Source organism: Geotrypetes seraphini, chromosome 12, assembly GCF_902459505.1.
Source record: "Geotrypetes seraphini chromosome 12, aGeoSer1.1, whole genome shotgun sequence".
In the NCBI taxonomy this organism is placed as follows: Eukaryota; Metazoa; Chordata; class Amphibia; order Gymnophiona; family Dermophiidae; genus Geotrypetes; species Geotrypetes seraphini.
The window spans coordinates 58,351,605-58,490,136 of record NC_047095.1 but is presented as its reverse complement, the minus strand read 5'-3'; the positions used below and the strand labels follow the sequence as shown (position 1 = coordinate 58,490,136).

Here is a 138,532-nt window from a genome sequence, read left to right as displayed (position 1 = left end):
CCCACCAGTTTCATATGCGTGTTCACCGAACCCTTCTTTATTCCCTTAGTTTTGCCGGAGCTAGACTAGAATTACTCAACTTGGCATTGCAAATCATGCAATTAGGACGCTGACTCCCATCACGTTCCGTTATACATGTGAATCCATATTGTACATATTCGTCCGACCACTTTCGTATTTTGCTCGACATAGTTAGTAAGGGATTAAAATATTAAGATCGGTATCACACGTCGTACCATCACAACAGTTACAATTCGACTACTGTGCGCATCAAATCCCCTGCAGCACAGATAGGCCAAGCGATGTTGCATGATCACCTGCAGCCAATTATGGACAAGCGGGGCGTATCATCACGAATCATAAGCGCTTCGGTCACGTTCAATCATTATCAGTTAAATCACAAATTTTGATCAGGAATTGACTGATGTATATAAGGCGTTAGTTACAGATTGATAGATCAAGAAACCGAGTACACGATCAGTCTTGATCAAAATCACTGAATAACTGATAGATGATTGAACGTGACCGAACCCAGGTTAAGAACCATGGGGGAATAGAATTCAAAATGAGTTTCAGTGGGATAATAACAGTCACACTCCCTTTTCAGCAGGACATCCATGCCAGTTTCTGAACCTGAACTGTTCCAGTGTGATTAGAAAGTACATTGGGATTATGCTTGATTGAAATCTGAACAAGCTGACTCTAGAGGGGTAGGGGATTGGCTCTGTTTGTGTAGCTGGCAGAAGTGAAACCGCAATCTGCCTGCAGGATTTTGGACAGTGAAAAATCAGGCTGATATCTGAGCCTGTGTTTTTCTAAACAGAGTGCTGAGGGGGCAATTAGCCCTGAATATTCAGTGCTAATTGAGTCTGCAATGGCCACTCGAGCATAGTTACCCACTTAAATTGCTTTGAATGTTGACTGGAACGTATCGAGGGTCATTGTGTGGGATTTGGGCTAGACCAGCGTCTCGCAAGGTTTTTCAAGCCCCAGCACACTAAACTTGGGGCCACCTCCGCATGGCATGCGCAGACGTCGACGTGATGATGTCACATGCATGGGTGATGGCATCACGCCAACCTCTGCGCATCCTCCAGATGGGGCCCTGAGCTTGCTAACCCTTAAATTAATACACCGGGGAGGGGAGGGGGGGTGCAGAGGAGGAGAAGCACTGGCACCAGCTGACTGCCTACAGAATATATCTCTCGCGGCACACAATTTGCGATACACTGAAATAGACAATAAAAGAGCACAAACTCTAGTGGAGGCAGCGGGGGTGGGGGTCAGTGCATTCCAACTGCCTATGTCACATCTGACTAGCGGAGTTCAGTCTTCAGATAGAGCTGGTGAGAACGATCTCAAATAATAATCTTCATCGTGTACATGTTTTAATTGAATTGTTGGATTTTCCCTTTTCCTTCCTGGGCACAGTGCTAAACTAGTCACATGACAAGGTGATTTAAAAGAAAATCACTGCCCTAATTCATTTCTTCCTTCGGCGGGGATGGCGCGAGCAGACTAAACCCTGTGGCCCTCCAAAGACACTTCCATATCTTTCGTTCATGAACCCTCCTGGTAAGTTTTCCCCAGTGGTCTCAAGCGTGCGGCCCGGGGGGCCACATGCGGCCCGCCAGGTACTATTTTGAGGCCCTCGGTATGTTACCCTTGTTCTGGAACATTGCCCACCTCACTGCTGTAACCTCACACAAGCGCTTTCCTGCGTCTGTACGTGATTGTGAGGTGGAGTGGAGAGAACAATCGGTGTCTGGTGCTGGAGGAGGCGAGAGCTGAAGGCAGTTGCGGACGTGACCACCGGACCCTTAAGGCGCAAGTTTTCCAGGCACAAGTCAGATGTTGATTCTCCCCTCTACAAAAAAAGCCTAAAGGACTACACCCAAATCTTGTCTCTTGCAGTTGATACTTTAGAATCTAAATCACAATTTTGCATGAGGTAAAACTTTTTATAGGAGGGAGAGTGTAGCGCAGTGATTAAAGCTACAGCCTCAGCACCCTGAGGTTGTGGGTTCAAACCCATGCTGCTCCTTGTGACCTTGGGCAAGTCACTTAATCCCCCCATTGCCCCAGGTATGTTAGATAGATTATGAGCCCGCCGGGGCAGAGGGAAAATTGCTCGAGTACCTGAATAAATGCATGTAAACCATTCTAAGCTCCCCTGGGAGAACGGTATAGAAAATTAAATAAATAAATAAATCTTTTCTTAATTGCTTCTGATCATTTCAGTTATACACAGCTGAAAATGCAGAAAGCGAAAAACTATCTCAACTTCACTTTCTGCATGTTGCACTGCTTTCAGTGCAAAGTTGTCGTTTCAAGACATTAACTACGGCAACTTCAGCTTTTGGAACCTAGGACAATACCAGGTGGACTTTACAATCTTATGACCCAGAAATATCAACAAAGAGACAAGTTAATTTAATCATGTATTTGTAATGGGTATAACTAATGGGCAGACTGGATGGACCGTCCAGGTCTTTATCTGCCGTCATTTACTATGTTACTATGTAACTATTTTTTTTTCTGTGGCCCTCCAAGTTTATTGAAAGCTTCTATTCCGCTACTAATGACAGGGAAGTCAATTCAGAGCGGTTTATATGAGCTTCCGTAAAGGTGTTACAATACCAAGTTAGCGTTTTCTGAGATGGTTTTCAATACAAACATAATTAAACCCCAAAATCAATCATTTCATATGAGCAAGTGCAAAGAGATGTATGAAGGAAAGAGGAACCCAAACTATAGCTACATGATGCAAGGTTCCACATTAGGAATCATTACCCAGGAGAAGGATCTAGGAGTTATCGTTGATGATATGTCGAAACCCTTTGCTTAATGTGCAGCAGTGGCTATGATCGCAGTTTGAATGTTAGGAATTATTAGAAAGGAGGAAATGAATGCCGTCTTTTGTACAATTGTTATAGTTCTTTTATCCTTCTTTTTTCTGGTATAATTCAAACACATCCAGGAGGGGAGGGATATATCTTTAGTGTGATTCCTTGATGTAATTGTGGGGTGGGGGAGGGCTGATATTGATGCTATTGATCAAATTTCAGTGCTTAGTTGTTATTGTTACTGATATGAATATTGTGTTGCACTTTTTGTTAGTAATGGAAAATCAATAAAGACTTATAAATTAAAAAAAAAAATCAGGCATTTTGAAAAAAAAAAAAGGAATTACAGTATTAGAAAGGAGCAGAAACAAAAATTAAGCTATTATAATGTCTTTGTATTGCTCCACACGCCTTGAAAACTGCGTAATTCTGGTCACTGCATCTCAAAGACGTAGGGCTGTACATTGATTACAATTTTTAATTGCGTGATTAATCACGATGAAAATTTTTAATCGCTCAATTAATCACATGAAGTACCCCTTGTACAGTGCAATACAGAGATAGCAGATGTAAATTCTCAAAACTGGCATATTTCAATTACTAAATTAAAAATAAAATCATTTATCTTGCCTTTGTTTGGTGATTTTATCTTTCTAATTTCTCATTCCCTTACTTTGGTGCTGCTTCTCTGTACATGCAGGATAGTTCTGTGCTGCCAACTGTTTTCAGGGCCTCCTCTCTACTTTTTTCTCCTCCTTCACTTATCATTCTTTCACATTAAACTTTCTTCCTTCATCTCTTCCATTCTTTCCCTTCTTCTCCATTCATGGGCAGCATCTCCTCCCTTCTGTCTTCCCTTGTTTTGGGCACCATCTCTTTTCTCTTACCTTTCCCTCTTCTCCATAAGCATCTTCTCCTCCAGTCTTTCTTCTTGTTTTTTGGGTTTTTTTTTTTGATTTATTGATTTATTTGTTACATTTACATAACAAAAACACAGGTATATCCAGTTCAAACATAGCATATAAATTCTCATCAAATAAAGTCAAAGGCAATTATTTATCAATGATCAAGTCCACATTAAATGGCCGAGAGTGCCAAAGCTTAAAAAAAAAAGGTAAAGTAACAAAGTTTAACATCTTGGCAGGCAAAAAGATGTGGCACATTCTTTAAATCAATTACGCTTTCCAGCAAACAATAATTTAAGAAACTATCTGCAAAGGTTTATCTCTAAGAAAATCTAACTGGACTGGATCCAGAAACACATATTTGTCACTTGCAAATGAAATACTACATTTACAGGGGATCTTTTAAGAAGAAGGTCACGCCCACCGCTAAGGCCTTAGACCTGAGTAATAGAAACTGCTTCCTGTTTATCCGAGTCTGCTTAGAAACATCAGGAAATATTAACACTCGTCCATAAAACAGAGCTTGTTTCTTAGTAAAGTACAACTTCAGATTAACCTGTTTCTCTAGTTCTGTTTTGAAAGCTACCAAGAGTGTAGCACTTTTGTGATTGTGTCCTTAGAGGACTCAAGAAAATGAGACGGATCCAAACTGTCTGGCGATACTCATTTATTTATTTCCCCCCTCATCTACCGCCTCCTTAGCAGCCCTGGGAATGTAAAAGACGTTATCAAGCTCAACGGTATCCACATTAGAATATAGCAAAATCTCCCTCATATACATTCTTAATAGCTCCAATGGAGATAGGTAATGAGTGACGGGAAAATTTAAGAAGCAAAGATTTTTAGCTCTCATATAATTCTCCATTTTTTCCATCTTGGCATGAACTGTTATACTATCTTTAATGTTAGCAGAGTCAGTACTCTGTAAATTAGTCACTGATTTATCCAATTTATTTCCTAGCTCTGTTATTTGAGTTTCACGCTCATTCATTTTAACTGCTGTATCAGAGGAGAACAGGCACAATTTCAAAACTGTATTTTGCAATGAAGACTCAATTCTATTAACAGTTAACCATACATCATTTAAAGGGACTTCAGGTTTGACTCCACAACCATTTGTACAGGAGTCAAACCATACTGGATTGACCTGAAACACTAAGTCCAGTTATATCAGACAGTTGCAAGGAAGTGATTGCATCCTCAGCCTTGGAGGATATCTCTACTCTTCCAACAAAGCTTAATGGCTGGTGAGGTGGTGATGGCTCTCCTGAGGAGAGGGAAGCAGACTGTATACCTAAAGTTACCTGCTCTTCCAAGCGTGGCAATGAGGAAACCATAAGGTGCCAATCCATTGGGCCCACACCTGAGGCTAGTAGATGGATTTTCGCCTTTCTTTTGCCCATGGTGGAAGGAATTGATAACAGTCCACTCCCGGTTCCTCCCAGGCTCCGAAGGGGAGTATCTTGCCCAGTGGCGTACCAAGCGGGGGGGGGGGGGGGGCGTACCAAGCGGGGGGGGGGGGGGCGATCCGCCCTGGGTGCATGCCCCAAGGCGGTGCACAGCTGGCCACCCACCGAGGAATAGGCTGCCGCCGGGGAAAGGCTACCACTGCCGCCATCGGGAACAGGCTGGCCCCGAGTTCTCCCTGCTTCTCTTCACCCCGGGGCTGACCAACTCTCGCCGCCCGACGTCAATTCTGACGTCGGAGAGGACGTTCTGGGCCAGCCAATCGCTGCCTGGCTGTTCCCTCTCTCTCCTACCTGACCACCAAATGCCCGCTTCTCTCACCCACGCAAAGTCTCTCTCTTTCTCTAGCGGCTATCTCATGTTTCTTTTCTCCTTATCACGCCAGTTAGGCATCTATTTCCTAGTTAGGCATCTATTTCCTTCTTCCCCTGGATGCCTCATTCTCCCCCTCATCCTCCACACTTGCCACACTATTAATTCTTTTGCTCCTGCCCCCAGGAATCCCTCTAACATGCCGGTTCCTTATTTGCGGTGTTAGTGATTGAATTGGAGCAGTGTCGGTCAGCTCTAGTGGGTCCTGCTTCCTCTGACATAACTTCCTGTTCCTATGAAGGTGGGTCCCACCAGAAAGGAAGCCTGTGGGTAGCGGCGTAGCAAGGGAGATTAGCGCCTGGGGTAGTGGCACCCGGCATTGCTGGGCCGTGCACCCCTCCTTCCCTGCCACTTGAGCACCCTCCTGCCCCCGCGTCCCTCTTGAAATGTTCACCAGCGTGAGCATTTTTCACCTGCTGCTTGTTCCAGCCTCGGCACCCTTCTGACATCATGTCCTGGTCCCACGACCAGGATGTGACATCAGAAGGAAGCCGAGGCCAGCATGAGCAGCAAGTGAAAGATGCTGCTCACACCAGTTGAACATTTAAAGAGGGACACGAGGGATGGAGAGGAGGAGAGGCACTGGCACCAGCGTCCCCCCACAAAGATGGCACCTGGGGCTGTCCATCCCCCCTCCCCCCCCATGTGTTTTGGCTTGGTTGATACTTTTTCTGGGTCACAATCTAATATTATTTTTTTGTACCTGGGGCAATAGAGGGTTATGTGATTTGCTCAGAGTCACAAGGACCTGCAGTGAGAATCAAACCTAGTTCCCCCAGGATCTCAGCTCGGCGCACTAGCTATTATGCTACTCCTTAGCACCACCTGCTGGAGTTAGCTAGCCTGCCTCTCACAGCCTGAATATCAGGCCCCATAAGTTTGGTGCATTGCTGCCACTTTTAGGTACTTGCGCTTATACCAGTTCTATGACTGCTGTACTGTAACTATGGGTGCCTAATTGTTACACATGCCAAAACAGGGTAATGTTAGGGGTGCCTAAATGGAGAGGTCCCTTTACAGAATCACTCCTTGTATGTATTTGACAAAATGCTTTTAGAAACTACAGTATCTTCACAGCTTTCCAAACACAGATCTTAGCTGTATTCCGATCTAGATGTCCTATGCAAGTTTAGGATAGGGAAAGGAATCTTGGGGTGATAGTGTCCGAAGATCTAAAGGCAATAAAACAGTGCAACAAGGCGGTGGCTGCTACCAGAAGGATGATGGGCTGTATAAAGAGAGGAGTAACCAGTAGAAGAACGAAGGTGTTGATGCCCCTGTACAAGTTGTTGGTGAGTCCCCACTTGGAGGATTGTGTTCAGTTTTGGAGACGGTATCTGGCAAAGGACACAAAAAGTGCTTGAAACGGTCAAGAGGATGGCAATGAAAATGATAGGAGGTTTGTGACAAAAGACATATGAGGAGAGACTGGAAGCCCTGAATATCTAGAGCAGGGATCTCAAAGTTCCTCCTTGAGGGCCGCAATCCAGTCGGGTATTCAGGATTTCCCCAATGAATATGCACTGAAAGCAGTGCATGCACATAGATGTCATGCATATTCATTGGGGAAATCCTGAAAACCCGACTGGATTCCAGCCCTCGAGGAGGGACTTTGAGACCCCCTGCCCTAGAGGAAAGGAAGGACAGGGGAGATATATGATTTAGACGTTCAAATACTTGAAAGGTATTAACATAGAACAAAATATTTTCCAGATAAAGGAAAATGGTAAAGCCAATGTACATAATTTGAGGTTGAGGGGTGGTAAGACTCAAGAGCAATGTAAGGAAATTCTTCTTTATGGAGAGGGTGGTGGATGCCTGGAATGCGCTCCCGAGGGAGGTGATAGAGAGGAAAACGGTGACAGAGTTCAAAAAAGCATGGGATGAACACAGAGGATCTAGAATCAGAAAATAATAGTAAATATTGAAGAACTAAGACCAGTGCTGGGCAGACTTGCACGGTCTGTGTCTGCATATGGCTGTTTGGGGGAGGATGGGCTGGGGATGGCTTCAACGGCTGGAAGGATGTAGATGGACTGGAGTGACTTTAGTAGTTGGAATCTAAGAACAGCACTGGGCAGAGCTTTGGATTGTTCCCAGAAATAACTAAGAAGAAGAAGAAGAAACCCCCCCAACAAATTTTTTGATTGAATAAGGTTGGGCAGACTGGATACCATTTGGATCGTTATCTGCCATCATCTACTATGTTACTATGTTTTAGGCTCTACATTTGGGGAGCTAACTTTTTCCCATTCTGCACCTTTGGGACAATACCTCGATGAACTAAGGACTTCATCGATAAAGGGATTTATTGGATTAACTATGGAGTTACCTAGCTACATGCCCTGCGGTGAAGACTCTGGTCCTCAGAGCAGCTGTAAATCCGCTTGGAGCTTCACAATGTGTATCTTTGTAGTTGCTTAAAAAAGCATTCCCGAAGTGTCAGCTGCTTTTTCAAATGTCGTCCCCTCCCCCTCCCCCAATTCCACTGCCCACAGAAACACAATCAGGCATTTTCCCTTTCAACTTTGACTATAGTGAGGTTTATGCAGAATGAAGTGAGGAAGTACCGTGCCACTAGGCATCTCGGTGAAAACTGTCAGAGAAAGACAGCATGGTTGGGTTTTTTTTTCATGTCGTGTAAGAAAGTCTGTAAATGAATTCACCTGGGCCCTGTGCTGAAGATCAGAGTGATAATGAGCAGGACTAGTAGAAATTTATTCCAAAGAAATATATTCTAAAGAAATGATAATGGCACTCACACACTCAAGGTTAGGGAATGAGGGAAGAGAAACCAGGTCTTTGCTCTACTTTTCAGGAACATTTTTACATTTATTAAAAAATTTCTACCCTTACCACCATCTACCATTCTGATTGCTCACAATCAGTCAACATAATATATTCATAATCATAAAACAAATCAACAAAAATACAAGATCATCATACACAATATATTTACCAACCTAAAACAAAATATTATATACATGTACATATACTGTATACCCATAAATGAGGGGGGTGCTGAAAAGTTCTCAGCCCAACCAAGAAGAGAATGACATGGATATGGTTCATTCAATGATCTGAAACAATGTGAAAACACAGAATTTTTTTTTCTGCCAATTAGCACTTCACGAAATAAGATGACACTCTTTTCAGCTACGGTGGCAAAATAACGCTCAGAATTTAGGAAGTTGGTTGGTTGGGCTGAGAACTTTTCAGCACCCCCTCGTATGTAATAAGAGTGAGCCAAGTATAGGACAATCAAGCCATTGTGCCATCATTGATGAGGTTGGCTCTTATTGGTGGAACGAGGCATTATGACATCATAATCTCAGCTCTGGTTACTATGATTGAGACTCTTCACAGTACAAAAGGGTGCTGAAAGGTTCTCAGCCCAACCAAGAAGAGAATGGCCTAGATATGGTTCAATCAATGATCTGAAACAATGTGAAAACACAGAATTTTGTTTCTGCAAATTGGCACTCAATGAAATAACGCTCAGAATTTAGGAAGTTGGATGGGCTGAGAGCCTTTCAGCACCCCCTCATATGTAATAAAAGTGAGCCATGTATAGGACAATCAAGCCAACCTCATCAGTGATGTCACAATGGCTTGATTGTCCTACATTTGGCTCACTTTTATTTCACGGTCCTGCAGTATATAAACTGCTTTTACTAAGCTGCGTTAGCGGTTTTAGTGCACGCTTAGTGCGTGCTGCCATTGCCGTGCGTGCTAGACGCTAACACCACCATTGAGCTGGCGTTAGTTTTTGGCGCGTAGTGCATGCTAAAAACGCTAGTGTACCTTGGTAAAAGGATCCCTAGGTTTTAAGATAAGAATAAATAAGAAAAAAGAAAAAGATACCATTCAAATAAATTAAATAACTAAAAGGATCGATGACGATTCAGGAGCAAATTTTCTGTACGAAACAATGAAGGATTACTGCAGTATATAAACCGCTAGTGCAGCTTACAGCACTTATCAATGAAGGATTACTGCAAGGGTTTCCGATGATCCTAAAAAATATATGAGTTGAGGTTACTAAGTTTTCTTACTATTAATGATTGTGAGCTTCCAAAATGGCTTGAGACTGGCAAAGAAAGGATAACATAAGAGCATAAGAATAGCCTTACTGGGTCAGACCAATTGTTATGATTCCTGCAGCCTTGTCCTGGTTGTAACAGGACTGTAAGATATTCCTTATGTAATCAGGGCAGGATTAATTCGTCGAGGGCCCCTAGGCATAGAAGTACACTGGGCCCCCTGCCACGCCCACCCCACCATGCGCCCAGGCGGAAACAAGAAGCTGCGTCAGAGGGAAGCTTTGAGCAAGCAGCACCGCTTGTAAAATTACAGTTCCTGTTGCCTTTCTTACCCGCATTGCTTGCTTGTCATACTTTCCGTCGATGGGGGGGGGCTGTGTTGCCGATTGGGGTGGGGCCCGCATTGCCGATCGATGCTGGAGGGGCCCATCGCCCTTTGGAAAAAACAATGTTGATGCCCTCCTTCATCGGGCCCTCCTGACCATTTTGGGCCCTAGGCACGTGCCTACTTGGCCTATTGGTTAATTAATCCTGCCCTATATGTAATTCAGTATTGCTTTAGGACCTTATTTCTTGCCAGGACATGTGAGATAAACCTTATGGGCAATGTAGTCTGAGAGATTGTAGACACTGCACTTCTATTGGTCTTTATTGTGCTAGACCTCTCCTCTCTCAGTTAAACTTGGATTCCTTTGTCTCTTCTCACTTCTTGGCCATCCCTGACATCTGCCTGATATGGTCAGTCAAGGTGCTTCCTTTCCTCGGCCACCTAGAGCCAATCCCCCCCCCCTCCTCTTACATTGGTGGGTTCCCTGCAGTTCCTGTGTGCCTTGGCAGTCATGCATGCTGGAACTCTCTGCTGGATCTCACCTCTGACCACATGGGCTGGCCACATGGCAATTTAGGCCACCCTTATGTCTTTCTTTGACTACAAGACCGTCGTTTTCACCCTTTTCCATCTGACCTCTGGCTCTTGGATTTTTCAGTATGTGCCTCTGTCTCTCCTCCATCCCCCTGCTCTTCAAACCTCATCACCTCTACATCATGTTGGGATAAAGAAGCTGTACCCAGAGGGAATCTATTTATCTATCCTCTGAGAAAAATCTACTACTGTGAGTATTTATGTTATATTTACTCAATAAAGTATATTTCGGAAAACAGGAAAAGTATCTGCGTTTGAATCAGCAAGGAGGGGTTTATCTCTGCTTAAAGTATGGTACATAATCTGGGATTTGATCATACAAAAGCAGCAAACCAATGGTCCATCTAGCCCAGTATCCCCATAGTCCCATCTTCACAGACGCCAATCCAAGTCACAAGTACCTGACAAAACCCCAAATAGTAGCAGCATTCCATGCCACCAATCCAGGACAAGCAGTGCCTTCTCCCATGTCTGTCTCAACAGCAGTTTATGGACTTTTCCTCCATGAACTTGTCCAAACCGTTTTTTAAAACCAGCTCTTACCACATCCTCTGGTAATGCGTTCTAGAGCATAACTATTCTCTGAGTGAAAAAATATTTCCTCGTCTAATGCTGGCGTGCTTGGCCAGATGAAGGGGTGGGGGAGTACTAAATGGTTGGACAAGCAGGAAGAGAATCGGACAAGCAAGGGTTCAAAGCCTACCGATGTTCCTTGTGATCTTGGGCAAGCCATTTATCCTCAGATCTGCACATAAACTAAATAACAAGTCATTAACAATCAATTATTGGTACTAATTAACACTAATTAGTATTTGTGCTAATTAAATTTAGGTGTACTTCAATATCACAGAACCCCACTATTCTATAAAGTGCTTTTTCAGTCTGCGTATGTTCCATCAAGAACATTATTCAGTGTTGGTACAGTCCATTGTGCTTGCCCAGCTGGACTATTGTAATTCTGTTTATATGGGCATCAAGCAGCGTAGTCCAAAATGACTACAGTTAATCCAAAACATGGTAGCTAAACTCATTTTCGGGAAAAGAAAGTACGATTATGTTTCTCCTCTGTTGAGAAAGCTTCATTGGCTCCCAGTTCATTTTAGGATCCAGTTTAAATGTGCATGTGTTATCTTTAAGCTTCTCTATGGAATATTTGATCCTTTGGTCCCCTTATATTGGAATAATTCTAGATCTTGCCATACAAGGATTACACAGAAATATAAACTATCGTTCCCCTCCTTTAGGGGAATCAAATCTGTCGAAAAGCTTAACCAATCCTTTGCTTTCAAACTGGTAGAAACTTGGAACAGATTTCCTGACTCTGTTAGACTGATAGGTCAGCTACAACAATTTTGCAAAGTCCTAAAAACTTTGCTGTTTACACAATATCTAAATGGCTTACCTACTCAACTAACAAATTGATAGCACTTTTTCATGCTCTCATTTTTTACGTATTCTGGTCTTTAATCATTTGTGAACCGAGTCGAGCTCCGTTAGGAGATGATCCAGTATATAAACCAAAGACTAGACTACAGTAGACTAGACTAGGCTATTCTATAATACTGTACTCCTAAATTGTCTCGTGTGTACCTGAAAAGAAGGTATAGCCTTGGGAGGGTTACGGGTACATCAGGGTGATACCAAAATTTAAGCTTGGTGTTATAGAACAGGTTGTTCTTGAGCCATTTTGTTTTACCTTAGTAACTACTTCACTCCAAATAATAAGGCTACTCTAAACAATATATACACATCCACTGTCAAAATCTTGGAAAGCAAGAAACTTTTGAAACGTCATCCAAGCTGCTACATCATGCCTGTGCTTGTTGAAGATCTTCAGATTGCCGTCGGAGCTAAAGAGTACTCAACCTGGCACCATTCCTCATTGATCCTTTCTTCTGTGCAACCTACTGAGTATTATTTATTTATTTATTTTTGTGTCTTGTATCTATATATCATAAACTCGTCTTAAAAGCATCTTATAATGATCTAGTAACTTAGTTTTAAATTGTAGCACACCCCTCACAACGCGATCACGTTTCAACTTCTTCTTCAGGGTCAGGGCTATTTGTCCCCGTCCAGAAGCCTGGATATGGTAGTGCTCCATAAGCCAATGATAATGAACCTGCTCGCTCTTATTTGAGAAGACTGCCGCGGAATATACGCACTGATTACATTAAGGGCGACGCATCTGTGAAGAATCTACATGTTTGCAGCTGTCTCTATATGGTGCTTATTTCTTTCTTTCAAAAATCATTGGAATAACAATAAGAAGAAATCACTGGTGTGTAGACAATGGGGGGGGGGGGGAGGGGGGGATGGGATGAAATGTGAAATATGTTCCTGAAGGATGAATTACATTGTTGGACTCTTTATTTAAATCAGAACCATGGTCCAACCCCTGTGGAGTTCCTCAAGGATCACTACTCTCACCTACTCTCTTCAAGCTCTTCTTATCCTCCCTTGGGTCTACCCTAGACAATCTGAATGTAACTTCATTTAGCTACGCTGACGACATCACCATACTCCTACCCTTTGATGCTCCTGACCCAACTTCTACAGAAAAATTGGAAAAAAAACCTTCAAGCAGTGGAAAAATGAATGGCAGATCACAAATTGAAGCTGAACACTGACAAAACAAAATTTCTACTGCTTGAAAAGGATAAGAATCCCTCCATCACAGAACTAGAAATAAACGCCTCCAAATACCCTATACAACCTACCCTAAAACTCCTAGGAGTAACAATAGACAGATGCTGCACAATGCAGGCCCAAATCAACAAGACCACCCAGAAAGCATTTCTAACCATGCGCAATTTAAGAAAAATCAGAAAATTCTTCGACAAAGAGCAATATAGGCTAGTAGTCCAAGCCCTAGTACTAGGTCTATTGGACTACTGCAACATACTCTATCTGCCTTGCCCTGCAACAATGATAAAACAACTACAGAAAATCCAAAACACTGCACTCAGATTAATCTACTCGCTAAAAAAATTTGACCACGTCACCACGGCTTACCTAGACTCACACTGGTTACCAATACAAGCACGAATTCAATTCAAACTATACTGTCTACTATTCAAAGCAATAAATGGCACAGCCCCCAATTACCTAAACAACTGCCTGTACCAAAACGCCACCACTAGGCAAAGAAGAACTAAGACCCCTTTTACCTACCCCCCACTCAAAGAAGCGCAAGAAGATATTTGACAGTCTGCTGGCGACGCATGCAGCGAAACTGGACCACACCATCTCCAACCTGCTGATAACAACAAATGACTACAAATATTTTCGCAAAGAAATCAAAACCCACCTATTCAAAAAATTTATACAGATGGCTTAACCCCAACCGGACCCCCTGCAACGCAACTCCCCCCTCCTCCCCCCTTCACCAGTTCCCTTCTCTTTAGCCTCAAGCATGTCAACTGCTTCCCTAACGGTATATATACTGGATCTGCACTATTTCCTATTTGTACATCATCTTGTAGCTCTTAAAATATACAGCTCCATTATTCTTGTAACCTCCTAGAAATGACCAGAATTCTCTCTGTAATTATCCTGGAAATGTCCAGTTGTCTCTTTTGTAATCCGCCCAGAACTACAAGGTTGAGGCGGAATAGAAATCAGTAATGTAATGTAATGTATTGGGACAATTTGCTATTTGAACAGTTTTACATATACAAGGGACGTTCAATAATTTGTCTACCTCAGTAGGAAAGAAGAGTTTTCAAAAATGTATTGTTTTATTTTTTTAATATAGTCCCCTGATAGCTCCACACACTTCATTCACTTTTCCTGCAATGACTTTAACCCCTTTGAAAAAAAATACTTCTGTTTGGCCTTCAAACCAGGATGTCGCAGCTTCCTTGACATATTCATCACTTGAAACTTGTTGTCCACGGAGAGATTTCTTCAAAACTTGGAACAGGAAATAATCTGAGGGAGTCAGGTCACGACTGTATGGTGGATGGTTCAGCTGCTGAAACTCACATTCTCGGATGTCAGCCTGTGATTGCTGTGACATGTGCACCGGCGTATTTTCGTGAAGAAGCAGCAGGCCTGCTGTGAGTTATCCTCATCTTTTCTCTTTGACCGACTCCCACAAAGCGATCATTGTGTTGGCATAACTTTCCCCAATTATGGTTGTCTTGTGTGGCATGAACACTAGAGGCAAAAGTCCTTCATCATCCCAGAAGACAGTTGCCTGCAGATTTTTCTGTCTTGAACTTTTTTGAGGTGGGGGATGACTTGTGCTTCCACTGCATTGACTCCATTTTGGACTCAGGATCTCTGTGATAGACCCAAGTCTCAACTCCAGTCACCAAACAATGAAAAAAAATTCACTTGGTCTTCATGGATAATCTGTAAGTTCTCCTGACAGCACTGGAGCCTCGTGGCTTTCTGACATGGCGTCAGCATTCTTGGTACCCATCTTGCACTAACCTTGGACATGCCCAACTTTTCATGAATTATTTTCCAAACTGTATCTGTCGAGATGCCCGTTTCTTTAGCTATTCGGGAAACCTTAATTCATCTATCTGACAAAATTAAATCCTCAATTTTCTTGCACATTTCTATGGAAGTTGCTTCCATAGGCCGTCCAGTGTGAGGGTCATCTTCAGAGTGGACTCTCTACCCCACTTAAACTGCTTGCTCCAAAATTTTACTTTGTAGGATGATTGGGCAGACTCACCATAAACTGCAGTCATGCATTCATGGATCTCCTTTGGATTTTTTCCTTCTTTTGCTCCAAATCTAGCAGGTTCTTTTCGAGTCACACGAGGACTCTCCTGACATCCTGTCTCTTGGAATGTTAGACTCGTACTGAGCAGCAATTGTGTATGAGTAACCTTGAGACATTCCAAACAAACAAAACCTTCAGCTGTAGTTTATTCAAAATTTAAAGAACAATAAAAACACAATATCGATATAATCCACATTTATCATGAATGGACCCGACATGGGCCATGTTTCGGCTGAATACACCTTCTTCGGGGGATCCAAGATGTTATGAACAAGTCTTTTATAAATGTGGAGAGGGATGAGGGGCTCTGATAAACCAAATACTGAAGTTCGCATGTAAAACGCAAAATGGCAGTGCCGAGAGCAGTGCTGAAGCAATAAAAAAAAACCTTGAGACATGTCACGACTTGCACAGACTTATTTCATGACACTTGCTACTGTCACACTCAGGTAGATAAATTATTGAACATCCCTCATACGTGGTTACCAGTAATGTGCAGTAGTCAACTAGAGAGCTAGGGGGATACACTATTTAAGAAACTGCAATGCCAAAAATCCAGAAATAAACAAAGCTATGATGAAGAGCCATATTTGGCATGTGTGCATAATTATACACAGATTGATAGAAAGAAGAGGCGATTTAAAGTGAGGCTGGCTCTTTGTGTTGATGTGGCTGTCAGAGCCTATTATTATGTTGATTGCAGCTGCTCCCCTTGCAGCATCTCAGAAGCTGGCACCCTGAGCGGTGCAGAACTCTTTCAAAAAGTACAAAGACAAGGTGACGCTCAATGATATTACATGGAAATACTTTTAAAACAGGAGGAAATTGTTCCACTCAATAAAAAGTTAAGCGCTAGAACTCAATGCCAGAGGACGTGGTAACGGTAGCTAGTGTGTCAAGTTTCAAGTTTATTTATGGCTTGATATACCAACCATCACATGTATCTGGACGGTTTAAAATATTAAAAATTAGAAAAATCTAATAAAATTTAAGGTTTAAGTGGAATAAAATAAAGAGGAGGGTAAAATTAAAACTATGATAAATTAAGACTTATTAGAGATGAAAGGTACTAGGGGATAGGGAAGTTTTAATTACAATGGGTAAATAAAAATAAAAATAAAAAGGAGGGGTAGAGGGATAGGGAATAACGAGAGGGAGACGGGGATGCCTGCATTTAAAAAAGGTTTGGACTAGTTCCTGGAAGAAAAATTAATAGTCTGCTATTGAAACAAACAAAATGTCTAGCTTGGCCATTTTTGTAAAAAAATAAAAATAAAAAAAAAGATAGATGTTTTGCAGATTTGAAAATGAAGATTTTCTCCATTCGATTTTTGGACGATTTTCTCAGCATGTCCAAAGTCATTCTTGGATGTCTTATCAAAAATGCCCTTCCACACCAACAACTCAGTGAAGAGAGGAGGTGCGTACCAATGGTTACAGCTCCCCCTTCTGGAATGGCTGCAATGGTTCTGCCTGCCCTAGAGAGTGTGTGGCGGATTTTTGTTGGTGGATTGTGGTGGATTTCTGTGTGCTTGAGGCTCAGCTTTTGGGCCTATTTAACTTACGTCCAGTATGAATCCTTCCTTGAGTTTGTATCCACCGAGAAGTAAGTATAAAAGACAGGTGGGACAATATTCAGTCCACAGTAATTACGGTAGCATGATGAATTAGGCCTAAATAATTAGTGCTGGGTTTGTAGGTATTAGCACGGAATATTCGAGTGTTTGCTGGTGCTGGAATTAATTGGCCATGGCTGATATTCAGTGAGGAACTGAACTGTGCATAATTAGGACAGCATTATATAGGTTCAATATGGGTGGCTATCTATCTAGGCAGCATATAAGGTGATATCACTAGGGTTACCAGATTTTAAGATCGTAAAATCCAGACCCATGGCCCCGCCCCCCAGGCCTGTCCAGTTCCATACAGCCCGCCCTGTTCTGCCCAAGTCATGTTCCATTCCACCCCAGCCTCGCCCCAACCTCTTCTCATGCTCGGAGCCGCGTCGGGAGGGCATCCGCGTACACGCAGATGTGACGTGATAACATCACACACATTTTCGCATGCGTGTGATGTCGCCCTCCCAACGCGGTCCCGAGCTGGAAGCTTTTCAAAACCCGGCAGTCCCGAGCTGGAAACTTTTCAAAACCTGGACAAAGTGCCGGGTTTTGAGAAGCCATCCAAAAGCCTGGATAGTCCTCTAAAAAGAGGACATCGATGGGTATATCCGGGTGTTTGGTAACCCTCGATATCACCAACCCACCACCTCTGGAAATGTTACATTATGTTAATCAGGTTTTCTATTCTGCCTTTACCTATTCAGTTCAAAGTCAGATTATATTACAAGAGGTTGGGTCAGTTACCTAAGAAGTTGATAGTTTGACATGGTCAGTAGCGTTGCTAGTACAGTTACTAATAGTAGGTCATAGTTACAAATTCATAGTTACAAGTTCAAGTTTGTCATCTCTGGCTTATGGTTATAAACAAAAAGAATAGTATAATGTAGCTTTTCAAACATAATCACATATGATCCACAAAAACAAAACAGCACAATCTATGTACAGTAAATGATATTAGTGTTCAGAAAGTGAAGCGATTTCCTGTGATGTAAATTTGGGGGGGGCAGAGCCAGAGAACGAAAAAACAAAATAATCGAAACCGTGGTTAACGAAATTACGAATACCGAGGGGGAAGTGTAAACAAATGTTGGCAAAATCAGTACCCTTCCCCCTCCCCATTCGCGGTTTCGGTAATCACGATTTCACATATTCGCAATTTTTTGGGGAGGGGGAAAAAAGAAAAAACAACCCATCGTTAAGTCTTCCCCCCGGCATCCTGGCCTTACCTGGTGGTCTAGCGGGCTTTCGGGGCAGGAGCGATCTTCCTACGCTCCTGTCCCGTGCAGATCGCCATTAAGAAATAGCTGTAGGGAGTTCCCGTCGTAGTCTCGAGAGACTACCGGAACTCACAGCAGCCAGGGAAAATAATTTTGGAAGAACCTTGAGTGAGGTTGCCACCGTCTTAGTCCACTTTTAAAGATAATGTATAGAAATAAAACGAAGCAAAAGGAATAAAGGCGATACCTAGATAAACTGTTTTAAACAACCTTCCAGTTCATGGCATCAGGAAATTTCCCTTGCCAGCAACAGAATCCTTTTCCCTGGATTTTCCTGGCTATTTGCAAAGCTTGCTTTTATCCCGAAGCACAGCACCACTCATAAACAGTGTGGAAGGCCCGGGGTAAAATTTGTGGTAGGGTCCCTGCAGTCCTCGCCATTTGTTGTGATAATGTCTCCGGCGTAATGGGTCTCTGAGTGAAATGGGCCAGGTAATGATCCTACAGCTGAGAGAGGCCAGGCATGAAAAGTCTGCTGCACATTTCTCCTGAGGCGCTATGCCACCTCTCCAGCTCTATTTGATTGAACGCAGAATACACACTTTGTATTTTCACTGCTCATATCGTTGGAGCTGCTAATACCTCCCTTGCAAAAATGTCTTTCTTTCAGGAGCTCTTTTTTTTCATTCTGATTTCTTATCATGCCTGTCCTTCCTTTATAGATGAGACGTATACACCGGGGACCGAGGAGCTCTCAGTCTCTGCACTGGTCTTAAAACTCAAAAGATACACCAGCATAAAATAATTTGAACATTTATGTTTGAGGCGCAGATTTAATTACGTAAACCGTTTATCACAGCAAAGTCAAGTAATTACCACCACTGCAAGGGTGGCTTGAAAAGTTTGGTAGAAAAGCAAGTTAAATAGCGTAGTCTCCATCTCCATCGAGGGCCATGCACTTAGTCCAGCGGGTTTCCAGTTTTTTTTTGCATCATAGGAAAAATAGCTTGTGAAACACCTTCCCCCCCCCCCAGAAACTCACTGGACTTAGGGCTCCTTTTACTAAGTTGCATTAGGGCATTAACGCGTGGAATAGCACGCGCTGAATTGCCACGCGCGCTAGACCTTAACGCCAGCATTGAGCTGGCATTAGTTCTAGCTGCGTAGTGCGCGGTAATATCCTGCGTGCGCTAAAAACGCTAGCGCACCTTAGTAAAAGGAGCCCTAAGTGCATAACTCTCAATTGAGACTACGTTGTTTAACTTACTTTTTTTTTTTTTTTGTACCAAACTTTTGTATTGTACTGTGTTTATTTATTATTTGCCTTATACAAAGCGAAGTACAAATGTCAGGCTCAAGCCCCCTCCAACACTGTGGCAGATACTGGCAGGGGTGTTCAAACCCCACCAGCCAAAGAGTTTCCCTGCTGGAGCCCAGCCTGAGCAGCAGAAGTCGGCAGGGTGCTTTGGCCTCTGACACCCAGCATTTCTGTGCATGCTCAGTTCCCATATTTGAACTGGATAACAATTCCATGCCCATTCTCCACCCATGACCTGCCCCTTCCTGTAAAAATTTAAATAACATACAATTCTGACAGTCAAATTACACCAAAACATTCTAATGCAGGGGTCTCAAAGTCCCTCCTTGAGGGCCGCAATCCAGTTGGGTTTTCAGGATTTCCCAAATGAATATGCATTGAAAGCAGTGCATGCACATAAATCTCAAGCATATTCATTGGGGAAATCCTGAAAACCCGACTGGATTGTGGCCCTCAAGGAGGGACTTTGAGACCCCTGTTCTAATGTGTCATGTGGTAAGCCTTTTCTTTCCACATTAAAATACATCTAAGAACATAAGAACTGCCATCTCCGGATCAGACCTTCGGTCCATCAAGTCCGGCGATCCGCACACGCGGAGGCCCTGCCAGGTGTACACCTGGCGTAATTTATAGTCCACCATATCTTTATATGCCTCTCTTAAGGAGATATGCATCTAGTTTGCTCTTGAAGCCTAGGACGGTCGATTCCGCAATAATCTCCTCTGGGAGGGCATTCCAGGTGTCAACCACTCTCTGAGTGAAGCAGAACTTCCTGACATTAGTCCTGAACCTGTCCCCCCTTAGCTTCATTACATGTCCTCTAGTCCGTGTCAATTTGGACAGTGTAAATAATCTTCTCTGCTCTATTTTGTCGATTCCTTTCAGTATTTTGAAGGTCTCGATCATATCCCCACGCAGTCTCCTTTTCTCAAGGGAGAACAATCCTAGTGTTATAAGTCTATCCTCATATTCCAGTCTCTCCATACCCTTCACCAGTTTTGTTGCTCGTCTCTGCACCCTCTCCAGCAGTTTTATATCCTTCTTTAGGTAGGGAGACCAATGTTGGACGCAGTATTCCAAGTGTGGTCTGACCATTGCCCTATAAAGCGGCATTATAACTTTCTCCGATCTACTCGAGATTCCTTTCTTTATCATGCCCAACATTCTATTTGCCTTCTTTGCCGCTGCCGCACATTGTGCCGACGGCTTCAGGGTCCTATCTATCAGTACACCCAGGTCCTTTTCTTGTTCACTCTTCCCCAGAGTTGCACCTGACATTGTATACTCGTATTCCTTATTTTTATTGCCTAAATGCATTACCTTGCATTTCTCCACATTGAACTTCATCTGCCATTTCTCCGCCCATGTTTCTAACCGACACAAGTCGCTCTGGAGTTCCTCTCTATCCTCCTGCAATCTGATCGCCCGGCATAGTTTTGTATCGTCTGCAAACTTGATGATCTCACTGGATGTTCCTTCCTCCAGGTCATTGATATAAATATTAAAAAGGATCGGCCCAAGTACCGAGCCCTGGGGTACACCACTAGTCACTTTCTCCCAGTCGGAGAACTTCCCATTTATGCCCACTCTCTGCTTTCGGTTTTCCCCTCTTGCTTCTATCCTGCAGTCACTATGGGCTAGATTCACAAAGCAAACCGATCGTGTACCGATCGGTTTGTGACCCCTTAGCGACCCCGACCCGATTCACTTACCTCTCTGCCGACCATCCTCCGATCCGTGCATGCAAATGAGGGCAATGGCATGCAAAGTAGGCAGGGACGCGATTCACTAAACAAAACCCTGCAACACCGATTGGGCTGGCCGATCAAAAAAAAAACAACTGCTGAGGACCAGTTGTTGAAGCCCTTTCCGGCTGCCCTGCCTCTGCCGCCCTGCTCTCTGCCCTATCAGCCCCTATCCTGCAGCCCCGAACGCGCCTGCCTTCCTGCCCCGCTGCAGGCTTAAGCAGGTTAAAACCACGGGTTCCAAAAAAACGATCGCCTATTTTTTATTATTTTTATAAAATCTCTGCCGGCCCTGAGGTCCAGCGCATGTGCAGGGATCGCTATCGAGCGATCCGGGAAGGCAGATGGGGGTGTTCCTCTGATCGCCCCCATCTGCATATTGGGGCTTTGTGAATTCATCGGACCTGCCCGGATGGGGCAGGTTCGTGAATCTAGCCCTATAAGAGCTGAGATGACTTCTAGCTGATTGGAGAAGGCAAAGACACCAAGTTAAATGACTTTATCTCTAAGGATGTGACAATCCCTATTTGGCACCTCTTTTACTCATCCCTTTTTATTAATCTAACACTCTATCACGCACCCCTTCCTTGACCTACTTTCAGACTCATCCCTTCATAACAAGCTGATACTATCTCGCTCATCTCTTCCTACTAATCTGACACTCTTACTCATTCCTTCCTAAACACACTTTCTCGCGCATCCCTTCCTAGAAACCCAACAGTCTCTTACTCACCTCTTCCAAGTAACTCAACACTCTCACTCATGCCTTCCTAGATATATATATATTTTTTTTTATTTTGAAATTTCAAATAATGTTTACAAAGAAACATAACAGGATATGGAAATCTAACAAATCATTTTACATAATTATTATCATTACAAAATCAGAAATTCCATCTAGCCCTCATTAAGAGAAGAGGTGCACTATTTAATAACAGAAATCTATTTCAAAGGAGAATTAAAGGAAGAAAACATCTTCCTTCTATATAAGCATCTTTTTCAAATCAGGCTCCTCAGTTTGAAAATAGCTATCTCAAGCAACAAAATATATAACCCCCCATTATTTTTGAACTAGAAATTGTATCAACTGAGCTGGATCCCCAAAAATATAATCTGTACTTTGAAAAGTCACCAAACACTTGCAAGGGAACTTCAGAAAAAATGTGGCCCCCCAGTTCCACAACTCAAGGTTTCAAGGCTAAAAAGCCCTTCCTTCTGAGTTGGGAAGGGAACATCTGAACCTTAGCTCCACAAAATAAAGCATTTTTGTTTTTAAAATAAAGTTTCATCGTCAATGCTTTATCACTCTCACTCAATAAAGTTACAAGAATAAACAATATAAAGTATCATCAGTTTCACCCATCCACCCTCCTCTCAATTATTAATATAATAAACATATTTAATGATTACCTTGTTATAAAGAAGTAATATCAATTTTCAAAATACCATTCTCTCCCCCCACCCTGGATGTGCAAGGAAAAACTTAGAAAAAAAAGTGTGATCTCTGTTTTATTTTCTGTTTAATCAAATGTATTGCACTGTTTTTAGTTTGAAAAACAATAAACCTTCAGGCCCCATACCATACATTTTATATATCAATGTAACCACTTAAAAAAAAATTTTCTTCTTAACTTTCAACCAATGCAATTGATTTAAAAATGGAGTCACTTCTTTGTGCATTAAAAAATGGATGCACACATAAAAATGTTATCCAGCAGAGTATAGAAAAAGAGATCAATGACTTAGGGCTCCTTTTACTAAGGTGCGCTAGCGTTTTTAGCGCATGCATGAAATTACCATGCGCTATATCGCGCGGTTCGCTTCTAGAATAATGCCAGCTCAATGCTGGCATTAAGGTCTAGCGCGCATGGTAATTTAGCGCGTTAAGACCCTTAGTAAAAGGAGGTATGTTAATATTTTACGTAAGATGTATACGGAAGAATTCTTTTCTTAAATGACAGTCATACCGCTTTCTTCTTTTTCTTTCCAAATTAAAAGAAAGTGGTATGAATGTCATTTAAGAAAAGAATTCTTCCATATACATCATATTTGAAGGGTTATTAGTCATTGACTCAGGGCTCCTTTTACTAAGCTACGCTAGTGGTTTTAGCGTGTGCTGCATTGCTGCGCACGCTAGATGCTAACGCCAGCATTGAGCTGGCGTTAGTTCTTGGTGCGTAGCGTGGGGTTAGCTCGGGCGGCAATGCAGCGCGCGCTAAAAACGCTAGCGCAAGGGGGGAAGTGATGTCACCATCTAAGATGGACGTTTCACTTTTCAGCTCCGCATGCCCTCCGATTTAATTTGCTAAAACCTCCCGTCCCCACTTGCTTTTTTCCTACTTTTGGTGGTGTTTTGGATCAGGGAGTGTTGCGTCCGAGGTTCTTCGCTGGAGATGGCTCAGTAAAAAACGCTAGCGCACCTTATTAAAAGGAGCCCTTAATATTTTGTGGATAAATATTTTAAGTGACACAGAAAACCAGACAGAAGTAAAAGAGAAATCATAAAACACCAGGACAGTTCATGAACTACACATGCAGAACCACTGCAGTGAAATTATGCGGTTGAGCCAGACCAGAGCCAGTGATCCTAAAGGATGTTGAATAAAATGATTGCACATGACATGAGCTGACACTAGTCCTGCCCTTAGGGGATTATATGTATGACATTTTTTTTCCTTCTCCTACACTTGGTGTCATTTTTTGTATTTCTTTTCAATGTACTGTAATTCAAACATTTCCTTTAGCTAAATAAAATCCAAGAAGGTATATACACTGCTATGAATAATTCCAGATATTGTACAGCAGAGACAGCCACAGTGGACATGATCAGAGAACACTAAAGGCAGTACAGCTTTGTAAAAGAGAGTCGGAATATTAAAAAGTGCCCCAACTTACACTCTCCTAATAAAATTCCCTCTATAAATAATTAAAAAGCTACCCATGCTTCCTTCTGAGTGAAGTAGGGGGGGGGGGGCTTCATGAGCTACTCAGGTCTATCAGGAATTGGGTTTGTCTACTGTGTGAATCTCTTATGAAACAGTACATAGGGCAAGTTTTACAAAGCCCTGCGGCAACAGCCCCGAAGCCCTCTAAATCTCTACGGGCTTCGGGGCCCTTACCCCACAGCAACCGCTAGCATGGCTTTGTAAAACAGGCCCATAGTTTTCTACAAATTAATTTTTAATAACAGTAACTTTATAACTCCATTCTATGCATCTCTAAAACTGAGGGTCTCTGTTACTGTGCCATGCACATGTAATAGTAAAAGAGGTCTCAAGCCAGGTACAATTCAGAAATTTCCATAACTGCTCTGCTTTGAAGGAATATTTGAACTACACAAACTTATGCAGATAAATAGAACTGCAAACATAAGAACATAGAAAACTGCCATGCTGGGACAGACGGAAGGTCAATCAAGCCCAGTATCCTGTTTCCAATAGTGGACAACCCAAGTCCCAAGTACCTGCCAGAAACCCAAACAGTTTGGTCTGAGAAACCTTCTAGGGAAGCCCCTCGGCTCTTTGCTTCCAAGTAAGGGTAAAAATAAAGCAATCAATGTACACAGATAGATTGAGTAGCAATAAGGCCTTATTGGGTCCTCTTAGGAACTGCTAAAATGGCAGTGCCCAAACTAAGAGCACCCCGAGACCCTAGGAATCACTCCTTTTATTAATTTCTACATGGTTAATGCAACTTCCAATCAGAGCACAAACTTGGAAAGGAACTCACCAATCACATCGCACATACAAAGAAAATACTATTAGCACTTCTATTTGTCATATGGTTACAATCACATGATTGTCTATTTCCTACAAGCTCATCGATATTTGCCCTATGTAAGTGGAACAAAACTATGGACTCGTTTTACTAAGCTGCGCTAGCGTTTTTAGCGCTAAACCCGTGCTACGCGGCCAGAACTAATGCCAGCTCAATGCCGGCATTAGCACCTAGCACGCGCTATTCCGTGCGTTAATGCCCTAACGTGGCTTAGTAAAAGGAGCCCTATGTTTTTATAAACAGACATACAGTATTATTCTCTTTAACCCGTCTAAACAACTACTGGAAGAAAAAAATATTCTAGGTCAGCCTGGCCTCTCCAGTCTGTGTTTTAGTCTGTTTTCCTAGGAACAATGATGATGCAGTTATAGCATGCCATAGGGTCCCCTTTGTCAGCACTAGAAACACGTGCACTGAGGACCTGCTGACCTTATTACATGTGTATCATTCTATTGCAAACAGCTATCTAAACTTGGGCACTTGCTAAAAATCATGGTAAGTGAGCAATATTATTGTACTGCAACTCTGTTTATGACTTGCATGTTATGTCTTGTCTTGTTTCTGAAGACACTGAGGACTTGCTTCACTGATCCAAATAAAATTGCTCTGAGCAAGCAATGTTCTATCTCAAAAATTAAGTATTGTAGTATTGTGCCATAATATGTGTTATATCCCTCTCACACATCTTCTAATGATCTCCTAAGTCTCCCAGGTGAATCAAACAAAAAGTGTCGCACACATAAGGGGGTACCCCATCCCCCTTTCTCAGAGACATCAATACCCTCATCAATAACAACATTCCAGAGCTAAATTAAACTAAAACTTAGTTTTATAGACCGAGTCATCAACCAAGAGGAGCTTGACTCGGTTAACAATAATGTAAAACATAATACATAAATTTGACAAGAAAAGGTAGATTGAAATAGTTAATTTCCAAAATGTTTAGCAAACAAAAAGGTTTTCAGAATTTCTGGAATAAAGCAAAAGAACCTAAACTTCTTAATGTAAGTGGTAAAGCATTCCAGAATTCGGTTAATTTAAAAGCAAAAGAATAACTCAGATTGTGATATCATAAAGCCTCATTCCACCAATTGAGCAAGGGACGTGACGCCTCTTGAAAGCTCAAGGAAAAGTAGTTCTTCAAATTGGAATTGTATGATTTTTCTCCTAAATTGAGAGGGGAAAGGTTTAGAACAAATGCCAGGAAGTTCTTTTTCACCCAGAGGGTGGTGGATACATGGAACGCACTACCGGAGGATGTGATAAGCAGAGGCACGCTACAGGGCTTCAAAGAGGGTCTGGACAGGTACCTGGAGGACAAAGGGATTGAGGGGTACAGATAAGAGTAGAGGTAAGGTTAGAGGGATAGGATTAGAGGTAATTTGTAAAATTAGTCAGAGACCACTGTTCAGGCAGTGGGCCTGATGGGCCGCCGCGGGAGCGGACCGCTGGGCGAGATGGACCTCTGGTCTGCCTCAGCGGAGGCAACTTCTTATGTTCTTATGCAAATTGACACCAGCGCAAGGTTTTAAAAATTATAATTAAGATTTATTGAGTTATTGTTTCTATTTTTCCATTATGAAATTCAAAGAATAAAGCATAATTGCTTGCATTAACAGTAGCGCTAATGGGAGATCGTTATAGTTGCCAAATGCTGGCCTTCTGATAACGAGCTCACCTCAGGATCTCATGACCCTCTATTATATACTTTTGGCTCAGTGACATCATCAGTTTGACAGCCAATAAAGTAACATGGGTGGTCTTAAAAGTTAGACAAAGTTTCAGAACATTATATTTGTTTGCTTATATTCATAACATTTCCAATATTCCTTTATCATTCTTAAAACTTATTTCAGAGAATTTACAATTATTACCAGGGTGCTGAAAAGTTCTTAGCCTTAGAAAAAAAGAGAAGCTCTCCCTAAGCTGACAGGTTATGGATCTGAAGAAGGGGGGTCCAACCTTGTCTGCAGTGAAAAAACCAACCAGGAACAAACAAACCAAAACTGCAGATATGTACAGCGATGTAGGCAAATTTTATTGTGACAAGCAAACTATATATTAAAACTTTTTACCAAACAGGGGACCCAACACGGTCCGTGTTTCGGACAACCTTCATCAGGGGTCCATGGTAGAAAAAGGAAAAAACATATGTCACAACAAATATTGTAAGATATATAATGAAACCAAACAGGTAATGGGTCACGCTGGGAGCCACTGTGAATAGTAAAAATTGCGCGGATGCCCCTCCTGACGCAATATTGCTTTTCAAAACCCAAAGTGCCGGGTTTTGAAAAGCCATCCGGACGCCCAGACATCTGGTAACCTACAGTGCCAATACCTGGATATCAGCTGGCCCTGAATACTTGGGTATAACTTTGCCAGCATTACTTATTAGATATCTAACCAGATAAAATGAGGTCTGCCTTTTTGCTGTCTTTCCAGGCAGTTACCCAGATAGGAAAGAAAGAGGTAATTTTACTAAGTTCTAATGTGGTGAGCTCTAACACATGTTTACCACAGGTTAAAATGCACCACTGTGGTGTGTGCTCAGGTATTCCGTGGAAGCTTTTTCAAGCACACGTGCTACCCATGTGTTTGGGAGTGGAGAGTGGGCACAGCTATGCTAATCTGTTACCGGATGGGCATTGTCCAAATCAGAATGATTTCATTCTAGGGTAGGGAGGGAAATAGGGAATGATGATTTTAATATATATAAAGTAATAAGGGGGGATATAGGAAAAAATAGTTTAGATATATTAAAATATATTTTGGAGGAATGATAAAATGTGTATGCAAATGTTTTATTATGAATTGAATTGTAATGAATATCTTTTTGTATCATATTATTGTATATTTATTTGATTCCTTCAATAAAATGTTATAATAATAATAAAAATATGGGGGGGGGGTCGGAAATTGAGGGAACATATTGAGAAATATAAAAATTTATTTTGAAGGAATGATAAACATTTATTAGAAGTTAATATGGTCAATTTAAATGTAATGACTATTTTACTGTGTTATATTATTATGTATTTATTGCATTTCTTCAATAAAATGTTATGAAGTAAAAGTGTCCTCCAACTCATCTGATAATGTGAAGATCTTTATTCCTCCAATATCACAATGGTACATTCAAACGACTCGACATGTACATGTTTTGGCCAACAGGCTTGCCTCAGGAGTCTTAAGGATCACGAAGGACGATATACAAAGAATGCTACCACTCACATAGATTTGACCAAAGTTCCAATGAGGAATCTTTTGGCGTATGAATACAACTATGACCGACTGGTGCCAAACATCTCACTGTTGGCCGAAACATGTACATGTCGAGTCGTTTGAATGTACCATTGTGATATTGGAGGAATAAAGATCTTCACATTATCAGATGAGTTGGAGGACACTTTTTTAGTGCACATCATTCTGATCTGGACAATTCCATTTTGGTTTCTTTGCATTTGTGTCTGTGGTTTTGTTTTCCCCTGATTTGTTCCTACCGGATGGGCATTGCCACATGCTAAATAATTAGTGTAGAAGATAAGAATAGCCTTACTGGGTCAGACCAATGGTGCATCTAGCGAGGTATCAAATACTCAATAAACATATCTCCTTTCACCTTCATCTTATGCCCTTTGTCCCAGAGCTTCCTTTCAATTGAAAGAGGCTTGCATCCTTTGTATTTATGTCATGGAAGTATTTAAATGTCTATCTCATTCTCCCACTCCTACATTCTCCTACTTTTCATACGCATATTGAGATTTTTCAGTCCGTCCCCATGTGCTCTTTGTATGATGATCACTGGCCTTTTTAGTGGACAACTCTTATCCTGTTGCTTCAATAATTTTACTGGAAAATATTAATGTGGCTCTACAGTGGGAAAGCAAACCACTTTGGGGGAGTGGTTGTCACTGTAAGAGCTCAAAATTTTGTTTTTTTATCCTGTTCTCCCCAAAGAGATCAGAACAGGTTACAGGTTAACATACATAATATACAGTTAACAGGTTACAATTTGCCATAGTTTACAGTATGAGTTATTTCGATGCAAGTTTTTATTCTAACTTGACGCATACTAGGGATCTAATACCAATATACAGGTTACATTTTGCCATAATTAAGGGTGCAAGGTATTTTCAATACAAGTTTTATCCTAACTCGACATATACTAGGGGTCTAATAGCAATATACATAATATTCAATTTTCAGTGCAAGATTTATCAATAAAAGTTTATATCCTAAAGCAGTGTCCCGCAAACTTTGTTGAGCCGCGGCACACTAAATGTAGTGGCTGCGGCTCGAAGCATCCCGGAAGTGCGTGACGTTGATGCGATGATGTCACGTGCATACGAGATGCCATCATGTTGACATCCACGCATTTGTGAAGGCCCTCCAGACAGGCCTTGAGCGGCCAGTGGGGGGGGGGGGGTGTGATGATGGCAGGAAGACGGGCAGAGAGGAGAGGCACTGGCACCAGCAGATTGCCTACAGCGTGCGCCTCTCGCTGCAAGAGGCACATCCTGCAGGCAGTCGGCCGGCGCCAGCACCTCTCCATCTCCCCAGCATACCTATAATTTCAGGCGGCACACTAGTGTGCCATGGCACAGTTTGCGATACCCTGTCCTAACGTGACACATACTGAGGATCTAGTACCATATATTTAATACAATCCTGACTCTGTAGACACTGGAAATTTATTTAAACTGCGCATTGAAAATTACTTGTTTCCAAATCTGTTGAAATAAGAATTACCTTTCTGCAGTGAAATCTAGTGCCACGTCAGGGTCGCCTGCAGAGCAGTAAACAAAAACAGCATGCTGCATGCACTTTTCAACCTCACACAGCAATATCTATTTAAAACACTATGCAACGTAACCTTTCCACCACAGCTTGTTACTGAGATCAAGCCTGACTTCACTTACTTAGATATCTTATATAATATACGTATGGCAGTATACAGTATCAAATAAATCCGAACTTGAACTTGACCTACTCATCCCACGGAAAGAAAGCAGGAACTGTAATAAAGTCAACAGGGTTTATTACCCATGTTATAAATGTCTCACTCAAACAAGAGCGTCTTTGGGGGGAAGGTCCTTCCCAAATGCAAACAACCCTACGTGTATGAGCCAAAGGCAGGAATGTGCAGAAGGAATTGGCATAGGGAGGGAAAATTCATGGTCTGACAGCTGAAGATGAGCGGTACAGTGATTAAAGAGTGTCGTGGGGACTTTTAAGGTAATGATAGATATATGTACAGTAATGGATCATTCTTGTACTAATTTATGCTTATTCAGTCATCACTTCGAGTTATGTCAATAGTGAATTATATGGTTGTATTTGTTAATTTTCCATGGTCATCCCACTATGGATAGTACTAACAATCATGCAGTCCTCTCTGTATAAAGGTTGGCCATCTCTAGTTTAAGGGACTATGGAAGGTTACAATTTACCCTGCGAAAGTGGGAGACTGATGAGCTTTTTTTCTGGTGATAATTACATGTGTATCTTTTATTATTTCAATTTGGTGAAAATGGCTTGTGAAGTTCATTCCGTCGTGCCCCCTGCTCATGAACTCATCACATCACACAATAAAATAATAGGTTATGTTTGTTCTGAGCATTATATTATCTAATGTCATCTTGAATAGGGAGAATTAAAAACAAATGTCCTGAGCTGAATATTAATATTTAACTCCTGTTTGTTTGGTTTTTTTATTTGTAGCTAGAGATGTGTTACATTCAGGCACAGCAGAGATTTCTCTGTCTCCTGATTGCTGGTTTACAATTTTAAGGCAGTGATTCCCAAACTTTTTACTATGACAGGACCCCTAAAATATTTTTTATACACTGAGGAACCCCCATCATCCCCCCCCCCCCTCCCGAGTCCCATCTCTCTTCCTTTCTGCCCTTCTTCTATCATCCAGCATCTTGGGTCTCTCTTTCTCTCCCCTGCCATACCCCTGAGCCCATTTCTCTCTCTTCCATCCCCTGACTACCTTGTGCTGCTTGGAGGGGCCTACCTTTGCTTTCATTTAAAGAGGCCCATACCTGTGCTGTCTGAGGAGTGAGGAAGTTGCAGTATGCTTCAGGCACCAGCGCTAGCACTCCTGCACATGCTCAGTTCATGCTGATGAACTGAGCATGTGCAGAAGTGCTAGTGTCAGTCACCTGTTTACCTACTTGAGCCAGCTGACTAGATACTTCTGAAGGATTCTGCAGTCTGATGCGTATGGTTCAACATTTCTTGTTTCACTTCCTTGCTTGCAGAACCCCTGAACAGAGCTTCCATAGCATCCTATCAGACCAGTCCAGACCAATGGTTGTGTCCCTCTACCAGCGGATGGAGACGGAGGAAAAAAATAGTTCTTATGACTAGCACCTTAAGGGTATTATGCAGCATAGAATGTTCACTATGCCCCCTATCTCCCAAATGGATGAATGATAGGCTAATAGTCCTGCTCTTGTTCTGTTTTGTAGCTAGTTTCAGTTGAGTCTTAGTAGAGTTTGGGGGTGCCTATTTGGCTTCTTCTCCTGAACCTTTTCTCAGCTATGTTCCAGTTGAGTTTGGGGGGAACCTTTCTGGGATTCAGTTGAATAGGGGTGCCTTCTTTGGCATAAGTTCCTGATTAAAATAGCATAAGAATTACCATACTGGGATAGACTGAAGGTCCATCCTATTTCCAACAATGGCCAACCCAAATCCCTTGCTAGAAGGCAGTTGTTCTATGGAGCTGAGGTATATCTCAGAGGTCTCCGAGATCCCTACCATCCCTCCCCACACCAGGCCATCGGACCACCAGCATCTCCTGTGGAAGTCAGCCTGCATTGGGTGAGACTGTTCTGGTTTATTTCAGTGTTCTGGTGTTTGTGCCTCAGTTCCTTATTAAGTTTTCTCTAACTTGGTGTTATTTTTTGCACCAAGGCGTCTATTACGATCTTTGAATGATAATAGGGTAGCTGTTCCCCATATTTCGAAGGCCCACCTTGCTTCCTCTAGAGGTTGCACTTTCTTTTACTTAGTGCCATGGCTATGGAACAGTTTGCCCATAGAATTAAGGAAAGAAGAATCGTATATAAATGTTAAAAGACATCTAAAAGCACATTTGTTTCAATTGGCTTTTTTCACATTGAAGAAATGAGTTTGGGACTGCAGTCTGTATTTATTTATTTTTAGTAAAATTTTCTTTGGTTGTATTAATTAGTTAATTTTATTATTGATATTTTGACTGTTATGGAATATTATGCATTTTTTTTTTTTTAGTTCAGTTTTATTGATTTTATAGGAAAATAAAAACCAACAATAGAGCGCTCCCAAGAGAGCACAAACAAACTGAATAGATCCAATGATGGCTGCTGTTGGACTTGTAAATCACATGATGGCTCTCTTTATCATATGCTTTACGACTGTCTCCATGTTTTGTCATTTTGGATATCAATTTGGTCCACAATCCTCAAAATATGCATTTTTTAAAAATTATTTTTCTTCTGTTCTTTCCTTTTCTATTTTGAATGGAGTTGTTTGCAATATGGTTTTGGATCCTTTTGGGCAATATACGCGATATATATAGAGCTCCTTATACTAAGGTACGCTAGCATTTTTAGCACGCACTGAAGATTAGCGCGCACTAACCCCCGCGCTATGTAGATATTATGCCAGCTCTATGGAGGCATTAGCGTGTAGCGCGTGGGGCAATGTAGCGCACACTAAAACCGCTAGTGCAGTTTAGTAAAAGGAGCCCATAGTTTTCAATAAACATAAGCTCTCACTGGTATCTGGCTTGATTTTATTTCTCACAGGAGGGGACTACTAACAGGAACCTTTCTTCTGGGTTCTATTAGCAGTGAAATGTTCTGTGTGACTATAAGCAGTGAATATTTCTTTGACTCTTATGTTGTGGATTAGCTACTCCTGTTTGTGTGACATTAAATAAGTTTTCTTTGGTGTTCCAGACTGTTACAATTTGTCCCGCAATAATTATTTTTCCATTTCTGTTAGCTCGTGTTTGTTGTTGGGTGTTTTGGGGTTTTTTTCCCAAGTGTTTCCTGGCTGTTTGGTTCACAATAAATCCAGACATTCATTAGCTCTCCTTGAATTAAAAAAAAATAGATTTTATCCCTTACTAGGTAGGAAATGTGCTCCTATTCTTTGGTTCACTACTGTATGCTGTAGTTTGATTTAATTTTATAATTTCTGGTGCAATCACCTTTATGGTTATACTAGGTGCCTGAATAGTAGATAGATTCTACTACTTTTCTATTTAATTTAATATCAATTAGGCTAAGGGGCTCATAATCAAAAAATATAAACCTCCAAAAAGCTTCCTAAATTGGCACTTGGGACATCCTAATCTCCAGGATGGCCAAGTGCCGATAATTGAAACCACCTTTCTGGATGTCTAGCAAGGTGACTCAGCCTCTGTGTGTGCAGAGCTCGAGGTGGACGTGTGTTATGGGTGGGTTTAGCGCATGCATAAGGGTGGGTTAGACTTGGATGTCCATCAAGCTCAGTATCCTGTTTCCAACAGAGGCCAACCCAAGTCTCAAGTACCTGCCAGAAACCCAAATAGTAGCAACATTCCAGAGCTGAGATTGTGATGGCATAATGCCTCATTCCACCAATGCCTAAGAGCCAAACTCATCAGTGATATCACAATGGCTTGACTGTCCTATATTTGAGTCACATAAGAATTGCCATACTGGGACAGACCGAAGGTCCATCAAGCCCAGTACTGAGCACTGTGCAGAAGATGTCAATCACAGCTTTTCACGCCTCCTCCTTCTCCCTGGGCTGTGCTGCCCCCATCAGTTCTTTCTTCTGAAAACGAGCATGAAAGTGTCTTTTTGATCGACTCTGTTTCTTTTTATTTTACGCTGTTCTTGTAGTTTTCACAGATTATTTCTGCAGTGCTAGAGATCTCTTTAAGAAGGGTCTTCTCTGCATGTTGGGAAAGGAGCAGACTTTTCTGTTTGTAGCTGGCAAGTGTATCCTTCGGAGACCTGTTCAGCTGGCCTGCTGAAGATCTGTGGAGCTCAGGGTTTTGTGCCCTCAGCACTTGCTCGCTTCCTTGACTTGGTCAGGAGCTTGAGAACAGGCTGTTAGGCACCAATAGTGTTCCTTCGGGGGCGCTCACAGTGCCAGCTGCAATTTTTTTCTTTCATCCAGTGGGGGCACAACATCTTTCCCCTCTTCATGGGTCCTTTGCAGCCTCCTGCTTCCCCAACAGTGCATCCGCCTGGACACTCCTTATTGCTCACATCCTGTACTCCTATCTTGGGACTGTGCAGCCTCCATCCCCCACCCCTAAAAGGTCCAGCCTGAGCTGAGACTACTGCTAGGACTGTAGGTCTCCACCACTCCCCCTTCCTACACTTCGCTGCTCGGAACTAGGGAGCACTTGCTCACACCTATCTTTTTGGACCGCAGAGTCCTCGTGCAGTCTCCTCCCTTCACACCCCCCCCCCCTCCTAATAGGACATAATTTCCTATTCTGGGAGCGCAGCCTCCTGCTCCCGCCCATAAAAGGTCCTATCCTGGGACTCTGGGTCTCCCATTCCATAGGGTCCGCGGGCTTACTCCCCAGTCCGGGGCTAGAGAGCCCCCGCTCGCACACGCTATCTTTTGGGACCGTGGAGTCCTCGTGCAGTGTTTTCTCCTCAGCCCGAGACACACCCACCCACCCCCTGTCGTGGGATTGTAGAAGGACGGCCACTTCCCCACCCCCACCTTAACGGTCCAGCCCGAGCGCCGCCTCGCGCTTCCCCCTTAGCCCGAGCGCCCGCACGCACGCGCCCCGTCTCGAGACTCCGCGTGCAGCCTCCCCCGCCACCCAGCAGTTGGGACCGTGGAGTCCTCGTGCCACAGTGTTTTCTCCTCAGCCCGAGACACACCCACCCCGCTATCCTGGGATTGTAGAAGGACGGCCACTTCCACACCCCCACCTTAACGGTCCAGCCCGAGACTGCCGAGTCCTCGCGCCGCCTCGCGCTTCCCCCCCCCCCACCATTAGCCCGAGCGCCCGCTCGCACGCGCCCCGTCTCGAGACTCTCAGAGGGTCCGCGTACAGCCTCCCCCCTCTACCAGATTCACGTGGAGCCTCCTCTGCCGGCGTCGAAGCCCTTCTTCTCTCTCCCCGGGAGCAACCGCTCAGTCCGCGCAGGGGGGGGGGGGGAGGAGGCGGCGGCAGAGAGCAGCGCCCCCCCGCCAGCATGAGCGCGGAGTGCACGAGTTACACGAGCGCCGAGAAGGAGCTGGTGAGCGGCTTCAGCTGCCCCCGGGCGGACGGCGAGGCCGGGGCCATCTACTGCTGCGGCTTCAAGGATGTCAAGTACTGCTGCGACGACCCCAACAGCTTCTTCCCCTACGAGCACAGCTACATGTGGTGGCTGAGGTAAGGCGTTGCTCCCCCCCCCCGGCTTGGTCTCTGTGTGGCCCATCCCCGGGCGCAACACTTTCTGCTAATTGCACGTCCATTTCCATCTTAGTTTTTTCTCTTCACCCTCTGAGGGGAACAGGGTATAACGCGGACCTCCCGGATCCCGAGGGGACAGGGTAAAACGCGGACCTCGCGGATCCCAAGCGCAGCTCCTTAAACATCTTTCGTTTGACAGCTGCTTGCAGGTCCGCCTTTTAGCCCTTCGTTTTGCTGCTGTTTCTGAACTCCCCCCCATCTTTTTTTTTTTGTTAGGAAAAGATATTTATTACAATTAAATTCATAATAAAACATTTGCATATGTATTTTATCATTCCTCCAAAATATATTTTATGTTATAACATTTTATAATCAAACAAATATACAACAATATGTTACAAAAAGACATTCTTACAATCAAATTCACAATATATAACATATATATAAGAATGAATTTGAGGGAAACTCTTCAGCCAAGGGAGGTCCAGTGCTGCAGCTGGAAAATGGATTCTCCCTTGGTTCGAGCCGGTCTTGAACCCAGGTCGGCAGGACCCAAGACGGCTGCCCTAACCTCTGAGTCTAGGCTACTTTTGCAGCTGGCAAAATCACAAAGTTTTGCTACTTTTAGTGTCTGCATAGGTCAGGGGTAGGGAACTCCGGTCCTCGAGAGCTGTATTCCAGTCGGGTTTTCAGGATTTCCCCAATGAATATGCACTGAAAACTGCATGCAAATAGATCTCGTGCATATTCGTTGGGGAAATCCTGAAAACTCGACTGGAATACGGCTCTCGAGGACCGGAGTTCCCTACCCCTGGCATAGGTCATGGCTCTGACGGATCCTAATGCTGGAGCTGCTGAAAAAAAAAAAAAAAGGGGGGGGGGTTAAGGGGAGATATAGGAGAAAATAGATTGGGTATATAGAAATATATTTTGGAGGAATGATAAAATATGTATGCAAATGTTTTCTTATGAATTTAATTGTAATGAATATCTATTTGTATCATATTATTGTATATTTATTTGATTCCTTCAATAAAATGTTATAAATTAAAAAAAAAAAATAGTCCGGAGGGTGATCTGGCCTTGGCTAGAGTCGAGCTTTACTGATCGGATCGCGTCATAAGTGTCAGCTGGGACTGAGCTTGTAGGAGCTAATGGTTCATGTTGTGGAAAGTAGCTGACCGTGTGCGTAATAACGGGGCTCCTGGGCATACGGTTGGGCAATTTTTGCACTGGGGTCCAAGATTATCTAGCGGTGCATTTTCTTGTTATCCGTGCCGGGTGGGGGGGGAGGAATCATTTTGGACGAGGCTTCTGTGAATTGCAAAAGCTACCTACATCTTACCCTAGTGCAGACGTAAAACTGAAACGCGGACAAGAGCGAGTCTGTAATTTTATAAAATTGAAGATTTTGTGTATTTTAGTGCTTCAGCCCTGGACAGCCCTCCTCGGACGAAGTTTTGTGTGTGCATTTTATCGAATTAGAACGATTGCGTGAATGGTTAAAGCTCATCATTCTGGATTTTGATACAGATCACAACCTGAGGAGAAAATAAAGTATTGACCGGGGTGGTGTTGTTTGTTTTTGTGTTTTTTTACTACCTGCAGTATTTAACACCAATCCTCTCAACCTTTCCTCCCCTTGTGCCTGGAGTGGAAGGGGGCGAGTGCTATTGACTTTTTTCTTTCAAAAAGAGAGAAAAAAAGTACAATTTAAAAAATACTATCAATTGTACTGTTCGCTGCTGTCTTATATAAGTGGAAGTTTGATTCCCTGGTGGTAATATCATTAGACTACCTCTAGTGGTCAGCTGGCATAATTTTTAAACCCATAATGGGGAAGGAGTGATTAAGGACTGGTCCTGCAAGACACCAGGAGGTCCCAGGAGCTGGTCCTCAGGGGTGGTGGGTAGAGGTCCGGGGACGTCATTAGAGAGGAGTGGGACATGTTTCAGGGCTGTCTTCAGGGATGCTGGTGATTCCTGTGGAAGTTATTGCTTCAGACTGTGTGAAAGCGACTGATGCTCCTGGGGGGTCTCCTTTTACTAAGGTGTGCTAGCGTTTTTAGCGCACGCTACATTGCCGCGTGCGCTAACCCTACGCTATGCGCCAAAAGCTAACGTCGGCTCAGTGGTGACGTTAGCGTCTAGCATGCTAAAACCGCTAGCACAGCTTAGTAAAAGGAGCCACTCAAAGTCCCTCCTTGAGGGCCGCAATCCAGTCGGGTTTTCAGGATTTCCCCAACGAATATGCATTGAAAGCAGTGCATGCACATAGATCTCATGCATATTCATTGGGGAAATCCTGAAAACCCGACTGGATTGCGGCCCTCAAGGAGGGACTTTGAGTGGCTCCTTTTATTAAGCTGTGCTAGCGGTTTTAGCATGCTAGACGCTAACGTCACCACTGAGCCGACGTTAGCTTTTGGCGCATAGCGTAGGGTTAGCGCACGCGGCAATGTAGCGTGCGCTAAAAACGCTAGCACACCTTAGTAAAAGGAGACCCCCCAGGAGCATCAGCCGCTTTCACACAGTCTGAAGCAATAACTTCCACAGGAATCACCAGCATCCCTGAAGACAGCCCTTAAACATGTCCCACTCCTCTCTAATGACGTCCCCGGACCTCTACCCATCACCCCTGAGGACCAGCTCCTGGGACCTCCTGGTGTCTTGCAGGACCAGTCCTTAATCACTCCTTCCCCATTATGGGTTTAAAAATTATGCCAGCTGACCACTAGAGGTAGTCTAATGATATTACCACCAGGGAATCAAACTTCCACTTATATAAGACAGCAGCGAACAGTACAATTGATAGTATTTTTTAAAATGTACTTTTATAAGGAGGGACTTTTAAAAGGAGGGACTTTGAGACCCCTGCCCTAGTGTTATTTTTCTAAAATAAGGCAGAATTTGACGTTCCAAACAACTTGAGTTATCCTGTTTGTATACTGAGACACTTTGCATGCTCTGCATCTCATGTATCCCGCACTGTGATAAACGTAATGCAAATCAAGTGACAATAAAGTTGCCCACTTCCCTTAATGAAGCTTTAATAACTAGGCCCCTAAGCGTTAATGCACAAAATGGGAGGTGGGAAAAGCACCCCCACCTGCCACACCATCCTTCCAGCAAGCGCTGATAAAAGTTGAATGGCATGTAAAGTAGCCTTCGTTACAAGGAGTAGAGTTGATTATAACCTTTGATGTGTCTTAAAGCAAGGGCTGTGGGTGGCATGGGACTATATGTTTGCAAGTGGCATGGTTTGATTTGGAGATGAAAGCTGGGAGAAGTGTGTTTGGTTTTTTTTTAACTCCCCACTTGGGGGAGGGGAAGCGGACTGCCTGCTGCTAAAAGCCCTACTTATGACTTGACTCAGATTTATTTTCTTTTATTTCTCCCAATACTGGGACTGAAGTGCTGAGGTGTAGGCAGCAGATGGAGGAAGATAATGGCCTGATGGAGTTCAGTGCTAATGTTCTGAAACGGTGAGGACAACAGACGAAGTCATTGCAGCCCTGATCTGATCCCATTCTTTCATCCTTGCTTTGATACGCTGATTGCTTTGCTCTGTTTTCAACTGGAATGATACTTACATGGTAGAGATATACATTGAAGTCCTGTTTAGAACAGTATTATTACGTTATAATAATTTTATGTTATACTCATATAAGAGGACTTTTATTCTTTATGCTGAGTTCTTCTACAACTCATATTGCACTATTCTATATATGAGATAGTCAGCCAAAATAATTTGTGTGGTGGTTTGTTTTTTTTTTCATTCCTAAACTAATGTTGTCAAATATGCCTTCTATTCGGGAAAGAGGGCACACAAGGTGCGCTAACTCTACGCTAAGTGCCAAGAACTAACGCCAGCTCAATGCTGATGTTAGCGTCTAGCATGCGCAGCAGTGCAGCGCACACCAAAACCACTAGCGCAGCTTAGTAAAAGGAGCCCAAAGAGTTCACATAATTATTGGTGAATGACATTTTGTTGCAAAAGACATGCTTAGACCCTATTTACAACTCGTATTGCTATTCTATATATGGGATAGTTAGCCAAAATAATTTGTGGTAGTGTTTGTTTTGAGGTTTTTTTTTTTCATTCCTGAACTAATGTTTTCAAGTATGCCTTCTATCTGGTATTCAGGAAAGAGGGCACACAAAGACTTCATATAATTATCGGTGAATGACATTTGGTTGCAAAAGACAGTCCATCCCTTTTCTGTATGCTTAGACCCTATTTACACTTTATATAATGCTACTGCCTGGTGACATCTTGAGAAAACTCTGCAATAACATCTTAGCAAATTTATAAACCTTGCTCAGAAAATGATAAATCTACTTCAGAGGGGAAAATTCCCATGATTCTCTTATCCATTTGCCCCAGTTAGAGTAGCTTATAGTTTATTACTCACATTTATATAAACCATAGGCAGCGGAACGCTTTATTGTTTGGGGAGGCCTGCAAGCTCCGCCCCAGACCCTGCCCAATCTCCGCCCCAGATCTCGCCCCCCTAATAGTATTAATTGTAATCCCATTTTTTCTATTCATTTTTCATATATACATACACAATATAATCTTATTAACAATACATAATGGTTAACCATAAAATTAAACTACACAAAGCACACTGTATGTATGCTTCTCAACGTTCATTCCTACCAGAGCACAGATAACCCCTATGCAAATATGGGACCACAAACTAAAAGTACTAATATATATATAAACGAAATCCTAAGATTTAAGACTCTGCATGCAGTACAACCACAGAAAAATAGAAACAAATGCATTTCTTCCTTAACAGTGCAAAGTATAGACAGAAGATGTAATTTCTCAAAACTGACACAATTCATTCACTAAATTGAAAATAAAATTTCCCCTACCTTTGTTGTCTGGTGATTTTGGTTTTCAAACCATCTTTCCCAATCTCTGGCTGTACTTCCTTCTGTCTGTGCCCTTAACTGTGTATCTAGGGATACCTTATCCATTTGCTGGTTTTCTCTCCTTCACTTTCTGGCATACATCCATCTTTGACCCAAACAGATCGGGGATTTTAAACTGCAGTTCAACTTGAGGGGGCAATACTTTAAAATAGAACAAAACATTAAAAAAAAACCTCTCATCAATGCTGGGCAAGTTTCTCAAATAGTATCTTCATATAACATTTAAAGGCTTTTAAATATTTAAATGTGCTCATAAGCTCTTCAGCAAGGCGCCACAACAGCGGTACAACGTCGCTGGAAAGGTGCTTGAATTTTAATCATAACACATTGCATGGGGCAAGGATACTTGCTTCTACTGGAATGGCAAATGTTATGGCTCTACAAAAGTTGTTTAACAGTAGACCTATTATCTGAAAAGGTCAGTTCACGGTTCCAACACAGTGTGTGTTTCGCTACACTACATCAGGAAGCCGGAAGGATAAGCTTTTAACATTCAACATTCTTCCATTTTTCTACTTTCTTCTCAAAATCTACTTTTCCATTTGTACCATCTCCTCCCTCTTTCTTCTCCCCTGCTCCCATCTATTCATAAGAAGCATTTCTTCTTATCTCTTCCCTGCCACACTCATCACTATGCACCATCTCATCCCTCTATCTCCCCTTTCCCTCCATCCCTATGTACCATCTTGTCCCTCTCCCATGGTCAGACATCTGTCTTCCCCCTTCCCCCTCATATGGTCTGGAATCTTTCTCTTTCCTTCCCATAGCCTGGAATCTCTCTCCTCTCCCATGGTCTGGCATCTCTCTCTCCTTCCCTCCCTCGCGGGAGCAGTTAAAAAGCCCCTCAGCACCGAGCAAAAGCGCCAGAGTGTGTTCGTGCTTGTTGCCGCTGAGCAGCAGAAGAAAATGCATCCCGCAGCTGCCAACACCCACCGGGTTAGCAGCGGGCAGGAGCACGGAAAGCTTGCTCCTGCCCGCTGCACATCTGGACCCCCAGGGCTAAATTTTTGGGGAGGCCACGGCCCCTGTGGCCATCCCCGTTCCAACGCCTATGATATAAACTATAAACTACTCTGACTGTTGGAGCTGATTTTGTGGAGTCTAATTTGACTTCTGCCAACATTGCTTGTGCTATATGTTCTCTCAGGGTTTCTGCAGCTGGCATTGTGCTCGTTGCAGGTTTCTGGGTGTTGCTGCATCTTGCCAGCTTTATCTCCCCCAGCTTCATTGGGAGCACATCTTTAAACTCACCAGAGACATTTCTATTCTGTGGAGAATTCTATGAGCATTGGCGCTAATACCGTCTTTGCCAGTGATAAAAAAGCCTAATGCAGTTTCTTAAAAGGGGGAGGAGGGAGTAAAATATTTACATATATCTCTAAGGGCTCCTTTTACAAAGCCCCAGTAGCAATTCTCGTGTGTCAAATGTGATGAAGGCCTTTCAGTTTCTATCCTATTTGCTGCATGGGAATTGCTACTGTGGCTTTGTAAAAGGGGCCCTAAATTTTCTCAGTTAGGTGTATTTACCTAATTAGCTGGCTTATTTAAAGTTCTAAACATAGTAACATGCCCCATCTTCTACGAAACCGCGTTAGGGTTTTTAGCGCAGAGAGCCGCACTGCTCCCGATGCTTATTGAGTTCCTATGAGCCTTTGGGAGCAGTGCGGCTCTCTGTGCTAAAAACCGCTAGTGTGGTTTCATAGAAGAGGGGGATAGTAAATGATGGCAGATAAAGACCTGAAAGGCCCATCCAGTCTGCCCAATAGTTACACATGTTATATTATTATGTCAGCATACTGTCAATGTAGAAACCTAAGATTTTAATAACATTAGGTTCTATATCAGTGGTTCCCAACCCTGTCCTGGAGGACCCCCAGGCCTATCGGGTTTTCAGGATAGCCCTAATGATTATGCAACCCCCCCGCCCCTCCTGGCCCTTATCATAATTGCGGGGGGGGGGGGGGTTGCGGCTCCCCGGGGTAAGAGGGCTTGGGCTCCCTCCTGCCCGGATTGTTGTCGGGGGGTGGGGTGGGGGTAGATTCTGTAACCGATATTGTTTTTGACAGACACCAGTTACAGAATCCAGCTTTTAGGCGAAGGACTGGCTCTTGTGTTGGGCATTTCGGACTTAGGCTTTTTTTTGGTTGATTATATGTTGTTAGTGTAGACATAGTGGTGGTTTGGGTGTTTAAACAGCTGAACGTAGAGGCAGGCCATTATAAACAAAAAAAAAAAACTCCTTTGGGTGTTTATTTTGGATAATGGACATTTTCCCTGCTTTTACTTTCAACGTTTAGGGCCTTAGGCCAAAAGGGGACTTAGACATTTTTTTTTTTATTATGCCCCTCCACGTATATACTCAAAACATTCTTAAAAACAATACATTGCATCAACTAACATTAATAGAAAACATAATGAATGATAAATGTATTAAAACAAGAAAACTGTGCAATCATGCTAATAAAGGTCCATGTATACAAACACGAAGTGTCATGGGTGGACAGTGCAGCACCATGGAAGAACATGAACTGAATTTAATAGTTTCCATGTAAATAAAGTACGCCGGGTGAGCATGGTATTTCAAGTGCACCAATAAAAACAGCTACCCAGTGTAAAAACAATTTAATAATAAAAAAAAGTTACTTATGCTGTATAAGGCATCAATATATTTAAATTGGCTACCATCAAAAGGAAAAAATAAAAAAAACCAACAACTTATATATAAAAAATGGAAAATAAAAATGCTCCTTTTTTATCAAGTACTCCCAATGAAAAAGGCTCAAAGTTGTGGTTTAAAACTCGCATTAAGAAAACAGATACATTGTAGACAGAGCAAACAATAGAGAGAGAAAGTCTTGCCTTAATGTGGTAGAACAAATTAAAAAAAGGCAAGAGAGATGTCCTTAAAACCAACTGTTATCAATTTATTTATTTTTTTTTTATGTTAAATCATTTTTATTAACCAGTAAAATACAGAAAACGTACAAAAAAAAATCAAAACTGTTGTTTTTATACAGACTCTAACCCCAAACCCCCCCATACCCCCACCCACCCCACCCGGGCAGCAGCGGCGATAACAGGTTCCTAAAGAAAGACATAAGTAGTAGATAACAAAGAGTTTCTTAAATCAATTTATTTTTTAATAAAATGACATCCCAACAAGGATCCAAGTTTCGGCATAAGATTGTGTCTTCATCAGGGGATACTGAGTATGACGGATTGTCAGGACAAGCAAGCTTGCTAAGTAGAACGAAACTGGAGCTGTTCAGAACCAGCGTCAGGACAGAAAACACCGCTAGTTACACACGTCAAACATCTTTCACAACTGTGTTTAAATCGGCTGTCACTCAAAATTGAAAACCAGATATTTTAACAATATCCAAAGTTTGTTTAAAACTCTAAACAATGATTACAAAGCTACATCTAAACAATTCCAGTACGTACATATAGTAGCAATGCATGACTGCATTAAATGATATAAAACTTTAATAAGTTATGTCAACTAAAGGACATGAGACTCATTAAAAGAGTGTAAATGTGCAAAAATACATTAAAATGAAATACCTTAAAAGAGAGCAAGACATACCCTTAATAATATAACAACGCGCTAAAGCCAGCATTCAACCACGCTGTCAGAAAAAAACAAGTGTGCACTACTTAATGGAAGACGCTGGAGCATACACATAAGAAAAACTGTTTGAACGAGCTAAATATAAAATTATTATAAAACATTAAAGACTTGTTTGAAAACCATGCAGTTTGATAAAATAGCTCAAAAGATAGTGACATTTCGATTAAGAGAGCTTTTTTGTTTTTGCTTTGTAAAGCTGATGGTGTTGCTATGTTCATTATATTTCAGTGTCTCTTAGAAGCAATCATCTGGAGAAATTATTTTTAAGAACTGGCTATAAAATAGATTCTTTCTGAGTGCTCTATTATGATTTAAATATGGTAATTTCCCATAATAAATGCCTGCATTTCACCAGTTGTCCTAACAGAGTATTCCAAAATGAGTCTACCTTACAACAAATTTTTAAGAATCAGAATTTGTTTAGATGCCGTTGCTTTTATACAGATTTTTGAGAAGGTGTTTTATTGGTTATTAATGCTATTTTCTTTGGATGGAGGATAACAATTTGGTAATCTGCATCAAATCTATACTGAAATTTGCAAAATGCAAGAAAGAAAATGGGAGAGAATGCGGCGCAATTGTTAAAGCCCCAGCACCCTGAGGTTGTAGGTTTAAATCCATGCTGCTCCTTGTGATCCTGGGCAAGTCTCTCAATCCCCCCATTGCCCCAGGTACATTAGATAGACTGTGAGCCCATTGGGACAGAGAGGGAAAATGCTTGAGTACCATGTAAACCATTCTGAGCTCCCCTGGGAGAATAGCACAGAAAATTGAATAAATAAATAGTATTTTGGGAGAGAGGGGTTACCCTAAGGGATATAAAAAAGCAGTGAAAATGGATAAGAAATTTTATTGAAACTTGCCAGTAAGGAAAAGGAAGATAGTCGTTTGTACCTTACCGTTAATAGTTTTGTAAAGATGCACAGCACCATTTTTGATAGGTTGTGGATGTGGGAATGTTGATGCATACCTTGTGACAGATTTCAGAAGACCAGGGTTGTATGTGTACACTAAGGGCTCCTTTTACTAAGGTGCGCTAGCGTTATTAGCACACGCAGGAAATTACTGCACGCTACACCGTGCGCTACGCTTCTAGAACTAACGTCAGCTCAGTGCTGTTGTTAAGGTCTAGCGCGCGTGGCAATGTACTGTGCGCTATTCCGCGCGTTAAGGCCCTAGCGTACCTTAGTAAAAGGAGCCCTAAAAATCAAAGTATCCCCACACCTGCAAAAGATACAATGGATTTCATATAAAATATCTCTATTAACTTTCAAAACGATGCAAACAAAATCACCCCAATTTATAGACAAATATTTGATCCCATATGAGCCGTCCCACACCCTGGCCTTGCTTGTCCGGTGACTGGTGTCATGGTGGTCTTCATTGGCGTGGTTCCTGTTCCTGCTTCTTTGGTGGCGGCCGGTTGACCTGGATCTGTAGACTGAATTTACTATCAAGCCGCCTCAGAGACTTTTCTAGCTCTTAAATTTGTTTTATTTTTAATTTTTTATCTTCTTTCATTGTTTCTATTTTCTGTTTCTTTGATTTTTTTTTGATCTTGGAAATGTATTACATATTTTTATTTTAATCTGGTACTTTAGCTAGATTATGAGCTTTCGGGACAGATGGGGCAATTTTTCTCAGGTACCTAATTTCATTTTAGTTTGATACTTTGTAAATTGGAGTTGAAAAAGCGTGGGATGAACACAGAGGATCTAGAACAGGGGTCTCAAAGTCCCTCCTTGAGGGCTGCAATCCAGTCGGGTTTTCAGGATTTCCCCAATGAATATGCATGAGATCTATGTGCATGCACTGCTTTCAATGCATATTCATTGGGGAAATCCTGAAAACCCGATTGGATTGCGGCCCTCAAGGAGGGATTTTGAGATCCCTGATCTAGAATCAGAAATATTGTGGTAGCTTGGAATCCGAACTTAATCCGTTCCAGAACCCTGTTCGGATTCCAAAACGTTGGAGTTCCAAGACAATTTTCCCCTTTGAAAATAATGGAAACGGCATTAATCCGTTCCTTGGTCCCAACCCCCTCCCTGGACCCCCCCAACAGCGCCCCCTAAGATCATCAGCAGGAGGGTGCCCAACCCCTCCTGCTCGACCCCTAATCGCCCCCTAAGATTGTCGGCAGGAGGGTGCCCAACCCCTCCTTCCAGACCCCCCAATGGCCCCCCTAAGATCGCTGGCAGTAGGGTGCCCAATCCCTCCTACCGGACACACCCCAACGAAACCCCGTACCCCACCTCTGTCCAAATGGGCAGTGTAGGGGCGGGCCCGCCTCATTTGGATGGAGGCGGGCCTGCTGGCCGGACAGTGCGAGGAGCTGTCCGGCCAACTGTGAGGTAAGCCCAAGGGGGGTTTCTGGTGTGGGGGGGTTTTGTTGGGGTGTGTCCGGCAGGAGGGATTGGGCACCCTACTGCTGGCGATCTTAGGGGGGCCATTGGGGGGTCCGGCAGGAGGGGTTGGTCACCCTCCTGCTGATGATCTTAGGGGGGGGCCATTGGGGGGGGTCCGGGGAAGTGGTTGGGACCAAGGAACGGATTAATGCCGTTTCCATTATTTTCAATGGGAAAAATTGTCTTGGAACTCGAACGTTTTGGAGGGGAGAGTGTGGTGCAGTGGTTAAACCCACGCTGCTCCTTGTGACCCTGGGCAAGTCACTTAATCCCCCCATTGCCCCAGGTATGTTAGCTAGATTGTGAGCCCACCAGGACAGCCAGGGACAAATGCTTGAGAACCTGCAACGGGAACTCACGGCAGCCATTTTTGATGACGGCTCTGCAAGGCTCAGGAGTGTAGGAAGATCGCTCCTGCCCTGCATCACCGTTAGTCCACCAGGTAAGGTCGGGGGGGGGGGGGGGCGGGGATGGGTCAGAGTTAGCCCAAAAGTTATTCATAAATTTTCCATATTCGGAGGCAGGCTCTGCCCCTAACCCCCGTGAATACGGAGGGAGGAGTGCTTAAAAAGTAGTATAGCTATAGTTAGTTTACTAAAAAGGTAGTTTAACTAACTACCTGGTTAGCTACATTTTTCTTGTAATATTTTAACTCTGTATGAACTACTGCAAAAGTAGTTAACCTAAAACAGTGTATCACAAACTGTGTGCCCCGGAGGATTCCAGGTGTGCCCTGAGATGCCAGTGAAGAGGAGAGGCGCTGGCTGACTGCTTGCAGGACGTGCCTCTCACGGCAGGAGGCACGTCCTGTAGTCGGTCAGCCGGCGCATCTCCTCCTCACCGGTGCCCCCTGCTCCTTCTCCTCACCTCTCCCACTGGAGGTAATAGGGCCGCGGCTAGAGGACATCCACGTATGCGCAGCTGTCGATGTGATGATGTCACGCATGCGCGTGATGCCATCGTGTCCACGTCCGCGCATTTCCGGGCGCCCTCCAGCAGCAGCCCCGAGATGAGTGTGTCAGCAGCTTAAAAAGTTTACGACACACTGACTTAACAGCTACCTGCTTCAAGAGCACTTTAATTTGCCTTAAAATCAACTGCACAGTCATGGCACGTAGGAAGAAATGTGTTTATTGTTTAAAAGGATTGATAATGGGTGTGGATGCTTTGGTGTGAGTGGTTGGTTGGGTAAGGGAGGGGTATGCTTCTGGGAGGGGAAGTGGTTGGGGTGCGGGTGACTGGTTGGTACTGGCTGGGCGGCATCAGAATACAGCCTGTTCAGCAGTCTCTTTGTTCTCTCTGCTAGTTTGGGGGGTTTGGGTAGTGATTAGGGGGCTCTTTTGGGGGGTAGAGTGTGGTGGCTTTTGGGAGTGGGCAGGGGTTGATCCTTGGGTTTCTTTGAAAATTTGCTCTTGATGTACTTTTGGTGTTCTTGCCTTTTTTGTATTTATGTTTGATGTTGTGTATTTGCTGATGGTACGTCAATAAAATATGATTTACATTAAAAGGATTGATAAATTCTTAGGAAATCCCTATGCTAAATATTTTATGATCACTCTGTTTTACGTTTCATGTCTCAGAATTCTCAACAAGTTACTTCAGTTTATAATGCAGAAAAAAAAAAGTTTCTCAAAGTTATCATCGGTAAGAGAGCATTGTTGTGGCCTTAAAATTAGTCCTGAAGAGTGGTCTCAAACTCGCGACCTGGGGGCCACGTGTGGCCCGCCAAGTACTATTTTGAGGCCCTCGGTAAGTTTATCATAATCACAAAAGTAAAATAAAACAGTTTCTTGATCATCTGTCTCTTTAGCTATAAATGACAATATTATTATTAAGACTTAGCCAAAAGGAAAGATTTATAAACTATAAAGAGTTTTACCTCATGCAAAATTGTCATTTCTTTAATAAGACATTAACTGTTTTTTTCTGAGGCCCTCCAAGTGCCTACAAATCTAAAATGTGGCCCTGCAAAGGGTTTGAGTTGGAGACCTCTGGTCCTGAACAACTCAATAACCAGTTTACCGCTGCACTCTTGGGAAGTACAGCACTAAACTTTTGATACCAGCTTTTGCCACTTTTGGAAATGTCTGAAAATTCTAGGTCTTTGTTCCAGATTCAGTTGCCGGAAGGTTGTTCTTTGCAGTGGACAGAAGTCTTCACTTCAGTAGCAGTCTTTCCCTTGGAGGTCTAACTCCTGCACAGATGAAAGTGGAACTACACCACTAGCTCGACCTTCAGTCTCTGTTATAGCCACAACACAAATGAGCAGCTGAGTCTAATAACCAGACTTCTGGTCAACAAAAGTATCTGAGAGACCACATATATGTAACACCTCCTTCAACCCGACTGGAGTCCCACGAAGATAGTCTGTTGGTCCTTCACTTGGTTAGCACTCAGTACCTCTATCCGGGGAAAAGGAGTGTTAGCGGGTGGGTTCACCCTCTTCTCCCCCACCAGGAAAACCTCCAAAAAGCTTCTGTGAACAAGCTTGGCTAATAAGTTTTTATTTGAATTTATGTACATAGACCTAATCACAAAGCCATTTATCATAAACAACTTTCACTAGTTTCAATATGCGTACACTTAAACCAGTACTTATGCAATTAACCCAACAACATTGGTCTGTGTTTCAGATATCCAAATTCATTAGTTCGCAATCTTTTGAACCTTTAAACCTCTTTTAGTTCTGTTTTAGGGGAAGATTTTCAAAATTAAAATGTGCCTTTAACGTGCTCGCTAAACCATTTCCAGCTTACCATGGTCTTTTCCGCGTTTCCTAGCAGTCTCAAGATACTGCCATGCAAATGTAGTACAATGAGGTAATTAATATTAAAATGAGCACTCCCAAGCGATTCTCGATTATCGCCAAGTGATTCCCTAACCTCGTTGTGCCACATTTGCGGCCAAAATTTGCTGACAGGTCTGAGCTGTCATAGCCTGATCAGTGCCTGATTGTCTCGGGCACTGACAGGAAAGTAAGGCCAACGGCAGAAAGATCATGTCACTAATGCTGCCGGCTGCTGGCTGACGAAGTTTTAAATTGTAGCACTTGAAATGGTACTGGGGACAGGGGAGATTCACAAAGCCATACCTGACTCCGGTGTGGGGGCTGGACTGGAGAGAGTGAGTCCAAAACCCACACAAACTCCCTCCAGTCCAGGAAACCATCCGGACATCTGGAGTCCTCTAAAAAGAGGACATGTCTGAAAATCCGGACGTCTGGTAACCCTACCTATACTGATTCAGCTCTTCTCAGTTTGTATCATTTGGGCCCACAGGCTTTATTCATATTTATGAAATAGTTCCTTAAAAGGTACAACATTCCTTCCAAATGTCTGTGTGTTCATCCCTCTGTGCATGATTTGCATAAGATGTTATCCATCTCCCTCTACTAAGTTACTGGATGCAATTCTCCTGCTTCACAAATAGATGGCAGTCACAACTGTTCTCAGTTTCACTGCAAACAGATAAATGTTGATTTTAAACCAGCTATACACAAAGATTTCTTCTTTTCAAGCCCTGTCAGAAACCCACTCCCAGGGGGGAGTTTCAAATACATCAGTACGTTTATGCAGTAATCCTCCCCTCTTAACAATTTATTTGACAAACATAGCCCCAACACAAATGCAAAAATAGACCAGCAGTGTTTTTTTCCAATCAACAATCAATTGAGGAGCTAGAATAACTAGGATATCCAACAGTTTAGATTGATTTTTATTCCTCATACCAGGAACCCTCGTAGAATGACAAATTACTATATCATTTGTTAAAGGAATATCTGATTTTAAAATATTCTTAATTGCCAACGTGAAGCTAAGGAATCACAATAAAATAACATAAGAAAACCTTCCTTTTCTCTCTGTTACAAGACTAGCACTTAGGACTAATCAAACTATTCGCTTATAAACTCTTTAACACGTGTCCAAAAAGCTTTATGAGCTAGGAAAAACATGGACTGTGTTATAGAAGCTGAATGAATAGTTCAAGTCATAGAGACTCAGATCACCCCATTGTTCTGCAGTCAATTGCAGTCCTGTTTCATCCTCCCAGCTTCTTGGTTCCCAAACACCTCTTGCCATTAGCAAATTCTGAAACTAGGGCCAGGATTTTCAAAAAAACCCGCATTAAAAAGCGACACTCTGCTAATGCAGCCGTTTCGATACCGAAATCTAAAAACCTGAGACATTCTTTTAAAAAACGAGCATTCAAATAAGATCGGCAGACAGCAGCAAAGAGTTCCTGCATTTGCATGTGCCTAGCGCAGAGCATTCAGTATACTGGCCTGTGCTAAAAACCGCTTCTGTGGTTTCGTGAAAAGGGTGGGGTGGGGGTGTTATTAATACTTTTTGGGGGCATCCCCTCATTCATTTACTATACACATTCATGAACCAGTGAGAAGGACTTATATGTATTGAATTTATTCTGGTGGTCTTCTGTTGGATTTTGTTTTGAGTGATAAGCAAAAATATTGAGCATTTTTTTTTTTTTTAAATTCTTTATTTAATAATTTTTATTCTAATACAGTGATCTCGTCACAAAACAAATCAACAAGGAATGTGATTCACAATCTTAGTAAACTAATATAGGTAAGGATAATACAACTTATCTATCCCATTTTTAAAGAAATCCTATATCGCTACAACACATAATCATCATTGAATGCGATTCTTAATCTTAATACATTAATAAAGATAATGCAACTTATCTATCATACTATTAAAACAATCCTAACCCCTACTTCCCCCACCCCCCTTCCCGGAGACCTGGCTCCCAATCTATAAGAATAAAACAGTATACCTTTTAATTCTTTAATTAAACTTCTTTTTCCATTTGAATGTAACTCTCCCATATGTCATTAAACTTTGCCCATTGATTTGTTAATAGGGCCGACAAATATTGAGCATTTTAAACAACTGCTCAAGACTCATCTATTTGGGAAGGGTGTTTTGCTGCTGAGCTCAATATAAAAGAAGAAAGGGTATTTATGTGTTCATGTGTGTAGTCATTGTCTTTCCTGTAAATGAACTGTGTATGTGTAGTTGTAACTCGCCCAGTGTTAGGCGGGAATGAAATTTAACAATAAATAAAATAAAACCTACAGGGATCTAAGGAGTAATCAAAATGCATATACTCAAAAAACAACAACCAACCAACCCATAACAATTTTCATATTTGCCATAATTGGCACACTCTCTGGGGTGCACAGAGAATGGGTTAAAGGGGAAGGGACGTTGGAGCTTCTACTTGAAGTGGACCGGCAGAAAAAGTAACATCACTGGACCTGCAGCTGAAGCTAAGGGATCCTTTCCTTTGTGTTATAGATTTATGCATTTTGCAGTACAGCGTTTTGCAGATGATACCAAGATTTGTAACAGAGTAGACACCGAAGAGGGAGTGGAAAATATGAAAAAGGATCTGCAAAAGTTAGAGGAATGGTCTAATGCCTGGCAACTAAAATTCAATGCAAAGAAATGCAGAGTAATGCATTTGGGGATTAATAATAGGAAGGAACCGTATATGCTGGGAGGAGAGAAGCTGATATGGACGGACGGGGAGAGGGAACTTGGGGTGATAGTGTCCGAAGATCTAAAGGCAAAAAAACAGTGTGACAAGGCAGTGGCTGCTGCCAGAAGGATTCTGGGCTGTATAAAGAGAGGCATAGTCAGTAGAAGGAAGAAGGTGTTGATGCCCCTGTACAGGTCATTGGTGAGGCCCCACTTGGAGTATTGTGTTCAGTTTTGGAGACCGTATCTGGCGAAAGACGTAAGAAGACTTGAGGCGGTCCAGAGGAGGGCGACGAAAATGATAGGAGGCTTGCGCCAGAAGACGTATGAGGAGAGACTGGAAGCCCTGAATATGTATACCCTAGAGGAAAGGAGAGACAGGGGAGATATGATTCAGACGTTCAAATACTTAAAGGGTATTAACGTAGAACAAAATCTTTTCCAGAGAAAGGAAAATGGTAAAAACCAGAGGACATAATTTGAGATTGAGGGGTGGTAGATTCAGGGGCAATGTTAGGAAATTCTACTTTACGGAGAGGGTGGTGGATGCCTGGAATGCGCTCCCGAGAGAGGTGGTGGAGAGGAAAAACTGTGACTGAGTTCAAAGAAGCGTGGGATGAACACAGAAGATTTAGAATCAGAAAATAATATTAAAGATTGAACTAGGCCAGTTACTGGGCAGACTTGTACGGTCTGTGTCTGTGTATGGCCGTTTGGAGGAGGATGGGCAGGGGAGGGCTTCAATGGCTGGGAGGGTGTAGATGGGCTGGAGTAAGTCTTAACAGAGATTTCGGCAGTTGGAACCCAAGCACAGTACCGGGTAAAGCTTTGGATTCTCGCCCAGAAATAGCTAAGAAGAAAAAAAAAAAAATTTAAATTGAATCAGGTTGGGCAGACTGGATGGACCATTCGGGTCTTTATCTGCCGTCATCTACTATGTTACTATGTTTTTAAGCTTTGTGAACCACGGGCTATTTGGACAAATCTTGAGTGTGCGAATGGAAGACTTTTTGATGATTATGTTTGGAGTAGTAGCACCCGTTTTGGAGGGCTTTGTTTTAGACCCATGAAGCCCTTTAACTGAGGTCTTTTTTTTTTCTCCAAAAATTATATCTTTAGGGGTGCTCCTCGGGGATAGAAAGTAATTTTTTGAAGCTTTGTAACAACTTCCCTGTTCCCCTGTGGATTTTGTTTTCCAGGTAGACCATGTTATGTGTCTAGCATAGGACTATTGATAAATATATGAGTGAAATGCCATATCTTCTCAAATTTTGCATATAGTAGGTGGACAGAGAACCCCATTTGGGGCTAAAGCCAGAACCTGGTGAAGTTAGTGGTGGGCAGAGTAACACAGTAGCACCTGGAACAGACTGGAAGACGAGCAGGACCCTTTCACAATCACTCTTTGAGAGTGTAAAAGAGAAGAGACAGTGTAATGTGCTTTGGTGTGTTACACTCGTATCTGCTTCTTTTACTGATGTGAGTTTGCACCAAGCTGTTTGCTGCATAGAATCATAACATGAAGGTTATTTAAAAACAATTCTAATTGTATTTACAAAATGCTAAACAATCCCTCCTTAACGTAAAAATTGGTGACAGGTCAATTGCGCGCAAGACAATCGCGCGCCGACAAAAACGCGAAGACAGCTCAGCGCAAAGACTATACCACGCAGACAATAGCGCAGCGAGACAATTGAGCGCAAGGATAACTCAGCGCAAGACAAGTGAGCTTAACGATAACTGAGCGCCAGACAAAATTATAACATAGAAACCTGGAATTAAAGCATTATTTTTAGATAGTATTGAATTTCTCACCACATACCTAAGCTGCTCTGAATAATTAATTAAATGAAGGCCTCTGAGCGCTTGTCAGGCAGTGGTGGTTGTACACTCTTGCTCATTTATTTATCTTCTGTCAACTTTAAGAGCACTCATGAGTGTGTCAAAGGCTGTAGGTTCTCCCATTAGAGTCGCTGGATTCTGGCCAACACTGATTTTCATGAAATAGCTTTTAATGTTGGTATAGTAATTAAACTTTAATTTATGTATTTGTTGGCAGGTGAAGGATCAGTTGTCTCAAATCAGTTTGCGATGGTGTATGGAGGTAGATTGGAGGGTTCCCAAATGGTAGGCGAGGACCTGCCTTCAGATTATAGGAGGCTTGCAGGCAGGTTACATGATGATATTCCACTGAGGACACTCAGCCTGATGAACTAGTAGAAAAAAAACCTAAAAAAATCAGAAAGCCAACAGCTGGCAACAGATATTAGATGAACAGCATGTGAATTGTGAAAAGTATCCTGAACTCCCTTTATGCACAATATGGAGCCTTGTATCATTATCAGTTGTTTATGAAAGGCTTTCATCTTCATCAGGTGCCATCTTGGGTTTCAAAGTTTGGCAGTTGTGTCGAGTTAGTTCTTCCTGCATTCAGCTCACCTTTGTTTTCTGACCTTGAGTATTTTTTTAAAATAAATATTATCCACTTGAGCTGTTTTCCATTTGCACTTTCTCTCTCTCTCTCATGTCCTTCAGTACCCAGTAGAGTCTATGTGTGTGCTGGAATTCTGTGAATAAAGTTCCATCACGTCCAAACCACAATTTGTACACCATTTAACTTGTAATCAGTGGCGTAGTAAGTGAGGGCATTCCACCCAGGGCACCGGCATCTCTTCTCCGCTCTGACCCCTTGCGCTCACACCTTCCCTCCAACATCTCAGACACCAAGCACTCATTCCACCCAGGGCACCGGCACCTCTTCTCCGCTCTGACCCCTTGCGCGCACACCTTCCCTCCAACACCCCAGACACGAAGCACTCCTCCCCACCTTCCGATCTCCCTGACCCTTCCCACAAAATCCTGGTGGTCTATTGGGCTGCAGGGGTTAAGATCATACCCCCAGCTCGAGAACCCTGTACCCCCCATACCTTTGTCGAAAATCGGGCAGGAGCGATGCCCACTTCCACCTGCCTTGAAGAGCTGCCTCTTCATAATGGTGGCCCTTCTTCCTCCCGGTGCATCCTGGATGCACTGAAAGGGGCCTGAGGTCTCGATTGGCTCAGGTGCCTAAGGCCCCTCCCCTAGGGTCCTTCAAGTCAGGAGGGAGTAGGTATTTCTCTTGCTTGATTTTCGATAAAAGGTTTGGGGGGGAGGGCAGTGTTGTGGGTGGAGGGTTCTTAAGCTGGGGGAGTCAGATCTGACCCCCCCAACCCATTAGACCCCCAGAATTTTGTGGGAGGGGGAGGGGTGATCAGAAGGCGGGGGTGCTAGGTGTTGGGGGGGATATCAGGAGGTCCGGTTTTGGCGGCAAGGGGGGGCATGTTTTGAAATGTAGACACATTTTACTTTGTGAAGCATCCTTTCAGTCATAGATTCGATGTGAACCAGTTTGAGTAGAGCAAATCATTGTATCATAAGAAAAGCCATACTGGGTCATACCAGTAGTCCATCTAGCCCAGTATCATGTTGCCAATGGTGGCCAATCTAGGTTACAAGTACCTGGTAGAATCCCAACTAGTAGCAAGATTCCATGCTACTGATCCCAGAGCAAGCAGTGGTTTCCCCCATGTCTATCTCAGTAGCAGATTATGGACATTTTCTCTAGGAACATGTCCAAACCCTTTTTCAATCCAGGTACGCTAACCGCTGTAACCATGTCCTGTGGCAACAAGTTCCAGAACTTAGCTATTAATTGAGTGAAAAAAAATTCCCTCCTATTAAAAGTATGAATTAATTTCATTGAGTGTCCCCTAGTCTTTCTGCTTTTTGAAAGAATAAAAAATGGATTCACTTTTACCTGTTCTACACCACACAGGATTTTGTAGACCTCAATCATATCCCACCCTCGGCTGTCTCTTCCATCCCATAATTCCTAATTTTGCTCTATCTTTTTTTTTTGAGATACGGTGACCGTAATTGCACACAATATTCAAGGTGAGGTCGCAACATGGAGTGACATAGAGGCGTTATTATAAATATTATTGGTCTTATTTTTCATCCCTTTCCTAATAATTCCTAGCATCCTGCTTGCTATTTTGGCACTGCTGCACACTGGGCATATTATCAGATTGCACCTACATCTTTTTCTTGGTTGCTGACTCCTAAGGTAGACTCTTAGCATCAAGTAACTATGATTTGGATTATTCTTCCTAATGTGCATCATTTTGCTTTTATCCACATTAAATGTAATCTGCAATTTGGATTCCCAGTCTTACAATTACTTAAGTTCTTCCTGCAATTTTTCACAATCCGCATGCGTGTTAACTACATGTTGAGCTCATAGCTTCATTGCCATCTGAACCACAGATGAGTATTCAGCCTGCCCAACCAGTTTTCTCTGTCCTTCCTATCTTGTATGCAGTTATAGTGCATGCTTTTCGTATAAAATCTTGCTTCTCACAGACTAAAGTCGTGAACTCTAAATTAATCCTTAGCTATGTTTCCCATAGGCCTCAAATGCATTTTTCAACAAACTCACCAGCTCACTTTGAATGCGGTTGTAAAACTACAAAAAGGTAGTATATAAGTCCAAATCCCTTTCCCTTTCTAAATCAGAGGTTCTTATTCCAGTCCTCAGGACACACCCAGGAAGGCAGGTTTTCAGGATACTCACAATGAATATATATGCATGAAATAAGATTTGTATAAAATGGAGATACTGTATGCAAATGTATCTCGTGCATATTCTTTGTGAAGATCCTGAAAACTTGACTGGCTAGATGTGTCCCGAGGACTGGGTTAAGTACCTCTGTGTTTCTCAACACACAGTACGTGGCCTGGCCATAGTGGAAGATATTCCCTGCCCGTCAGTAGAAGCCGCTGCCGCCGGGGATCCTTTCCTGCCCTGCCCCCCCCCTGCTGAAGCCACTGCCGGGGATCCCTGCCTGCCTGCCTGCACCCTCTCCTCAAAAGCTGACCCAGTTATTTGGAGCTGCACTCGCTCCCTCCGCCCCCAGCGAACTCCATGCAGGGACAGTGCAGGCAGCGACTGACACACACTGCACGTAAGTAGCTGACCCGGAAACCTCCTCTCTGACGTCAGAGTTGATGTCAGAGGGAAGGTTTGTGGGCCAGCCATGTGCAGTGTGTGAATTTGCTGCTTGTGCCTTCCCTGCATGGAGTTCGCTGGGGGTGGCGGGAGCAAGTGTGGCTCCAACAAGTAATTGGGTCGGCTTCGAGGGAGGGGGGGAAAGCCGGGAGGGATCTCCGGCAGCGGCTTCAGCGGGGGTGGGCAGGCAGGGATCCCCGGCGTACAACTTAATTTTGGGACAAAGGGTGGAAGGCAATGGAAAGGAAATCTAAGATGACTACAATCTACAGAGAAGTCAACTTTGCCTTAAAAAATTTCTAATGCCGCATTTGAAGCATAAGGGGACGATCCAAACTGATTCTCCTACACTCCGGACTTCAACCCCTACTCAACGCTCTATTTTGGATTTTACAACCGTACCTGGAGTTCCAGACCAAATTCTGGAGGGATGTCTGGCGTTTCTTTGAGGAAAGAGGAGCCGAGGTATCAGGACTGGAGATTTCTCTCTCCTCTCCGGCAGCTGTGCCTCCACCGCACTCAGAGTATCCTGCAGCTGAGTTGAGGGAGCCCCGCAAACTTTCTCTTGCGAGGAAGACCCCAATTGCAGGGGCAGAAGCAGTGGAAGTCTCAGTTGAACAACGGGATTTGGAAGGGAAGGTGGTTACCTTTCCCCCAGCAAGAACATCTCCGGTGGTTACATTAGAGAGCATATGGAATGCTCTCTTGAAACTCAACTCTTCGGTTGATAAATCTTCTCAGGAGCTAATAACGTTTGCGAGTACTGTTAATTCCCTCTCTGAAAACTTTGAAGGAATTAAGCAACAATTACCTTCAGAGATTATGCAGGTGAAAGAAAAGTTAAAGATCTCCAATCTATATCCTCAGGATTGGTTAAAGACAAATTCTTCTTAATAGGAAAATAGATCTGTTGGAAAATTATAATCATAGGCTCAAACGCTCATTTGTTAAATTTTCCAAAATCATTAGGAGTGTCTTCCATGGAAATGTTTAGAAAATATTTGACTGAAATTTTCAACTACAGTGGTACCTTGGTTTACGAGCATAATTTGTTCCAGAAGCATGCTCGTAATCCAAATCGGCAAGACGTATTATAATTAGATGATTTTCGAAAGTAAAAAAAAGTTGGACGTATCTTTCAAAAATGTGTCTTAGGCTCTTTTTAACTTTGGATGACTTGCGAGATGTATGTAAAACGGACTTAGACATCCCTTTTGATTATGGCCCCTCTTTGTATCCACAAAGGTTGGTGGAATCAGACCCGACACTGTCTGTGTTTCAAAGAAACACATCCTTCCTCAGGGGTCCTAGTGTAAACAATTAAATATGCATGCATGAATGAATATATGTATGTTAAGTAAGAATGGTGATAGCGAAAATAAGTGACCAGTTGATCCTATATGTGATAGTGGTGAGAACATCATGTGCCATATTGTTGAGGTGTGATAGTAAATCTGATAGGCAAAAATGTGAGTATAATGGTGGAATGTAACTAAGGGGCTCATAATAAATAAAATTTAAAAAAACATCCAAAAGGGGGCCTAAAATCGGTACTTGGACAATCAAAAAGCCAGATCGTCCAAGTACCGATAATCAAAGCTGGTTTTAGACATATCTAAAACCAGCTTAGTCTTTTCCCCTGCCTCTAAACGCCTAGTGCGAAAAGAGGCGTTTTTAGAGGAGGGGAAAGGGCGGGAGGTGGGACGACATAGACTTAGTCGTACAGCAAGTATAACCAAAACCTTTAACAGGTTGCCTAGTTGAAACTTATACGTTTTGACTTAAACCAAGTCAAAACAGGTATAAGTTCCGAATAGGGGTCTTTGAGCTGAAGAATTTCCTAACATTGCTCCTAAGTCTTCCTCCCCGTAACCTCAAATTATGCCCTCTAGTTTTACCATTTTTCTTCTCTGGAAAAGATTTGGTTCTATATTGAGACCTTTCAAGTATTTAAACGTCCTGTATCATATCTCCCATGTCCTTCCTCTCCTCCAGAGTACGAGTCTTCTCATACTTCTTTTGGTTCAAACCTCTTACAATTTTCGTCACCTTCCTCTGGACCGCTTCAAGCCTTTTTATATCCTTCGCCAGATATGGCCTCCAAAACTGTTGTCATCTTTTCATCCACATGGGGATAGGATAAGGCCTCTAGAAGTTCTCAATAGTCAGATTTCTCATGTCTCCAGTCTCTGGTCAGGCCCATCTGTTTTAGGTAGTCCTAGATAGGAAATTGGATTAGAACATGATCTGTTCATGATAGGGCTGTTATCTCAAATCAGCCAGCTGTATGTTCAAAGATGCTGACCACTTTGCAGAACTCTTAAGGTGCTTTTTTTTCTTTTTTTTTTCAAAACATAAGGACTTTGCAAAATGTCCAAATAGTAAGGATGTCCAACAGTGGTTACCAAATGGGTAAAAGCAACCAAGTCTAAAAAGAAAGATGTCCCAAGTTAGACCTGTTCAGTCACATCCAGGGTATAAAAAGGTGTTATGATTCAATGGCGTAGTAAGGGATGGGTGGGGTATGGATCACCCCTGGGCTCCATCATGATGGGGGCACCAGCACCTCTCTGCCCCCTCCCCCCCCTGATGCCACACTCACACCCACCTTCCCCCCCACATACTGTATTTTCAAACAGGAAATCTTGAAGTATCTCCTATTCGAAAATACCTGTGAAATGGGCATCTGTTTTGGATGTTATGGTGTGGTCTTTCTTATTCTGACTTGGACATCCTTTTGAAAATGCCCCTCCAAGTCTTTTCATGGGCTGGAGGTCTGATTTGATGGTTTGTTTTGGGCTGTTCAAGATATCACTAGCAAGTGCCATAGTTCTGTCGATAACAGTACTCCAAAACTTTTTATCACAGTGGCCATTACAGGCTTAAAGATGCCAGTTTGTTTATGATTTCCCTTTCTGGCTAATGGCTTCGATGAGGCTAATTAAAGTCGTTTAGCATTATTTAAAGCATTGTCTGCAGGTAGTCATGGACAAACATCAGTATACAGTTGGGCAGTATTATGTCATTAGTTCGCCTCAAAGAGATGAGATACAACATTAAGAACGAGTTTGATCAGAGGGGAACAATTGAGATAAAGGAGAATTCAATTGTGAATTACAATAAATAATTATTGGTTCCCATACGAGTATAAATTTGTGAAATCTATGCATCTTTTTGGCAGTTATGCCCTTGTATTGCAATATAATACAGACAAGATTCCACCATGCTGTAAATGAGAGTTTATGAGAATGTTTCCAATCGTTTAATATGTATTTGATAGTGATCATAATTAGAGATTGGAAGAGAGTGATATGATGTTTAGACAGGATAGATTTGAGAGCAAACTCACCAAAAAGGATTTTCGCTAAAGATATAGGTTCCTGGATTGGTAAAATTTGAGATATGAAGTCCCAAATTTGGGACCAATATTTGGATATGGTGGGACAGTAATCCTTATTATAAAAATGTGTAGTGAATAAGATGTTAACCATATTACCAAATGTTCATGTATCAGAATTCTACCTATGTAACTAGTCATACCTATGTTAGTGTTGTTGTATAACTTTTCTTATTGTTTATTAATATAAAATAATAAAAATATTGAACAAAAAAAAAGCATTGTCTGCAGTGTGTGTCCGGAGAGCGTGCTATTTATGAGAAAAAAGTCCTTAAAGGGACTACTTTAAAGTATTTCCCTGCAGATAAAAACTAGTACAAATGACTCTGTTGCTGAAAAACTTGGGTGCTCGTAGCTAATATTGTGATTTTAATGTCTGAGGGGCTTGGCATATAGGGAGCTAAAAATGCACATGCATTCAGCCATGGAAAAATGCAGAGTGCAGGGTATGTCTGTTTTTAATTGATAAATTCAAAATGCTGACAACGTTGGGCAATTTTAGTGTATTTGGCTGTGGGAAGGTGTTTTCTTTTTCCCTTGTTTTTTCTTTTATATTTTTTAACCCCTCCCCTCCTAAAGTGAAGGGATTTTCAGAAACAGAAGGAAAAGAAGAAATCTTTGATTAAAGTGATTAGGTATCAATTGGTGATGATAAATTTATGGTAATAAATCTAATCTAATCTAATCCTTAGGTTTGTATACCGCATCATCTCCACGTTTGTAGAGCTCGACGCGGTTTATAGTAGGAGAAATAGGAAGGAACTACAACAGAGGGTTAGAGGTAGAAGTGTGAAGAAAATTTAGAGGGACTTGGGATGCCAAGATATTAAGAGTTTCCTTGATTCCTAAGTTGGAGGGAGACTTACATTTTTTGAGAAAAGCCAGGTTTTCAGATGTTTACGGAAAACTTGGAGAGAGCTCAAGTTCCGAAGAGGGAGGTAAGGTTGTTCATGAGCTAAGTGATTTTGAAGTGGAGGGAGGTCCTAGCTTTCCTGTGTGGGAAATGCCTTAGAAACTTAGAAACTTGGAGGTACTGTATAGACGCCTTGTTGCTTACACCCAAGGATAAACAGTGGCTTTCCCAAGTCCTTCCTGGTTGATCAAGCTTATGAACTTTTCCTCCAAAATATCTCTGCAAACTTTTTTTTAAACCCTAACTATGCCAACTGCTTTTGCTACATCCTCCAATTGTGCACTGAGTGAAGAAATATATTTTTTCTGATTTGTTGTAAATTTGCACAAGAGAATTTGTATAGCCTTAGTGAGGCAGGCTGATGGTCCATTTAGCCCAGTATCCAGCAGTGGTCAATCCAGGTCAAATGTACCTGGCAGAATCCCAAAGAGTAGCAAGATTCCCAGAATCCAAAAGAGTAGGAATGTTTCTGTACCCTCTGGAAACTGCGCACCATCAAACGTTACTTCGACCACCAAGCCTTCCGTCTACTCGTCCAATCTCTGGTATTAAGCATATTAGGACTACTGCAACATTATTTACCTGGGATCCTATAAAAATACCATCAAACGTCTTAGAACAGTCCAAAATGCGGCCGTCCGCCTCATCTATGATCTCAAAAAATACGACCATGTTAGCCCTACTACACCAAACTCCATTGGCTCCCAGTAGAGGCAAGGATCATCTTTAAGTTCGCCTGCCTCTGTTTCAAAACTCTAACAGGATCTTCCCCAATCTACTTGTCTGAGCACCTTGAAAATAGCAGGCCCCTCTCGCACACGAAACGCCACCTATTCACCTTTCCCTCCCTAAAAGGCCTGCCTCTACAAGAGATTCACTGATAGAACCCTAGCATTCCAAGCGGGCAAATGGAACAATTGCCTTACCGCCCTCATCTCCAACTCTCCACCCTACCACCTGTTCAGGAAGTCACTAAAAACCTACCTCTTCGACAAATTCCGCTAACGCTGCCTTCCCTGCACCCTCCTGACCTCGACATGCCTCCATTCCCTCTGACTACGCCCCCCTCCCAAGCCACTATGGCCTCTCTTTCTCAAGCTCTGTTTTATCTAATTGCCCTGCCTTTTCATAGCCTCATATTTAACATCACTGTAAATGTACCACCGCTTTAACATGGAACATCGCTGTATACGTACAGTCTCTTCTTTAGTATATGCCTTTTTATTACTGCTATCTATGTAACATCTTTGTAAATGTAATAACACTGTAATATGTATCATCGCTGTAAATGTACAGTCTCTTCTATTGTTAACCGCATTGAACTTCCATGGTATTGCGGGATACAAGAATAAAGTTATTATTATTATTAGGAAGATTCCATAATTCCAAAGAATATCAAGGTTCTAGAATCCCAAATAGTACCAAGATTCCATGCTACCGATCCCAGTGCAAGCAGTAACTTCCCCCATGTCTATCTCAATAGCAGTGAACCAAAGACAAATAAAAATACTGCAGACAGATGTACAAGACACAGGCAAGGTTTATTTTAAACAGATTGTTGCGTACAAATAGACCATAGGGTCCCATATTCTTTATAAAGTGGTCTATTTTGTATGCAACAATCTGTTTAATAATAAACCTTGCCTGCATCTTGCACATCTGTCTGCAGTATTTTTCTTTGTCTTTGGTTCACCTCATTTTCACTGCTGACATTGTTGGATTTCCTTTTTCTTGTCTTCTATCTCAATAGCAGGCTATGGACTTTCAAACCTGTTTTTAAACCAGATACTACTGTTACCACATCCTCTGATAACACGTTCCATTAGGGATAGTTTCTGAGAGCCTATTCTATAAGGGTACATAGACACATTTTGGAGTGAGAGGAGTGTCAGGAAGAACCCTGTAAGTAGTGTATTGCCTTAAGTTACTGTTGATTAAGAGTGCCTGACCTAGAGCTAAGAAATGTAAAGTTTAGGGAGGCAAAGCTAGTTGCTAGTCTACCTTGGTAAATAGGGTGGAAGTTAACAGGTTTAAAGAAACCTTCCTTTTCAGGCTTCATGGGAAGCTGCAGTGTGGGGGGGAAGAGATTAGAAACTTTTTCCATTTTTTCTTTCCCTAAAGGATTTCAACCTCGTCTAGAAGGGATTGTAACTATCTGATTTTAGGTGGATAGGTTCCCTTCCCACTGAATCCAGGAACAGTGTGGGGAGTCAGTGGAAGTTATTAATAACATAAAAAATGAGGAGAAAAGGGTGAGTGTTCTAAAAGAAAACTGTTACTAAGGGGACGTTTAGGATTCACAGAAGAGATCCTAGTAATGTTAAAAGACGTCAAAGGGATTTCGGGCTGAGAAGGAGAGTCTGCCTCATAATCCTTTGGGAGGTGGCTGTAGCCTTGTGGCCCGAGTGGTCCAGACTGATTAAGCCCAAGGAAAGTTCAACCGAGGAAGGCGGCCTTTGGAATAGTTTTGTTTTGCAATGAACATTATTGTATTTTGGACTGTTTTTCTGATTGATGTTTTCCTTGATTCTTTTGATATTTTGAACTGATTTTTGCTATAGGCTGGTTTTCCTTGGACATTCTTATGTTTTGAACTGAGTTGATAAAGTGATTGTGAACCCAGAGATTCACCTGATATGCCCTGAACTGGGCGAAATAAATCCAGTGGGAAGTTTCAGGCACAACTGATTTTTGCTTTTGCCCTCCAATCCCATCCCACCATCCCAGGATCGCACAGCCTGGTGTGCTGCCAGCCACTTCCATGCACACTATATAAAGCAAGATTTCAGAGGCCATAGGTATACTTGGAAATCTTTACTAGTTTCTTACAAAATGGCAAAACTTAAGGTTTAAATTTGACTTTGAAGCTTGTCTTTGCTGAGAATACTTCTATGAGCTTGTTTTCTGTTTTGAAAGATCTTTGTCGCAATGGAATTGAAAAGGATCATTTTGCAGTTAAAATACACAACAAACTAATTGGACACCGGAGTAACAACAGAAAAAATTATCAACACCGGCTTGGAACAGAAACTTAATTCTTTCTCCAATAATTTAATTCTAGTTTTAATGACTTGTTAGCTTCAGACTGTCACTATCAACATTTCAGAAAATTTTGCAATGAAAAGATGATTATACATTTCTGAATAAGCTGCTGAGAATACTTTTAAGAGCTGTCTTTCTGTTTTGAAAGATCTTTGTCGCAATGGAATTGAAAAGGATCAGCTTGCAATTGAAAATATACAACAAACACCTGGACACTGAGTAACACACAGAAAAATATATTAACACAGGCTTGGAACAGAAACTTAATTCTTTCTCCAATAATTTAATTCTAGTTTTAATGACTTGCCAGTTTTATCTCACTATCACTATCAACATTCCAGAAAATTTTGCAATGAAAAGATGATTATACATTTCTGAATAAGCATTTTGGAAATGAAAAATTTATCTTTAATACCAGATTTTCTAATCTCCATATTTCATTCCTGATTCTCTGTAGTCTGTAATAACCTTTTGCTTGTTCTGGTTGAATAAGTAGTCAGAGGTAATGATATGAGCTTTCAAATAACATCCTTAGGTGAAATCTCTATGGATTTGAAATCTCACATATACTGTCACCTCTAGTTAATTCTTCCATTGGTCCCATTGCATAAATATGATATTATTTGATGTATATTTGAGTTGGTTTTCTTTATTAGTTTACTGTATGTGTGTTTTGATCATTATGTTTTATTATTAATTTATGCTAAAGTATGGTAAAGGTTTTCACCTTCCACACAGTAAGCACAGAGTCTGTATAGAAACTGGGCATGCTCAGCCCAGTGATACAGTTGGCACAGAAAACACCTTTACTGCACAGTAAATGTGCAGCTTAGATTACACTTACCACTTCCTATTTGCATCAGTGAGAGCGCCTGGTAAGTAACCATGCATTAACTATAAGGTGCAGATCATACCTGTTCCCTGCCCCTTAATCCTCCCATTTCACATCTCATTTCAAGAGGAAGGAATGGCCTAGTTTTTTCTGTTTCTATACCGTTTTCCCTGGGGAGCTCAGAACGGTTTACATGAATTTATTCAGGTACTCAAAGCATTTTTCCTGTTCTGTCCTCAGTGATAATGGGGGGATTAAGTGACTTGTCCAGGGTCACAAGGAACAGTGTGGGTTTGAACCTACAACCTCAGGGTGCTGAGATTGTAGCTTTAACCATTGTACCACTCTAGAAAATAGTAAAAGTGAGCCAAGTATAGGACAATCAAGCCATTGTGACATCTTCTTCTCTACCCACTATTTTAAGTTCTTGTAAACCGTGTCGAGCTCCATTCTCATGGAGATGATGCGGTATATAAACTTAAGGTTTAGATTAGATTAGATTAGATCACTGATGAGGTTGGCTCTTAGGCATTGGTGGAATGAGGCATTGTGACGTCACAATACCAGCTCTGGTCTGGTTATCGGAGGCTGAAACTTTTTACACTATTTATTAAATTTTCTATAGTTTTCTCCCTGGGGAGTTCAGAATGGTTTTCCTGTCTGTCCCAGTGGTCTTACAATCTGTCTAATGTACCTGGGGCAATGGGGGGATTAAGGCCTATATTCATTCAACTCATCGTTGTTGGGCGATCTGTAGACGAGTCTTGCTAAGTGACCAATTCACAACAGCTTCAGCATGCAAATGATGTGATTGGATGCACACCCTACAGCATTCCCTCGGATCTCTGTAGAGCGATTGAGGCGCATGCACAGATCTTGTTGGTTGTAGATGCGATTTGCACATGCGCTAGCTCTTAGCACAAACGAAGTCAAAGGGGGAGCGGTGGCTGCAGTTTAGCTGGCCCTACAAGTGGACATTAATAAGAATCATTCTAATTTGTCCTAGGTTCAGCCAGATTATATGGAACAGAACATGCTTGCAGCCAGATTGTGGAACAGAACACGCTTTTAAACCCGCGGGTTCACACTGCACTGAGTATTTCAGGGCGCAGAGAGCAGGAGAGTCGGCAGGGATAGTAAGTGACTGGTCCATCAGCAGTCGTTTTCATTTTGGATCAGCAAGCCCAATCGGTGTTCCTTCTTCTGTTTAGTGAATCGCTGCCTTCCTACTTATGTATGCCATGTCCCCTCATTTTGCATGGGCGGATCAGGTTGGGAGATTGATCGGCCAGAATTGTTAGTGAATTGGGTCGGGGAATGCTCGCAAACTGGCTGGGACATGATCGGTGAGCTTAGGCCCTAGCTCTAGCCCTATGTGACTTGCCCAGGTCACAAGGAGCAGCACGGCTTGAACCCACAACCTCGGATGCTGAAGCTAGTAGCTTTAAACCACTGTGCCACACTCTCCTAGTGGTTAGAGCTGCACCTCAGCACCCCAGGAGTCTATGGGTTCAAAGCCCTTGCTGCTCCTTATGTCCCTGGGCAAGTCACTCAATCCTCCATTACTCCAGGTATGTTAGACAGATAGGGAAAATGCTTGAGTGCCTGATTGTAAACCTTGATAGGTGGTTTATAAATGCCTAAAAAAAATAAGTATACAGTAAGGACTGGATTCTGTAAATGACATCTAGTGCTCAGAATGGCTGTCAATCAGCTGCTAGATGCCGTTTATAGAAACCTGCCTAGCAGCACCTAGACCAGGGATGGGCAACAAGGGCCGCAATCCAGTCGGGTTTTTAGGATTTCCCCAATGAATATGCATGAGATCCATTTGCATAGAATAGGAGGCAATGCATGCAAATAGATCTCGTGCGTATTCATTGTGGAAATCCTGAAAACCCGACTGGATTGTGACCCTCGCTGCCCACCCCTGGCCTAGAGGTAGGCGCCAGTATATTAGGCCAGGCTAATCTGGTCAATAGGCTGAGCTGGCCCTAGATGTAGCCTAGTGGGTTAGTGCAGTGGACTGTAAGCTCCTACCTCTTTCATTTTCCCGGCGTCGGTGTCGGCTCTCTCTGATGTCACTTCTGGGTCCCATGCCTACATGCTGACACGACACGGGCAGCAAGGTCGTGATGTTGCTCGTGCCGGGAAAATTAAGCAGCTTTATCAAATAAAATCAGCTATTAAATAATTAATACAAACATATTATCTCAATCAATTATTTTAATATCATACCATTTTCATTTATAAAAATTCATAATGCCTATTTTCCACAGGTTACAATAATTTAACTATAAATATTCCAAATCTTTTAGTTATTGAACCGAATCCCAATAACTTACATACACACGTCACCATTCACACACACTCAAACTTTTAGTCTAAACTGGATCTTAATTCATTAGTCCATAAATCTCAGGTCAGAGGAGATTCAGACCGGCAAATGCACTGCAGATCAATAACAGTTACTCGTTAAGTTTTAATCTTCCGTGTCCGGCTGTCCCCTCTGTCTTCACAATTTTCCATTCTCCAAGGAGTAAAGCACTCAGCTCAATACAAGACTGTTTCATCTCCTGGCGTCTTCAGGAGCTCTACTCGCACACTTCCCTAACCACACAGATTCTCCAGTAACTTTAACGTGCTGCGCGGATGGGGGCAGGCCCCCTCCGCACTGACGCAGAACCCGCTTCCCATTGGGGGACGATTACGGGCCTTTCATTCAACCTGGGCTCGGATAACTTCAGACGCTTGGGTACTCCGTGTCATCTCCGAGGGTTACTCTCTCAACTTCTTGCCGCCGGCGCCGGAAAGCCCGCCAGACGCGGCTCCTTCCAATCGAACCCAGCTTCCTCTTCTCCTCTCGGAAGCCAGGGCCTTGTTGAGACTTCGGGCGGTGGAGCCGGTGCCCCCCTCACAACGGGGACGGGGGGTTTACTCCCGTTATTTTTTGGTCCCGAAGAAGACCGGGGACTTGCGTCCCATTTTGGACCTCCGGAAGCTCAACAAGTTCCTGGTCCGAGAGAAGTTCCGTATGTTGTCGCTTCCGGTCCTGTACCCTCTGTTGGAAGCAGGGGACTGGATGTGCTCCCTGGACCTGAAGGAGGCTTATACTCATGTTCCGGTGCATCCTGCCTTCCGCAAGTTTCTTCGATTCCAGGTGGGAGAGTTGCACCTTCAGTATCGGGTCCTCCCCTTTGGACTGGCTTCGTCCCCTCGAGTCTTCACGAAGTGTATGGTGGTTGTCGCGGCGGCCCTGCGATCTCAGGGTCTGCAGGTCTTTCCCTACCTGGACGATTGGCTGATCAAGGCCCCTTCCAGGGAGGGGGTTATCTCAGCGACCCGACAGACTATCATCTTCCTTCAACGTCTGGGGTTCGAAGTGAACTTTCCCAAGTCTCAGTTGTGCCCGGCTCAATCCCTTCAGTTTATCGCGGCCATGCTGGACACGGTTCGCCTACGGGCGTTCCTCCCGCCTCCGCGGTTGGAGGCCCTACTTCGCCTGAGTTCCCAGATTTCGCTGCAGACTTCGGTGTCGGCACAGAGTCTTATGGTTCTACTCGGCCATATGGCGTCGACGGTGCATGTCACGCCGTTCGCCAGCTTGCACCTGAGCTTCCTCAGTGGACCTTGGCCTCCCAGTAGCGTCAGGATCGGGACCCGCTCTCATTTCCTGTAGCAGTGACTCCTTCCTTGAGACGCTTGCTCCGTTGGTGGACCAACTCTTCCAATCTTTCCGGGGGGGCTGCTCTTTCTCGTCCCTCCGCATTCGCAAGGTCCTGACCACGGACTCGTCTAGTACGCGTGTGGGGCTCATCTCGACGGTCTGCGGACCCAAGGTCTATGGTCAGCGGAGGACCGTCTTTGTCACATAAATGTGTTGGAACTTCGTGCCATTTTTCTGGCCGCTCGAGCGTTCTGCCACCTGCTGCACGATCAGGTAGTCCTCGTGCGGACGGACAACCAAGTGGCGATGTACTATGTGAACAAGCAAGGGGGGACGTGCTCTTGGTCCCTGTGCCGGGAAGCCCTGCGTCTTTGGGAATGGGCGGTCCTCCCAGAACAATCTTCCTTCGGGCGGTTTATATTCAGGGAGAGAAGAAATTTGTGCTGGCCGACAAACTCAGTCGTCTTCTTCAGCCGCACGAGGTGGTCCGCTGAACTCCCGATTCTGCAAGAGGTCTTCGACCGCTGGGGGACGCCTCAGGTGTATCTGTTTGCCTCCCCGGAGACTCACAAACTGCCATCTCTATTGTTCTTCGGATGTACTCCCCGGACCGTCACGAGGCCGATGCCTTTCTTCTCGACTGGGGAGGGAGGTTCCTGTATGCGTTCCCCTCCTTTTCCTCTGATCTTGAGGACGTTGGTTCATCTCAAATCGTCCAGAGCCACTATGATTCTCATTGCGCCTCGTTGGCCTCGTCAACACTGGTTCTCCCTGCTCCTTCAACTCAGTGTCAGGGAGCCTCTGCTTCTGCCTGTTTTTCCTTCTCTGCTGTCTCAGAGTCGGGGGTCGCTGTTGCATCCCAATCTTCAGTCTTTACATCTGACGGCTTGGCTCCTTTCCCCTTGACTTCGGGTTCTGTTTCTCAGTCTGTTAGGGAGGTTTTGGAAGCCTCGCGCAAGATCTCGACTCGGCTTTGTTATTCCCAGAAGTAGACCAGATTTTCATCCTGGTGTTCCTCGCACAATCTGGATCCGAGTTCGGTTCCGGTGTCTTCGGTTCTGGAATATTTGTTGCATTTGTCCAAGTCTGGGCTGAAGACGACTTCCATTCGAGTGCATCTTAGTGCTATTGCTGCTTTCCATCGGCATCTTGAGGATTGGTCTCTCTCTCTTCATCCTCTGGTGACTCGTTTCATGCGGGGTCTGGTGAATGTTCATCCCCCTCTGAAACCTCCTCCTGTAGTTTGGGATCTCAATGTGGTTTTGGCTCAGCTGATGAAGCCTCCTTTTGAGCCTATTGACAAATCTCATCTTAAGTTTCTCACTTGGAAGGTGATTTTTCTGATTGCACTCACCTCAGCTAGGCGGGTTAGTGAGTTGCAGGCTTTGGTTGCGGAACCACCTTTTACTGTGTTTCATCATGACAAGGTGGTTCTTCGCACCCATCCTAAATTTTTTCCAAAGGTTGTGTCTGATTTCCACCTCAATCAGTCCATTGTTCTTCCGGTGTTCTTTCCGAAGCCCCACTCGCATCCTGGCGATGTGGCGCTTCACACGCTTGACTGTAAGAGGGCGTTGGCTTTTTATCTTCAACGCACTCAGTCTCATCGGAAGGTTCCTCAATTATTTTTGTCCTTCGACCCTAATCGGTTAGGACGTCCTGTTTCCAAGCGCACCTTGTCTAACTGGTTGGCTGCTTGTATTTCTTTTTGCTACGCTCAGGCTGGTCTTGCGCTGCATGGTCGGGTCACGGGACATAAAGTCCGAGCAATGGCCGCTTCTGTTGCTTTCCTCCGGTCTACTCCAGTGGAGGACATCTGCAAGGCTGCCACTTGGTCTTCGGTTCATACTTTCACCTCCCACTACTGTCTGGATACGTTGTCCAGAAGCGACGGCCGGTTTGGCCAGTCGGTTTTGTGTAGCCTTTTTTCCTAAATTGCCATCCTCCCACCTGCCCTTTTTTGGTTGGCTTGGAGGTCACCCACATGTGAGAATATGCTGCCTGCTTGTCCTGGGATAAAGCACAGTTACTTACCGTAACAGGTGTTATCCAGGGACAGCAGGCAGATATTCTCACAACCCGCCCTCCTCCCTGGGGATGGCTTCTTTGCTGGCTATGGAACTGAGGACCACGAGGTGGGGATGCGCCCTCTAGTGGGCAAGAAGGCATGCACATGCGTGGTGCAGCATAGCAAACTTGAAACTTCTTTCAAGTTTGCTTGAAAAGCTGTCCGCGCTGGGGCTCCGTAGATGACGTCACCCACATGTGAGAATATCTGCCTGCTGTCCCTAGATAACACCTGTTACGGTAAGTAACTGTGCTTTCTTGTATACCGCCATACCCAGGGAGTTCTAGGCGGTTCACATCAATTAAACAAAGATCAGAGATTACAAGCGGAATCACATCAATTTATCAAAGTTACAGGCAACGATGTGGTTGTGGTTAAAAGGATAGGGAGAAGAGAGTCGTAAGGGGAAGGGGGAGGGGGAAGAAACAGTGTGAGGGGGTAGTTGGTTTCAGTTCATTGAGGTAGGGTGGTATTAAGGGTCCTGTTCGTGGAATAAGTGAGTTTTGAGTAATTTTCTGAAGTCGAGGTAGGTGGGGGCTTCGAGCACAATTTGGACTAGCCATGGGTTCAGCTTAGCCGTAAGTAGGTCTTTAATGATTTCCTAAAGCATAAATATGAGTCAGATGTTGGAATCAATGGGCCAAAATTTGCAATTCCAAAAGACCACCTGATAAGCTAGTTTATCCCAGGACAAGCAGGCATGATATTCTCACATGTGGGTGACGTCATCTACGGAGCCCCAGCGCGGACAGCTTTTCAAGCAAACTTGCTAGAAGTTTCAAGTTTGCACACTGCACCACGCATGTGTCTGCTTCCTCGCCCACTAGAGGGCGCGTTCCACCTCGTGGTCCTCAGTTCATTTTTTGCCGCGGAGCCAGTAAGCCCTGTGGTTAGTGAGCTCCAAATCCTTTTTCGCTGCTTCTGTCACCGCGTCTGATTTTTCGGTCGCTGTGCTTATCGTGTTTATTCTTTATTCTTTATTCTTCTTCTTTTTCAAAAAAAAAAAAAAAAAAAATATTTTTCTTTTCTTTGGCCTCCGGGGGCTCCCGGAAGCCGTGGCCGCGGGACGTCGATCGTTCCCGGCCGGTCTTTACGTTGATGTCCCGTCCTGTGACGGGCTTCAAAAAGTGCAGCCGGTGCGAGAGACTGCTTTCTATTACAGACCCCCACCGGTGGTGCATCATTTGTCTGGGCCCGGAACACCCTACGACCTCGTGCGATCGTTGTTCCACTTTTCAACCCAGAGCTCTCCGCCACAGGAGATCTAGGATGGCGGAGTTATTTGCAGTGGACCCCGTGGTGAAGGCCTCGACGTCGGCCTCGGCTTCGGCCCCGGCCTCGACCTCGGCCTCGACGACCTCGGGGCCCTCGGCTTCTCCTCGCCCTTCGACTAAGTCGACCTCGGGACCGAAGACTACCTCGGGTAAGTCCTCTTTTCCATCCCCTACAGGGTCTGCAAAGAAGCCGTCCTCTGCTTCCACCAAGGCGGGTGGGTCGTCCTCGGCCCCGCCTCGGGCCCCGCCCGTGCATGCCCCGAGGGAACACTCGAGACCGAGGTCGCCCTCCAGGGAGCATGCCCCGGAGTCGGACCTCCCGACTTTCGTCGGGATTCCGGCTTTCCAGGACCTCCTCAGAGCGCTCATATCATCGGAGCTGTCGGGGGCCCTGGAACAGCTGCAACGGGCTGCGACCCCGGCGGCTGTTACCTCGGTGGCCTCGGCCCCAGCGACCTCGGCCTCGGGTGCCGGGGCTCCCTCGACCTCGGAGACCGGGGCTCCTCCGACCTCGGTCTCGGTTATCGAGGCTCAGCCCACCTCGGCCTCGGCTTCGGTCTTGCCATCGACCTCGGGGGATCAGCCGGAGCGTAGTGTGCGGCCCCGGGACAGGATGCGTCGGGTCCGCCGCATTTCCTCGTCCTCCTCCTCGAGGTCCTCCCGGGGGTCTTCGCCCTCGCCTCGGACTCGGTCGAGGCGCCGGCCGAGGAAGCCGAAGCGCTCACGGGGTTCGCCTCGCGGGCGCGGTCGGTCTTCCCCGATCGGGGGCGAGGCGTTGCGGGTGTCGGAGTTGCGTATTGACAATCCCAAGCTTCTCCGTTCCCCGGCGCCTCGGGTGTCCCGTTCTTCCTCGCCGAGGAAACGGGAAAGGGCTCTCGTCCCCCGGACCCCGGGGTCCTCGCCCCGGGCCTCGTCGAGGCGGACTCATTCTCCTACCCCCTCGAGGCCTGTGGAAAGGACATCGTGGGGCTCGGGGTCAGGGAGAGATCCCTTATATTATTCGCACGAGGCCTCTCCGGTTTCATCGGCGAGGAAGTCGAGGTCTCCTTCCCCGGCTGCCAAACCGTCTTCTTTTTCGGTTTTTGTGCGAGACATGGCCAAGGCTCTCGGGTTGGACCTCTCGGTCGGATCCCACTATTCCAAGGAGTTCCTTGAGGAGCAGGATCTTCCAACTCCGCCTAGGGAGGCTCCTCGGCTCCCATACAATAAGGTTCTCCTGCAGACTTGGTTAAAAAATTTATCAAGCCCCCTTACAGTCACGTCAGTCCCGTCCAAGATGGAGGGCAAATACAGGACGGTGCCGGCTAAGGGATTCGACAAGGCGCAGCTCTCCCACCAGTCTTTGCTGGTGGAATCTGCCCTTAAGAAGTCTCAACCTTCCCGGGTTTCTGCGGCGGTTCCACCTGGTAGGGAGGGCCGAACCCTGGACAAGTTTGGCCGTCGCCTTTATTCCAATTCCCTGATGGCCACCAGGGTGCTAAATTATGCCTTCACCTTTTCCTCCTATCTTCGGGGTATGGTGAGGGACCTTCCTCAGTTTCGTGACTCCATGCCGGACTCCCAGAAGGCAGGTTTTGATACATTCATGTCCAACCTGTCTCAACTGCGGTTGTACCTGTTTCACGCCTTGTACGACGCATTTGAGCTGGTTTCGAGGGTGTCGGCCTTCGCGGTGGCAATGCGCCGTTTGGCCTGGCTTCGCACCCTCGACATGGACCCAAACCTGCAGGATCGCCTTGCGGATTTGCCTTGTGTGGGGTCCGAGCTCTTTGATGAGTCATTAGAGGCGGCGACCAAGCGGTTGTCTGAGCAGGAGCGCTCGTTGGCCTCCTTGGTCCGGCCCAAGCCTAGACCCCCGCCGCAGAAACCCTTCCGCCCTCCCCCGAGGAGGTATCCTCAAAAATCTACTCCTGCCTTTTCCAGACCGCCACCTCGACGCCAGGCTCAGAGGGGCAGAGGGGGACAAACGCAAGCCCCGGCGCAGGGCCCTTCCAAGCCCGCGCCTTCTTTTTGACGGGCTGAGCGGATGGGGCAGGTTCCCCTCCGCCGCCGCTCACACATCCCTGCCTATAGGGGGGCGCCTTCGGTCCTTTTACCCAGCCTGGACCGAAATTACATCAGACGCCTGGGTGCTCCGGACCGTCTCCGAGGGTTACTCTCTCAATTTCTTGTCTGTGCCACCGGATATGCCTCCGGGACCCTCCACATTCAATCGGAGCCAGCTTCCCCTCCTGCTGGCCGAGGCCCGGGCCCTGCTGAAGCTTCGTGCGGTCGAACCGGTTTCCGCAGATCAGCGAGGGACGGGGTTTTACTCCCGCTACTTTCTGGTCCCGAAAAAGACCGGGGACCTACGCCCTATACTGGACCTCAGGAAGCTCAACAAATTCCTGGTCCGGGAGAAATTTCGGATGCTGTCTCTCCCGGTTCTATACCCTCTCTTGGAGGAAGGGGACTGGATGTGCTCCCTCGACCTGAAGGAGGCATATACTCATGTTCCGGTGCATCCTGCCTTCCGGAAGTTTTTAAGGTTCCAGGTGGGGGACTTGCACCTGCAGTACAGGGTCCTGCCCTTTGGCCTAGCTTCGTCCCCTCGAGTCTTCACGAAGTGTATGGTCGTGGTCGCGGCGGCCCTGAGGACTCGGGGTCTTCAGGTTTTCCCCTACCTGGACGATTGGCTGATCAAAAGCACGACCAGGGAGGGGGTTATCTCAGCGACCCGACAGTGTATAGCCTTCCTTCAACAGCTGGGATTCGAGGTGAATTTCCCCAAGTCGCAGTTGCAGCCGGCCCAGTCTCTTCAATTTATAGGCGCAGTGCTGGACACTGTGCGCCGGCGTGCGTACCTTCCGCAGCCTCGGTTGGAGGCCTTGGTTCGGCTGGGGCGATGGGTCTCGCAGCTTCAGGTGGTATCGGCCCAGCGCATGATGATGCTTCTGGGCCACATGGCATCAACGGTCCATGTCACCCCTTTTGCCAGACTGCACCTGAGAATCTCTCAGTGGACTCTGGCCTCCCAGTGGCGCCAGGATTGCGATCCGGTGTCCCGCCTCATTACGGTCACTCCTTCTTTGAAACGGTCGCTCCGTTGGTGGACCGACTGTTCCAATTTTTCCGGGGGGTTGCTGTTTCTAGCCCCTCCCTTTCGCAGGGTCCTGACCACGGACTCTTCGGAGTATGCGTGGGGGGCCCATCTAGACGGGCTGCGGACCCAAGGTCTGTGGTCGTCGGAGGACCGTCTTCGTCACATCAATGTGCTGGAACTTCGAGCCATTTACTTGGCGGTCCGGGCGTTCGACCACCTTCTCCGCGATCAGGTAGTCCTAGTTCGCACGGACAACCAGGTAGCAATGTACTATGTCAACAAGCAGGGTGGCACGGGCTCTTGGCCCCTCTGCAGGGAGGCGCTTCGCCTTTGGGAGTGGGCAATTTCCCGGAACATCTTCCTACAAGCGGTCTATATTCAGGGAGACCAGAACTGCTTGGCAGACAAGCTCAGTCGGCTTCTTCAGCCGCACGAGTGGTCTCTCCACTCCAGAGTTCTACGCGAGGTCTTCGACCGTTGGGGGACTCCGCAGGTAGACCTGTTTGCCTCCTCGGAGACTCACAAACTACCCCTATATTGTTCAAGGATGTACTCCCCGGACCGTCTGGAGGCGGATGCCTTCCTTCTGGACTGGGGGGGGAGGTTCCTGTATGCGTTCCCTCCTTTTCCCTTGATCATGAGAACGTTGGTGCGTCTCAAGTCATCCACGGCCACGATGATTCTCATTGCGCCTCGGTGGCCTCGGCAGCATTGGTTCTCCCTGCTTCTTCAACTCAGTGTCAGGGAACCTCTGCTTCTGCCTGTGTTTCCCTCTCTGCTATCTCAGAGTCGGGGTTCGCTGTTGCATCCCAATCTTCAGTCCTTGCACCTGACTGCTTGGTTCCTTTCCCCTTCACTTCAATCCGGGTTTCTCAGTCAGTGAAGGAGGTTTTGGAAGCCTCGCGCAAGGTCTCGACCAGGCTTTGTTATTCACAAAAGTGGACCAGATTTTCATCTTGGTGTTCCTCGCGTCATCTGAATCCTGATTCCATCCCGGTGGCGTCGGTTTTAGACTACTTGTTGCATTTGTCTAAATCAGGCCTGAAGACGACATCAGTCCGGGTACATCTCAGTGCCATCTCAGCTTTTCACCGGCACTTGGATGGTCGTGCTCTCTCGCTTCACCCTATGGTGCAACGGTTCATGAAGGGGCTAATCAATGTTTGTCCCCCTCTGAAGCCTCCTCCGGTGGTTTGGGATTTGAATGTTGTCCTGGCTCAACTTATGAAACCTCCTTTTGAGCCCATGGACGTATCCCTTCTCAAATTCCTGACTTGGAAGGTGGTTTTTCTGATTGCGCTCACTTCGGCTCGAAGAGTTAGTGAGTTGCAAGCTCTAGTGGCGGATCCACCTTTCACGGTGTTCCATCATGATAAGGTGGTTTTGCGCACACATCCGAAGTTTTTGCCAAAGGTTGTATCGGATTTCCACTTGAATCAGTCGGTTGTCCTTCCTGTGTTTTTTCCTAAGCCCCACTCCCATCCTGGCGAGACGGCGCTCCATTCTCTTGACTGTAAGAGGGCATTGGCATTTTACCTCCAACGTACCAAGTCTCATCGGAAGGTTCCTCAATTGTTTTTGTCCTTTGATCCTAATCGTCTGGGACATCCGGTTTCTAAGCGCACCTTGTCCAACTGGTTGGCTGCTTGCATTTCTTTTTGCTACGCTCAGGCTGGTCTCCCGCTCTCGGGGCGTGTCACGGGGCATAAGGTCCGAGCGATGGCAGCTTCGGTTGCTTTCCTCCGATCCACTCCTATGGAGGACATTTGTAAAGCTGCCACTTGGTCTTCGGTTCATACATTCACTTCCCACTATTGCCTGGACACTTTGTCCAGAAGTGATGGCCGGTTTGGCCAGTCGGTGTTACGTAACCTGTTTTCATAAATTACCATCCTCCCACCTGCCCTTTTTTGGTTGGCTTGGAGGTCACCCACATGTGAGAATATCATGCCTGCTTGTCCTGGGATAAAGCACAGTTACTTACCGTAACAGGTGTTATCCAGGGACAGCAGGCATATATTCTCACAACCCACCCGCCTCCCCGGGGATGGCTTCTTTGCTTGTGATGGAACTGAGGACCACGAGGTGGAACGCGCCCTCTAGTGGGCGAGGAAGCAGACACATGCGTGGTGCAGTGTGCAAACTTGAAACTTCTAGCAAGTTTGCTTGAAAAGCTGTCCGCGCTGGGGCTCCGTAGATGACGTCACCCACATGTGAGAATATATGCCTGCTGTCCCTGGATAACACCTGTTACGGTAAGTAACTGTGCTATTCAGTTCAAAAATCTTTTATATTGGCAACCCTTTACTGATGGAAATTCAAATAATCTAGGGCAGGGGTGCCCAATACGTCGATCGCGATCGACCGGTAGATCAGGAAGGCAACGCGAGTCGATCGCGGAGCTCATCCCAGGCTCCATGATAGACTCGTGTTGCCATCCTGATCTACCAGGCCAATCAGCCTTCCTCTCCCCGACGTTCCCCACTGCCGCCCCAAGCTCTCCCTGCCAATCGCTGCCTGGCTGGCCCGGAATTTCCTCTCTGATGTCAGAATTGACATCGGGGAGCGGAATGCTGGTTAGCGCAATGCTTCTGCAGGGAGAGCTTGGGATGGCAGTGGCTTGGGGGCCTGTTCCCCGAAGGCGGCGGCGGTGGCAAACCTAGTGGCTTGGAGGGCAGAGAGAAAGAAAGAAAGAAAGGGGCAGGCATGGAGACAGAAAGCAGGGGGGGTAGGGAGACAAAGAAGGGAAACAGAAAGAAAGGGGGAACAGGGAGACAGAAAGAAAGGGGGCATGGAGAGAGAGGGAGACAGAAAGAAAGAAGGGGGCAGGGAGAAAGAAAGAAAAAGTTGGGGGAGAGAATGAGGTCTAGAGGAGAGGAAGCATACAGGAGGCTGAAAGAAGGGAAGAAATATTGGATGCACAGTCAGAAGAAGAAAGTGCAACCAGAGACTCATGAAATCACCAGACAACAAAGGTAGGAAAAATGATTTTATTTTCAATTTAGTGATCAAAATGTGTCCGTTTTGAGAATTTATATCTGCTGTCTATATTTCGCACTATGGCTCCTTTTTACTAAACTGCAATAGCGGTTTTTAGCGCAGGAAGCCTAAGAGCGTCGAGAGTAGCATGGGGCATTCAGTTCAGCTCCCTGCGCTAAAAACTGCTATCGCGGTTTAGAAAAAAGGGAGGGGATATATTTGTCTCTTTTTGTATGGTTGTTACTGAGGTGACATTGCATAGAGTCATCTGCCTTGACCTCTTTGAAAAAATCCCGGAATATGAATGATAATTAACATTTTCTCTGCCTTTCAGTGTGCTTTATGTTTTTTTTAAAAATTTTATTGTTGGTAGATCATTTTGTCTTGGTCATTTTAAAAGTAGCTCGCAAGCCCAAAAAGTGTGGACACCTCTGATCTAGGGCCTTTGTATAAGGTACCTGCAAACTTAAAATGATCAGGAAGATAAATCAGAACCAGACCATTTATTATCTTATAACACATGCAGCCAAACTTAAAAAGTACTCTGGCCTCTATCTGCAGCCAGTGTAAACGTCTGTGGTATCCCAAAATATGATTGAATTTATTTTAAATTGAATCTGGTAATTTGCATGAGAAATGCAAAACTTAAATGGTGCTCTGTTTGTTTCTATAACTAATTCTTCTCTTTCTTTTTTTTTCTCTCTCTTCTCAGTGTAGGAGCGCTTGTGGGATTGTCGATAGCAGCAGTGGTACTGCTTGCATTTATCATCACTGTGTGTGTTCTCTGCTATCTGTTTGTTAGTACCAAGCCACACAGCAAGCTGGATACAGGTTTAAGCTTACAATCAGCAGGTGAGATCAGATCTCTGTTTTTTGTGTTACTGTCACGTGATGCTTCCAGCAGCGGTACATCAAAGGTGGTGCTTGTGTGGATGTGCTTTTGCTGGAATTTGTATGAGGGTTAAATGAAAAGTTATGCCGCCAACTCCGTAACTTTTGTTTAAATGAAGATACTGTAATGCATAAAGGACCAAAAATAATGTTCAAAACTTGCTGTTTTATTAATATATTTAATTTTCTAAAAAGTCGCCACAAGTTAAAAGGTGATAGGCACCGGAGTAATCTGAGGAAATACTTTTTTATGGAAAGGGTGGTAGATGCGTGGAACAGTCTCCCGGAAGAGGTGATGGAAACAGAGACTGTGTCTGAATTCAAGAGGGCCTGGGATAAGCACGTGGGATCTCTTGGAGAGAGAAAGAGAGAATGGTTACTCTGGATGGGCAGACTGGATGGGCCATTTGACCTTTATCTTCCATCATGTTACAATAGTTCTATGACATCACAATGCTGGTGTAAAGAGCCTTAACCAATAGAGTGAGGAAGAGGTAATGGTTACTGTGGATGGGCAGACTAGATGGGCCATTTGGCCTTTATCTGCTGTCATGTTTCTAAATTTTTGCCAAAGATGGACAAGTTTTTTTTTTTTTTTTTTTAAAGCTGCTGTAAAAGAAACGCACACTTTGTTTCTTTAACCAGTTGCTCACAGGCCTTTCTACCTTTTTCATTTGAGTTGAACAGGTGCCTTTTGAAGGTTTTCCTTCAGTTTTGGAAAAGGTGGAAATTGGATGGTGTTCAGTCTGGACAATATGGTGGATAGGGTAAGACTGTGAGACCCATCGAAGGACCCAGAGATCTGATGATATGAGAGACCATCACTGATAAAAGTGGTTGAGGTGACTTCCTATGGGTAGAGTCTGAGGTAAAAGTTGAGATATGCTGACAGTGCTCTCTATTATGGAGTCAAAAGGACTGTTGTTTGGATTGAGGCTGTGATAGGCTGTTCTGCTGCCTCTGTTGTCTAGGATGTCTCTGATTTGATGAGCAATTAATGAAAAATGCTGGTTATATTTTCATTTGGATTAATAAGAGGAGTATTAGAATATTTCTTTGGTGCTTGAGACTGCATTGATTTGTTGGATGACAAGGTGGTCAAGCAGTCATTCTGTCTTTTGATTTTCCGTGTTGCTTCTTTTCTACAATCCCCAAAGAGATTGTCTCCTATATAGAGAATGTTGGAGAGTTGGTCCTGTACGTTGGTATCTAGATCTGAAATCCAAAAGATTCTTCTGCTATACAGAGAATGAATATATTGTCTGCTTAAGAGAGGATTTGATCCTGGGTTGAGGGAGATTATTTCCCAGAGCTCTCAGATAGATATTAAATAGCGTAGGTGATAGGGGAGATCCTTGTAGGACCCCACAGTTGGCCATCCATTACTGGGATTTCTTGTTGTCTTTCCATACTTCATATGTTCTATTTTTTAAGAATTGTGAGAACCATTGTAATACCATTGGGCAAAAAGCCATTGTCTTTACATCTTTTGGTTTCCAGATTCATGAAAGGCCTTTACCATATCAAGCTACCTCTCAAGCCTCCTCTGGTTACTTAGCACCAGTTACTTGGGACCTTAATGTTGTACTTTCCACTCTGATGAAGCTCCATTTGAACCACTCAACTTAATCTCTCAAGCATTTCAGTTGAAAAGTAGTATTCCTCATACCATGATAGGGTGATTCTTCACACTCATTCCAAGTTCCTCCCAAAAGTCGTCTTGGAATTTCATTTGAACCAGTCTATAGTTCTTCCTGTCTTTTTTCCAAGACCGCATTCTCACCCTGGTGAAGCTGTACTCCGCACATTGGACTATAAACATGCTCTTGCTTATTACTTGGATCAGATCAAACCTGTTTTTGATCCAAACAGACTAGGAGCTCCTATCACCAAGAGAACCAGATGCTTGAAGGCCATGTCACTGCACATAAAGTTTGAGCAATGGCGACTTCAGTAACTCATCTATGTTCCACTCCTATCGAGGACATCTGTAAAGCAGCCACCTGGTCCACAATTCATACCTTCACATCCCTTTATTGTTTGAAGAATCATTCTAGATGGGATAGTCAGTTTGGCCAAGCAATTCTACAAAATTTATTCTCCACTTGGATGCCAAATTTCCTCCAACCCTTTTTGGTTTCAGCAGGCTCATGGTAGTTGCCAATAACCCTCTTCTCAGAGGCATGATCCTGTCAGCTAGAGAGTCCCACATGTGAGAATATACTGCTTGCTTGCCCTCGGATAAAGCATAGTTAATTACCTGTAGTAGGTGTTATCGGAGGAAGGTAGATATTCTCACAACCCTCCCTCCTCTCTTAGTTGGCTTCTTAACTTTGTTACCGAACTGTGGTCCTGTAAGTCAGCATTGGGTGGGAAGGCACCAGCATGCATGCAGTAATGGTGGTCTTAAAGTTTTAAAGAGAGAGTACGCTTTTTGGCTGTCCTTGGCGGTTTCCGTGGATGATGTCACCCTGTATGTGAGAATATCTGCTTGCTATCCTCTGATAACACCTGCTACAGGTGAGTAACTATGCTTTATCCTCTGACTGTCCTTTATTAGTTTGTTAAACTTTCTTGTGTGAGACTCGTCCATTGTGTCCTGGGTCATCTACTTCATTTTTGATCATACAAATCAGCCCTTTCTAGTCCATAATCTATATTTTTTGGCCCAGTGACACACATTACTCACACTGTAACCACTGGGGTCTCTCAAATTGGCAACAGCGCCCCAAGTGGCCATAGGCAAAACTACTGGTCTAGGCGCGCTACTCAAGATGGAGTTAGCCCTGCAGGGTCAAAAGAAAGGTAAAAACAAAGAATGCGAAAACACCATGTTCTGTGATAAGGAAGCTTTCCAACACAGGTTTGTTTGTCAGGGTGTGCCAAATCCCTCCAGTAAACTTAAGCACAACAAAAATGATTATCAAGGAAAACTCCTGTAAAGCTTTCATGATTTTCACAAAACAAAACTTCACTTTCTTTTCCTAAAGGGTTTATTTTACTTTTATCTTCACAGTTCTTTGCACTGGCCTGCTCAATGCAGGTTTCAGATAAGTACAACTTCCCTAAGTTGTGGCAGTCCAAGCTTTTAAACATTTGTCAAAACAAAAGCACGGAAGCCTCCAGCTGCTAGCAAGCACAACTGGGGCCAGGGAGTTTGCCACAAGTTTGCCTTTCAAAGCTTCACAAATCGCTTTCAAAAATTCCCACCCAGGATTGTAGTAAACTTCTCCCCAACCTCTCTCACAGCCTAGAGAAATCTTCTGGCTTTTCAGTGTGAGAGCCACACCCTGACCTAGCTTGAGCCTGCTCTCACCTTGGTCTCTCACTGGCTCCCCCGGTGGACATTAGGAATATGACAAGGACCATGGCAGGCACGGAGTCTGACTGGTCACAATATCAACACAGTCAATCATAATGAACAACCTGCATATAGTGATGAATTTCAATTAGAGGGACTTCTCTATCACGGCATGGACTAGCAGGAGTGTGTAACCTGCAGCCCGAGGGCTGCATGTGACCCAGTGAAGTATTTTGTGCAGCCCCAGTCGAGGGCGATGCTGTGTTTTCCTCTGCTGCCCCCGGGTATTTACTGTCTTGCCGGCAACTTCCTCTGTCTTGCTGCAGCGTTTGCGCGTTTGTGTGGCCCCAGAAACATTTTTTTGGGCCAGTGCGGCCCAGCGAAGCCAAAAGGTTGGACACCCCTGGACTAGAGGAAGGCAGGCAGAGAGATGGGTGGGGAGAAATATAGTGGAAATTAGAACTTGGTGGATAGGAAAAAGCTAAAAGGAAAGTATTCATATTGGGCTGGGAGGGGGTTGAAAGTGCTTGGTTTAGTTTGAGAAGAATGAGAGTCCATGGGTGGTCACCAAAGCAGTGGACAATTTACATACAAAATATAAAAAAACATACATCATCTAAAAAGCATATATCATGCAATCAACTCTTCCTAAACATAATGGACAGAATTCCCCCCTATCTTCACATAAAGGCTGCCACATGCAATTATGTCTTCAAAGTTTTCTTAAAAACATCCCTGGGCTTACACAAATGCATTTGCCCATTCAAACCATTCCAAAGCTTAATACCCATGACTAAAAACATGGATATGCATTCTAGCCAGATGTTTAATTAATGCAATGTTATCCAGACAGAAATAGGAGACTAAAGATTGACCTGTAATTCTCAAGCACGTTGCCTTTTTGAGCACCAACTTGTATTTGAATTTGATTAGAAAGGTTTGTACTATCCGAGCAATAGATATGTACTCCTAGTTCATTCCTTCTAAAGAACATCATTTTGGTTGGGCACCCAACAGTGTGATTTTATTGAGCGTGGAATTGTATTCAGTCGGGAACACTGCAAGATGCTCAGAGTGAATCATATATCCATCCTCTTAAAAAAACAACTCTTGGTACAGACACAGTTAAAAGCTATAGACAGACTGTGTTTCGGGAGCAGCAGCCTTGCATATGTTTTAAAACTCAGTCGATGGAAAACTTTGACGTTCGTAGGTAGGGAGAGTCTTGCAATTTGTTGAAAATGATCTGTTATGGTGCACTATAACTGTGATTTCACTGCACAAATTACTATAGCACAGTAGTTAGGCAACAAATCTAAATTTGTTTCCTTACTGTTTATGATTTCATTTTTTTGCTTTTGCAAAACATAAAACAATTCTAGAGTAAAATATCTTACAGTGCAGTAGTTATGTGACAAGCTAGTTGCTAATTTTACAACAATTTCTTTTTTTATATATATAAACAAGGGGCCTTTATTAAGTAAGTAGAAGGAAAACAATAAGCACAAACTGCAAGCAATCATCCAACATACAGCATGTGCAGTTCTCCAATCCATAAGAGCCTTCCTGCTAGAACAAGTACATACATAAATGAAAAAGAGGAGGGTTCCCATCTTATATAAACAGTATAATCTAGTTCTCCATTTGGATAGACTTTTCCACACAGAGGCAAATGGCAAACCAAAAAAGGCTGATGTCTTCGAAGTCCAGGAATCTCCCTATTCAAAAGAAAAATTCCAGGATCTCAAGGAACTGTCAGTTCTATAATCCACTTTATCTGGAAGTGTAGTGTCCTCCAAAAAAACCTCTGCTTTCAGACAGGACCACCAACTATGTCCTATGGTCCCTCTTATCACCATACTGTCTCCAAAACAATACAGATGTCTGTGGAAACCATCCATTTAGATAATCAGGTATTAAGTACTAATGATACATAATATTATTCTCTTTTGACAGAGGCAATCGCTGTTTTTGGAAGAGTGTATTCCATAGTGTCCTACTTCTTAATTGTTGTTCCCACTTCATCCTATGACAAAGTCCAGGAGTTCTAAGATCCCTAAAATAACCATAGAGCATACTCACCAAAAATCTAGTAGAATGAAAATCCTTGCACACATTTTCTAAAAATGTATATGGACCCATTAAACGAGGTCTAAAATGTTCAGATGACAAATGTATAAGTTGAAAAAAAGCATACTGATGCGAGTGAGGAAAGTCGTAATCCCTAGCAAAGTGTTTAAAAGGGATAAAAGGAATCGTCATCCTCTATTTTGAATTTAGTGTCTCGTTCTTTACAGGAAAGTAAGGTCCCAGTTAACCTGAAAAAAGCAATTGTTTGGCTGCTATTGAAGAATCAATTGGATGGCAGTAAGTTAGACCATTACCATCCTATTTCTTCATTGAACTTCCTTATGAAGGTATTGGAAAAGATTGTGCTTGTTCAATTACAAGAATTTTTGGAGAGGTATTCCATTTTGGATGACAGTCAGTTTGGGTTCAGAGCTAAACACTACTGAGTTGTTGTTGATTCCCACACTAGATTTCATGCGTACAGGTTTAGATCATGGAGATTGGTTCTTTATGATCTTTTTAGATATATCAGCAGCGTTTGATACTGTGAATCATCAGATTCTTTTGATAAGATTACGATCATTGGGCATTGGTGGTCAGGTGTTGAAGTGGTTTGAGTCTTTTTTTTGTCAGATCAGACTTTTTGCAATGAGGTAGATCAGAGTCTGTCGAATTGGTCAACCCTTATGAGTGGGGTTCCCCAGGGCTTTACTTGATGAGCTGTTTTGTTTAACATCTACTTAATACTATTGTGTCAAGAGTTGAAAGGCATGGGGTGACATTCCAACTCTGTGCTGATGATATTCAGTTTCTGGTACCAATGAAGGACTCAATATCTAATGCCCTGTCACAGATTGATTCTTATTTTCGGGTCATTAAGAAGTGTATGAGTGAGAATCAATTGAAATTGAATATTGCAAAAACTAAAATTCTGTGTGTAGGTCACGAAAAACAGGTATCGTTATTTCTTTCTGAGATTGTATTAGATAATGTAGAAGTTTCTGTATCTAGTCAGTGTATGTATTTGGGTGTTCTGCTTGATTCGACTTTATCTTTCAAGTCACAGGTGAAGACAGTAGTCTCCAATGTATTTTTTTAAACTTCGATTGCTTCGAAAACTTGAGAATTTTTGAACAGTTATTAGTGCAATGTTAATTCCTATTTTCGACTACTGTAATTCCCTTTATTTGGGTTTGCCATTGTAATTGGCACAGAATGCTTCTGCACGTCTGATTACAGGTGCCTAAAGTTTGATTGTATTACTCAAATTTTGCATGATCTTCACTGGTTGCCGGTTGCTTATCGTATTGAGTTTAAAGCCGTATGTTTGATCTTTAAGCTGTTGAATGACGATTGCCCAACAGTGTTAAGTTCTTTATTGTGGACGTACCATCCACTTCGAGCATTACGTTCTAAAAATTTGGAGGTCCCTTCTATGAATTGTGTGAAATTAATGTGCAATCATCAATCAATGTTAACAGTTCAGGGAGTGATTTTGTGGAATTCCTTGCCGGTGGAAATAAAAAGCGCTTCCAGTTTACTTCAATTCAGGAAATTAGCTAAAACTATCCCCCTCTTTTAAGAACACATAGCACGGGTTTTAGTGCGGGCAGCGGCGATAAGTGCTCCGACGCTCACAGAATTCCTATGAGCGTTAGAGCAGTTACCACCGCTGCCGGCACTAAAACCCGCGCTATGCGTTCGTAAAAGAGGGGGCATGTTATTTAAGAAATGTTTCTTTTGAATGGCAGAGTTGCTTTGTTTATTCACTGTGAACTTATTTTTAGAATCAACTCGCTCAGAATTACAATACAAGAATACAAGAAATATATTTTTAAATAAATAAATAAAGCTGGTCCTTTTTATCAATCCTTTTTTTGTTCTCATACTTGATAAACTGAGTGGACCAACCCCCGGGGTGGGGGGAATTCTGGATTATAATAAATTGGAATATAATGAGGGAATTGAAAATCAACTACAGCACTCGGAGAATCCCAAATCCGGAATGTTTTAAATAAGCCTATGCCTGTGAGGTAGCCAAATCAAATACTGCAGTGGAACAAGTTTTCAAGTTTATTATAATTTGATATCCCGCATTGTCTATGCGGTATACAATAATAATAATATAAAAGAAAAAAGTGAGAAGAAAAAAATAATATAAAATATAGAGGAAAAAAAAGGCATAACAACCATTAGGAATAAAAGAGTAGAACTACAATTTATTATAGAAAAGAAGAGGATGGATAAAACATTAGGGTAGGTCTGAGTGCACTAGCCAGTAATTTAAAACTCACTACTACCGTATATTGCAAAAAAAGGTAATATTAAAATAGTTAAGAATAAGCATCAGTAAATAAAAACATTTTAAGACCCACATATCCTATATAATAAAACGTTAGCGGCGCATGCGCTTTTAAAAAAGCGTGATCTCTGCCACTGTGGTGTGTGATCCGTGGCCGTGTTCCATTTTAGAACCCAGCCAGGGATCACTCTGGCCACTCCCTTCCTCCCGCCCTCACTCGAAGCAAGCTCGAACACACCTCCTGCCCTCCCTCACTGCTGCTGCCACTGCCGCTGATCCTCCTCTTCGGGGCAGCCTGCGATTGTGGCCGGCTTTGGCGGGCCTCGCGGGCCGTTTTCCGGCCCAGGTGGCACGTTCCCTCTGACGCACGGGATCGCGTCGGGGGGAGTGTGCTTCCGGGTTGGGGAGCGGCCTGCGAGGTTCGCTAGGGCTGGCCACCACGATTGCGGCCTGCTTTGAAGAGGAGCAGGCCTGAAGACGCCGGGATGGAGGGAGGGTAAGCAGGGAGGATCAATACAGGGGGCCAGAGGGAGAGGGAAAGGGGGCTGCTTTGGGGGGAGGGGTGTGCTGAGGGGAGACAGAAGGTGCTATGGAGAGATAGGGAGAGGGAAAGGGGGCTGCTTTGGGGGGGAGGTGTGTTGGGGACAGACAGTTTTGCTCTGGGAGGAAGACAAGGGGCCATGGAGAGACAGGGAGAGGGAAAGGGTGCTGCTTTGGGGGAGGGGTGTGCTGGGGGTAGACAGAAGGGGCCATGGAGAGATAGGGAGAGGGAAAGGGGGCTGCTTTGGGTGGGAGGTGTGTTGGGAACAGACAGCTTTGCTCTGGGGGGAAGACAGAAGGGGCCATGGAGAGACAGGGAGAGGGAAAGGGGGCTGCTTTGGGGGGAGGTGTGTGCTGGGGGCAGACAGCTTTGCTCGGGGGGGGGGGGGGAGACAGAAGGACACAGACAACGGCCAAGGAGAGAGAGTTAAAGAAACACAGACAGATAGACACTTCTATTCTAGCACCCATTAATGTAACAGGCTTAAAGACTTGTAATAATAATAATAATAGCTTTATTTATATCCATGTCATACCTTTTCAGTTCAAGACAGTATACAATAATACAGTGTGATTGCAGTGAGTACAGTTACAGGTATACAGTGAGATTACAACATTAATTTGGAGTGGGAATATATAAGCAGTTGAGTAGCGAGATACAAATGTAGTAGGATGAGGGAGCATATAAGAGGAGGAGTTAGTTGGGGCTTGAAAGTTTAAACAAATTTGTCGATTAAGTGGGTTTTTAGTACTGTTCTGAAAGAAAGGTATGACAAAGAATTCAGTGTGTTCAAAGTGCTCCCACTGCTTTATAGTCACGATGTTGAAACCATTCTATGGATATGCTATGTTTCTTGTCTGAAATTCAATTCATGGTACAAAGGGGGGAATATTTGACGTATATTAGTTTTTGATGGAATATTAAGTGTTGTTAAAGTGTAAAGTGATTATATCTTAAGTTGCACTTATTGAAAGTTGTAAAAATGAATAAAGAATATATATATAAAAAAAGAAACCATTCTATGGCAGCGCGAGCCTGAGCAACTCTGTAGTAATTCCACAATTCAGGAACCCCCCAACCCCCTATGTTCAGGATCTTACAGGCTTTCTGTCACATCAAATAAATTTATGTAAGCTGCCCTGGAGAGAGGAAAGCATCTGATGAAAGACTTGAACTGGTAATACCTGAAACATATAAAGCGGCCTAGGTAACATATTCATCTTAATAGCAGAGGCGCTTATCAAACCAAGTGAAAGTCTGAGTTTTCCAGTTGGTCAAGTCAGCTCATAAAGCTGAAACAAACTTGGGATAGTTAGCCTCATAAAGTTGATTGCGATCTGGTCAATGTTCCAGTGTTTTATTAAAATTTCATAAAATTGCCTATTCCTAGGTGAGTTACAATTAAATAAAAATTAAACAATGTTTAAAATACAAACGCTTACTAGGGTTTATTGACGTACTAGGCACATTGGGAAAGACGGGGGAAAACTACATACTGTATTATTAAAGAAAAGAAGAACAATCATGATAAGAACAAATGGAGGGGTTAGGTTAAGAAAAAACTAAATATGAACTTTGTCTTTTGGGGGAATTAATGCTCGGAAGTATAGTTAGGGAAGATGAATTAAAGACCGTATAAGTATTACAGTGAGAACACTAAGATATTTTATTTTCCCGTTTACCCACCAAAAAGTAAAGGATATCTGAAGCCTCTGTAAGGTAAAATGATCTATTGCAAGGTTGAGAGCCTTCCTCTTAGCCCAGGGATCTCAAAGTTCCTCCTTGAGGGCCGTAATCCAATCGAGTTTTCAGGATTTCCCCAATGACTATGCATTGAAAGCAGTGCATGCACATATAGAAACATAGAAACATAGAAACATGACGGCAGAAAAGGGCTATAGCCCATCAAGTCTGCCCACTCTACTGACCCACCCCATCAAGTCTGAGTACTAATGACCTAGTTCCTCAACTCGACCCTCGTAAGGATCCTACTAGGGCATCCCATTTATTCTTAAAGTCAATAACGCTGGTGGCCTTGATCACCTGCTCTGGAAGCTTGTTCCAGTGATCTACAACCCTTTCTGTGAAGAAATACTTCCTTATGTCACTATCGAATTTCCCTCCTCTGAGTTTGAACGGATGCCCCCTTGTGACCGAGGGTCCCATGAGAAAGAAGATGTCTTCTTCCACCTCGACACGTCCCGTGATGTATTTAAATGTCTCAATCATGTCCCCCCTCTCCCTGCGCTCCTCTAGAGTGTAGAGCTGCAATTTGTTTAGTCTTTCCTCGTACGAGAGACCCTTGAGCCCCGAGATCAACCTAGTGGCCGTCCGCTGAACCGACTCAACTCTGAGCACGTCTTTACGGTAATGTGGCCTCCAGAATTGTACACAGTACTCCAGATGAGGTCTCACCATGGTTCTGTACAGTGGCATTATGACTTCAGATTTGCGGCTAACGAAGCTTCTGTTGATACATCCCATAAGTTGCCTTGCTTTGGATGAGGCCTTCTCTACTTGTTTGGCGGCCTTCATGTCTGCACTGATGATTACTCCCAAGTCTCTTTCTTCTGAAGTCCTGGCTAGTGTTTCTCCATTTAAGGTGTAAGATTTGCATGGATTTCTGCCACCGAGATGCATAACCTTACATTTCTTAGCGTTGAAGCCCAGCTGCCATGTCGAGGACCAGTTTTCCAACGTAAGCAGATCCTGCATCATACTATCCTGCAGATTGCTTTCACTTACTATATTACATAGTTTGGCGTCATCAGCGAATAGAGTTACTTTACCCTGAAGGATCTCATGCATAGTCTGAAGGATCTCACATAGATCTCATGCATAGTCATTGGGGAAATCCTGAAAACCCGACTGGATTGCGGCCCTCAAGGAGTGACTTTGAGCCCATTAGCCATATTAATCTTACATCCTGAAACTAAAGAGTAAGCCCTTAACTCCAAAATTAAATTAGGCAACAAGAGGATAGATGTCAAGGAAAACAAAATTGCAAGTAACTTGGTATGCAAGTGTTTTGCAAGACAAGCAAAACATTTTATTAAATTTTAACTTGATACACAAGCAATATCTTGCAATATAAGTACATACAGTATTTTGTATTAAAGTTTTTGGGTTGTGGAACGAATCATCTTGAGGTTCCATTATTCCTTATGGGGAAATTTGCTTTGATATATGAGTGTTTTGGATTACAAGCCTTTTCTTTATCAGCTTCTATTTATTCCTCCCCTTTACTTTTGAGTTTCACCATGTCACTTTTGCACTTCTTCTTATCACTAATATATCTAAAAAATGTTTTGTCTCCCAGTTTTGCCTTATCAGCTATTTTTTCTTTCATTTGTATCTTTGGTTTCCTGACTACTCGACCAGCCTCTCTTAACTTTTCCAGATATTTTTGCTTGTCTTCCTTTTTCTGCGATCTTTTGTAGTGGTATGAAAGCTAACCTCTTATTCCTTATCTTCTCAGCTACTATTTTTGAGAACCAAAGCAGCCTTCTTTTCCTCTTACTTTTATTTACTAGCCTCACAAAAAGATCTGTTGCCCTTATAATAATTCCTTTCAGTTTTGCCCACTGCATTTCTACTCCTTCCAGATATTCCCATCCAAACAATTCCTTGACGTAACCCCCCATCCAAACAAAGTTAGTTGTTTTTTTTTTTTTAAGTCTAGAACCTTAGTTTTTGAATGAACCCTCTCTATACTTGTCTTAATATTAAACCGTACCATGCAGTGCTCACTGGATGTCAGATGATCACCCACTGTAACATCAGAAACATTTCCCCATTTGTAAGCACTAAGTCCAGTATGACCCCATCCCGCATGGGTTCCATTACCAACTGTTCTTAGGGCCTAAGGCACGTGTTCCATCTCAATGTCAGGTGAAGTCTCTGCAAGGTTTAAAATCTAGTGGCACAGGGTCTGAATCACAGCTTTCATGTTCTCGGGGATTCCAGTGGATCTGCAAGTTGTTCCAACAACCTCTGTTTTCAACATCATCAAGTTTATATTGTAAGTCTTCAAACTGAGTCTCCAGGGTGGTGAATTTAGACTGAGGTTCCATAACCACTTCACCTTGTTCCTCAAACTTCACCTTCATGTCCTCAAATTATGCCCCAAGGTCCCGGAGATCACAGTGCAATGTGTCTATGTGGGTAGCAAGTTCTTCTCTCATTTCTTTCAATTTCATGCGGAGGTCCCCAAAACATCTCTGTATCTCCTGGCCAAGGCTTCAGATATTTACCGGCTCAGATTAACCCTCATCCTCCAACTCATTGCACGTTTCAGTCACAAAGGTCGGCACAGGAGATATAGTTCAAGAGGCCTGTTGCATGGCATCTGGGTCGGTCCGACGAATCTTCCACAAGGACTTTTTAATATCCACCGATCTGAACAATCTGAACAACAAAAAGGCATCCAGAAAGCAAATGAAGCAAGATGGAAGCAAATAGTTGATAAAGAAGCTGGAACCCCAAATCAGGTATTCAGGAAGCTAACATCACTTCCTCCCAGTTTTATAGCAAGTTTTACACACATTCATTAACCCCCCCCCCCCTAAATCTGTCAGGTTAGCATAATTTTCAGTCATGTTCACCTCATAGTCAGTTGTCAAGGTTTCAGCCTTCAGCAGCTGTTTTCATGCATATCTTTATAAAAAAAACTATTTAGAATGTAATTACCTTGAAAATAATAGTCCTTTCTTTATCTGTGAATAATGTGCAAATGATCAATAGCTAGGTTTGACGCTTTGTAGATTGGTGGTGATGCTACACGTGAATTTCAGAGCCCTCAACCTTCTCATGTTTGTTACAGTCTGCTCTGTGTATATGAGTGTAATTTTTAAAAAAACAATAGGATAGTGATAAAAATAGCAAGCATTTAAGTTTGATGGCAAGGGCTATTCAGTTACAGAATAATTTTTCTGAAGCATGTCTCCTGATTGTATGTTTATGATAAAGCGTGTGGTGCTTTTCATGTAAGTAGTGTGAACAAACGGGCCTCATGATAAACACTCCTTTTTTAACTTTATTGATTTTCCAAACTACCATTATGCAAACAAACAATTCCAAAATACATAATATTACAAGAAAAGCACATTAAACTTATAGACATTAATGAACAATTATTTTCCCCCACCCCACCAAATAATCAGAAAGAAGATACCTACAAAAATCTATCCATATGTTCCCTGAATTAAACTCCAATGCAAATCCCTCCCCCTCCCACCCACCCACCCTGGATGTGAATGTTGAAAGGTCAACAAAAATAAATGTTATCATTCCTTACAAAATTTAGTCAATGGTTCCCAAACATCCATAAATTTCTTGTATTGTCCCTGATTTATGGCCATCAAGCGTACCATTTTGAAAGTATAACACAGAGATTCCCACCAGAAAGTATAATTTAATCTATCCCAGTTCTTCCAATTCTTCATAATGAGTTGTATGGCAACCCCTGTCATTATAAAGAGAAGCTTATTATTCTGAGCTGATATTTGACTTTTAGCTCTCATTAGCGTACCAAACAGGATTGTATCGTACGTCAGTGCCATTAGATTTTCCAATATACTGTTCACTTGATCCCAAATAGATTTCCAAAATCTAAGTATCAAGTATCAGTAAATGATCCAACGTCCCAGCTTCAAGATGACAGTGCCAGCATCTATTAGACTTTGAACTATCTAATTTCTGTAAACGCACTGGGGTCCAAAACGCTCTATGTAATGAGAAAAACCATGTTTGTCTCATAGATGCAGACCCGTACATTTCATCCTCCAAGTCCAGATTTGTGGCCATTGAGACGCAGTAATCTGATGTTTTATCTCAATGCTCCAAATGTCACGAAGACCAATTTTTGGTTTCTTATTCAAAAATCGAGATATTATTTTATACCATTGAACGGCCTGATGTCCCAGGAAGTCTGCCTGAAAACATAAGACTGGCAAACTATACTGATTTTAAAGATTTTTCCAATCAGGGAACCCTTCCTGAATGGCCTCCTTCAACTGCAACCATCTATAATTTTGTAATTTATTAAGACCAAAATGTGTGTTGCAATCGTGAAAAGTCAAGCAGCTTACCATCTGATATTACATCATTCAAAGTGTGTATACCTACCTTCATCCAATGTTTCCAGATGACCTTAAACCCGCCAATTTGAATCTTGGAGTTCAGCCAAAGGGACTGACAAGTGGATTTGTGATCAGAATGGGTGTTAAATTACTGACACATATCCATGTATCCATCAAAATTCTATTGTCCTTATATAACCTTGGAACCTTGATACTCAAAACGTGACACAATCTCAGTGGAGACAGGAGCTGCCATTCTCCTGATTGTATGTTTATGATGAAACGTGTAGTGCTTTTCATGTAAGTAGTGTGAACAAATGGGCCTCATGAAGAACACTCTTGCACACCTCATGCTCTGTCTCTCGCCCTTTTCAAATCAAGCCTGAACGCCCACCTCTTTGAGGCTGCTTTGAACTTTTAACCCTTCATTCATCCGTTCAGCTGGGTGACCAAATTTCTGCCTAGCATGCAAATTCGGGTGTGCAAGATATAGAATAATGCCATTGCACACCTAAAGTACCCCCCCCTTACAATGCTGCGAAAGTAGCTGCTACTGTGGTAACTGTCCCAAAGCCCATAAGGATTTAAAGGGCTACGGGGCTTTTGCTGCATGGTGGCCGCTGGTGCGGCTTTGTAAAAGGAGGGATTGGTTGTTACATTAGGTCCCAATTGTCATTAATTACCAATAATAGCCCTTAAGTGGTATTAATTGATGATAACTTACACTAATTTGAAGTTACATGCAGAAATGCACTTAAGTGCCATTCCATAAACATAGATCCCATGCCGACAAATCATCCGTAGCGCTGGTGTGCGACCCATAACTTAGGCATAGGCATTTAGCCAACTAAAACCAGGTCTTTATAGCCTGCGTGTAAGTTACTTGCATATCGGGCATATTCTATAACAGTGCACCTAACTTTTTGGAATGCCCATGATCTGCTCCTAGGCCATGCCCCCTTTCAAATTTGCGCATGGCAACTGGCGCGTACTTTTTACAGAATCACGCTTTTCAAACAGTGCATGTAACTTTTTAATTTGTCCCAATTAGCCTTAATTATGAGGTGTTAATTGCTAGTTATCATCGCTAATTAGATCCATTAAGTTGTGTGCACTTGTTGTCTATGTGCACTGGTGTACGCGCACAACTTTAGATGCCATATACAGAATTTTGGGGATAGTGCTTAAATGCTATAGCGCACAACAAAGGAGGCGTGCCAGTGCATATAATTGCTCACGAATACAGTCAGCGATGCGTGCAACCACCACCTTTAGGCGCAACCGTTTACACCAGCCTTTGATGTGGTATAAGTACTTTTATCTAAATTTAGCCAGCTTATGCCCTATTCTATAAACGGCGCCTAAAAGATAGTCATCAAGGAAAGTGGCGCATAGCGCTTGTCATTCTTCAGTTAGGCGCCGTTTATAGAATCATGCCTAAATTGAACTTAGGCACTAGTAGTCATCCAAATCTTAGGTGTCCCCTATTTACACCAGGGTTTTCTTGGCCTAAATACCGGCGCCTAAGTTCAATTTAGGCACCTAGACGCAAAAGACGTCCAGGATCCATCCGCCCCTAACCATGCCTACTTTCTTGTGGACATCCTGGACTAGGTGCTTACTCGAAAGTGGTAGACGCCTACTGCCCAACTAATTTTAATTTTTGTCAATTATGAGCTCATCATTGCTCATTAATGGTGCTGATTTAAGCTAGGTGCGCCAATCTAGGTATTTAACTTTAGGGACCATTTTTAGAATTTTGGCTTTAGCGCTTATTTTTGGCACCTAATTTTTGGTTCCCTTTGTAGACTCCACATTTGGGCCCCAGTATTTAAGACCAGCTCTGTGGCTGGCATGCTTGCACCTAAATTATAGATGCATAGGGGCTAATATTTAACAACTTCCAAGAGGCAGCCCAAATAATTCCCACAGTCGGCGCTGACTGCGGATATTCAATAGTGTGTAGAAGAGGGCCTAAGTGCAAAATATGTAGAAGAAATTAAAAAACACCAAGGACCATCCAGAGTGGGAAAATCAGTCTGTCTATTGTGGGACCCAACACGAGCTGTGTTTTGGCGAAAAAAGCCTGCCTCAAGGTCTAAACTTAACATATAAAAACAGTATAAATGGCAAAAATATATGTAAAAAATATGCACAGCTCATTTATATAAATGCCAATACGTGTGTAATATTATCATTTTTTTTCCATGTCTTGTTAATAGACAACTCTTTATTGCATGTCACAAAGGAGGTTATAAAAAGTACTTTTGAAAATCATTAACATGGTTATGTTGAAAGCAAATCCATTCCCTGTCCCTCCACTGTCTTCTTTTTTTAAAATTTTCTTTATTCATTTTAAAGCCATAAGTAAGTGCAAAATATAATACAATCATATAACTCTATAAAAGCACTTAAATACAATTATAATCTGTGATAAAAAGATATATCACCCCCCCATAATTATATTCAAAAAGTACACTCAGATTGAGAAAATGCAAAATACATTCCAACCCGCCCTCCCACCCACCCTGGGGTTTCTAAAAAACTGGGATAGGTTGGAACTATTCCTTTTGGTGGGAGTCTCTCTGTCACATTTTTAAGATGGAATGTAATATGGCTATACATAGGGGACAATATAAGAAGTTCCTGAAGATTTGGGAGCCATTGACAAAATTTTGCAAAGAGCGATTGGTGATTATGACCCTTTTTTGTGCTTAAAAGTGATTTATAAAATTACCCAAAAGTATGCACAGTGACAAAAAGATGCCTACTTTGTGTCCTGCATGTAGGTGTGGTCAGGGGTGGAGTTATGATTAGGGGTGTTGTATGTAAATTATGCATGAGCATTGATGCCTGCTTCCAATCAAGCACTAATATCCGCAACTTCAGTCTAAGCACATTTCTTCCACTTTACAGGCTAGTATTTTATAACTACATATAGATGACCCTGTGTTTAATAAATGATGGCAGCCTGTTTTAAAATTACTTTATTTACAATCCAAAATGTAATTTATAGAGCTATCTGATCAAGAATGACCATTTTTTGCAAATCCTTCTAGGGAAACATGTGTAATGTCCAGATTTACAGGTGAAGGGGACAGGATGGATAAGAATAAATTGGATGATTGTTCATTTGGTAACTATTAAACTGCTCAAACACCTGCTTAGGTCTTTTCACAGTGCCCTAAAAAAAAAACCTCACACCAGTGCCAGATTCTTCAAGGTTTATTTGCAGCTTGAGTGTAGGTGCAGGAGCCATGGGTGCCATGCCATTACCACCATCTCTCCTGAGATGGTGATATGCCAACCAGCACAGCACCAAAAGCATTGAGGCCAGTCGGCACGGGCTTTGAGCATCTGTGCTTGTTTTATGGTACTCTGCCCTTTTCTTCAACCTTAAGCTATTTCATACTTAAATCTTCGCATCATTCTTTTGATCTGTGTCTCTCCTTTCTATGCATTTTGCCTTGTGTTTTCCCCTAGGGAGAATGTCAAATGCAAATAAATAGACCTTCTAAAGAACATAGAGGATCAACGTGTCAAAACAATTTTCCTGTTATGTGAGCCCCTGTAGACCTGAAGAAGTTTCATGGTAGCTACGAAATAATCGTAGGCTGGCTACACATAGAGGGGCATGACCAAAAGATACATATAAGTCCGTTTTGGGCCTAAGTCGCTAGTTGCCTAAAGTCGGACATGGGAAAAGGTCCATTTTCAAAAAATAAGTTCAACATATTTTTTTTTTCGAAAATTGTCTAACTATATGTCCAGCCGTCTGATCGTCCAGACCGCTAAGTCATCCATCTTTATACCCCATTTTCGTCCAAAAATTTGTCCACATCAAAAACGCCTAGAAAAAGACCTTTTAGATATGGGCGGGGTCAGCAAAGTGATAGACTGGACACCTAACCATTGCACCAGAGTAGTGGGGTACCCTACAGGGCACTTCACAAAAAGAGTGCCACATACACATCTCACCACAACAACCTTATAAGTCGTGATGAGCCACCCAAAATAACCCCCAGCACCGACTGTCTACCACCCTAATAGCCCTTATGGCTGCATGTGTCACTTATATGGCAGTACATAAGGGTTTGGGGTGTTTTTTGGAGGGTGCACATGTTTCACCATGCATGCAGTGGTTAGAGTGGCTTATGGGCCTGGGTCCTCCTCTCTATGGTCACTAGCCCATCCTCGAGACCACTTAAGCCACCTTTGTGCAGCTCTACTAGGCTTTCCTATGCCAGGTTGTGGCAATGTTCTGGAGGCAGGTATTTGTTTTTATTCTGATTTTTATGGCAGTGGGGGTGGTCAGTGATCTCTTGGGGTCTGTACTTTGTCTCTGCAGTAGTTATCTGGTCACTTTGGATACCTTCTTGTGACTTAGACCTGGCTATAGATGGCCTAAGTCACAACATCCAAGTTCCGTCTAGGCAGTGTTGTTAAACTTTCGGTTATGCATGCAGTATGACTAAGTCTAGGACAGCTCACATCCCACCCAAATCCCGCCCTCACCACTCCTCCTAAAATGCCCCTTTGAGCTCTGGGTATACTGCAGCACTGTGAAGGCCTAAATCGTTTTTAGATACGTCTAAAACCCGGTTTGATTATCGGCATTTGGACGACTTGTCTCGCTGATCGTCTAAGTGCCAATTTAGGCTGATTTTTAGATGTATTTTAATTTCAATTATGAGCCCTATAGTTTAAAAAAAAAAAATTAGCAGTATCTGTTTGCACAATTGAATTGCTGTTTATCTCTTACATTTTTCTTAAGCAGTATATTTGATGCAGTAGTGGCAACAAAAGTTTTTCTGCCTATGATGGTTGAGTGATTTTTTCTGCCTATCATGGTTGAGTGGTTTTTTCCTCACCTATGTAACTGAGGCTTTTTCTTTCATTTGTTCTCGGAAACCTCTCTGACGTAACGTCAGAGAGAGGGCTTCGTACGCAGGCTCGGATCGTGAAAGGAGCCATGGCGGCAGCTTTAAACTCAAAAATAACTTTGGCAAGGGTAAGGGAGCTGGACGGAAATGCTGCTGCACAGGGAAGTGAGGGGGGGATGGAAATGCTGCTGCTGCACAGAGAAGTGGGGGGGAGGGAAATGCTGCTGCACACGGAAGTGGGGGGGGGGGGAGAGGGAAAGGGGGCCAGGGAGCGAACTTGCTTTGCTTGGGGGGAAGAGGTGTGTTGGGGGGCAGGGAGCAATCTTGGTTTGCTCTGGGGGGAGACAGAAGGGGGCCATGGAGAAAGACAAAGGCAGGCAGGGGGCCACGGAGAGATACAGAAAGACAGGCAGGCAGCTCATGAGAACAAAAGACAGCAGGCAGAGAGAGAGACAGACAGAAAGAAAGACAAACAGACAGCAGGAGGGAGAGAGACAGAAGGAAAGGAAGAAAGAGACAGGGGCAGGGAGAGAGACAGAAAGAAAGACAGACATATATTCTAGCACCCATTAATGTAATTGGATTAAACACTAGTACTAAAATAAAATAAATAAAAATAATATTCATACATGTTAAGGTTCCCGTGGTCTATTCTGCAAAAAAATCAAATGCAATTGAGGTTAATTTTAAAAAAATAATAAAAGATGCTACTTTCAGCTGTATCATGTATTTGCAAGGAAAATGAAGAAAAACCTTTCCACCTAGGGAGATTACGTCCTGTCTCCACCTAGGGAGATTACGTCCTGACAGGTGTCTGCCCCTTATTTAAAAATTGCTTCTGCTTCTTTGACAGTCCCTCCGTTATCATCATCTTTCTTCATTAATCCCTTATGCTCTGTCCAGCTGTTTTAGAGTAATGTATTAGCCCACCTCCCACGCATCTGGGGGCCAGTGTTGTGTCTTTGGCTCCTGAGCATGACCCAGCTGAATTAACACGAATCTAACACAGTCAGTGCAGCTCAGCTGCGTGCTAACTTCCAGAGCTGTGGGCTCCCTACCTAGCTGTGCAGCATTTTCTGTCTCATACACACACCCCTCCTCCCCCTCTTAAAAAAAATAAAATGATAGGGCACTGGGGTTGCTGCAGTGTATATCTGTAATGGGTGGCATTGCCCTCAATAGTATAATTAATTCCTCAGTAAATAAAGTTTTATCCCCTTCAGTTCACTTGAGAAAGTCTGTGACTGCGTGACTCCTGGCACGGTGCATTAATTTATTGGCATTAATCAGCACAGTGCTATGCCTGGAGCCCGGCATTTCCTGGGGTCTGTGTAATGAGAAACAGATGAAAAAGAAGCTCGTCAGTGCAAATAACTTGATGCAGAGCTGCGTGTCCAGAGTCATGGCAGTTGCGGGGAGTGTACAATCTCCTTTATTCAGATGCCGAGAACTCTCCGTTCTTTTCCACAGGATGTTATTCATTTTTTATCTTTTTAAAAAAAAACAACAAAAAAAAACAACAAAAACAAGACCAATCAGAATAATGTGACTTATGGTTAACTCGGTACAGAGAAGCGAGTGAGCCTGAATCAGAGCAAGAGCTTTTTTTTTCCTCCACAGTTTCTTTCAACCAAGCTGTGGAACTGGTGTGGTGATAAACTTGCTGCTCAGTTGGTAGATGCAGGGTCCGATTTACACATATTGTAGCTCGTAAATTGTAATATTTAAGAAGCTTCCCGATTTTAAAATCATAAGTATTTGAGGCTTGTGCAGTTAAGGCAGAGCTAACAGGAATGGGGCAGGGACGGCAACATAACCCATGGGGATGGGACGTGGAAATTGAGCTCCTGTGGGGACGGGGAAAAATTTGTCCCTGTACCATTCTCTACTGTGAACGTCACATTAAGGGTGCCAGGAACACATCTCACTATCACCCCTGTACATTATAAGGTGAGCCCTCCAAACTCCCCAAAACCTACTATATCCTCCTGTCTTCCAACGCATCAGAGGAAAGGCCCGCAGGGGATGGCCACGATCAGCCTGTTTTGAGGTTGTCTCCTGCTGACCGGCTGCACTTCGGGTCAGAAGGAAGAGAGGGAGTGAGCGAGAGAGCGCACGGCTCAGGACACTGCCTGCTTCTGCCACTAAGAGGCGGGAGGGAGGGAGGACAGCTTTGCATCTCAGGACTGCCGCCGCATTGGTGCTTCAGGGTGGGGGAGTGGGGGGGGGGTTTGAGATTGTTTCTAACACACTCAGTTAATCCAGTATCCACCAAATCCCCATGGGTTCTGGATACCTGAGATTCTGCTGTAAACTGAAATACAGTTGGATTTTCCTTGTCTCTAAGGAGCTTACCATCTAAGTTGTTATACCTGAGGCAGTGGAGTGTGACGTGAAGGTTTCAAGAGGGAGTGGGCGGAGGGGCTTCTGCCAAGACGGCACCCAGAGAGGTCGGCCCCCTTACCATCCCTCTGATTTAGTATTAGGTGAAATAAATCAATGCCCAAAGGGCTCACATTTTTAAGTGGGTGCCCAGGGAAGTAAAAAAAATCCAGGTCTTCCCCAGTATCATAAGGAACATTAGGGGAAGACATGAGATTTGAACCCTAGATGTTCTGGTTTCCATCCCATTGTGCTAATCACTAGTCCAGTCCTCCTCTAGCTTGTCTAATGGTCCCACTACTATAAGAACATAAACATTGCCTCTGCCGGGTCAGACCAGGGGGGGGTCCATCGTGCTCAGCAGTCCGCTCCCGCGGCGACCCCCCAGGTCCATGACCTGTAAGTGATCCTTTACCTAAATCGTGTATTCCCTATTCATTTAGTGTCCTGTATAGTTATCCTCTATCTGTATCCTTCAATCCCCTTCACCTTCAGGAAGTCATCCAATCCCTTTTTGAAACCCAATATTGTACTCTGTCCTATCACCTCTCCTGGGAGCACATTCCAGGTGTCCACCACCCTCTGAGTGAAGAAGAACTTCCTAGCATTCGTTTTGAAACTTTCTCCTTTCAATTTTTCTGAATGCCCTCTTGTTTTTGTTGTCCCCGCTAGCCTGAAGAATCTGTTCCTCTCCACCTTCTCTATGCCTTTTATGATCTTATAAGTCTCTAGCATGTCCCCTCTAAGTCTCTGCTTTTCCAGGATAAAGAGCCCCAGCTTCTCCAGCCTTTCAGCATACAAAAGGTTTTCCATGCCTTTTATCATCCTAGTCGCTCTTCTCTGTACCCTCTCGAGTATTGCCATATCCTTCTTAAGGTACAGCGACCAGTATTGGACGCAGTTCTTCAGATGCGGGCGCACCATCGCTCGGTACAGTGGTAAGATAACTTCCTTCGTTCTGGTAGTGATACCCTTTTTGATAATGCCCAACATTCTGTTTGCTTTCTTTGAGGCCACTGCACATTGCGCCGCCGGCTTTACTGTTTTATCCACCAATACCCCTAAGTCTTTTTCTAGGTTGCCTTCCCCCAGTACCCTCCCTCCCATTGTGTAGCTGTACATCGGGTTCCCTTTCCCTGTATGCAAGACTTTACATTTCTCAACATTGAAGCTCATCTGCCCTCTTTCTGCCCACTCAATGTTGAGAATTAATATGCTACCGTTAACCTGATGCAGTTACTCATTTGAGCCCACAATAGTGCCACATGTATTGTGTCAGTGTTAAGTGCACAAAGGTAGTGATGGATACTAACTGGGAGTTTTGCATCGATGGGTAAATACTTTGATTCTCTGATTCACCACTTCAGCTCTTATCTTCAAGTCAAAGCACATTGGCTTCCTACTGAACACTGTATTACATGTAAAATTATGTTGTTGACGTTCAAAACTAGACAACAGGGCAACCCAAATTCATCAATATAGACTTCTAATACCCCACCACCTTCACCGTACTCTTCGATCAAACAATCAAAACTTGCTTGCAATCCCTTCATTAGGACATGCTAACTTCATGAGAAATAATATCTTTTCAGTCACCGCCCCATCACTCTGGAACTCAGCACCGAATTATTTACGAGAGATTACAACCTTAGATAATTTTAAGTCTAGCTTAAAAACTATGCTTTTTAAAGATGCTTTTGCAGTATAACCGTCCTTTTAAGGATGTTTTAATTCATCTTTCATTCAGTCTCTATGGCTAGCCCAGCCATTCAGACTGAACTTTCTGTTCCCCCGTCCTTCCTTTTTTTTCCTTTCCTTTCCTTTAACTGATTGTAGTTCTTCCCCTCCCTCTCGTATCGGTTCGTTTTGGTCAGTCATGTTTATCCAGAAAGTTCGTCTTTTGATGTTTCTCTGATGTTGAGTCCTTTAATGTATAATAGTTCCCCGTTTTTTTTTGTATATTTTTTTTTATGCAAAGCCACCTTGATTATGAATAAGGCGGGATAACAAAATTTTAATAAACTTGGAAACTTGGCATAGCTAGGGTGAGTGGCGCCCGAGGCAGTGGCGCCCTTCCCCTGCCCTCTTCTCCATTCCCAGCCCACTCCTGCTCTGTGCGCGCCCCTTCCCTTCCCCGTACCTCTTTAACATTCACAACACGAGCAGCAACCTCAATCTGCTGCTCATGCTAGCATCAGCTCTTCCTCTGACGTCACTTCCTAGGCGCGGGTCCAGGAAGAGCTGACTTGTGAGCAGCAGATTAGGGTTGCTGCTCGCGATGTGAATGTTAAAGAGGTACTGAAGAAGGGAAGGGGTGCGCATGTGTGGTAGTGGGGAGGAGGCAGGGAGAGGAGGACAGGTGCTGGTGAACCCACCAAGACCAGTGCCCAAGGCAGAGCCCCCCTTACTATGCCACTTCTTGAGATACAAAACCACCCCCTCATCTTTTATTGGAAAAACCTAATCTTAGTTATGCTAATATTTTTATAACAGATGAAACTTCATTTATTATGTTACTATGAAGCATCTCGGCTGATGGTTTGTGGGGGTTTTTTGGTTTGTTTGTTTTTCTAAACCACAACAAGGCATCAGAGCATTTGCAGGAGAACCATGGGAAACTCCATTTTTATTGCAGCATCATGCTATTGCATATTTTGGGTACTTAGAGGATCCCAGCAATTAATACCTAAACAGCTCAGTGTAGAGAATTGCAATTACTTGTCAGGGAAATATAATTAAAATATAGTGTACAGGTGGTATACAGATACATTAAATGAAATGAAACAAAAGTGAGATCCCAGCAGGGAGGAAAGGTCTTTTATTTTTTTCCTTTTTGTCTCTTGTCCCAGCTCGGGCGTCACAGGAGCAGTCTTCCGGCTGAAGGACAAACTGTGGTTTCCTCAGGATCCCGGTTTATCATTTGGTAGGTGTCGCTGCTGAGTGATGCCTGGGTCTCTTGTCCTCAAAGTTGTCTCTGCAGTGCTTCGAGCTTGGGAAATTACCTGGAATAGTGACTTCAGGTTATTTTATTTTGAGCAATTAATATAAAATAAGAACCTGTGTTTTAAATTACAATTGACAGAACTATTGGAGCCAAATTACTGCATCTGCTCCCTAAGGTAATAATGAAAAACACATTTAGTGATCTACCTTTTCTCATTTACAAGTGTCAGTCTAAGCCCTAGGAACAGAACAAAACCTCTCCCTTAATGAGACACCAGCAACAGAAGAAATGGCATGGACAGCGGATCAACAGAAATTTGGAAACAATCACCAGTCAGACTTTATTGGATGATGCTGTGATAAAAACATAAATGTCTTGACACAAGTCGTGTTTCGACCAACAGGAATGCATCAGGAGCAGTCAAACTAAATAAAAATAACAGAATAAGCACATGTTAAAAACTACTAATAAATACATCCAAGTTTCTGTTGGTCCACTGTCTACTCCATTTCTTCTGTTGCTGGTGTCTCACACTAAGCTCTGCCATCTCAATTCATGATCTTAGTTTCTAGCTTGAGCACCACAGGCAAACATAAGAAGAAAATCTGTAAGAGAGATGAGAAAGCAGCTTCTTTTTTAAATATCTTTATTCATTTTAAAGCCAAAAATAAGTGCAACATATTTTACAGACATTTTATATTTTAACAACACTTAAATTCTATCAAATTATATTTATAACAAATACATATATCAACCTCCCCCTTTATACATACCCAACGATTGCACTCTAAATAAAAATAACTCCCCACCCTCCCTAGACGTGTATGATCAAAGGGCCAAATCAATAATCACTCCTTGCAGAATTCTGTCAATGGCTTCCAAACATCCATAAATTTCTTATAATGTCTCTGCTCAAATCAGCTGTAAAGACTGAGAATGCAGAAGGTGGAAACCTGGCAATACTTTCTCAACACAGTGTTTGCATAAGGATGACCATGAGTGGTATGCAGGTATATAGAATTGAATATTTGGCATTTTAATGAGGTTCCATCTGATGGATGGTTTCTTGAAGTAAAGTGGAATTCTGGCTGTTTTCTTTTATAGCTGTCTACTTATAATAAACTTTTTTTTTTTTTAATATTTGGTTCTTTAGATATTTTTGCAATTGAAGTTTGCACTGATTTATGGGACTGTTAAAATATTTTTGAAATGAAGTTGAATTCTTATGGTACAGACGATTAGATTCTTAAGTAGTTTTCCCACACATGATGGCCCTATCCTGTGTGAAAGTCTCTGGGGAAAAAAAGAATCTTGCATTGTTCTCCTTTTTATCTTGTTGGCTTCTATCCCTCATATAACTTGGTAGGTATCGCCTCTATTTTTAAGGAATTGCTATGCTCTTTTTCTGCTTTTCTTTCACTTTCATGACTTTTAAACTAGGGCAAGAAATATCCAGAGATGATACTGTCAGTGAGACTTTTGAAAGCAACAGATTCCTTCTTTGAATGAAGAAGGTTCCTCAGTGTTTCTCGGCTGATTAGTATCTAAGGAGAACTGTTCTGGGCTGAGACTCCAACGATAACCCCAGCAATAGCTTTGTAATTCTTTCTTTCAAGCTGTTGATGACTCAGCGTCTCAGTTCCATCTTCTTTTTGGTTGTTGATTGGTAGGTTTGTTCTGTATTCTTCAGAGTTTGTTTACTTGAGATTTTGGCTGCGCTTAAGGATTTTGGCTTTAAAAGAGAAATAAAAACAGACACTCTACAGCTTCAGTTTAGGACTTCCTTAATCTGTTGTTCTAGAAACATTTGGAAAAGGAATTGATGATGGTTGCACCAAGGTGTCAAGGGCTTCTCTGAAGGAGTTATAATACGAATAATGCTCACTATATGCTTGTCATGAATTTGAAGGAATTTAAAAGAAGAAACATATATACGCACTCAAAAAGGCTTGTGAAATATGTGAGAACAGGCACAGCACTAAGGAGGTACCCTGAAAAAATTTTATGAGAGATAGATGTTTTTGCAAACTTGCCTAAAGATAAAAAGATAAGGGACAGAACTGGAATACCATGGTAACAGGGTAATAAATGGCCAGGGATGTCACCCTGAAAGTAAGCAGGTAAGATCACAGAATAGGATCAGTGTAGGGGTAAAAGTAGGGTTACCAGACATCCAGAAAATCCCGGACATGTCCTCTTTTAATAGGACTGTCTGGGTGCCCAGACGGAATTTCCAAAACCCAGCAGTTTGTCCGGGTTTTGGAAAGCTCTGGCCACGTCTGGAGAGCCTCCGAGCATGCACGGATGACATCTCACGCTTCCGCGCATGCTCGGAGGCCCTTGGACGCAGCCCGGAAGTCAGGAATTAAAAGACTCGGCTTTCTGGGGGTGGGGGTGGGGCTGGGGCGTAACGGGGCGTGGCTAGAGGCAGAATAGGTGGGGTTAGGGTAGAACAAGGTGGGTCTGGAGTGGAACAGGGCGTGGCTACGCATCAGAGATTTTTCGACGCAAAATATGGTAACCCTAGGAAGAAGACTATTTAAGTGTATGAAAGGATTCCTTTCATTTGACCAGAGTAGACAGAGTGACTGGCTGTCTTAAGCCTACACGTTGTCACTCATCTCCACACAGAGTCTTGCTCTCTGGCTCTCAGGAGCAATTTTTCTTTTGTATGTGTATCACAATTGTTCTAAGAAGCACACGTGTATGTTTATATTAATTTGTATTCACCCTAAGGGGTCTTGTTATCAAACTGCGCTAGCGAGGTTAGCGCGTCGGACATTTCATCACGCGCTAACCCCCGCGGCAAACAAAAAAAACTAACACCTGATCAATGGAGGCGTTAGCTACTAGCGCAGCAGGTGGTTTAACACGCAGTATTCCGCACGTTAAACCCTTACTGTGTCTTGATAAAAGGACCCCTAAATTTATGATTTATCAAAGAAAAAAAGTAAAATAAAAAATTACTTTTATTGATAAAAGACTCTTGAGTTTTAATTTTTATTTATTTATTCTTTTTAAGACAAGCACTTTATCCCAGGACAAGCAGGCAGCATATTCTCACATGTGGGTGACGTCATCTACGGAGCCCCAGCGCGGACAGCTTTTCAAGCAAACTTGATTGAAGTTTCAAGCTTGCTTTGCTGCACCACACATGTGCATGCCTTCCTGCCACCTAGAGGGCGCATCCTCACCTCGTGGTCCTCAGTTCTGTTTCTTCCGCGGAGCCAGAAGCCCTGTTGATTTTGTGCTCCGTACCTTTTTCCTTCTGCCACCGCGGCTGGGTTATTTTTCTCAGTCGCTGTGCTTTGTTTATTATTTTCTTTCGTTGCGTGTTTGAATCCGTCAAAAAAAAAAAGTTTTTCGTTCGGCTCCGGGGGCTTCCGGGAGCCGCGGCCGCGGGACCTCGTTCGTTCCCGGCCGTTTTTTGTGTTCATGTCCCGTCCCTTGACGGACTTTAAAAAGTGCACCCAGTGCGATCGGTTACTTTCTATCACCGATCCCCACCGGTGGTGCTTGGTTTGCCTGGGTGCGGAGCACCCGACTGACTCCTGCACTCGGTGCTCCACGTTCCAACCTAGAGCTCTCTGCCGCCGACGCGCCCGCATGGCGGAGCTCTTCAGTGTGGACCCCGCGGCGGGGAAGGCCTCGACCTCGGCCTCGACTCCCTCGACCTCGCCGCGGATGCCTTCCTCGTCGAAGCCTGCGTCCTCGAAGCCGACCCTGGGTAAGTCCCCGCTTCCTTCCTCTACTCCAGGGTCTTCGAAGAAGCCATCCTCGGGCTCCTCGACAGGGGCGGGTGGGTCGTCCTCGGCCCCGCCCCGGGCGTCGAAGTCGGGTGCCCCGCGGGAATACTCGATACCGAGGTCACCCTCGAGGGAGCACCCGCCGGCCACGGACATGCCGTCCATGATGGCAGTTCCCGTATTTCAGGACATGCTCCGAGCGCTTATCGCCTCGGAGCAGTCCTGCGCCTTGGCACACCTGCAGCCGGCTTCGACCTCGGCAGCCTCGGCCTCGGTACCAGTGGTGGTCCCGGCCTCGACCCCGACCTTGCCCTCGACCTCGGTAGTCGACCAGCCTGAGCGGAGTGTGCGGCCTCGGGACAAGATGCGCCGGGTTCGCAGGATTTCCTCTTTCTCTTCCTCGTCGAGGTCCTCCCACGGATCCTCACCCTCGGGTCGGCCTCGGGCAAAGTGCCGGGCCCGGAAGCCCAAGCGCCATCGAGGGTCGCCCCGGTGGCGCGATCGCTCCTCGCCGACCGGGTAGCGGAGACTCTGAGGGTCTCGGAGCTCCGCCTGGATAATCCGAGGCTTTTGCGTTCCTCTGCGGGGAAGGGATCGAGGGACTCCTCCCTGAGGAGGTTGGAGCTCGCCTCGGTGCCTCATACCCCGGGGACTTCCCCGAGGGGTTCTTCGGGGCATCGGAGATCCCCGACCCCGACGAACTCTTTTGGTGTGGCTTCCTGGGGCTCGGGGTCTGGCACTGGTCGGGAACCCAGGTACTCCCGTGAGGCTTCCCTGTCTTTCTTGGCAGCACGGGCCTCTCGATCCCCTTCCCCTCCCTCGAGGCACTCTTCATTCTCGAGGTTTGTTATTGATATGGGGAAGGCCTTGGACCTCGACCTTTTGTCAGGGTCCCAATATTCGAAGGAGTTTCTGGAGGAACAGGATTTGCCATCTCCTCCCCGGCAGTCTCCGCGTCTGCCCTTGAACAAGATCCTTCATCAGACATTCTTGCGGAACTTGGACTCCCCTTATGCTGTCACGGCGGTCCCCTCGAAAATGGAGTCGAAGTACCGCTCGGTCCCCTGTAAGGGCTTCGAGAGGGCGCAGTTGTCCCACCAGTCTTTGCTGGTGGAGTCGGTTTTGAAGAAATCTCAACCTTCTCGAGTCACCGCAGCGGTCCTGCCCGGGCGGGAGGGGCGGACCCTGGATAAGTTTGGGTGCCGCCTCTACCACAATTCGATGATGGCTAACCGTGTGCTTAACTATGCTTTCACCTTCTCTTCCTATCTGCGGCAGATGGTAAAGGCGATGCCCCGTTATCACGGGGTCATGCCGGATTCGCATAAGAGTGACTTTGGCAAGTTCATGAACACCTTGTTCCAGTTGCACCTGTATCTTTTTCATGCCATCTATGACGCCTTTGAGTTGTCATCCCGGGTGTCCGCCTTTGCGGTGGCTATGCGCCGTTTAGCGTGGCTGCGCACGGTGGATATGGACCCGAATTTGCAGGAGCGCCTGGCCAATTTGCCGTGTGTGGGCTCGGAACTTTTTGATGAGTCCCTAGAGGCGGCTACTAAACGCCTAGCCGAGCATGAGCGCTCTATCGCCTCCTTGGTCCATCCCAAACCCAGGGTGGTGACTCCGAAGCTGTACAGACCTCCGCCGTGGCGCTACCCGCAGAAGTCTACGCCGGCGTTCTCTAGGCCTCCTCCCCGGCGTCCTCCTCAGCAGGCCAGGGCGTCACACCAGAAGCCTCAGGCGCCCGGGGCATCCAAGCTGGCGCCGTCTTTTTGACGCGCTGAGCGGATGGGGGCGGGCCCCCTCCGCGCTGTCGCCGAACCCGCTTCCCATCGGGGGCCGGTTACGGACCTTTTATTCGGCCTGGACTCTGATCACTTTGGACGCTTGGGTACTCCGTGTCATCTCGGAGGGTTACTCACTAAACTTCATGACTACGCCACCGGACAATCCTCCCGGCGCGTCTCTTTCCAACCGAGCCCAGCTTCCTCTTCTCCTCTTGGAAGCCAGGGCCTTGTTGAGCCTTCGGGCGGTGGAGCCGGTACCCCCCGTACAACGGGGACAGGGGTCCCAAAAAGACCGGGGACTTACGCCCCATTTTGGACCTCCGGAAGCTCAACAAGTTCCTTGTCCGGGAGAAGTTCCGTATGTTATCGCTTCCGGTCCTGTACCCTCTGTTGGAAGAAGGGGACTGGATGTGCTCCCTGGACTTGAAGGAAGCTTATATTCATGTTCCGGTGCATCCCGCCTTCCGCAAGTTTCTACGGTTCCAGGTGGGGGAGTTGCACCTTCAATATCGGGTCCTCCCCTTTGGCTTGGCATCATCTCCTCGGGTCTTCACGAAGTGTATGGTGGTAGTCGCGGCAGCCCTGAGATCTCGGGGGCTGCAGGTATTTCCCTACTTGGACGATTGGCTGATCAAGGCATCTTCCAGGGAGGGGGTTATCTCAGCGACCCAACAGACTATCGTCTTCCTTCAACATCTGGGGTTCGAAGTGAACTTTCCCAAGTCCCAACTGTGCCCTGCTCAATCCCTTCAGTTTATCGGGGCCGTGCTGGACATGGTTCGCCATCGTGCGTTCCTCCCTCCTCCGAGGTTGGAGGCTCTGCTTCGACTGAGCCGTCAGATTTCGCTGCAGCACTCTGTATCGGCGCAACGTCTGATGATTCTTCTCGGCCACATGGCGTCGACGGTTCATGTTACACCGTTAGCCCGCTTGCACCTGAGGCTTCCTCAGTGGACCTTGGCCTCCCAGTGGCCTCCCGGTCTCCTTTCCTGTAACAGTGACTCCTTCCTTGAGACGCTCGCTCCGTTGGTGGACCAACTCTTCCAATCTTTCCGGGGGTTTGCTCTTTCTCGTCCCTCCGCATCGCAAGGTCCTGACCACAGACTCTTCGGAGTACGCGTGGGGTGCTCATCTGGACGGTCTGCGGACTCAAGGCCTGTGGTCGGCGGAGGACCGTCTTTGTCACATCAATGTTTTGGAACTCCGTGCCATTTTTCTGGCGGCTTGAGCATTCTGCCACCTCCTGCACGATCAGATAGTCCTTGTACGGACGGACAATCAGATGGTGATGTACTATGTGAACAAACAGAGGGTAACGGGCTCTTGGTCCCTGTGCCGGGAGGCCCTCCGCCTTTGGGAATGGGCGGTCTCTCAGAACATCTTCCTTCGGGCGGTTTACATTCAGGGAGAGAGGAACTGTCTGGCTGACAAACTCAGTCGTCTTCTCCAACCACACGAGTGGTCGCTCAACTCCCGAGTTCTGCACGAGGTCTTCGACCGTTGGGGGACTCCTCAAGTGGATCTGTTTGCCTCACCGGAGACTCACAAACTGCCCCTATATTGTTCTCGGATGTACTCCCGGGACCATCTCGAGGCCGATGCCTTCCTTCTCGACTGGGGAGGGAGGTTCCTTTATGCGTTCCCTCCTTTTCCTCTGATCTTGAGAACGTTGGTTCATCTCAAATCGACCGGGGCCACTATGATTCTCATTGCGCCTCATTGGCCTCGTCAGCACTGGTTCTCCCTGCTTCTTCAACTCAGTGTCAGGGAGCCTCTAATACTGCCTGTTTTTCCCTCTCTGCTGTCTCAGAGTCGGGGGTCGCTGTTGCATCCCAATCTTCAGTCTCTACATCTGACTGCTTGGTTCCTTTCCCCTTGACTTCGGTTCCGGTTTCTCAGTCTGTGAGGGAGGTTTTGGAAGCCTCGCATAAGGTTTCGACTCGGCTTTGTTATTCTCAGAAATGGACCAGATTTTCATCATGGTGTTCCTCGCATGGATCCGTGTTCGGTTCCGGTGTCTTCGGTTCTGGAATATTTGTTGCATTTGTCCCAGTCTGGCCTGAAGACGACTTCCATTCGGGTGCATCTCAGTGCTATTACTGCTTTCCATCGGCATCTCGAGGGTCGGCCTCTCTCTTCATCCTCTGGTTACTCGTTTCATGAGAGGTCTTTTGAATGTTCATCCTCCTCTGAAACCTCCTCCGGTGGTTTGGGATCTTAATGTGGTTCTGGCTCAATTGATGAAGCCTCCTTTTGAGCCTCTTGCCAAATCTCATCTTAAGTTTCTCACTTGGAAGGTGATCTTTCTGCTTGCACTCACCTCCGCTAGGCGGGTTAGTGAGTTGCAGGCTTTGGTTGCGGACCCACCTTTTACTGTGTTCCATCATGACAAGGTGGTTCTTCGCACCCATCCTAAATTTTTACCTAAGGTTGTGTCTGATTTCCACCTTAATCAGTCCATTGTTCTTCCGGTGTTTTTTCCGAAGCCCCATTCTCATCTTGGCGAGGTGGCGCTTCACACGCTTGACTGTAAGAGGGCGTTGGCCTTTTATCTTCAGCGCACTAAGTCTCATCGGAGGGTTCCTCAATTGTTTTTGTCCTTCGATCCTAATCGGTTGGGACATCCTGTTTCCAAGCGCACCTTGTCCAACTGGTTAGCTGCTTGTATCTCTTTTTGCTACGCTCTGGCTGGTCTCACGCTCCATGGTCGAGTCACGGGGCATAAGGTCCGGGCTATGGCAGCTTCTGTGGCTTTCCTCCGGTCTACGCCAGTCGAGGATATCTGTAAGGCTGCCACTTGGTCTTCGGTTCATACTTTCACCTCCCATTACTGTCTGGATATGTTGTCCAGAAGCGACGGCCGGTTTGGCCAGTCGGTTTTGCGTAACCTGTTTTCCTAAATTGCCATCCTCCCACCTGCCCTTTTTTGGTTGGCTTGGAGGTCACCCACATGTGAGAATATACTGCCTGCTTGTCCTGGGATAAAGCACAGTTACTTACCGTAACAGGTGTTATCCAGGGACAGCAGGCAGATATTCTCACAACCCGCCCTCCTCCCCTGGGATGGCTTCTTTGATGGCTATGGAACTGAGGACTACGAGGTGAGGATGCGCCCTCTAGTGGGCAGGAAGGCATGCACATGCGTGGTGCAGCATAGCAAGCTTGAAACTTCAATCAAGTTTGCTTGAAAAGCTGTCCGCGCTGGGGCTCCGTAGATGACGTCACCCACATGTGAGAATATCTGCCTGCTGTCCCTGGATAACACCTGTTACGGTAAGTAACTGTGCTTTATGACCATAAGCAGCATTGGTCAACTCCCAGGTTGATAAAAGCCAGCCACTAAGGGGGTGGGGGGTCTTCATCAAGTGGGGTTAAGGCCTTAATGAGCGTTATTGGGCCAATAATGCGACCTAAAGGGCCCTAATACCACTTGACTAAAAATACCCCTAGTAGGTATGATACTCCAGCAGTAGTCATGCCTTGTTGAATGTGGTATCTAACCAAAAACAACTGGCAATAACTTCTAATCCCTCTGTGAACAAACACCGGCGTCTAGATATAAAGCCAATATTCAGAAGACTTTCAGTACGGGCCAACCAATAATTCTTGGAATATTTGACCCCGGGCAGGAAACTTAAAGGTGACAAGCACCAGACTAAAAAAGTCTAAGTCCTGCCCCAAACATCATTGATATGTTTGGGGAAATCCAGACATCTGGTAACCTTATAAAAGAGGCAAGATCAGTGTCCAGTTGCTCCTGTCTCCAGAGCTGCCATCTTGAGAAATGGCAGCACCTGATTCTGTGCAATGCTTCCTAGGATGAACTAAGCAAAGTTGGTTCGCAAATTAAGGGAGGTAGCAGAAGATGGGGGTTGAAAAATCAGAGGTCATCTTGGGGGATCTTAGGAGTCTGTGAGGCTGGGTGTGGGGGACTTACTAGCTTTTCTGCCTTGGTACAGACAGCATGCTAACCCTTCTAGACCACGTCAGACCTGGCAGTAATTTTCGTGGGTTATACTTGCTCTATTCTCTCTTTAAAACTTCTCTACATCGGGGCGGAATAGCTAATATCCTATTTTCCCTATATTTTAATTTATAACATTTTATTAAAGGAATCAATAAATATACAATAATATAATACAAACAGATATTCATTACAGTTAAATTCACAATAATATTTCCATACATATTTTTATCATTCCTCCAAAATATATTTCCATATGACCTAATCCATTCCTTTCTACACCCCCCTTGATCCATTCCCCTTCCCCCTCATTCTTTTTATATGTTCAAACATTATATTAAAGGAATAGAGTAAAAATATATATAAATTATACAGAAAGATATTATTTACAGATAATAAATAATTCACAAATGTTAAAATTCTAATCCAAATATTATATAAAATTCTATCATTCCTTTAAACATTTTATATAATAAACCATAATCCCCCCCCATCCATTCCCCCATTTCCTCCCTTCCATCCCATAATCCATTCCCCCTCCCCGGATGAAAGCTGACAAAAATAAAGAAAAATAAAGAACTGGAATGTAATTTAAACAACCTTAGCTTCACCGTAAATCACTGAGAATTAAACTTCTTGCTCTAGTTTCCCTATATTTTAATATGCTGTTTGCTGATATCTATTGCATGAGCTAACTTCTGTGCTAAACCTATTTCTGCATGGTTCACCTGCTAACATTCGCATATACCCCTCATTAACCACATGCTGTTTTCTTCTACATGGACCTTTCAATCATTGTTGGAGCGAGTGAAATCACCATTATTGTTTTGCCAATTTCATAAGCTTTCCGAATATTATAAATCATTCATCTTCTGCCTGTTCATTCAGCCCTCACTGGAATTCTTATGCAATTATTCTTCAGCTTTGCTCTGCCCAAACCATGCCAACCACAACAGTTATGTGAAGATAGGAGCACACTTTCTATGTATGTACATTTCACATGGATATATATCACCACGGAGTATCAGAAAATCCCTTCACTGTACGTAAAACAGGAGTGGCCTAATGGTTCATGAAGTGGGTTGAGGACCTGGGGAACTGGGTTTGATTCAGTGAATAAAAAATATATATACAGGCCAAGAGGTGAGAGCAAGCTCTTCAGCCATAAGTGGAGATTTAACATTTTTGCTGGGACTTGTTTGTTTTGTAGGTATAGGATGCCATTCTGACTTGAATTTATGGTTGAATGAGTGTTTTGAACCTGAACTGAAGTGTTATAAAGGAGGTTTTTATGCCAAAGAGGTAGTATCCCTTATAATCTGTGTGCTTGAAAAATTTGTTTGCAACAGGTTATGTAACTTGAGGTTTTTCCTTCTTTTCACATCAAAGCTCGAGATTAAGAGTCTTTGGGAAATAGCATATTTAAGGATCTACATTAAGAGAACTCATCACCATCATTAGTTTTCAATGACCTAAAAAAAAAAGAAGTTTTTTTTGCTTTTCTGGTTCAAATATGAATTTCTAAGAGTCTCTCTTTTTTGGGGGGGAACTGGGTTTGATTCCCACTGTGTCTCTTTTTGATCCTAGGCAAGTTGCTTAACCTGTTATTGCCCTAGGTACAAAAAACTTAGATTGTGAGCCAACTAGAGATAGAGAAAGTACCTAAGTATAATAGTAAAATATAAACCACATTGGTTGTACTACAGAAAGGTAGGACTCGATGGACCTTGAGTCTGATCCGGTGATGGCAGTTCTTATGTTCTAATACCTAATGTAACTATTTATTTTTTCCTCAAAATGGGACATCTACTAATTTTTAGGTAATAACATTGTAGATATCTGTCTTTCTTTCTTTCTTTCTTTCTTTCTCTCTCCCTGCCCCACCCTTTCTCTCTCTCTCTCCCTGCCCCCCCTTTCTCTCTCTCTCCCTGCCCTCCCTTTCTCTCCCTCCCCCACTTTCTTTCTTTCTCTCTCTCTCTCTTCCTGCTCCAACCCCCACCCCCACCACTGTTGATTTCTCCAAGCCACCGCCGCCGATTTCTTCCTGCTTCCCTGATGCAGATGCAGCAACAGGCCAGGTGTGTACAGCGACTTTACAAGCGGCGGTCCCACAAGCCTTCCCCCCCCCCCCCCCCCGATATCAATTCTGAAGTCGGAGAGGAAGTTCCGGGCCAGCCAGGCAGCGATTGGCTGACCCGGAACTTCCTCTCCGACGTCAGAATTGATGTCGGGGGGGGGAAGGTTGTGGGCCCACCGCTTGTAAAGTCGCATCTCATGGTCCCCAAGCACAGCACCTTTTTTTTAAATTGCTCTTTCTGAAAATGGGACATTTTGGTGTCCCGAAGCTGTGCTTGGGGACAACAGGATAGGCTACCTAAAAATGGGATGTTCCCGTTCAGAACAGGACATAGAAACATAGAAGATGACGGCAGAAAAGGGCTACAGCCCATCAAGTCTGCCCACTCTGCTTACCCACCCCCTGTCTATGCCCTAATGACCCAATTTCCTTATCTTGACCCTCGTAGGGATCCCACGTGGGTATCCCATTTATTCTTAAAGTCTGGCACGCTGTCTGCCTCGATCACCTGCACTGGAAGCTTGTTCCAATGATCAACCACTCTCTCTGTGAAGAAATACTTTCTGGTGTCGCCATTAAATTTTCTGCCCCTGAGTTTGAGCGGGTGCCCTCTTGTGGCCGAGGTTCCCTTGAGAAAGAAAATATCATCTTCCACTTCGACACATCCCGTGAGGTACTTAAATGTTTCGATCATGTCTCCCCTCTCCCTACGTTCCTCGAGAGTGTAGAGCTGCAATTTGTTCAATCTCTCTTCATACGAGAGACCCTTGAGCCCCGAGATCATCCTGGTGGCCGTCCGCTGAACCGATTCAATTCTGCGCACATCTTTACTGTAATGTGGCCTCCAGAATTGCACACAGTACTCCAGATAGAAACATAGAAAGATGACGGCAGAAAAGGGCTATAGCCCATCAAGTCTGCCCACTCTACTGACCCACCCCATTAAGTCTGAGTACTAATGACCTAGTTCCTTAACTCGACCCTCGTAAGGATCCTACTAGGGCATCCCATTTATTCTTAAAGTCAATAACGCTGGTGGCCTTGATCACCTGCTCTGGAAGTTTGTTCCAGTGATCTACAACCCTTTCTGTGAAGAAATACTTCCTTATGTCACTATCGAATTTCCCTCCTCTGAGTTTGAACGGATGCCCCCTTGTGACCGAGGGTCCCTTGAGAAAGAAGATGTCTTCTTCCACCTCGACACGTCCCGTGATATATTTAAATGTCTCAATCATGTCCCCCCTCTCCCTGCGCTCCTCTAGAGTGTAGAGCTGCAATTTGTTTAGTCTTTCTTCGTACGAGAGACCCTTGAGCCCCGAGATCATCCTAGTGGCCATCTGCTGAACCGACTCAACTCTAAGCACGTCTTTACGGTAATGTGGCCTCCAGAATTGCACACAGTACTCCAGATGAGGTCTCACCATGGTTCTGTACAGTGGCATTATGACTTCAGATTTGCGGCTAACGAAGCTTCTATTGATACATCCCATAAGTTGCCTTGCTTTGGATGAGGCCTTCTCTACTTGTTTGGCGGCCTTCATGTCTGCACTGATGATTACTCCCAAGTCTCTTTCTTCTGAAGTCCTAGCTAGTGTTTCTCCATTTAAGGTGTAAGGTTTGCATGGATTTCTGCTACCGAGATGCATAACCTTACATTTCTTAGCATTGAAGCCCAGCTGCCATGTCGAGGACCAGTTTTTCAACGTAAGCAGATCCTGCATCATACTATCCTGCAGATTGCTTTCACTTACTATATTACATAGTTTGGCGTCATCAGCGAATAGAGTTACTTTACCCTGAAGCCCTTGGGTCAAGTCCCTTATGAATATGTTAAAAAGAAGTGGACCCAGGACCGAGCCCTGTGGCACTCCGCTGGTCACCTCCGATGTCTCAGAGAGGGTGCCGTTGACCACCACCCTCTGACGTCTTCCACTCAGCCAATCATTGACCCATGCAATTAGTGTCTCACCTAACCCCATCGATTTCATCTTGTTTAATAGTCTACGGTGTGGGACGCTGTCGAAAGCCTTACTGAAATCCAAGTACACTATGTCCAGAGACTCTCCCGAGTCCAGCTTTCCTGTTACCCAATCAAAGAAGCTGATAAGATTGGATTTTCATGACCTACCCCTAGTGAATCCATGTTGACTAGGATCCCTTAGATTCCCCTCATCCAAAATCGTGTCTAATTTACATTTAAGTAGTGTTTCCATGAGTTTACACACTATTGATGTGAGACTCACTGGTCTGTAATTTGCAGCCTCCGCTCTGCAACCCTTTTTGTGCAGAGGAACGACGTTAGCTGTTTTCCAGTCCAGGGGGACTCTCCCCGTACTTAGGGAGAGATTGAAGAGCATGGTTAACGGTTCCGCCAGGACATCGCACAGCTCCCTGAGCACTCGTGGGTGCAATTTGTCTGGTCCCATGGCTTTGTTCACCTTGAGTCTTGACAGTTCGCTGTAAACATCAGCTGGTGAGAACCCAAAATTCTGAAATGGGTCTTCCTTGCTTGGCTTTGCTTCCAGCTGTGGCCCGTGTCCAGTTGCCTCGCAGGTAAAGACTGAGCAGAAGTAATCGTTCAGTAGTTTGGCTTTTTCGGAATCTGTTTCCACATAAATCCCATCTGCTGTTCTAAGGCGTACTATCCCGTTTGTGTTCTTCTGCCTGAGGTCTCACCATGGCCCTGTACAACGGCATTATCCCAGGACAAGCAGGCAGCATATTCTTGACTGATGGGTGACGGCACCGACGGAGCCCCGGTACGGACAATTTTAGAGTGATTGCACTCTAAGAACTTTAGAAAGTTCTAGCTAGGCCGCACCGCGCGTGCGCGAGTGCCTTCCCGCCCGACAGAGGCGCGCGGTCCCCAGTTTTCTTAATTCCGCGGAGCTAAGAAGACGCGTGTTTCCAACGGCTGTTGGAAGTTTTTTTCTAAACTGTTCACTTGCCTTCCCGCTCGCGCGTATTTTTCTCTTCATTTTATTTCTTTCTTGTTCTTTTAACGTTTGTAAAAAAAAAAAAAAAAAATTGTTTTATTTTTTTCTTTTTTTATTGACTACCCCGGCGGGGCCTGTTGGCACCATCGAAGCCTCCGGCTTCGATTTTGCTACAGCGGTTTTTCCCTTCATGCCCCCGTCACCGGGTTTCAAAAAGTGTCAGCGGTGTGCGCGCCCTATATCCCTCTCCGACCTGCACAAGTGGTGCCTTCAGTGTTTGGGTCCGGACCATAGGGCTGACACCTGCACCCGCTGTAGTTCTTTACAAAAAAGAACTTTAAAAAACCGACAGATTCAGCAACGAATTCTGTTCGGCACCGACATGGAAGTTGCACCAGTATCGACATCGGCAACTTCCTCCAAATCGACACCGACTGTCTCGGCACCGACAGATACATCGCCGACGTCGATCCCTGTAGGTAAGCCGGCTAAGAAGCCTTCCCCTACTGTCCTAGGGCCACCAGTCGAGCATGCAGTGAGCCAAGTCCTGCAGACTGAGCGCCGGCCCCGTAAACGCTCCGCTCCCATTGAAGTCACTACCTCATCATCGGCATCGACTTCACCCGAGCGTAGAGCGGCACCGAAGGTACCGAGCAAGAAAAGACCGGTACCGGTGCAATCGGGACCTACGTTGGATGAGCGCATTGCCTCTATCCTCCAGGCCCAACTTAAGCAGCAACTACAACAATTGCTCCCGGCTCTGTTGACACCGAATCCTCCAGTGTCGGTACCCAATGAGCCTTCGGTGCCGACCGTCGATCAACCCCTTTTATTGACATCGACTTTGTCGGCACAGCACAAATCCATGTCCATGCCTATTCTATCAGCGGAACCGAAACGACGTTCTGCTCCGGACACTTCTGAACCGGTACCGTTCTCTGAACCCCGTACCGTTCTACACTCCCCTGGTACCGTCTCCAACCGTTCGGGGAAATCGGTACGCAAGACTAAACATGTTGGCACCTCGACTCCACTTTCTCAGGGTCGTCTCCAATCGGTACGGGACCCTGACTTGTGGGATGACTCGGATGATCACCTCGGTACCGAGGAAGATTATTCATCTGAAGAGGAGGATCTATCGGTGCAAGACCCTGCTACTAAGCCAGAGCACTCCTCATTTACCAAATTTTTAAGGGAAATGTCAGACACCCTTTCAATTCCTTTGGAGTCTGATTCTAAAAAGTCCAAGGCATTCTTAGATGCCTTGGACTTTGATCATCCTCCTAAGGAGTTCTTAAAGTTGCCCCTCCATGATATCTTGAGGGAAACTTTCTATAAGAACTTGGAAACTCCCTTAACCATCCCGGGAGCCCCAAGAAAATTGGAATCTCTTTATAAAGTCATTCCAATCCCAGGATTCGACAAGCAACAACTTCCCCATGAATCCTTGTTGGTGGAATCAACCCTGAAGAAGTCTGTAGGTGCCAGTGTTTACGCCTCTGTCCCTCCTGGCAGAGAGGGAAAGGCCATGGATAAATTTGGAAAGCGCCTTTACCAAAACGCCATGCTGGCCAACCGTTCAGGTAATTACGCATTCCACTTCTCGTTTTACCTGAAGCATCTCATTCAACAGGTGACCTCTTTTCAGAAGTACATTCCGGACCGTAAACTTCCTGCTTTTCAGCAATGTACTTCTAGTCTTTTGCAACTCAGGAAGTTTATGGTCCGTTCCATTTATGATACTTTTGAACTGACGTCACGGGCCACTGCTATTTCTGTAGCAATGAGAAGGTTGGCATGGCTACGGGTCTCAGAACTGGATGTAAACCATCAGGACCGACTGGCCAATGCGCCTTGCCTGGGGGATGAGCTGTTTGGGGAGTCCATGGATACCGCCACACAAAAGCTCTCCGCGCATGAGACTAGGTGGGACACCTTGTTGAAAAACAAGAAGAAACCTCCTCCTCCTCGACCATTCAGGCAACAACCTTCTTATCAAAGAAGGTTTTCTGCTCGCCCGGCTCAGACTCATCCTCCTCAATCTCGCAGGCAGCGTCAACAGCAGCAACAGGCTCGTCAACAACAACAGCCTGCTGTAAAACCGGCTGTTCAACCTAAGTCTACACAGCCCTTTTGACTCTCTTCTCGAGAACATTGCCAGTCTTCCTCCCTCATGCCTTCTACCTCAGCCCATAGGAGGTCGACTACAGGTTTTTCTGTCTCGATGGGAAGCAATTACCTCCGACCAGTGGGTACTTGCTATCATCGCTCACGGATATGCCCTGAACTTTCAGACTCCTCCACCGTTAAGTCTACCAAAAGAGTCTGCTTCCAACAAGGCTCAGTCCCTCCTTCTCGGTCAGGAGGTTCAATCCCTCCTCCTTCTCAATGCCATCGAACCAGTTCCTCTAGACCAGCAAGGCCTGGGATTTTATTCCCGGTACTTTCTAGTACCCAAAAAAACCGGAGATCTCAGACCAATATTAGATCTCAGAGATCTCAACAAATGTCTGGTCAAGGAGAAGTTCAAGATGTTATCTCTTGCCACCCTATACCCTCTTCTCTCTCAGGAAGACTGGCTATGTTCCCTCGATCTCAAGGAGGCGTATACTCACATTCCAATTCATCTGATGTCCAGACAATACCTTCGCTTTCTTGTCAACCAACATCATTACCAATACAAGGTGCTACCCTTCGGCTTAGCCTCCTCTCCCAGGGTATTCACCAAATGTCTGATTGTGGTCGCAGCTTATCTCCGCTCCCACAATTTTCAAGTCTTCCCTTATCTGGACGACTGGCTCATCAAGGCTCCTTCTCCTCAGTCCGTTCACATAGCCACCAATCAGACCATTTCCTTCCTTCGACTGTTGGGGTTCGAGATCAATCTACCCAAGTCACACCTCATTCCAACTCAGCGACTTCAATTCATTGGAGCCATTCTGGATACTGTTCAGATGAGGGCGTTTCTTCCTCCAAACCGCCTTCACACCATCCTTCATCTCTGTCAGCAGGTGTTCCAGAAAACTTCCATCTCTGCAAATCAAATGATGGTACTTTTGGGGCACATGGCATCCACAGTGCATGTCACCCCCTTCGCACGTCTCCACCTGCGTACTCCTCAATGGACCCTAGCGACTCAGTGGTCACAAGCGACGGATCCTTGTTCACAACACATATCTGTGACCTCGTCTCTTCGACAGTCGCTTCTTTGGTGGTTGAACTCATCAAATCTATCCAGAGGTCTACTGTTCCATCTACCTCCTCATCAACTAGTCATCACCACGGATTCCTCCCCCTATGCATGGGGAGCTCACTTGAACGAGTTCCAAACTCAGGGGTTTTGGACCACCCAGGAAAAGAAGCACCACATCAATTTCCTGGAACTCAGAGCGATATTTTACGCCCTCAAAGCTTTTCAACATTTCCTCTTTCCTCAGGTTCTTCTCATTTGCACAGACAACCAAGTTGCAATGTATTACCTCAACAAACAAGGAGGGACGGGATCCCGTCCTTTATGTCAGGAAGCTCAAAGAATTTGGACATGGGCGACTGCTCGTCACCTATTCCTGAAAGCAGTCTACATCCAAGGGGAACAGAATTGCTTAGCAGACAATCTCAGCAGAATTCTTCAACCTCACGAATGGACTCTCGACCCCTCGACTCTCCAGTTCATTTTCTCTCAATGGGGCACTCCTCAGGTGGATCTTTTTGCAGCTCCCCACAACCATCAACTGCCCCTGTTTTGCTCCAGACTTTACTCTCCTCACCGTCTGGAACCCGATGCATTTCTTCTGGATTGGACCAATCTCTTCCTTTATGCATTCCCTCCTCTTCCGCTCATGCTGCGCACCTTATTCAAGCTCAAGAGGGAACAAGCCACCATGATCCTCATCGCTCCACGGTGGCCCAGACAGCATTGGTTTTCCCTTCTACTTCAACTCAGTTCCAGGGAACCCATACCTCTTCCTTTGTTTCCTTCACTACTTACACAGAATCAGCAAACGCTTCTTCATCCCAACTTACAGTCTCTGCACCTGACAGCTTGGTATCTCTCGGGCTGACTTCACCTCATGCTCTCCTTTCTCAGCCTGTCCGTTCTATTATTGATGCCTCCAGGAAACCGTCTACTCTCCAATGTTACCAGCAGAAGTGGTCTCGGTTTTCTTCATGGTGCCTGTTACATCACCATAATCCCATATCTACAGCAGTGGGATTGGTATTGGACTATCTTTTGTCCTTATCTGACTCTGGTCTTAAATCCTCTTCGATAAGGGTCCATCTTAGTGCCATTGCAGCTTTTCATGAGCCGATCCATGGAAAACCCCTCTCAGCTCATCCCTTAGTCTCAAGGTTCATGAAAGGCCTTTTCAATGTAAAACCACCTCTTAAGGCCCCTCCTGTTGTATGGGATCTTAACGTGGTTCTTTCTGCGTTAATGAAGCCTCCTTTCGAGCCTCTGGCCACAACGCATTTTAAATTTCTAACTTGGAAAGTGGTCTTTCTGATAGCTCTCACTTCTGCCAGGAGGGTCAGTGAGCTCCATGCACTGGTGGCTGATCCACCTTTCACTGTTTTTCACCATGATAAGGTTGTCCTTCGTACACATCCAAAATTCCTTCCTAAGGTTGTGTCTGAGTTTCACCTTAATCAATCCATCGTTCTTCCTGTTTTTTTCCCAAAGCCTCATTCTAATCCAGGTGAACAGGCTTTGCATACCTTGGATTGTAAACGTGCTCTGGCTTACTATCTTGATCGCACCAAACCTAACAGATCATCTCCTCAACTGTTTTTGTCCTTTGATCCTAACAAGTTGGGTCACCCTGTATCTAAACGCACTCTATCCAATTGGCTTGCTGCTTGCGTTTCTTTTTGTTATGCTCAGTCGGGCCTGACACTGGAGGGTTCTGTCACGGGCCACAAAATTAGAGCTATGGCAGCGTCTGTAGCTTTCCTCCGTTCCACTCCTATTGAGGAAATCTGCAAAGCTGCTACTTGGTCCTCAGTTCATACTTTCACATCTCACTATTGTCTGGATGCATTCTCCAGGCGGGATGGACACTTTGGCCAATCTGTTTTACAAAATTTATTCTCCTAATGGCCAACCTTCCCTCCATCCCTCTTTTTGTTAGCTTGGAGGTCACCCATCAGTCAAGAATATGCTGCCTGCTTGTCCTGGGATAAAGCACAGTTACTTACCGTAACAGGTGTTATCCAGGGACAGCAGGCAGATATTCTTGCGTCCCTCCCACCTCCCCGGGTTGGCTTCTTAGCTGGCTTATCCTAACTGGGGACCGCGCGCCTCTGTCGGGCGGGAAGGCACTCGCGCACGCGCGGTGCGGCCTAGCTAGAACTTTCTAAAGTTCTTAGAGTGCAATCACTCTAAAATTGTCCGTACCGGGGCTCCGTCGGTGCCATCACCCATCAGTCAAGAATATCTGCCTGCTGTCCCTGGATAACACCTGTTACGGTAAGTAACTGTGCTTTATGACTTCAGGCTTTCGGCTGACGAAACTTCTATTGATACAACCCAATATCTGCCTTGCCTTAGATGAAGCCTTCTCCACTTGATTGGCAGTTTTCATGTCTGCACTAATGATTACTCCTAAATCTCGTTCTGCTGAAGTCCTAGTTAAAGTTTCTCCGTTCAAGAAGTACGTCCTGCATGGATTTCCGCTTCCGAGGTGCATGACCTTACATTTCTTAGCATTGAAGCCTAGCTGCCAGGTTGAGGACCAACTTTCCAATGTAAGCAGGTCCTGCGCCAAATAATTCTGTAAACTGCATTCACTTATTATATTACATAGTTTGTCGTCATCGGCGAATAGTGTTATTCTACCTTGAAGCCCTTGAGTCAGATCCCCTATGAATATGTTGAAAAGGAGTGGACCCAGGACGTATGGTCACGTTAAATATACCAAATTCATGACCCTTTATGTTTGGAAAAAAAATGATTAAAATACGCCCAGTTTGTCTACTCCTTCTTTGTCCAAACAGCACCTGAGGAATACCTACACAGTCCATAAAGCTATATTTTCTCTTTTAGAGATCTCTTATAAATTGATAATTTGGAAATCATTACATTTAGTACTTCCTATTTCCTTATCTAAATCCAATAGATCAGTGATTCTTAAACCTGTCCTGGGGGACCCCCAGCCAATTGGGTTTTCAGGATATAGCAAGGGATATCTTGAAAATCAGGCTGGCTGGGGGTCCCCCAGGACAGGTTTAAGAACCACTTCAAGAGACATTTATTTGATTTTTTAAACTTTTTTTTTTAATTTTATGCTTTTTCAATATGTACAGTCAAAGAAAACTTTGAACATGAAAAGTAAAACCAATTTCTTAAAGCTAACATGAAACAGGAACAGCTACGTTACCAAGAAGAACAAAATATGTTGAATTACTTGATAGTCCAAAGCGAAGAGACCTAGGTGGTCAAGCACTTGGTACTGCAAGTTGCTGATTCCCATTTTAGAAGAATTTTCTTCTGTTGACAATCCAAACTAAAGTGAGTTTTTAGATCAATTCATTTCTAATACCCAATGTGAACAAGCAGACCAAGATGGTTTACAAAATTAGTACGTGTACATTTGGAATCTTTTGGTGGCCCTCAGAGCTCTCTTGTATTCACTCTGTGGCCCTTTACATAAAAAAGGTTGGAGACCACTGGTTTATATGCTGTAATGCTCTTGAGGCCCTTTTATTAGGCATTGGTGGAATGAGGCATTATGACATCACAATATCTGCTTTGGATACCAGAGACTGTCATTCTTTAGTGTCTATCTCAACCTCTGTCCTTCTCTACACCTACACCAGCACTCTTCGATGCAAGGCTTGAGGGTCAGTGGCTGAGCCCATTCATACTCTGATTCTTATGTGAGCCAAGTATAGGATAACGAAGCCATTGTGACATCACTGATGAGGTTGGGTCTTATTGGTGGAGTAAAGCATTATGACATCATAGTATCAGCTCTGGATACCAAAGACTGTCATTCTTTAGTGTCTGTTTCAACCTCAGTCCTTCTACACCAGCATTCTTCAATGCAAGATTCTTCCCTCTCTCCTTAAAGAATTACATAGGGATGGTTTCCCACGGGGACGGTGGCAAATTCTGTCACCATGTCATTTAAGACCTGTACTCAGATGATTTGAATGTGGTATAAAATGTGCATAATTGCTCCTGATCCTTCTTGCTGCATACGGGACAGAATTTGTAGAAGCCTGTCCCATATGCATTGGCTATACCGCACACACTGCCCCACTGCTGGAGCTAACTTCAGCCCCTCTCGATCCGTCTTGCCATGTACAGGACATGGCCTAATGTCCATAGCAAGCGCTAATCTTTAGAAAAGAACCTCATAATGCTATTGTTGTTATTGGTTTTCTACTGTTTTTGTTCATTTTCAATAAAAACAGGTTTGAAACAAAAATAAGTTATTTTCCAGGTGCAAAACACCCTTTAAAAATTTTATCCAGCTAGTCCAATGAAAGGGTTATCACCTTACTTTTTTTTTTGGCATTTGTGTTAGCCATGTTCATTTGTTAAGCTCTGTAGTTCTGTTCCATGCTCCCTCATGTCTGTCCATAAGCATTGGAAGAGTCTTGGCAGTGTATCAGCATGGTTGCTCAGCAACTGCTGATAAATTTACAGATTCTGGGATTATGACTTCAGCTCATTAGGACACAGAACCACAAAAGGATTAAGGAAGAGTAGAGTCTTCCAAGCTGTGAATGATGTGTTTCCACAAACCTGTTATAGATGCTGTGCTAATGCTAATGCTTCCAGGGCTTAGATTAACTAGATCCAATAGATGGATCAGGAAATTGAATTAAAATTGCCCTGAGGAACAAACACATCCTCAATATCTCCATGAATTTATCAACAAGATACAAGACTAATTCTGATCTCAGACCAGCAATCAGATATTTTGTTCTTACATAAGGCAATATCTCATGCTTTTAATAATATGCTTTTAAGGCCAAATATACAGACTATGGAACTCATTTACAAAGCAGATGGATATCTCAAAATGCCCAAGAAAATGTCCATCCAGTGTCATAGGAAGGGGCTACGGATTGTCCTGGTCACTGTCACCTCTTCTCTCTGGCCACCCACCTCTTCAGCACTTCACCAGCACAAGTATCTCTGACCTGTTGCTCGTGCCGGCCTCAGCTCTGTGTCAGACATAACTTCCTGGTCATGGATCCAGTAAGTGACGTAAGAGGGAGAGTTGCAGCCGACGTGAGCAACAGGTAGAAGATGCTGGTCACTGCCAGTAAAGATTTCAAGAGGTATGTGGGGGAGGGGGCACTGAGGGGAGGGAGTACAGGGGGCAGGGGGTGCACGGTATGGTAATGCTGGGCACCTCCTTCCGTCACTACCCCATTGTGTCCATCTGCCAAAAACCTTGATTTTCAAAAGGTAGAATTTGGATATCAGTTTGTCCAAATAGCAAGGGGGAATGTTGTGGGTATGTTAGAGAGGGTTTAGGGAGAGCCCAAAGTTAGTCCGTCCAACAGCAATAATTAAACGAGAAGAAATGTCCTCTACCGTACCTAAATATTAAAGATATCTGCAAGCCTGAGGGCTGAGGTGGTGCACATTCAGACACACTAGGCATTTCCATGTCTGGAGGATTCACTATTTAAAATAGCAATGTTGCAGGGGGAATATGAATTTGGAGCCCTGGATTAAAAAGTCCACTGCGATGACCCCTTGACTGCCCCCTCTGCTCTCCAGGTACATCTGAACGGCCATTTTTGTATAAATGCTGCTAGACAAAATGTCCTTATCCATTATTTGGTGTTCAAAATGTTGACATTTTATTTTGGAAACTGGTGGTTCATTTTGGACATTCTCATGTATTTTCAAACAGGAATCCCTGACATTTTTCCTGTTTTTTTTTTTTGGGGGGGGGGACATTATGAGCAGAAGTGAAACATGTGGACATGGTAGATTGCTGGCCAGAAACAGGGGTTGTGAAGAAGCTTCAAAGGTGGAACAATACTTTCTATTATTATGACAGGCAACGAGAATGTGAAGATAAATGTTTGATCTCTTTTCCCTACCCTTTTTCATTCTGGTCACATCATTGCCTTTTGGCAGTAGTAGCTAGATTTAAACTTTAATGACTGTTGTCTATAGTATGGTGTAACTCCTCTGTCTTCTAACCTAGAGCCCCCTAAAAAAACAGTAACAACCTTCCCCCCCACCAAAGCTTTCCCTCCTTTTTCTTATATTGCCTAGCTCTGTTACTAGAGGGAATAAACTCTTCAGACTGACTCTTGTCTTTCATACTGCTGGCAAGTTTTATTTTACATAGCCAGTCAGACTAGAAAGCAACTTTAAAGTTTAATCTGTAGTTAGAGTTTATTATAGCACAGAAACTGCTAGCTAGATTTATTGGGGATATTTGGAATTTTTTTTTTTTTTTTAAAGAAGAAAAGGTAGATTTCAGCAGAATTTGTATCACAGTGCCTCAATTGCTAACCCCTACTATAGAACTACTGATAGGGATCTTAGTGATTCACTGGGACTTATATAGTCCCATCCACCCTCTCCACACCCCATCCACTTAAGGGTTTAAAACTCATATCAGTCAATCCCCATCCCAACCAATCAAAATAACTTTTATTCAGTGCAATCACTGTGGTGCTTTAGTTCGAAGGCACACCATCTGGAGGCTCAAGGCTTGCCCCATCTGTCTAAGAGGAGCTCTGTACACCTAAGCAAGAATTGGAGGCAATTAAATCAGCTATGATCAACCCACAGAAATATACCAATTTACCGCCACTCCCTCAAAGAATAAAAACAACCCAGGAATAAATGGATCACAGTAGGCTCAGGTAGACTGTGGCGTGTGACACAGAAACATCCTTTACTCCACTAGTGCATTGTGATGCATGAGATAAAATAATTGAGGGGGAACAAGAATCAGTGAACAAAAGCACCCCCAAAGCATGTATAAAAAAGCTTAAACAAGAAAATTATTGCTGCTAGGGGATTCCAGAGGGATTAACCTGATATGCAGGATGCACTGAGAAGGAGGCCTAGGACTCATGTTGGCCCAAGTGCCAATCAGGGCCTTAGGCCCCTCCCTGGTGCATCCTAGGTGGTGGTGGAGGAGGGATGAATATAAGAGAGATGTGAATAAGAAATTCTAGGCTTTTGGTTGTTCCTTTCTCCTGTCAGAGCCCTGAGACCAAGGGAGACTCCTGAAGAAGTTTGGGAGGGAAATGAGGAGAAAGCAAAGAGCTCTGGTTGTCTAAATCTCCTGCCTGAGCTCTAACCTAGAGGGAGGTTCCTGAAGCTGGATTCTAGTGGGAGAGAAAGTCCTGATCAGGATGCCGCAAGCAACCTATCAAGAGAGGAGAATAGGGCTCCTGGGTTGGTTCACAGGATCAGAGTAGTAAAAGATAATATTTCTCATTGGACTCAGAAGAGTGTAGAGACAAAGAAAATAGATTGAATGTGACTGTTGCTCTTAAGAACTTTAAAACCTCTACCGACTACTGATATTGAAAGAGACCTGCAATTAGTTAAAGGCTGTGCTGCAATCAACTTTAATGAACTTTCCAGTTGTTTTCACTTATACCTTGGACTGAGCTGTCCTTCATTTGATAAGGAAAAGTGAAGAGTTCGAGTGCGGTGAGTGAGACCCTGGAATCTGCCGATCCTCCGGCCTTCTGGTATTATCTAGCCTGTGCCCAAGCTCGTGTAAGAATAGTGACTGTAACTGAGTAATGCAACATTTTGTGAGACTTGATACGGGGCGAATGAACCCCCTGATCCTGGCCAGAAGAGCTGGCCAGTGTCCACCATAACCCTGGCCTCATTAACATATGGTAAATTGCTGGAATTACTCAGGTTTCTCGGTAACTTCAATTTGTGCTAAGGACCAAGTGAAGAAACTGACTTCTGCTGATGCAAGATAAGAACTCAGTGCTTTGGAAGTTAGAAAATATGGAAAATTAATTCTAGACTGTTGAACTTATGCTTGTTGGTTTTTGTTAGTGGCGTTTGATCTCCCCAGGTACTTTTAAGCCTTATCTGCTAAAAATGTTACATAAGAACATAAGCATTGCCATACTCAGACAGATCAAAGGTCCATTGAACCCAGTATTCTGTTTCCAACAGTGGCCAGTATAGGACAGAAATATCTAGCAAGATCCCCAAAAAGTAAAATAGATTTTATGCTGCTTATCCTAGAAATAAGCAGTGGATTTTCTCAAGATATCAGAGGGAAGACTTCGCGTATAGGAGCCACTGCCGGCAGCTTTGTGCAGAGAAACGACTGTGGCTGGAAGGAGGAGGGAGCCAGCCGGAAGGTAAACACCCACCGGAGGGAGGCACTTACTTGGGGCACAGAATGGAGGGAGGGAGGGAGGGAGAGAGAAAGAGGTGCGCGTTGGGACTCAGGAGGGAGGAAGCACAAACTTAGGAGAAAGGAGGGAGGAGTGCACGATCCATAGGATGGAGGAAGTGAGGGAAAGAGATGCTGAGGTGGGGGAGAGAATAGAAAGGGTGAATTGGGTGCCTGAGAGAGAAGGAAAGAGAGATGGTGTACATGGGGAGATGAAGAAAGAGGAGAACTGTTGGGCAGAGAGAAGGAGGGAGAAAGAATTACTGGATATGGTGGTGGGAGAGGAGTGAGGTAGAGATGAATGAGGAAGAGAGAGATGAGAGGGAGTAATGTTGGATGTGGTGGAGAGGGATGGATGGATGATGTGGTGGTGGTGGTGGTGGTGGTGTGGGATGGATGGAAAGGGATGCAAGAGGAGCCTCAAGAAGGTGGGAAGAATACTAGGATCTGAGTTACAAACAAATTCAACTTAAGAATGGTTTAAAAAAAAAAACCTGTTCTTAACCCGGGAACTGACTGTAGTACTATTTGTTATTTCTATAGCTCTACCAGGCGCATACAGCACTGTACATTAAACACGCGAGAGAAGGTCCCTGCTCAAAAGAGCTCTCAGTCTAATTAAGACAGGCACACAGGACCAAAAGGGTGAATCTGAGGTAAGGAATTACACGGGGACTGATGAGGCAAATAGGGTAGGGGACTAGAAAGGGAATGACAAACAGATATGGGTACTATACAAGTTGGTGGGGTTAGGATTTAAACAGCTTCAAAAAAGTAGACTTTCAGCCTAGATTTGAATACCACCATCAACGGAGCTGAGTCAGGCTGGTTGTTGCAGGCATAGGGTGCAGCAAGGTAGAAGGGACGGAATCAGAAGTTGGTAGTAGAGGAGAAGGGTACCATAAGAAAGACTTTTCCGACAAACAAGGAGAGAGAGGAGAAATGCTGAGGAGCTGCAGAGAGAATATGCTTGTAGGTCAATAAGGGAGTTTGAACTGTATGCAGAAATGGACAGGGAGCCAGTGAAGCGACTTGAGGAGAGGGAAATTATCCAAACCTTTTTACATTTTCTTTGGTTTGTTTTAAAATGCCCCCTAGTCCTAGTATTTTTTTTGAAAGATTAAACATGCAACTGACATCTACCCATTCCAATACTCAGTATTTTATAGACCTTTATCATATCTCCTCTCAGCCGTCTTTTTTCCAAGTTGAAGAGTACTAGCCACTTTAGCCTCTCCTCATAGGGAAGTCATAAGAATAGCCTAACTGGGTCAGACCAATGGTCCATCAAGCCCAGTAGCCCGTTCTCACGGTGGCCAATCCAGGACACTAGTACCTGGCCCCTGGCCAAAACCCAAAGTGTAGCAACATTCCATGCTACCGATCCAGGGCAAGTCATCCATTCTCTGTAATTTTCCTAATACCACTATAACTTTTTTGAGATGGCATGACCAGAATTGCACCCGGTATTTGAGGATAGTCCCAATCTTGCTACTGGACTGTGCCTCCATCTTATTATCGGTGATTGCTTAATTAATTGGTAATCGAGTGGGAATATGTAAACTAAAGTTCCCTAAGATTGCTAGTTACTATATATGCTAGGCTGTACTAATGCAATAGTTTTTATTATTATTTTATGTTACTAAAATATGTTAAATATGTCTGGAGAATCTTAACTCCATTAAGGAAGGTCTTTTCTTTACTTGTACAAGACTCTGAAGAAGAACTGAGGAGGTCCAGTTTATGAATGTCTAAAACAGTGTCTCTGAAACTTTTTTTTAGCTCTGGCACACTAAATAGAGCAAGTGGTTTTCATGGCACATTATAACTGAAATTATAAAATTGAAAAACCAACAAAAAAAATTAACTACCCCACCCTTTTTATTAAGCTGCGGTAAAGGTTTCAACCGTGGCCTGAAGCGCTAAATTCTCTGACGCTCATAGAATTCCTATGAGCGTCAGAGCATTTGGCGCCCTGGGTCACAGTAAAGTCTCTACTGTAGCTCAGTGAAAGAGGACTTAAATTTGAGAGTTATTTACTTAGGGCTCCTTTTACGAAGCTGCGTTAGCAGCTTTATCGCATGCACATTTTTAGTGCACGCTAACCCCCACGCTAGCTGAAAAATTACCACCTGCTCAAGAGGAGGCGGTAGCGGCTAGCGTGGCCGGAAAATTAGTGCGCGCTCTTACGCGCATTAAACTGCTAACGCGGCTTCGTTAAAGGAGCCCTTAAAGTTCTTTAAGCTATGTATGGGTAGTTTTAGCAACGGTGAAATTAAAGGAGATAGAATAGAATTGCTAATCAATGCGATGGATGTGCTTGTTTTTGAGTGCAAACTAACCCAAAATGCAGCTCAACAGTCGACAAGCAAACACCCATTTCATTATCCACCATCGGCAGTTCTCTCTTTTTTTTTTTTTTTGAAATTGAAAATCAAAGTTAGCAAAAATAAGAAGATCCAAATGGTAACAAAGCCTTGATTGCTTTGTTGCTCAAGTTAGGATAAATACTGCACTAAAACTAAAATTACTTGCCGTTATTTTTCAAGGATGCTTGTCTGGGCGGTTGTAGCCTTACACTCATAACATTGACAGACTTTTGTGTACGTAGGGTTACCAGATTTTACTTTAGTAAAACCCAGATCCCCTGAACCTGCCCGCCCAGTTCCACCCATCCCCGCCCTTATGCCAAAGCCGCCCCCCCCCCCTGCTGCCTGCTCTCGTCAGGCAGGAGGGCATCTGCGCATGCATGGATGCCCTCCTGCCCGTCGTGATTTCGAGGAAGCCGTCCGGACCCCCGGATATGTCCTCGAAAAGAAGGACATGTTCGGGGAAATCCGGACGTCTGGGAACCCTATGTGTACGCCACGTACATGTCATCTATTCTAGTGTATACTTACGGAGGGAATTTTTAAAACTAAAGTAAAATTCTGGAATTTCTCGTGGCACAACACTGTGCCGGGGCACACAGTCTGAGAGACACTGGTCTAAAGCATGACTACTGCTTCTGAAACGAGCGCCATAGCTGACTTGTGCTTCCTGTTTTAGGTACGGAGCAGCATTCTTGTGAAGGCATGAGCCGCTCAAATCCATCAGTGACAGTACCCGGTGGACTTAGAAGGCACTTTTTTAGTCACAAGCTGGACTGCGACAATCAACCCCAGGAACCTGACAGACTCTTCCAGAGATGTTTTATGGCCACAGTGACTACGATCAACGTACAGGGGCCTTCGTGAGCTTCGTGCTGTGTGTTGAGCAACATGTGTTCTTTTGTGTCAGGTGCACCAGATACCATTGCTAAATGTTTCACCTCCAAAGCGGTTTTCTCATAAGCTGCATTGGCACACCATGCCTGGGGTACTTTGTCTGTTCTGCGTGGGAAACTAAAAGTCTGTTTTGCTTACATTTGCTGTATATGAGTAGCAGAGTCACTGCATGTTTATGTAAAATACATGCAAAGGAAGTGCAAATGCCACTGTGATTTCCTGAAATGGCGTGATCTCAACCAGCAAAGGGCACAATAACATGGCCAAGGGTACTGTAAAATTATTCAGTTAATATATAACACTGTGTTTAATAAGTGTGGGGGAGGGGGATAATTTTATAAAGCTTGACCTGTGTGTAAAAGCATGCTGTAAACATGTAGAAGGGCTGTTATAAAACTGGGGTGGGGGGGAGCTGAATCCATGTCTATAAAATGTATACTAACAAGATGACGTGTAGGCTTTCCCATGGGGAAAATGTGGCTCAATGGTAGAGCTTCTGCCTCTGCACCCTGATCAAATCCCCAGCACTGCTTCACATAATCCTCCACTGCCCACCACTTTGAATTGCAAAGCCACAAAAAGGTGGCATGCAAGTCCCCATTCCCTTTCCCATGAGCTACGATGTATGTGCATGTTGTAGACTGCGCACAAGCAGTCACACTTTCGGAACAGCTGTGCAAAATATGTGTGCCACTGTGGCTGGTTTTAGGTGTCTTTCTGACATTCCACATAGGTCCTAGTTTATAAAATTACATCCTGTGAAATGTAAGTCCAAAAAAATAGGCCCAGATTCTATGAGCAGAGCCTACCGGTAGGCACCTAGACCAGGAGCACCTACCTGTGCAGGCAGCCAACTTAATCTTTTAATTGGTTCAGGTGGCACTGTTAATTGAACAGCACCATTAAAAAACAATAAATTAACTTTTGGGTAGACACTGGAAAAGTGGGTGTGATTATGGGCAGAGTTTGGGCATGGATAGAGTTAGGCAGCGGTATTTTAGGCCAAGAAAACCCTGACCTAATATACCAATGCCTGTGCTGTAGACTTGACTTAGGCACCGCTAGGTGCGATTCTACAAATGGCGCCTAACTTTGAATGACATGTGTAGGTGATGTTTATAGAATCAGGCCCACAGGGGCAAATTCTATAAACGGCATCCCGACTGTAGGTGACGGTAGGCAACCAGCCAATCAGGACGCACGTTTTCTTTAACCCCCCCTCCCTCCCCCCCCGAGGCAGGCGCCTACACTGTAGGTGTTTGTTGCGATTAAGGGAGACGCATCAAGACACTTAGCTCACCAAGGCTGGATGTGGGTGTGGTTTCACCCAGAAGTGTCCTTGGTTGAGCTGAAGAGGCCCTACTTAGGGCAGTGGGGAAGGGCCTAAGGCTCTGATTGGCTCAAATGCCTATGGCCCCTGCCAATAGGAGGGGCCTTAGGCATTTGGGTCAATTTGGAGTCTTAGGCCACTCCCAGTGCATCCCAGAATGCACCAGGAAGGGGAAGGCCAGCTATTTTGGAGTGAAGGGCCTGCTGGCCAGAGGGTGTGAACATCCCTCCGGCATGACTTTCTTTGTACAGATACGGGAGGTGGGGGGAGGTTATGGGGGTAGACTTGGGTGTGTTGGAGGGGTTCAGCTTTAGGAGATGTCGTGGGGGTTCTGGGAGATGTCAGCAGTTCTGGGGGAGTGGCAGCAGGAGGAAGTGGGCATCCCTCCTGCCAGCTGACATTATAGGGGGGTTTCCCTGGCACTGCCGCTCAGTTGATCGCATCAGGGGGGATTCCCTTTCCATGATCAGCTGATGGCAACACAATTCTCTAACCGGTATCTGCAACATGGGTGCCAGTTAAAGAAGCGGGCTGGTTAGGCATTAGTTAGGGCAGATGCGATTCTGTATAGGGCGCCAGTGTGTAATTCTCAGCTGCTGATTAGGCGGCTGCTGAGACCGGTGTCCCATATAGAATCTGCCCCACAGTGTCTAACCGTGCCCACAATTAGTTTTTCACATTGCCCTCATAAAATGTTCTGGAAATTAAATTTTGTTTTTGGAGGGTGGAGGTAAGTTTTATTGATTAAGATCCTTTCATTGCACTCTCTTCTACGATAGGTAATACCTTTGGTCCTTTTTCTTTCTATCTTTTCTCCCTTTTCTTTGAGTCTTCTAAACGACTATGAAGGTATCATCTGGATTTTTACCTTTTGATAGCTGAGAGCTTTTTACTGCCCTTAAACATTCCATCCACTATTCAAAGCAATTTAAGCAAGCAGAAGAGGCTCCTGCTCGGTTACGGCTTGATAAAAGGGGGTCTAAATCACTTACGGTCACCCAACTGCTGATATTCAGCGGTTCTTAACAGAGCAGCGGTGCTGAACATTGGCTCTGACCAACCATTTTGAAAGTGGGCAGGTCAGGGGCAGGTCAGGGGCCGTACAGGGAGCGGAGCTGCCAGTTTTATGTATCGGTTGGCAATATTCAGTGCTGTCACCCACATAGCTAACCTGGTAATTTGAAGACTGCTTTTGCCGCAAGCAAACCACCAAGAGAGGAGAATAGGGCACCCGGGGGTAGGGTTACCAAATTTCTTCATTACAAAAAAGAAGACGCATGGCTTCACCTTGTTCCGCCCCCCCACACAAACCTCATTTCTTCTTCCCCGAGTCCGGCCACATCTGGAAGGCCTCTGAGCATGTGCGGATGCTTTCCTGATTTCGTCCAGGTAGCTATGTGAGTGCCGGCACTGAATATAAACCAGCACCCACGTAACCCTTAAAATGCTCACCCGGACATTGCCCCCTTCCAATCCCCTCCTACCCCAAGAGTGTCCTCTCTTTCAGATCCCCCCCTCCTCCTTGGCAAGTGTGACACCTCACCTCTCCCAGGTGTACAGCCATATACATGTATACAAGGCCTTTTATTTAAAATAAAATTCATTATAAATGTTTGTGCCTTTTCATGTGGTCATTTTTAATATTGTTATGCTATTAACAAAATTGTAACTTTTATGTCAGGCTATACCTGCTTGTGAATCTCTTCATAAATATGGTTAAAAGAAATCCCAATAACTAACCTGTAACCAGAGGCATGATCTGGGCAGAGCATAGGCAGCGCTTGCAAGTATGCGTGATGATTGTTGAACACTTTAATTAGGCGGCAAGTCAAATGCGCGCAAGACAAATATGTGCGTGGACAATTGCGTGCAGACAACTGAGCGCTACGACAATTCAGCGCTACAGCAATTGAGCGCAACGACAATTGCACGTAAGACAAATTGTGTGCAACAACTCAGCGCAACGACAATTCAGCACACGACAATTGAGCGCAGCACAAAATGGCGGAGCGCGCCACAAAAGGTTAACAACACAATCACGCGCACGTTCATGTAAACGGTCACCCTGCGCGCATCTGACTATGAACCCTTTAATTAATGTGCATACTTAAATGTAAGGTTACCATATGGCTCCAGAAAAAGGAGGACGGATTGAGACCGGGTTTTACTTCCATTGCTTTCAGTGGAAGTAAAACCCGGATGGTAACCCTAGGGCCTTGAAGGTGCGATTTTTGCCATGTGCGCTAGTATTTTATAGGGACACATGGGGGGAAGTGGTCTACGGAGGGCTCCTTTTACTAAGATGTGCTAGCGGTTTTAGCGCGCGCAGCAATGCCAACACCTCCACTGAGCTGGCGTTAGTTTTTCCACGTAGTGCAGGGGGCAGTGTGCGCTAAAAACACTACCGCAGCTTAGTAAAAGGAGCCCTAAGTCAGATTAGTTTACCTCGGGTCAGGGTTCTTTTTGCACGGGGTCCTATTTCATGCAGTGAGTCCCTGTGCTAAAATAACCTGGCTTAACAGTAGCCCACGTCGATAACTTCCCTCCTTGTTTGCTTGTCGCGTTTAAGTATAGTCTTAACCTAAGCTCAACATAGCCATCTTAGCACCTATACTTTGCTTATTTCTGAAGGGAAACCATGTGGTATGATAACCCTTTGAGAATTGAGACAGTGCTCACAGGGGAAAGCAACCTATGTCATTGAAAATATCTCCTTAAATGTAATTTAGAAAAAAAAACCCACATTCTCCTTGTTTATATTTATAGTACTGTACAATTCTCCTGCTGTTCTCACTTGTCTTTTTCTTAAGCTTTGTCAGGAAAAAAAAAATTAACACAGTGCTTATAATCTTGGATATTCACAGCAATATCTGTCTAAAGTAAGTTGTAGTTGAATAAAACATCTTTTGTCTCTGCTGATTTCTGAGTGTTGAGAATTCATTTATTCTGTAATAAATAGCTCCTTTTCTCCTTAAATTGTTCATCATTGCATTATACTGCAATGATAATTTTGAAGACATAGGTGGCATTTTCAAAGCACTTACCCCCTCTACTATGAAATCACGCTAGCGTTTTTTAGCGCAGAGAGCCGCCCTGAATGGCCTGCGCTGCTCCCGACATTAATCGAGTTCTTATGAGTGTCGGAAGCAGTGCGGGCCATTCAACGCGGCTCTCTGTGCTAAAATCCGCTAGCGCAGTTTCATAGAAGTGGGGGGTTAGACTATGTACGTCTAACCCCCCTCCTTTGCAAAGCCGCGCTGGCATTTTTAACGCCGGCCGCTGCGGTAACAGCTTCGGCACTCACAGAATTCCTATGAGTGTCCGAGTTGTTACCGCCATGGCCGGCACTAAAAACACTAGCGCGGCTTTGCAAAGGAGGGGGATAAGTGCTTTGAAAATAAGCCCCTAGCTGTAGCGGTCCGTGACTGTCAACAATCAAGTTTATTATTATTTGCTATTCTGCAAATCACATCTTAAGCGTCTTACAACACAAATTAATATATAAAAGCAAGTAAAAGAAAAAGGAAATCCACTAAAAACATACGGAAAAATGGGGAGGAAATAAGTTGCATTGGCAGAACTCTCGATAAGTTTGGGCGCAAAGTGTTCCAGGGTTCTATTCTAGCCAACAGAATACTGAACTACAATTTTCATATAAAACACAAAAATGAAAACTAAATTAACTCAAAAGTGCTTCTTAAATACAAATGGATCTAAAGAGTAAACTCATACAATAGAACTCACTCTTTATTCAGACCTCACACACCCAGAACATTACTCGAATTGCTTTCATGCCCTTACTGCGGTGATGCATTCGTCATTGCTCTGATTTCATTTTAACTTTAGGCGGTGATGAAAACACAAGGGTGTGTCAAAATATACAAGAAGAAGCACTTAACTTGTGCCCAACGGTTACTCAACTATTTCACTGTTTAGTTTTCTCAAGGGCCATGCCAGAGGATGGGGTAAGAGCGGATAGCGTAGCTGGTTTTAAGAAAGGTTGGGACAAGTTCCTGGAGGAAAAGTCCATCGTCTGTTATTGAGAAAGGCACGGGGGAAGCCACTGCTTGCCGTGGATCGGTAGCAGGGAATGTTGCTACACCTTGGATTTTGTCCAGGTACTAGTGACCTGAATTGGTCACCGTGAGAATGGGCTACTGGGCTTGATGGACCTTTGGTCTGACCCAGTAAGGCTATTCTTAGGTTTTTAACACCACAAAACAACCTTTTTATATTACCCTCTCCCCGGCAATTTTCTAATTCTTCTCTGAGGGGTTGAAGAAGAATTAGAAAATTGCCGAGGAGAGGGTAATATGAAAAGGCTGTTTTGTGGTGTTAAGAACATAAGAATAGCCTTACGAGGCCATTGGAATTTTCTGCAGTTGAATTGTTTAGAAAATATTTAATACAAAATCTTGGCTATGCTCCTGACACTATACCTCCTTTAAACAAGATTTATTATTTACCCGTGGCTACAAAAAAGACAAGGAGTGATCCAG

The 138,532-nt window shown here is 44.2% G+C and overlaps 1 protein-coding gene across 1 annotated transcript; it reads left to right on the top strand.

The window, feature by feature from the left end:
* The first annotated feature begins 34,479 nt into the window (after window positions 1–34,479).
* On the top strand, window positions 34,480–136,952 carry SHISAL2A (shisa like 2A). The gene is made up of 3 exons (XM_033915784.1): window positions 34,480–35,362; window positions 78,883–79,022; window positions 132,486–136,952. The coding sequence occupies exons 1-3, from the start codon at window positions 35,181–35,183 to the stop codon at window positions 132,671–132,673; spliced, it is 510 nt and encodes a 169-aa protein (XP_033771675.1). The 5' UTR covers window positions 34,480–35,180; the 3' UTR covers window positions 132,674–136,952.
* Window positions 136,953–138,532: the final 1,580 nt, after the last annotated feature.

Bases quoted from the DNA above. Each gene is read 5' to 3' on its own strand.
- SHISAL2A (XM_033915784.1), top strand. From the start codon at position 35,181: ATGAGCGCGGAGTGCACGAGTTACACGAGCGCCGAGAAGGAGCTGGTG. The intron at 35,363-78,882 runs GTAAGGCGTTGC...CTCTCTTCTCAG, and splicing joins AGCTACATGTGGTGGCTGAG to TGTAGGAGCGCTTGTGGGAT. The intron at 79,023-132,485 runs GTGAGATCAGAT...TTCCTGTTTTAG, and splicing joins TTTAAGCTTACAATCAGCAG to GTACGGAGCAGCATTCTTGT.